At 42.9% G+C, this 109,765-nt stretch overlaps 3 protein-coding genes across 6 annotated transcripts in view; 2 read left to right on the plus strand and 1 right to left on the minus strand.

The window, feature by feature from the left end:
* WIF1 (WNT inhibitory factor 1) overlaps positions 1-2,759 on the minus strand; it is a 42,786-nt gene extending 40,027 nt beyond the window's left edge. Inside the window, exons 1-2 of the mRNA XM_081928143.1 lie at positions 2,379-2,759; positions 1-108 (exon numbers count right to left, since the gene is read on the minus strand). The exon at positions 1-108 is cut by the window's left edge and continues 32 nt beyond it. Of these exons, the coding sequence (XP_081784269.1) occupies positions 1-108; positions 2,379-2,541 (271 nt within the window). The 5' untranslated portion in view covers positions 2,542-2,759. The remainder of the gene's footprint in view (positions 109-2,378) is intronic.
* Positions 2,760-17,421: 14,662 nt separating this feature from the next.
* LEMD3 (LEM domain containing 3) lies at positions 17,422-38,050 on the plus strand. Its single transcript, XM_081928016.1, has 13 exons — positions 17,422-19,037; positions 25,271-25,305; positions 26,837-26,900; positions 28,292-28,359; positions 31,410-31,489; positions 32,195-32,343; positions 33,027-33,128; positions 33,923-34,025; positions 34,177-34,355; positions 34,797-34,878; positions 35,486-35,591; positions 35,671-35,749; positions 35,946-38,050. The coding sequence occupies exons 1-13, from the start codon at positions 17,498-17,500 to the stop codon at positions 36,107-36,109; spliced, it is 2,751 nt and encodes a 916-aa protein (XP_081784142.1). The 5' UTR covers positions 17,422-17,497; the 3' UTR covers positions 36,110-38,050.
* Positions 38,051-40,304: 2,254 nt separating this feature from the next.
* On the plus strand, positions 40,305-105,114 carry MSRB3 (methionine sulfoxide reductase B3). Of its 4 annotated transcripts, none has more exons than XM_081928121.1 (7): positions 40,323-40,512; positions 55,124-55,250; positions 62,910-63,018; positions 73,069-73,146; positions 77,062-77,090; positions 97,518-97,615; positions 102,435-105,114. In XM_081928121.1, the coding sequence occupies exons 2-7, from the start codon at positions 55,175-55,177 to the stop codon at positions 102,597-102,599; spliced, it is 555 nt and encodes a 184-aa protein (XP_081784247.1). In that variant the 5' UTR covers positions 40,323-40,512; positions 55,124-55,174; the 3' UTR covers positions 102,600-105,114. The 4 variants fall into 4 exon arrangements, with proteins under 4 accessions (XP_081784246.1, XP_081784247.1, XP_081784244.1 ...); XM_081928118.1 differs by lacking the exon at positions 55,124-55,250 and adding an exon at positions 52,515-52,658 and having other exon boundaries at positions 40,372-40,512; XM_081928119.1 differs by lacking the exon at positions 40,323-40,512 and adding an exon at positions 52,518-52,658.
* Positions 105,115-109,765: the final 4,651 nt, after the last annotated feature.

A 109,765-nucleotide genomic window follows, 5' to 3' on the forward strand; every position in this document is an offset into this window, starting at 1 on the left:
AGTGAATATTGACCGGGATGGCAGGCATCCTTTGCTGGGCTTTTCTGAAATCGTGGGTGAAGGGGGCCATCTTCCCCTCAGAAACAATAAGAATATCCTCTTCAAAGCCTGTAAAACAAAACCAATTAACTCAAAACAGGTGGGAGATTAATCGTAATGGAGGATGAAAAGCAAATGTTTTTTTTTCCGCTGAAGCTTTCGCAGACAGGCAAGCAAGACTCCTGTGGGGAGGGGCGGCGCTTCTGAAATTTCCTACAAGGAAAGCACTTCTTTGGGGGCAAATGTTATGCAGATCACCATGCGTGACAACGGATGCACACATATCTCCGCGTACACAGGCAAGGAAGCCGCTCTGCAACAGGTCCATGTGAGTGGGAGCACCGTGACAATGCGTACATGTGGCTTTGATGTGAAAGCATGGGGCTGCTTTCGGTGCGGGGGGGGGGGAGAGATGCACTCCTGCAATCATCGCACATGATCTAGTTGCTCTCTCTCCCCCCCCCCCCGTTTCTCCTTGAGCTGCACAGAAGTGCTTTACCGTGCAGAAAATGTGGCACAGATGAAGAGGCCCGGACATTCCTCCCTCTTCCGCCCCTTCCTTTTTTTTTCCCAGGGCGCATATAAGAACTGGAACATTTAAAGAATTCGGCACAAGCTCATAGGCTGTTTTATCTCTTCCCCCCCAAGTCCTTAATGCTAATCCATTCAAACTGAAGGTCAACATCCTATGCACATTTATGGGGGAGTAAATCCCACTTAATACAGTGGAAATTAATCAGAACTACCAGACGGGCAGAGGGCAATTTAGCCCCCTTAGAACCAGGCAGAGGGCCTTCTCGGGAGTGGCGCCTGCCCTGTGTAATACCCTCCCTTCAGATGTGAAGGAAATAAGCAGCTATCTTCTCTTTAAAAGACATCTGAAGGCAGCCCTGTTCAGGGAAGTTTTTAATATTTAGTGCTGTATTGTTTTTAACACTTGATTGGAAGCCGCGTAGAGTGGCTGGGGAAACTCAGCCTGATGGGCGAGGTATAAATAATAAATTTATTATTATTATTATTATTATTATTATTATTATTAGTGATGGCTGCCTTAGCTTCATTTCCAGAACTTTGTTTAGGCCTAAACTTTGGAGGTGGGCGGGTGAATCAGGAGGGGACTGACAGGTTTCATTAAGGTCCCCCACCCACTTTCCCCTTCATCGTTCCAGGACTGCCTTGCTTCCAAGTAAACTGAGCATAGGATCGCTCTGAAAACAGACTTGGATGCCAAGTGGCGCTGGACAGACCTATGTCCAGCTTTAATGTGAACGGATGAAGCTGGCATCCAATTAGGCAGATTCACGATGCTTCCAGATGAGAGTGTTTATGGTGAGATCACAGAATGGTGGAGGAACCACCCCCAGGGTCATCTAACCCAGCCTTCTGCAATGCAGGAATCTTTTGCCCAATGCGGGATTCGAACCCACGACCCTGGTATTAAGAGTCTCACGCTCCACGGATGGAACTGCAAGACCAAGGCTCCTCCTCGCAGCCTCCGCACCAGGGGTGTGGCGGGGAGGGGGCAGGCAGGGGGACGGCTGCACTCCCCTAAACCAAGCAAATAAATAAAAATAATGTTTAAAGCAGAAATTGCAGAAAGGTATCGACAATTTTTTTTCCTGAGCACTTGCTTGCAGTCAAAAGAAAGTAATTCAAAACAACTGTTGTGGAGGCCATTCATTCTGGATCTGCTAGACGGAGCCACGCAGAGGATGGTGGCAGGTGGGTTTCCGTCCGTCCGTCCGTCCCCCCTCCCAAACATAAATCCCGGCTACGTCCATTCTTGCGTTTGGCGTTCATGTGAATGGATGAAACCAGCATCCGATCAAGCAGACTTTCGCAGCTTCCAGGCTGTTGATGGCGAGATCACAGAACGAGAGAGTAGGAAGAGACCCCACCGGGTCATCTAGCCTGACCCCGCTGCGACGCAGGAAAAACTCCGTTGCAACGAAGGAAAAACTTTTTTTTTTTGCCCAACGCGGGGCTTGAAACCCACCACCCTGAGACGAAGAGCCTCACGCTTCGCTCCTCCTTGCGTACCACGTCCTGGCACCCTAATGCCAGCCCCCCACAGGCTCTCATTTTCTTCCCCCCCATGAAAACCCCCATGACTTTATTGGTGCTGCAAATGAACCCGATTGCCAAACAGCAGCAGCAGCAGCAATAATAATAATAATAATAATAATAATAATAATAATAATAATAATAATTTATTTATACCCGGCCCATCTGGCTGGGTTTCCCCAGCCACAACAACAACCTGACATCTTTTCAGTTGCCACAAAACTGGGACCCCGTGGCTGTTTTGCCCCCCCCCCCGCTCCCGCCGGGCGCCTTACCTATGAGCACGCGGGCTTGGTGCGCGTCGATCCACAGGTAGAGCGTGTCCTCCTGGCGCGGGGCGGCGCGCGCAGGCGGCGGGCTCCCCAGGCACAGCCACAGCCAGAGCGCCCAGCACAAGGCGCCGCCGCCGCCGCCGCTTCCCCTCCTTCCCCCGGCCATGCGGACGGGCAAAGTCCTCCTTCCAAGAGCTGCTGGCGCGCTGCTCGCTCCGTCCTTCTCCTTCCAGCACACGCTTCTCCCAGCGCCGAGGCGGACTGCCTGCTTGCTTGCTAGCTTGCTTGCTTGCTTTCGCCTGCTGCTGCTGCTGCTGCCCGAGGTGGGTTTGCCTCTTGGCAGGCGCCGCAGTTGTGAGCGGGACTCCTCCGAGAGGGGGACGTGCCCTTGTGGGGGAGAGCGAAGTGCGGGGGGGGGGGGGACGACGGCGGATGGGAGCGGTGCTGCTCAGCTCCGCCAGGGGGCGCCGTGGCACCGAGGACGGAGAAGCGACTCTGGCCAGGGCGAGGTATAGAATCATAGAACGAGCCCCTTCAACAAACAGGAAAATGTTGTTTAGTCGTTTAGTCCGACTCTTCGTGACCCCCTGGACCAGTGCACGCCAGGCACTTCTGTCTTCCACTGCCTCCCGCAGTTTGGTCAAATTCATATTAGTAGCTTCGAGAACACTGTCCATCCATCTCGTCCTCTGCCGTCCCCTTCTCCTTGTGCCTTCCATCTTTCCCAACATCTGGGTCTTTTCCAGGGAGTCTTCTCTTCTCATGAGGTGGCCAAAGTATTGGAGCCTCAGCTTCAGGATCTGTCCTTCCAGTGAGCACTCAGGGTTGATTTCCTTCAGAATGGAGAGGTCTGATCTTCTTGCAGTCCATGGGACTCTCAAGAGTCTCCTCCAGCACCATAATTCAAAAGCATCACTTCTTTGGCGACCAGCCTTCTTTATGGTCCAGCTCTCACTTCCATACATCACTACTGGGAAAACCATGGCTTTAACTATACGGACCTTTGTCGGCAAGGTGATGTCTCTGCTTTTTAAGATGCTGTCTAGGTTTGTCATTGCTTTTCTCCCAAGAAGCATGTGTCTTTTAATTTCATGACGGCTTATCTGCAGTGATCATGGAGCCCAAGAAAGTAAAATAGGGGCATCCTATTCCATCATCCCCCTTCATGGATCACTGCCTTGCCGTGGCAAAGGGGCTTGAATAATTCCGAGAAGCTATGAGTTAGGCTGTGCAGGGCCACCCAAGACAGACAGGTCATAGCCGAGAGCTTAGACTCAATGTGATCCACCTGGAGAAGGAACTGGCAAACCACTCCAGTATTTTGCCAAGAAAACTCCACGGACATAAAAAAAAGAGAAGAAAGTGAGAGTTTCCAAGGCATGCTGTGGTTCATGGGGTCACGGAGAGTCGAACAGGACTAAGACGACTAAACAACAATTCCATCATCAGCATTTTTACTATTTACACCCCACCCATCTGACTGAACTGAGTTGCCCCAGCCCATGGATAGGCAAACTACGGCACGGGAGCCAGATCCGGTCCAATCGTCTTCTAAATCCGGCCCATGGATGGTCCTGGAATCAGCGTGTTTTTACATAAGTAGAATGTATGCTTTTATTTAAAATGCATCTCTGGGTTATTTGTGGGGCCTGCCTGGTGTTTTTACATGAGTAGAATGTGTGCTTTTATTTAAAATGCATCTCTGGGTTATTTGTGGGTCACAGGAATTCGTTCATATTTCCCCCCAAAAAATATAGTCCTGCCCTCCACAAGGTCTGAGGAACAGTGGACTGGCCCCCTGCTGAAAAAGTTTGCTCACCCCTGTGCTCTCTGGGCTCCTGCAGATTAAAAAAACACAACATTAAACATTTGAAAAACCCCAAAACTCCCCTATGCCTTCAGATGGCTATAGGGTCTGGTCTGTTAACTCCACGCCCTCCAAAATTTCTCCTATGAAAATAGGGATGTCCTAAGGAAAAGCGGGACATATCTGGGGCATGGACGTAGTTGGGGAGGGCAGGGGGGCAACTGCCCCCCTAAATCAATACAAATCAGATGTTCTGCCCCCCCCCCAAGCCTGTCCCCTCCCCAAACAAAAAATCTGGCCATGCCCATGTTCCAGGCTCAAATCAGAAACCAGGAGGGCTTCTGTAAATCCAGGACTGTCCCTGGGAAATAGGGTCACTTGGAGGGTCTGTAGAATTGTAGGGACCTCAGGGGCCATCTAGTGTCTCACAGCAATCCCTGGGTGAGCTCGAACCACCAACCTTCTGGGGTTAACAGCCAGATGTACTGAGCCATTGTGCCCCTGGATAAATACAATATTTTCATAATAAAGTTTCCTCGGCCCACAACGTAAAGACACCGTGCTTCCACCCCTCCTCCTCCTCCCGCAACACGTGCTTGCAGGCTTCTCTAAGTAATTCGTACTCGTTAAAATCCATGCCCTTAGTTGAAATCCTTTTATTTCAATGGGTCGGGTCCGGAGTATCACATCTTCTCCACCACCCGGCAGTTTGGAAGGGGAGGGGGACACCTCGCGGACGCAACAGGGAGCTGGAGCTTCCAGGATGAAGTTTAAAGCCGCTCTTGGCAGGTGTCAATCATCAGGGCCATTCCGCTCAGTCGCCGGGGCTGCGGATTGTCCCTGGGCTTGGAGGGAGAGTTTGTCACTGCATCGTCCAGATTTTCAGGTGGTCTGCGAGCGCAAGCAATTTGGACTTTCCCTCCATCAACTCTCCTAAGTCTGCCCTGGAGGGCTGGAACCCCCAGAACAGATTTTAAGGAGGCGCAGAAAGCGCAGGGGAAGCAGAAAGACGAATCCCATTGCACAGCCCTAAGGCTGGATACCGACCTTGATTTCCCACATACATTAAGAAGTTGACAAATGGATACTCTGGTACATGCCATTATTTAACAGGCGTTTATGCAGGCTTAACTGCTGTTGGTGTAACGTGGCCCTCTAGTGGTTTATATTCCTAATAACACATTCTGAAGACAATTATTACAATCTTACGCATCTATTGAGGCTCAGCCACAATAAAATAAAGCTGTTTCATGACTATGTTACTCATCAGTAGATATCTTGCATTTCCCCCCACTTAAGAATGCTGCAGACTTTTAAACATCTAACCATGGAGTTTTCTGTTTAGCATATAATGCTGGTCTAGATTGAAAATCACTCTTGTTTATAAGGAAAGTCTCGTCTGAGCCAGCTACAGTTTGTAGCACTGAAAGGGGAGCATTTTTATTAACAAGTACAGCCACACCCCTAGAATTCTTAGAAGGACTACTATAATATTTTTCTCTTGCTCAGTGTCTACATATTCTGTCTTAATCATCCACTAAAATATGTGTCTCTTGCAATGGCGCCACATCAGCTTTTAAGTTTTTTCCGTTTAGAGAGCACCTGTTACCTTTTCCTAGGAGAAGCGGTGCAACATTTAATGTAACAAAATTTAAAGTAATAATAAATCTATTACTGTAGCAATAAAGTATCTGTCAACTGCATGTGTAGAATATCTTATTACTGTCCCGCACCGCAACATACTTAACATCTCCTAATGCCCAGGCACATAACACAGCTGCTAAAAATCTATATAAATCATAAGTGAAAAGACATGTAATTAGATACTGATGGGCAGTAAACGGGGAGTGCTGCCCCGAAATTTATTTTGCACATGCGCCCGCAATGAAGTGCTACTGGGTAGTCACGCTGGTGTTCTGCAAGAAAAACAACAGAGAGACCAGCTAGACTGGTAAAGAGAAAGCGATTTATATGCATTGTATGTGAGATACAACATTGTGCCACCAGATGGAGATGTAGAGTCTCATTTTTCCTCTACCTGTTTTCCCTGTTTAAATTTACAATGCTTTGAACTGAAACACTTCTTTGATGTGTCTAGGTCCAGCCAGAGTCGTCTGGCATCTTAACCTATTATTTGTTGGTTTTAATTTCTTTATCTATGAATGAACTTGTTAGCTGCTTGTTAGACAAAAGGTTTTCTGAATGACCTGCATCATATGTAAGGGAATAAGCATGAGTAAAAATATATTATAATAAAAGCATATTGATATAAAACATATGTACGCCAAAACACATGCAATTCATTACACACACGAAGCAGCCCCCGATCCCAGCAAAAAAAGGGTAAAGGTAAAGGACTCCTAGATGGTTATGTCCAGTCAAAGGCGACTATGGAGTGCAGCACTCATCTCACTTTCAGGCTGAGGGAGCAAACTGTGCTGGTCTCGGGGGGGGGGGTTACTGTGCGGCGTGGTCTGAGTCCGGGTCAAGGGTCTGGAGGCTGTCTGTTAGGGGCGAAGCAGGGTCCAAGGCAAGGAGCCGGGCGTGGTCAGGAACTCCAGAAGTGCAGGTCAGGGTGCTGGCAGGAACAGGTTTCCAGCGATGTTGCTCCCGGAACCTGGGACTGGGCTGACTGGCCTTTATCTCCTCTGGGGCCTAGGGTGGTCCCGGCCCACAGGTGACTCGCCTCTCCTGGCCTTAAGGCGAGCACTCCTCCTGAGAGAACTTAGTTCCCTTTGTCTCTCTGCCCTGAGCCTCTGCAGCTCGGGAGAGGCTGGAGGGTTACTGGACCCAGAAGCAACCTCACCTTCCCCTGACAGGGCTGGGAGAGGAGCACCTGCAGGCAATGGGTCCTCAATCACCTCTGGAGCCAGAGTGGATTCATCTGGTGTCTGCTCCTGAGGACCTGACACAGGTGCAGGCCCTTCAGATTCAAGCCTCTGCCCCGGCTCAGCCGGCCCTGGAGGCAGGGACTCCTGTGCAGGCTGGGATTCCTCTGGTTCAGCCTCTGAATCAGATTCCCAGGCCATCACAGAGCCAGTGTTTGTCCACAGACAGCTTTCTGGGTCATGTGGCCAGCATGAATAAACCACTTCTGGCACAATGGGACACTGTGACGGAAACCAGAGCGCACGGAAACACCATTTACCTTCCTGCCACAGTGGTACCTATTTGTCTACTTGCACTGGTGTGCTTTTGAACTGCTAGGTTGGCAGGAGCTGGGAGAGAGCAACGGGAGCTCACCAGTCACGGGCATTTGAACCGCCAACCTTCTGCCCAAGAGGCACTGGCGGAGGAAGAGGAGTGTGGGGGGAGTGCACCGTCTCTGGCAGTGTGATCCTGGTGGGGTGCCATCGCGGCTGCCTCCCTGCCTGCGCTGGGTGTCATGCCCCTGCAGGTGGCGTGCCCCACCCCCAGGACGCATGACATCCCCCTGTGGGTGTCAGCTTCGCCTTTGAGCCGGTCAGTGCCAACGACTAGGCTCAACCTCTTCAGCCCTGACTGGGCCAGGCGAGCTGGGAAATCACTTCCAGAGACCTTCCACTGCAGGGAAGCAGGTCTAAGTGCAATGGAGGCGCAACTTAGAGCTGTGAGCACCAAACTCACTTCCAAAGTCAGCGGAGCACAGCAGAGCATGAACTACACGAACGACGGCTCTGAAGCATAACTTCTTTATTCTTTTACAACTACTGCAAAACTAAAATAAACTAACTAAAAACTATCGGAGGCTACCGGACTGCATGAGTGTTACAGTTGCTTAAGCAGTCATCTTATCTCTACACAGATAACACTCAGACTCTTTTGGAGTCAGGCTGGAGCGGAACAAGGATGAGCAGATTCCGCCTCCTCCTTTCTGGAAACATTGTCAGTAGATTCTTGCAATGGGAGGGGTGAAATATCCACAGCGGGTGGTGCGCCACGCCCCCGGGAAGCGTGCCAGCCTCGCCCCAACCTGCTCTCCGCCACTGAAGCTCTGCCACTACCAAGAGGCTCAGTGGTTTAGACCACAGTGCCACCCGCTCCCTGCTCCCAGCACAACCAAAAGGAAACATCACTGTTGCAGTCAATCAAAAGCTTGGAGCGGGGAGGGGGGAAACATTATTTTTTTTTAACCTGCCACTCAAAAGACATCAGTAAAGCCCCCAGGTGAAGCTCTCTCACTCCACAGATGGGGAGCCAGAATTGCAAAGCCCACATCCTGGAACAGTTCAGTCACCAGAGCCCGAAACCAGTGGCGTAGCGTGGGTTGTCAGCGCCCGGGGCAAGGCAAGTAATTTGCGCCCCCTAACCCGTGGATTTTAGTAGAGGCAGAGAGCTGCGAGTGCGAGCGCCCCCCCCTCAGATGTTGCGCCCGGTGCGGCTGGCCCCCCCTGCACCCCCCACGCTACGCCACTGCCCAAAACTCTTAATCTCAGAGTCATGGGCTCGAGCGTCATGTTGGGCAAAATATTTCTGCATTGCAGAGGGTTGGACTAGATGCCTGTGTGGTCCTTTCTAACTCTGTGATTCTATGAGTGGATCCTTTGTCATTATCCTCCAAGCATCCTTCAAAGCAGGAATCCAGAGAAGGCCTTCATTAAGATCTAATGGGCTAAGAAGGTTCATATAGGCCATGCGTAGGCAAATTAAGGCTCGGGGGCAGGATCCGGCTCAATCGCCTTCTAAATCCGGCCTGCGGACTGTCCAGGAATCAGCGTGTTTTTACATGATTAGAATGTGTGCTTTTATTTAAAATGCACCTCTGGGTTATTTGTGGGGCATAGGAATTCGTACATCCCCCCCCAATATAGTCCAGCCCCCCTCAAGGCCTGAGGGACAGTGGACTGGCCCCCTGCTGAAAATGTTTGCTGACCCCTGATATAGGCTAACAAATCTGTAAGCCTTTGAAGTGGCAAAGCACTCTTGGTGGTTTTCAGAAATCCTATGTCCTACGAAGTTCTATCTTTGCAACAGCCCTGTGAGGTAGGTTAGACTAAGAGTCACCTAGGTTTCAAAACGTCACATGCTTGGAGAGTTTTCCGCCTGCTATTGTTGCTGTGACCGTTGCCCAATTAAAACGTATCACCACAAATCTGGTTTCCTCCTTCAACAACATGTACATCTGAAAGTATGGTAGGTGGGGAGACAACCTCTCTCACCATTTTATGATAAACAGGGCAGTTATTTGGGTGGGTGAGTTCAGAGGGCTAGTAGACACCAGAGGAAGTCCTCAAAGGTGTTACTGCGCCACGCTGGCAACCCAACCTCTATCCACACATCACGTTCCTTCTTCGAAGACTTTTTGTTGCTAAGACACAGCAACTTGCCCAAGCTTTGATCGGAGCTTAGTTCAGATTGGTCGTATTTATTGCCTGCTGCCGTTGCTTTTTAACGATGTTGTAAAATGTGTTCTGTGGGATGCGGGTGGTGCTGTGGGTTAAACCACAGAGCTTAGGACTTGCTGATCAGAAGGTCTGCGGTTCGAATCCCCATGACGGGGTGAGCTCCCGTTGCTCAGTCCATCCTCCTGCCATCCTCCTGCCAGCAGTTTGAAAGCATGTCAAAGCGCAAGTAGATAAATAGGTACCGCTCCGGCGGGAAGGTAAATGGCGTTTCTGTGCGCTGCTCTGGTTCGCCAGAAGCAGCTTAGTCATGCTGGCCACATGACCCGGAAGCTGTACGCCGGCTCCCTCGGCCAATAAAGCGAGATGAGCGCCGCAACCCCAGAGTCTGCCACGACTGGACCTAATGGTCAGGGGTCCCTTTACCTTTAAAATGTGTTCAATCTCTACGTTTGTTTCTGAAGACCAAACACCAGAAGCACGAGAAAACAGTGCAATTGTGCGTTGTTCCAATTATGATGTCAGCCACTTGGAAACAGAGACTGAGAAGTGGGACATACATTATAAAGTAGTAAAATAAAAAAGATCTTCTCCGTTTCAGCTGTAAAAAAAAAAAAAGTTGCTACTGGACTTGAGCTTCCCATGTAGCTGACATATGATTTCTACAAGCAGCTGCCTATAGGGATCACAGCTGCAATCCAGATGTGGGTGTCAGCGAGTCTTTTCCCTGTCAGCATCTACAAGTGAAGTGCCTCGAGTGCACTGGACTTGTGACTTGGGTTTCAACCCCTTGCTTAGCTGTGTAGCTCACTTTGGGTGGCCTTGGATCAGCCCTATCCTCTCAGCCTAACCTACCTCACAGCGTCATTGTTAGGATAAAAATGGGAGAAGCCTACATATTTCACTCTGAACTCTTTTTGTGGAAGAGCAGTCTGAAAACCTAACAAATAAAATGTTCTCCCTAAACCCCCAAGCTGTTTCTGGATCGACTCCTTCCTTCCCCCTGGGTTGTTCTAACCCTGGTTTGCCTTCTGGGCTTAATCCGACCGATAGGCCAAACAGAGGCCCTCTGTTTCCCCTGGAGCAACTAAAAAGGCCTTGAGAAAATATGCCGCCTCTGAGGGGAAAAATGAAAACAAAAAGGGTGGGAAGGGAGATTGAATTTGGTTTCTTGGTTCACCAATATCTGCTGTCCTTCAAAACTTCGAGACTTTGCCTGCTAGGCATCATGACCAGTTAGAAGTGGATACAGAAATGAGAGACACTGCTGCAATCATTTCCTTGACTGGGCCTGATAGTTCAATTCACTCACCGTGTTGATTTTTAATGGGTCCGTGCAAACAACAAACGGTTCCTAAGATTCAGGGACAAACTAACAGCATCAGTTGCAATGGTTGACTTATGAAAATGCTTTTTAAAAAAAAAGTTTTGAAAAATATATCGAATTTGCCATCAGCTCACCATCACCATCTAATGTCACATTTGTATAATGCACTTAAAACACGCTTAAAACGTATATATAGTATATGCAGCTGTATAGCTGAGTCCTTTGTGTGTTTGTCCTGTGCAGGGTCTCCAACTGTTTTAGGACCACAACTTCCACCATCTCTAGCTAGCAGGACCAGCATCAGGAATGATGGGAATTGTAGTCCAAATACAGCTGGAGACCCGAATTTGGGAAACCCTGCTCTGCTATACCATAAGGTGGTACATTGGCGCCCCCTGGTGAGGAAACAGCTAAGCATGGTAAGTGTATAGGAAAATTGGTTGTTGCACCAGCTCTGTTAGTCTGCTGCAGCAAAAACGGCCAAGTATCTCATGGCATCTTAAAGAATAATTTACCATGTTGCAAGAAACCACTCATCAGGAACAGAAAGCGTTATCCTCAGTTGACAGCTTTCATGCTAACAATGCAGTCAAGTGACACATTAAAATTTACATCTATGCACAATGACCATCCACAATTGTAATCATTGGTGGTAATGCAATACCTTAACACTAAGTTAATTACCATTAAGAAACGATTATCATAGCTGCTAGAACTGAACCTGATGACTGAGTTGCAATTTCACATTTTTCACACTGGAGTTTCTCTTTGGAGATTATTTTGTTCAAGTACAGCCATTTCCAGCAGCGGAACGGAAAACCTTCTGTTTCTGAAGCAAGGTTTGGGGTGGGATTTCATTCTGCCCAAGTCCCAAACTGTCTTCAGATCTCTGGGGAACAACCTGGCTGGCATCCAAGCAGAGAGGCAAGCCGGCTGCTGTGGACATAGGAGGCTTCTGTTCTCTCTCAACAAGCTTGGGGGGGGGGCGGATTTCTGGCTTGTATTTTGCAACTGCTCTCTCTGCTCAACATTTCTCTTCTTTTTAGGGTGTTGGGGTTTACGGTGTAGGGCTACAAGCAAAGAATGCAAGTCACCCTGGGCTGAGGAAGGGTTTGTAGCTGTTTCTGAATAACATGATAAGAGTAACTTCAATTTAGGGCCGTATTCTAGACAGGGTTATCAAATGCCATGATGATGGCTAAATTAAATGGCGTTTCCACATGTAGGGAGCCAGCCAAGCCCCAGATCTGCCAGGATGAACTGAGTTTGGAATAGACTGGATTGCTGGCTGAGTCTGAGCTCAGTCAGGCAAAGGGAGACATCCACCTGTTGCAAACTCTTCTCCGCTGCATCATGTGACCTAGCAACCCAGTAGAAGTTACAAAAAGGCAGATGTAAGTCAAACTCCATTTTAAAGGGCTGTTTTCCCTCCAAAAGGCTGGGTGGGGCTGAATTAGCTGGCAGTAGCCACACTCGTGATAGGAGTTTGAAACAGGGGTAAGTTACACTGGCATAAATTGCCCTGGCGTAAGTTACACGGCTTCCTGCAGTTTAGATTGCTCTGCCCAGGGCAGTATATCTGCCACAGAGTATCTGGTGGCCAACAATTAAGAAGGATCTCCACAAGTGACTGGCTGCTGTGGAGCTGAGATGGATGTCTGCTCTGATCCATCAGAACTTCTCTTATATTCTTAAGGTAAAGGTAAAGGGACTCCTGACCATCAGGTCCAGTCATGACCGACTCTGGGGTTGTGGCGCTCATCTCGCTTTATTGGCCGAGGGAGCCGGCGTACAGCTTCCGGGTCATGTGGCCAGCATGACTAAGCCGCTTCTGGCAAACCAGAGCAGTGCACAGAAATGCCATTTACCTTCCTGCCGGAGTGGTACCTATTTATCTACTTGCACTTTGATGTGCTTTCGAACTGCTAGGTTGGCAGGAGCAGGGACCGAGCAACGGGAGCTCACCCCGCCGCGGGGATTCGAACCGCCGACCTTCTGATTGGCAAGTCCTAGGCTCTGTGGTTTAACCCACAGCGCCACCTGTGTCCCATGTGCCACCCATGTCCCATGCACCACCTGTGTAGGCTCTCTTGTGGAATCCTCACTGCCTCCCAAAAGTGATCTTCCCCTTCACTTGCTCAACCCCCCTCAGCTCCATCAGCTATGTGCCAGTGCAGGAGAGTCTTCTTCTTCTTTGGCGATCACTCGTAGCTGAGTAAGTTTGTCTTCCATGAACACAGTTTTAACAGTGAGTCCGTAAGTGACTGTGGAGGCCAGTTCTGGATCCACACGTCCTTCCACAGTGGGGACATAGCTTTCCGGGCAGGAGTTGATCACGGTGAGGGTTTGCCAAGCGTGCCTTCCTCTTAGCACCTCTCTCCCTTTCATCCTGAGTGCAAGCGTCTTCAAAGCCCACAACATCTTTGGTAAAGGCTGTTCTCCAATTGGAGCGCTCACAGGCCAGTGTTTCCCATTTGTTAATGTTAATACTATATTTTTTAAGATTTGCCTTGAGAGTCTTCCAAACTTTTTGTTGACCACCAGCATTACGCTTTCCATTTTTAAGTTTGGAATAGAGTAGTTGCATTGGAAGATGATAATCAGCCATCCAAACAACATGACCAGTCCAACAAAGTTGATGTTGAAGAATCATTGCTTTTGACGCTGGTGATCTTTGCTTCTTCCACTACACTGGTGTTCGTTCTCCTGTCTTCCCAAGTGAGTGTAAATTTTTTCGGAGACACCATTGATGGATCTTTTGAGGAGTTGGAGATGGCCTTCATAAGTGGTCTGCAAGCTGCTGGGAGGAATGTAAGTGATGAAGAGGGGCACTGTAGGCATCGCATCTCAGATTGTCTATGCTATGGTTGCAGTGCCACTGCTTTACAGTGATGTTGTGGTTGCTGCCAGAGGCTGGGTGAGTGGCTTGAATGTCCTTTCCCATGTGGTAGCCCTGCTAATGACAGAGGTTCTCTAGGCTAGCCTTACCCAACCTTGAGCCCAAGTGTAGGTGAACTACAGCTCCTTTCAACTCTGGCATGATGGAAGTTGAAGTCCAAAGGCATCTGGGGACCAAGGCTTGGAGAAGGCTGCTCTATGCTCTGCTTGGTGGCTTGCCCTTTGACCTAAGGTGGGTTAGAACAGCAGCATAACAGCCACAGAAGCATATGGTAAACAAATTAAGGAGTTGGTCTCCAAATGCATGTGGGTCACGGGGTATGAAAAGGCTAAACACTGTTGCTTAAGCCATTGATGTGGTGTGATAAGGAATGTTGACCACCCACCCACCAGGAAAGGATGAAATGCATGTGTCTGGGCTAGCTGCAAAGCCAAAGTTTATTCTGAACTTAATGCCTGTTAAGAGCCAGTATGGTTTAGTGGTTACAGTGTCTGACTAGGACCTGGGAGACCAGGGTTCATAATCCCCACTTGACCACAAAGCTCACTTTGTGACCTTGGGCCAGGCACTGCCTCTTAGTCTAACCTACCTCACAGAGTTGTTGTAGGGATTAAATTTTTTGGGGGGGGAGAGAACCATGTATGTCACCTCAAGCTCGTTGGAGAGAAAGGTAGGATATAAAAGCAAGCAAACAAACAAATAAATGTCACCAGCTGCATTTTCACATAATTTGTCTTATGAGTTTGACCAAACTGCGGGAGGCAGTGGAGGACAGAGGTGCCTGGCGTTCTCTGGTCCATGGGGTCACGAAGAGTCGGACACGACTAAACGACTAAACAACAACAAATAAAAAAGGTAAATTATTTTAGAAATGGGACTTACAGCAAAACACTGCTGTGTGCAGTGCTTTTGTTTAGGCTACTCCATTACACACGCACACACACAGAGTGAGTCAGCATCATTCCATGCGTGCTGAGTCTGCTGTTCTGGAGAATCTTTGCTCCCTTAGGGTTTTTTACTTGAGATTTCCACACCCATCTTTCTGCAGATCTTGAAGTCTCCTTGAGGCTGCTAGCACCTCCCTCTTGACACCTCCCATTTGGGTGACATTAGCCAAACTCATTGGAGATCATGGTTAGTATATATACATACAATTCAAGAACTTCCCAGAACTGTGACAGACACCCTCTTAGAAAAAAGCAAACATTTTTCTCAAATGTGTTTTATTCATATGCAAATCTGTGGATTTAACTGATGGATGGATCAATTCCTGAATGAAAGCTCCAGTGCTGAGCTAAGATTTCTGCAAACAGTGACAGCCCAATATCTGTTATTAGCATTTTCAAAGCAGCACACAAATGCCCAAACCCAGAGCTGCTTAGCTCCAGCAAGGTGGAAGCCTCATATACCTTCAGGAGATATCCTGAGACCTAGCAGCTAATATAGATTTATAAACAATGCATCCTATTCTTATTCCTTCTTGTGGCTGCTCTTTCTCAGATCAGGAAAACAGAAAGCTTTGCAGACATGGAATAATCTCCGATCACTGCATAACAGAGGACTATTCACAACTGTCATGTAACAACAGCATCATGGAACTGGATGACTTACTTCTTGACAAGAGTGTTGATTCTTGGGTGCTGTGCATATTCTAAACTAGGAAACAAACAAACAAATTAGATTAAATATCTGGACTGAGTAGGGTAGGAAGCTAACTTTGGTGGCTGCTGCATGTTATGTAAAATAAATGTAGTGCATAATTGTATTTTTTTTCTCTTGCTAACCAAAGCTTGCTTGCCATCCTCCTCCTCCAACTGGCATGGGAGAGAGGCCTTAAAAATGGGCTATGGAATGCAGTCTTTGTCCCTCCCATCAGGATCTATTCCACCCCTCATTTACCATCCTCACTGTTACTCATGAGTAAACTAAAAAGCCTTCTTGTAAGTAATTAGCATAGGGTTGGACAGAGTCACAGCAGTCCCTCTTATTTTTAATCTGCTTTATCCAAATGCCTTATTCCCCGGTTCTCATTTTTTAAAAAAGTCACAGTCTCTGATCATGTGGATACCTCCATTTCTGAATTTGGTTTCAACATCCTATCGGCATTTGCTATGTTCATTATTAAAAGGAATGTGGCAAAGTTCACCACTTCGAAGTAGGACATGGAGCCCATCCAAAATGACTGGAAATTATCTCAGGTGAACTGGAGGAACTCAATTTTGTATCATTGTGTCAAGCCCTAAGGAGTATTTTATCGCACTTTTAGGGGATGACTGAGTAGTTAAAGGCACACTGGGGTCATTTGGTAAGGTAAAGGAGCTGGTAGCATCAGCCACAGTGGTGAGAACAAATAGCATCTTGAAGCAAACCCATTTTTTGAGGGAGGTTTTGGATCTGGCTGCATTATGGTCACGCGAATAACGTTTTGAGCTGGGCATCCCACTGCAAAAGCTGTTACAGGATGAAGGATATGAAGCTGCTAAAAGTCTTTTACAGCTGTTCCTTTAAAGAACACAGAGCGAGCTCTTCAGTTCAGGACGTTAGGATTCCCCCTACACGTGTAGGGTGGCCCCCAAACTGAATTACACAGCCTCTCTCCGTTTGGACTTCGTGCCCTTTGTACAGGAAGGGAGTGTTTGCTTATAAAGTTGCTATTCCAGCCACATGGAAGAAAAACGTCCCTAATAAGGAAGACACGCGCGTGTGTGTGTAACACTGTGTGCTTTTACATGGCACGCATGGCATGCTTGTACTTTGGGGTCGAGATGGGAGTTTGCAGTCTCTCTGTCCCAGAGAGAGAGATCTTGAATTTAGGAAGCCCACACAACCCGCCTCCCTCCCTGGCGGGCAGAGCGGCGCTTCCAGGGTGACGGGCGGGTCTAGGCCACAGTCTAGTGCGCACGCGTCAGTTCCGGCCGGCGGGGACCAAAGGGATAAAACAAAAACCCTGAAGCTTCCCACACCTATCGCTTCCTTGTTCTGATTAGACTTCCCCAAGCCAAGCAAGTGCGGATTGCTACCTGGGCGAAGGAAGCTTTCAAATGCTTCCCAGCACAGCTGCACACTGTGTCTGCAAATATACTGATGGCCGTATCCAAACAATATTTAAATCTGCATCTCGCCCTTCCTGCCAAAGGAGCCCAGCAAGCGCACTTTCAGGTGGGCGTGTACAGGATCGCAGCGCCAGAAGGATCCATGTTTGATACTTGAAGCACGAGGGTGAAACTGGCTGAAGTCCGCAGGGCTTCCACTAGGAAGCCTCGTGCCTTTCAAAGTTGGCAGCAGGCAGAAATTCAACAGGTGTGGATAATAAACGGAGGTGCGCTGTAAACTGTTAAACTTCTGGCTGTGCCACAGAAAGTAAACGCAGAATCTGATTCCATCAGATAAAGACCGTTTCCTACTTTGGGTGTGGGTGTGTGGGTGTCACCTGAAAGGTTCTCTAAAAAACCAGGTGCGGCACAGAAACTCAGCGAGTGAACCCCACCACATCTCTTGAATTTCCGTCCAAGCCAAGGTGCGAATCCTGTCAGGAATAAAAAAGTCGCCCTTGGAGATTGGGTCGGCTTTCCCCTTTTTTCGAAGCTATGAGCAGAGCGCGCGTGTGCAGCGCTTAACTCTCCTTTTTTTACCCCGCACATGGCAGGGCTTCCATCGGCGAACCGGAACTCTCGTCAGAGGAACCTATAAGACCGCAGCCTCTTGGGCGGGGACCGGAGCTTCGGCGCGTGGGTAGGAAGCGGCCGCGGCGGCTGTTGAGGGAGGAAAATGGCGGCTGCCGCCGCCGCCGCCGCGCAGCTTACCGACGAGGAGCTTTTCTCCGAGCTGAGGCGACTCGGCTTCTCGCCGGGGCCCGTCACCGAGAGCACACGGCCCGTCTACCTGAAGAAGCTCAAGAAGCTCCGCGAGGAAGAGCGAGCTGGCGGGGCCCGAGCCGCCGCCGCCGCCGCCGCCAGCAAGACCCGGAACAGTAACAACAATAACCCCGGGGCAGGCGGCGGCGGCGGTTTGGCGTCTCGGCTGGCCAGCGCCGACCTCTCCTCCTCCTCCTCCCTGTCTGGGGCGGCCGGCGGCGTCCGGGCCCGCGGCGGCGGCGGCGGCAAAGTGCTGCTGGGCTTCAGCTCTGACGAGTCGGATGCGGAGGCCGGTCCCCGGGGCCCGGCTGGCGCCGCGGGCAGCCGGCGGGAGCGGGGCTCAGCCTCCCGGAGGGACGCGAGGCCTGCGGCGGCGGGCGCTGGCTGCCTCCCCAGCAGCGCGGCGGCGCCGCCTCTTCGGAGGAAGCCCCATGCCTGGTGGGGGGCGACGGCCAGGCGGGCGGCTGGAGCTCGGGAGCAGATTCCGGGCGGCGGAGAGGACGACGACGACGGGGAGGAGGACGACGAGGAGGAAGCAGCCGCCGAGGACGAGCCCCAGGAGGAGCAGCCGCAGCAGCAGCAGCAGGAGCGCTGCAAGAACCGCGCCGTGAACGGGAGCCGGTTCCTCTCCAGCAGGAGGGACAAGTACTCGGACTCGGAGGAGGAAGAGGCGGCGGGTGCGACGGGGGCCAAGCAGCAGGTGCTGAGAGAGGAGGTGCTTGCCCGCCACTACCTGGCCCGAAGGAGCCTTAACAGACCTGCCTCGCCGTTCTCGGGCCAGGCAGGTGCAGCAGGGGGCTTGATGGAGACTGGCCAGGGTGCTGGTGGTGGCCGTGCATTGAATGTTAGGGTGGTTGCTGCTGGCAGGAGCAGTGACAGGGGGAGAAGTCGAGAGGAAGACGAGGAGGAGGAAGAGGAGGAGGTCGACCTGGCAAAAAGGGGCGGGTATCTGGATTCCAGTCCTCCGCTCCTGCCCAGGTACCGTGGCGGTGGTGGTGGCTCTGTGAGGAAAGCCCACCAGCAGCTGTTTCTTCCGCCGCTGCTCAGCGGCTTGGACAGTAGTAGCAAAATGACTGATTCCTTGGGCGGCAACAGGAAACCAGCCAACAATCATATCCTCACTGGTGGCTACAATGTGGAACCCAGGATATATACCGCTACCACCAGCCTCTCTCCAGGTGCTACCACTTCCTCGTCCACTAGAATCAATCACTCCAACCACACAGGTTCAAATCATACTTATCCGAAAAACACCTACAAGCAGAAGGTTTCGGAGCCCGAGGAGGATCTTCTGCAGCAGTTCAAGAGAGAAGAAGTATCCACCACAGGAGGCTTCAGTGCCCATTACCTGTCTATGTTCCTCTTAACTGCTGCATGCTTGTTCTTTCTGATATTGGGGCTCACCTACCTAAGAATGAGAGGTTCGGGAATAACTGAGGATGTGGGAATTGACAGTAAGTATTGGGAAACAGGGCAGAAGCCCTTTGCTCCACTTAATGACGTAAATAAATGTGTGAAGTATGTCACATAAGGAACCCAGAAGCTTGAGTTGCTGCTTTGTTTTCTGTCAACCCTAACAACTGCTTCTGTAGACTTGTGGATGTTTTTGCTTACAGAGTGGAACGAGAAACAGCTTTTGGGCAAACCACAGAGACCCCTCTGTTCCTTAATTCAATAGCCTTTATGTAGATTTTGTTTCCTCTTAATTTCTTGCCGTTAATTTTGTTAGAATGTCTCAAACTTTTAAGGATATGTCCTTAAAGATGGATTGGGGTCATTGGCCAGGAGTTGGTGCACTTGACTATCTTTTTTCTTCTTCTCAGAACAGAATAATTACTCCTATGCCTCTTAGATTTAAAAATGGGAATCTTATTCTAAGCTTGTGATTTGCAGCTGTGGTGTTCGTGGGGTGAATCAGATTGTAAATGATGTTTGAAACTCAGGTACTCATCCAACTAATTGACAAAATTCAGACACAGGAGATGCTTCTGTTTAAAAATGAATGAGTTGCATAGGGTAAATTCATTCTGATGCACATGTATGTTAATTCCTACATGTAAATCTTATTATGTAGGTATTTATAACATGTGAGTGACACCTGTGTTTAAATTCTAAATTTAAATTCTAAATTTAAATTCTAAATTTAAATTTAGGATTTACTCTTAGGATTCTGAAAAAAATACTAATTGTCAGTGACTCAAAGTTGGCTTAGTTATATGGGGTTCTGACAGTTGGAAGGAACAGTGGGAGGAAATAGCAGGTGTTTGAGTTCAGCTGAGGGGGGATAGGGTAGTGGGAGATCTTGAGCAGGAAAAAAATAGTTTAAAGTGGTTTTAACAAGATGATTGTCTTGTTTAAGGCATAAACACCTTGGATTTAATATGCTGTCAGGAAAAAAAGGGGAGCTTAAAGGCCCCCTGAAAATCTGGCATACATACACCTTTTGCTAAGCAAATCAGCACCTTTAAATGATTTCCTGTAACTTGCAGTTCATTGACACAGCCACAAGGCTAGATTTAGAAGATCTTTCCATCTTAATGCTGTGTTTTTGTTGGTTTACTCTTGGCATTTTCATGGTGACCTGGTTTTCATGTCACCCTAAGCCCAAACCATAGTTTAGCAGAAACACACAGGTCCCAGGAGACAGATTTGTGCCTACCTTACTCCTCCCTAGTCACTCTGCTGCTATGCTAAGTCAGCGCTTGACTTAGCATGTGGTCCTGGGTTTGTGGTTTAACTGTCTTCATACTAACCATTAGATGTAACCCAAATTTGTCCCATGGTTTGTGGCTCATTGTTTGTTTGGAAGAGCTAAACTGTGAGCCTGGGTTCAGACATGCTAAATCAAGCTATGACTTAGTGTAACACAGCAGCCAGAACCACTGGGGAGGCAGTGCTCTTCTCTGGAAACTTGCACTCATATTTGGACTGAGCCATGGTTTGGTTTGGTTTGGTTTGGTGTAGTGTAGTGTAGTGTAGTGTAGTGTAGTGTAGTGTAGTGTGATGTATGATGTATGAACCAGGCCAGTGTTGTCCTGCTGGTAAAGATGGAAAAACAGAATACGATGGTTCCCCCAATGGTAGTTTTGTGATTTATGAAAACCTTTTTACTAGGAAAACATGGATAAAAGACAATTTCATACCTGAAAGCTGCAGTCTTCCTTGGTTTATTTAATCAGGCAAAGTGCTTCTTCCATACATTTGAATCCTTCTAGCTTAGGTGTATGTGTTCATTTTTATTAATCCATAATTGCCTGCCTGAAGTACTGTTTGGACAAAAAAAACCCTTGATGGATTCTAAAAACTAGGTAGATAAGTAATATGTTATCAGAATTCTGAAATTGTGCTGCTGTATGATGAGGTTCAAAAGTCAAAAAGTACGTGCTACTGTTTTTATCGGCCTGGTTTTTGTGTTGCTTCATATACCATGTAGATAACATGTGAAGCAGCACCCAAGACTTGAAATTCTTGGAAATAGCAGCCATATAAAGAGAGAGAGAAATTGGTGCCAAATCATAACATTTCCCCAGAGTTCTTGTGCCTCAAGCTATATTCCTAGTGGTTTGGTGATATGCTTGGCTTTTGAATCTCAAGCCTCCAGATTGCGTGCACACACATTCACCTGTTGGTTTTGGCAGGTGGGTACTGCATATTGAGTCATCTTGGCCCTTTCCTTATTAATATGCTATATGTATGCTAATTGCAATTTATATTTGCTTCTGAAGTTCTCTGTGGATATAATCTTACGGTCTCTGAGAGAGTGTATCAAGGGCCGTAGAATAGATAGCATTGATATTGAAGGCAGAGATCTGGACAGGGGCATCTCATATGAGCCTCTATCTTTGCTGCTGGCTTCAGTACCCTGCTTGAACTAATGTCAGAGCTCCAGCATCTGTAGGGTCAAAAGAGGGACATGTCTGGAGCCTCCCATGAAGCAGCTTGGAGCTGAAGTATTCAAAGCTGCCCCAGTCCCATGACACTCCAAACCAAGGAGAGAAAGTTTAGACATTTTTCTAAGCATGTCTGATGAAGCAAAATGTCCTTTAAAGAATTGGAATGTGTATAATTCCAGCAAGGCTCAGGCGAGGAGAACAGACAAATGTGTCTTGTCGCCAATTTCTAAATGTGTGTAATAACTGTAAGCTTAGGATTTTTTGGGGGGGGGTAGAGGTTTTGTGCAGTAGCTTCTGAACAAGTGGATCTTGAAAACTGAAATTTGTATCAAAACTGCATACTTTTTCAGGTGGGCAAGAATGTTTATTGTGTTTCTGAAACTGAGGTGCACCCAACAAAGTTGGGGAGGAGCTGTAGCTCCTGGGTGCTGCACATGCTTTTGTACGCAGAATTCCCCAAGTTCAGTCCTTGGTGTCTCCAGGTGTGACTGGGAAAGGCCATATCTGAAATCCTGGAGAGCTAATGTTAGTAACCGGGGACAGTGCTAAGCTGGATGGAATAGTGGTGAGACCCAGTCAAGGCAGATACTTGCCCTACAGCTCCCACAGTCCCTCACATTGCTGACAGGCACTAATAGGAATTGGAATCCAACAACATCTGGAGGGTCACAGGTAGGCCACACCTACCTACTCTGCTGCATTTGCCTACAGAGTGTGGAAATATTGTTGCTGGTACGTAAAGTGGACTTACGCTGCATATAGCAACATGTTCCTCTGTGACATGGGACTAGTGATCTTGGCAGCAGCCATGTATTCTAAACAATAGCTGCGCTGAGGTACAACGTATATGATCCTCCAAGCAACTTTCTGTTGCTTGATTTAAAATGTTTGTTAAAGGTAAAAGTTTCTGTAAGTGGTTAGAAACTTGACTGCCACTGCAGGCTTTCAAAATAGGGCTGGAATGTTCTTGAGCAGGAAGCTATGTGATGTAATCTTGTTTTCAGGGACTTGGTACAGGGGAAAAAAATGGCTGCCCCAGGCATAAACGTTTTCTTTTTAAAAGCAAACTACCTTGTAACTGCAAGTTGACTAACTGCTTCCCTCACTCACCTCAAAGTCAAATAAGCTTTGTTCCCCCCAATTATTATTGTTATTTTATTTCATAAAATTTATACACTGCTTGATTGTAAAAAACACACACACCCTCAAAGTGGTTCACAAAAACGTTAAACCAGTAGAATTATCAATAAGAAGAATTAACAAAAATTTAAGACTTTCAAAAGTTAAGATAATAAAGCATATTAAAACTTGCACCAACTTTCTAAGTATCTGGGCAAGCAAATGTTTCCAGCGGGCACTGGAAAGAGTACAGTAAATGCACATGGCATCTGCCAGATATCCATAGGCAGGGAGTTTCAAAGTGTAGGTGCCGACACTATAAAAGATCAAGTTCTTACAAATGCAGAACGGGTATTATGTGCACCTGTAACAGTTCCGCTGCTTGAAGTGGTTGAATATTTATTTATTTACAGTGGTACCTCGAGTTACATACGCTTCAGGTTACAGACTCCGCTAACCCAGAAATAGTACCTTGGGTTAAGAATTTTTTCTTCAGGATGAGAACAGAAATCATGCACCAGTGGCAGCGGGAGGCCCCATTAGCTAAAGTGGTGCTTCAGGTTAAGAACGGACCTCCGGAATGAATTAAGTACTTAACCCGAGGTACCACTGTATAGCATTTGTACCCCACTCTTCAGTCAAAAAGGCTCCCAGAGTGGCTGACAAGAAATCAAAACAAGCCATTCCCTACCTGCAGGCTTCCACTCTAATAAAAGGAAGGAATATCCCTGAAAGCTCCCCTAGTCCCAGGTTGGGAAGAAAAATTCAGCAACGGTGGTGGGGGTAGGGATTTCTTTTCCAGCTCTACTTAAAAGCTGGGCAGTCTTTTCCACAACCTGGTCAGAGAACAGTTGGCCATACCAATAGTTGGAATTGTGCCTGAAATGAACTGTTAGCTGGTGAACTTAATGGGGGGGGGTGTCAAATGCTCTCTCAAACTGGTTTCAGGCCGTAACCTGGTTGTAGCCAGTGTTAGGAACTCAGATATATAAGATAGGCACCAAATGGCTCTTTAAGCCCAGGGTTACAGTCACCAAACTGGAGTGTCTCTTTGCCATTTTGGGGCCAGATGGCTCGATAGTCGTATTTTTCAATATGACTTTTTGGTTCCTGAAATTCATTCTAATTGTGCAGATAAAATTTTTAAGGACGTGTTGTTAGTGTGTGAAAACAGGCAGGATTTAAGGATTTCCAGGAATGCACCTCCAGATAGTGGAGACATCAGGCGCCATCCTGGCGCTGGACATCTGCACTTGCTTGCAAGTGGCCAATAGTGCATGGCGAGTGGCAAATTTTGAATGCTGGTTTCAGCATTTTGCAGCAGCTGAATCTCATATACACAATTTCTTCACCTGCTATATTATCTTCACAACATCCTTATGCAGTAGGTTATGCTGAGAAGAGCAACCATCTCAGTGAATTTCATGGCTCATTGGGAATTCTAACCTGGGTCTCATTGGTCCTGGTCTGTTACTGAAACCATTCCATGACATGCTTAAAATATATTATGTGTACACCTAAACATAACATTGGATATGTTTTTCTGCTTTCTTCTCAAATGTAAATGCTTGACTTTATGAGCACTATCAGTGTAGTCAGCAAGAACTGTTCTTGTATACCTGTATACGGCCCAGTATACATGAAGGAGTGTCTCCTCCCCCATCGTTCTGCCCGGACGCTGAGGTCCAGCGCCAAGGGTCTTCTGGTGGTTCCCTCATTGCGAGAGGCAAAGCTACAGGGAACTAGGCAGAGGGCCTTCTCGGTAGTGGCGCCCGCCCTGTGGAACGCCCTCCCATCAGATGTTAAAGCGATAAACAACTACCTGATATTCAGAAGACATCTTAAGGCAGCCCTGTTCAGGGAAGTTTTTAACGTGCGATATTTTAGTGTATTTTTGGTTTCTATGGAAGCCGCCCAGAGTAGCTGGAGAAACCCAGCCAGATGGGCGGGGTACAAATAAATTATTATTATTATTATTATTATTATTATTATTATTATTATTATTATTTCTTTTGGCAATACTTAAGTCTTCAATTACTGTTTGAGGGTACCAAACAAATTGGGCTGGCTGCTGAATTGTGCTTAGTAGAGCTCTGCTGTAGAAGGTAGGGGGGGTGAGACCTTTTTTGCCAATTTCCCCCTCTTCCTGCAGCCCCCTGAGCCTCCTAAAAGTCTCCTCTGACAGGTTGGTGAACCCTTTGAAGTCCGCATGATGGGTAGCATTGAGGAAGTGGGCATCTGTGAATATTGTCTTGCCCTCTTCCTAGAACAGGAAGTCTCATGCCTTCCATACGCAGAATACCTGTTTCCATTTGTGGAACAGCCACTCTGTATCCAACTAAAATCTAGTAAGTTGTTGATAGCCTGCTCAAATTCTGCATTTTAGCTGTTTAGGAGCAAGTTTATGCTTTCAGCAGTGACATGCTATGGTAGCCAAGCAAGTCAGGTGGACAACTTCCCCACTTGCTTCTAGGTGTAGTAACACTATCATACACAAAATATTATGAATGGCATGATATTGTGCTAGTTGTCACATTGTAATTACTGGATTCCTTTGTAATATGTATAAGAATGTAAGCTAAGCTGCATTTAACCTAGTGGTTTTAATTTTTGCAACATTTAAGATATTGGTATTGAAATGGTATTAAGTAAATTTCTTTTTCCCCCCTTAATAGATAAAAATCTTCTCACTGGGATGGTTAATAGAAACGTGAGTATGTTCTTAGTATCTATGTTGAGGGCTTGTCTTTGAGCTGTATTATGTCCTGATAATTTTGATTAAATAGGCTATTGACAACCTTAAATCTTGGATAATCTTAATGCAAGAGTTTTGTGTCTGCAAGCTAGATCTCAATTTTACTAAAAAATTGTGTCCTAAGAATTGTTGCCGACTCTGAGAAGTCCAGTTTGTAGGCCTCTTGATTATAAGGCTGTGTTTGAATTACTTGTACACAAACCCTACACTGCAGAAAAAAAATAGTTGAATTAGGGGAAATCCTGTTTTGCTAGCTTAAGCACATTAGGTTCTGAAACCATTTACTCTGATGGCCTTATCATTTCCAACCACTCACCTAGAAGTGAGGGCACTCAGTTCCTTGTATTGCTTTGCTTTCAGTATGCAGTAGCCTCACAATTTTTGGCAAGGTAGATCAGTCCCTATATGACAAACTACCATCCAAACGTAACACAGCATTTCATATAACTACACTCTTCTTTGAGCCAGTATTGGAAGAGTGGCAGCTGAGAGAGAGAGACTCATGGGAAAGTAAATTGTTCGTTCCTTTTAATTAGAGCGTTGTGCCTCTCCCAGCCCCTGGGTTTCCTTGCTGTTGAGTGATGTTTCTCAGAATTTAGGATGGTATACTTTTAAGTCTGTGGCACTAAAGATGTGAAAGCCCAGGGGGCAAAAACATACTTTTCTCCCAATTTTGAAGAGAACACACACTCCTGTGAAACAGTTTCTCTTTTGGGATGAGTGAAATTTTATTCATTTGGAATGTCTAGTGTGAAAATTTCTGTTAAAGGCATTCTGAAGCTTTAGAAACTGATAATTTCTATCTATAACAATGTAGAAATATGCAATGCTTGGATCAGAGATGCATTTCTGCTCCTAGGGCATGCTGCCATCTACATGAAGAACATACATTGCTTTTGTTTCCTACAGCTTTCTTAGTTTGTGCATCTCAGAAGTAGGAAAAAATAAGATAATGTGTGTAGATAGCACAGGATGCAAACATTTGCAACTCTTTAGTATTTAGCATGCTTACCATTTTGTAAACTTATATAAGGATTGCTCTATGAATTTCATACTTAGCATACTTACTGCTTTGCTTGTAGAAAATGAAGCCATGTGTCATATAGCAACATGTTACATACAAAAATGTATCATTTATATTGTTTGTATTTCTATAATTTTGTATTTGTGTTATTGTATTTGTATTTATCTGCTTATTCTTGAGTCACCTTGGAAGCCTTTTTGGCTGAAAGGCGGCATATAAATAATAACATAGTGACATAATACATTTTATATTAAAGCAGCAAAGTAAGTTTCGTTTAATAAGAATGTATCTATTCGATATATTTTCATTTTCCCCCAAATGGGGGGAAACAATTTCCCCCCACTGCTTCAATTTTTTGGGGGGAAATTTTACATCTCTGTGTAGTGCTATCTAGGATATATGCTATTTCCATTATTTCAGACTTTATTATAACACTTCTTAACTGGCTTATTAAATTTCTAGGTAAATGAAACAATTCTTATGAACAGCTTATATAAACTACATGATAAGCTGGCACAAATAGCAGGTGAGCATTTAAAGCCAATATTAAACTGTTGGATTTCAAAAGAATGCATGTGTAAAGATTTATAGCAATAAGCAAATTGTGAAGGTACTTTGTTATTGCAGGAATAAGAATAATTATTTCATTTTTTTTGATACAATATTTTTTTGTATTGGATCAGTGCTTATATCACAGATATTATGGTAAAATACCTTGTCTTGACTGTTGAAATATGCTTATAAAACAAGAGAGATTTTAAAACAAGAACTTAAATATTGCATTAATCAGCAGGGTAACTAATTCCCTCAGGAAAAAAAAAATAGAAAAAGTTGTGTTGGCCCATTAGGGAAAAATGTCAAAGGTAAGTAAGCTTATTGGGACCAGCTAAAATAATATGAAATAGTGAGCCAACTTTCAAGCTGTCCAGAACTCTTCATCAGGCAGACATTAAAACAAAATTTGACAGGGCAGGGTAAGTGAGGTTCGGAGGAGGCAAGAAAATGCAGGGAGTGGTGTACTTTCTGAAGTCTGCAGTTTATAGCAATCTTGAGTTGGAATACAGGAGTTCCCCAAGGTCCAAGACAGATTGCAGGTTGCATTCATTACTGTTGGGGCTAAAAAGCAGGAATGGATGTTACCCTTGTTTTTGGAAAGAGAAAAATGAGCAGTTTTCCAGTTTTGTGTCGGGCTCTAACTGGAACACACAAGTGACTTATGAGGCAAAGAACAGAAAGGAGGAGTCTTTACATTAGCAAAACTTTGGATCATTTGCATCAGTCCCCCAAGGTCTTCAAATGGTAGAAGATTAGCTATGAGAGACTACTTCAGTTAAATCCATCTTGCATTTGGTTTTGATTTTTCGTCAGAAATAAAGTTAGTAAATAAAAGTCAGCGTAGTGGTATTCAGTTTCTTACCTATCTTTCACCATGAGGTCCAGGGGGAGAGCCTTTACAACAACTTAAAAATACAAGATTGAAAATATTTAAGAGAGTACCTTTGCAATATGTGTATCAATAGGAACTGTACAGAAAACCTATTTTAAGTCTGAGAAATTTTAGAAGTGTATATACTGTAATCGTTGAAGTACACAATATCATTGAACTTAAAGATTATTAGACTTTATTCCATACCTGAATAGAATTTGACACTTAAGTTAATCTTGAGAATAAGCTCTAGTGAAGAAAAAGGACTCTACTTCTGTGTATACATGTATAAGATTGTACTGTCAACTGTTAGTAGAGTCATCTAGAGATTTATATACTATTTATCTTACAGGATACTTTTCTATCAAAGCAATATCAAAAATAACTTACAACATTTCCCCTCATGTATCCAAAGTTAGTATTAATATATCCAAAGTTTATTTAGTCACATAACTGTGAGAAATACATAAAAATACTTTTCATTGTACTAGGAGATCATGAATGTGGCAACTCTATCAAGAAAGGTCTTTCTCTCCAGGAGGCAGATACATATTTAAAAGTGAGTAAATGCTCATCATTTTAAATATTGCAATTAACTTGGTATGAATGTTACATTGACTTAGCTTTGTGTTCAGTTATTCCTCTTAAAACATATTTTTGTCAGCAAAACAGAAGCTTCAGTGGTAGGTTTCTTAGCATGTGTGATTTAATAGCAAAAAAAATATTGAGTGGGAAAATGTAGGTTTTTGGTGTGTTTTTTAAAAAAAGCAGGATTCTGTTCTTGTTGGTCAAATTACTCATTATAACCTATATATTTAAAATACATTTAGCCGTCCTTACCTGCTTCACTATTGATCAGAAAGCTCTCTAAGAATAGGAGAAACCTGCACTTGAAGGGTTGTGGGAGACCATAAGCATCCAACTGAAGTGTTTACATGCTATGTGCGTTTTCAGTTGAGAACCATGTAGCCAAACCTTGAGTGTTTTGGTCTTTAGAATAGAGGGATCAAGCCCCAAGCACAGTGGTTTCTCTTCATTACCTGATGAGGGTTTCCATACATTTTTCAGCAGACTGTTGTTTCTCTGCTTTGGGGTGAAGTACTGTGGTTCAGCTGACACCTCTAAATTTTTACTTAATATTGTATGGCACCAAGGAAGGATGTGCACTCTACTCAGTTGCCTCTGATTAGGCAAAAAACTTAAGCACCATACCCTGCTGTTCTGGGGAGAGAATTCTGAAGGTATGACACTTGAATACAAGGTTTTACAGGCTACCGGAGAGTAGTCCTGAGCAAAGAGTAGCAAGAAGCTCACAGATTTTAAATTTGGAGTAGGTATGTTGTGGGGAAGATTCTTCTGCCTTATTTCTTCTTATACTGCTTACTCCTTTCACTCATCTGTGTGTACCTGTGTCATGAGGGAAGTCCTTTGGGAGTTTGCCAGTCTTCTACAAAGGAGAATTTTTTGCAGTTGAGAAGCATGATAGTTTGACTTTCTCTAGCTCTGGACAATATGAAGGCTTTGGGCCTAATCTGATCCGCATGAACATGGCAATATTGCTAGTAGAAACATAAGTGTTGAATTTTGTTGCTCATACATAAGTATGTGAATGTCATTTTCTGCAATTTGTTATATAAATATTTAGCTGTTGTATTCAATAGCCCGGGAGGAATGTTGATGTGATAGTGAGAGACTGACAACCATAGATACTCCCCCCCTCCAGTTAATTAACTTCATAAAAACTGGTTCTGCCAGATTTTTTGTCCAAATTCCTACATAGCTACTTATTAACTAAATTCTTCTACTCTGAGTACAGGGATTTGCATTGTTGATTATCAGCTTATTTCAATAGCATAGCAACATCTCAGTCTTGTGTTGCCTTATTAGACATTTACTAGCAACAAGAATAGTTCTAAGCTAAATTCTCTTTGGCCCTACAGTGGTGATACAATACATTTTTCTGTTGAAATATGCACTATATCACTGTTGGTTGGTGTATAATATGCAGTCTGGGGCTATTTTAAGACCTGTGTGTTTTGAGGGAATGCAGAAACAAGGAAGCTAAGGCCAGGGAGATTGTGCCACCAACTCTGAAGATACTGTCAGTTGGCCTGGGAGGTCTCTGTTGCTCTATATTTTATACCGTTGTGTTTTAGTGTTTTAGTGTTTTAAAATTGTAAACTGCATTGTGTTCTCGGGCAGAAAAACAGCATAAACGCAGTTCATTAAACAATAAATATACGACTTTAAAAAGCCTTACATTATAGTCTCTCTTTTCATAGGAAAAGGGCAATATTGATTTGCATTCTTGGAACGGGAAGTAAGCAATTAAACTAGGACAGAAGTATAGAGCAGGGTGCAATTTTTTTTACAAAAGTAGTAGAACTAATTTCCATAGAACAATTCAAACACAGAGTATGGCATTTGTGTGTTCTAACATTTTTTAAAATGGATTTAAAACTTTGATGATTAAAAATGGGTAAATGCATTGTCATTCTAATGCACTGTAATACTTTCAGTAGTTTGTACATGTAGACTTGCAAGCAGCACATCCCAGTGCAAATGACCTGATTGTGTTGAGAACTGGGGCAATTTTCCTGTTTCTCTCCCCAAGTAGTAGCAGATTGGAAGAGCATTGGTTGCAACCAGGCACAAATAAGTGTTCAAAGGTGCAAAGGAATGGTTTTTTTAAACAGTATTTTGCATCCACCGGAAAAATAATTATATCAAAAAAATCAAACCTCACAGAAATTAGCAGAGCGCTAGTATTACTTTTAAGATGCATATATTTGTAAAATATATCTAGAGGCTAACCTGTTACCAGTCTAGACATTTTATAGCTTTGCATCCTTGCACTACAATGTAAAAATATCTGTTTACTGCTTTTTATTCTGCTATTAGTTTTTCTGTTCCTCTGTGTGAAATACACATGGCTGCTGCCATTTGTGATTACCGTGTTGATTCATTGATGTAGTTGATTTGGTAAAAAAGCCAGGAAATATGGTTGCATTTTATTGCACAGCTATTATTAGCATTTAAATATTACTCAGTGCTAAACACAGAATCAAAATTGGCTGAATGGCTTTTGTTCCTATCAGTATGACAAGGGAATGGAAGGGGTAGGAAGGAAGCACATTTAGAGTCAAAAGTCTGGTCGCTTGATAAATGTCAAAAATTTGTTCAAAAGTGAAGAGGCCAAGCCAAGTGAGGGCATGGCTGCATCTCCAGTTGCATCAGACAGCAGCCTGGTGAAATTGTCATAGTGTGTTAAATGCTATTGCAGGGGTTTGAAAGGGTGGGGCAAGCAAATACTTCATTTAATTTTCCTGCATTTGATAGACAAGTTCCGACTATAAACCACAGAATTTAATATTGATAAACCAAGCTGAATAAAATGTGGTTGGCTTTGCATGTTCCAGATGTTGAGGAAGGAATTGATGGTTGAGGAAGAATTTATATATAAAAATGTGGTGGTGGTGGTGTTCCCTTTTATTATATTAAAATGCTTTGGATAATATTGTCACATTTTTGTAGCATTTATTTTGGAATATCTCTTGCAACAACTCCTGCCATTGAACCTTTTGCTTTGTTTTCTTTGTTTCTCTTTAGAGTTTAGGTCCAGAATACGAAGGTGTATCTAATGAATCCCTGCAATGGATTCTAAATAGTGGAGAAGATGTTGGCATAAAGTAAGTCATTTTATTTAGTAGTCTGCTTTCACACAGAAGCTCAGTTCAGGCAACCTTTTAAATAATGGTTTGGTATTATGAACAAGGGACGCGGGTGGCGCTGTGGGTTAAACCACAGAGCCTAGGACTTGCCAATCAGAAGGTCGGCGGTTTGAATCCCCGCGACGGGGTGAGCTCCCGTTGCTCGGTCCCTGCTCCTGCCAATCTAGCAGTTCAAAAGCACGTCAAAGTGCAAGTAGATAAATAGGTACCACTCCGGCGGGAAGATAAACGGCGTTTCTGTGCACTGCTCTGGTTTGCCAGAAGTGGCTTAGTCATGCTGGCCACATGACCCGGAAGCTGTCTGCGGACAAACACCGGCTCCCTCAGCCTATAGAGTGAGATGAGTGCGCAACCCCAGAGTCGGTCACGACTGGACCTAATGGTCAGGGGTCCCTTTACCTTTATTATGAACAAACGCAAGATCCATATTGCTCCCTCAAAAATTGGTGCACTTGCCCTCCAAAGCAGAATAATATGAGGTTTCTGATTGGCTGAGGGCGGGGATGAATGATAAGCATAGGTTGCTGATTTGGTTGTTACAACAATGTATACTTAGTATAAAACAAGAAATGGAGGGGAAACCACAGAAGAAAGGAGGCATGTGTGCATTTGTGACTCATTCATGTCTAAGCAATAGCTGTCATAATATCTCTTTTTAAATAGGTTTGTTGACAACAGCTCTGATGAAGATTCCATAACCAATACAACTAATGTAAAATACCTGGTATCAACTAGGCCACAGATGTCTTTTACATGTCGTTTTCGCCGTGCATTTATTACTGTAACGTGTAAATCGTTAATTCTGCTTTTGGGTGAGTTTTTCCCCCTGTCAGTTTATTTTAATACTTGTATATCTCTAGGGAAACTGCGAGAATGATGTTACCAGACAAGTGCTTAAGATTTTGTAATCTACTTCATGGTAGATTAGTCTACGGGAAAGAGGAGAAAATAGGCAACCACTTTCTAAAAAAATTGTGTAGGCAGGACATGTTGGCAACATCAAAATTCTGTAGTGTAAGAAACAGTCTTTATCTTCTCTTCATTTACAATGAGATCTTAGCAAAGTCTGTCCCTTTCTCAAGAAAGAAGCACTAAAAACTATAGGCATTCTCACCTTGTATAAAAAATTGTTACTGCTCCTATAGTTCAGTAAAAATTATTCATCAACATTTGGTATAAAGCAGAGGTGGGAAACCTCCAGACATTGCTGGATTGCAGCTTCCATTGTCCCTGGTAATTGACAGTACTGAGGATGATGGGAGTTCTAGTCCAACAACATCTGGAGGGCCACAGGTTACCTGCCCCGGGTAAAAGTATTCTTCATAAAAGATACCAAGGAGTAGATGGAAGTAGTAGATGAATGATGTTCCTCCTTAAATACCTTTAAAATGTTAGTTTTGTGTAAAATATGTCTACTGCATAATGACAGCCAGTGATTTTTTTTTTAAATAAAATTTGGATTATTCAGCTAAGAAAATCTTTCTATTTGGCACAGGTATAGGAATGGCTTGGGGAGTCTTAAGGTATATGAAATACCGATGGTCTAAGGAAGAGGAAGAGACCAGACAGATGTATGATATGGTTGTAAAAATTATAGGTAAGTTTTAGCTCAATTTGGCAGTGGCTGGACTCAGACACAATACTAAACTTTGGGTGTGGGTGTGTGAATGAGTGAATGCGGCAGACTCCCTCTCATTCTCCTTTCTCCAGTTCAACTGCAAGCAGATGAGAAACTCTTGCTTTCATTTTCGGTAAACTGCAGTTAAATTTTACTTGTGAACCCTAAGCAGTGGTTAGCTTAACTATGAATCATCGAATTTGTAGAGTTGGAAGGGACCGTGAAAGTCATCTAGTTTAACCCCCTGTAATGCAGGAATTTCAACACCCGGTTCCCTGAAGCAGGCCAACTCCATTAAAAAGCAGTGTTGAAGTTATTAAGACTAACTACTATTTGCCTGGGTTCAGAAATACTGGTAAAATGCTGTTAGTTAAAAATAGAAGTGAAGGCTTCTGATTTTCTCTTTGAAATGGAGTTGAGGGAAGCAAGGAGCTGATGAACTGTAGGCTTGTGTTTATAATGCTAATCCATAGTCTAGCATTACATGTGAATGAAGCCAGCGTCTCGCCAGATGACCCTGTCAGGGGAATCTGCATCATTTTCAGTTTTGTGTACTGTATTGAGAAGTTAAATGCTATTCAAGGATGGAAAATGGAGAATATTTCATGCTGGAAGATCTTTGAATAGCTTATTATGCTGTCTTCTGATATATATCTTACATGTAAGAGGGGCAGTATCTTGAAACATTTTTTTCTTTAAATACTATCATTTGTAAATGTGATTGATTCCAGTTCAGATTTTACAGTATTGCTAACTTGGTGCAATTATTTCAGATGTTTTAAGAAGCCACAACGAAGCGTGCCAGGAAAACAAAGACTTGCAGCCATATATGCCTATTCCACATGTACGAGATTCCTTGATTCCACCTCAAAACAGGCATGTGCAAGTTACATCATAGTTACATTATAGTCAGTTTATACTGATGCATGTTCTGTTTTGCCTTCAGTGGGAGAAGTACACCACACTGATAAGTAACTTTGCTTTCGTAACTTTTGAAAACTTTTTTTGGGTTTGTTTTTAAATATAGGAAAAAAATGAAAAAAGTATGGAACAGATCTGTTGATTTCCTTGCTGCTAATGAATCTAGAGTTCGCACAGAAACACGAAGAATAGGTGGTGCTGACTTCCTGGTTTGGAGATGGATACAGCCATCTGCACCATGTGATAAAATAGTAGTTATACCATCTAAAGTATGGCAAGGGCAAGGTAAGTAACTGTTTATTTATACATCCCTTCAGTCTGCATTTACCCTAGCTGAGGTCTGTTACCATTTTAAACTAAATTTAATACAACTTAATTGTAGTCAGAAAATTGTGCTTTAAACAGAGCTTTTTTATCATTGCTTCTTGCAACATCTATAGCTATGTACGTTCTTTCTAATACTAGTGTCTTGTACAGTTATAAAAAGAAAGTGAACTCTTATCCCTCAGGGCTGTTCCTTGGCTTTTGAAATCTTTGTGTCTCAGTGTGCTCTAAAAGTTAGTTTATCAGATTCCTACCATAGAAGCTAGTAGTTGACCCCACACATAATGCACACACTTGTATGCTTTTATAACTTGTGTAATCTACAGGAAACTGATTAATATTTGAAATATGTGGACTAGAATCAAATCCTATTTGCTGATTGAACTTTTTCCCCCTTGGCAGCGTTCCATTTAGATAGAAGAAATTCACCACCAAATAGTTTGACACCATGCCTAAAAATTCGCAATATGTTTGATCCTGTCATGTAAGTACTTTTTAAATTCACTGCAAATAGAAAACATTGAGTTTATGTTTTGTCTTGACAGTACAGATGCAGAAGGAATACAAATTCATTCTTACTGTCTTAGTTGGTATAATGACACTGGGCAGCTGGAGAGGGAGACATAAGAACAAATTGCCTGAATACTGTTTTCATTTTTAACTTCATGTGATGACCCAAGCAACTAGGGCTTTCTCTTTGTTGAGAACCAGCCTTTTACTTTGACTCTTCCACTATTCATAACCTTATATTTTTAATGCATATTCATTTCAGAGAAGTTCTGTTCCAAGGAAGTCAGTACTTGTAGACCTATAGGCCATATTTGCATGGATTGCTAAACCAGGGGTGGGGAATATTTTGATCCTTGTTGGACAATAATTCCCATAATCCCGAACTACTTATGTGATGCTTGCTAGCGTTCATGGGAATGGGGCTCCAACAACCTTTAAATGTCCACAGGTTAACCATCTCGATCTAGAGAAAATGTTTATTACTGTGTTTCCTAATAAGTTTGTATCGTTATTTTTTTTAACAAAAAAATCAAAATACTAATAATGATGTGCAAGTTTTGTTTTATATGTGTGTATTTTAGGGAAATAGGTGACCATTGGCATTTGGCAATTCAAGAAGCGATCTTGGAAAAATGCAGTGATAATGAGGGAATTGTCCACATAGCAGTAGACAAAAATTCACGTGAGGTAAAAAAAATGATTTAAAGTCGATAGTATACTCAGTTTCTCTATTTGATACAAATCAAAGCTTTATTTCTCTCCTCAGGGTTGTGTATATGTCAAATGTTTATCTCCAGAATATGCTGGAAAGGCTTTTAAAGCATTACATGGATCTTGGTTCGATGGTAAGTTGTTCTGATTTACAATTAATTTAGCAGGTTGGTAGTTGGCTATACATCAGTCTCAACAGCAAGAGTGACTAGCTTCTAAATAAAAGTATTGCATGTCATAGTATTCATCTCAGTTATACGCACAAATCAGTGTGTAGAATAATGCTTTAAAAATTCAAAATCTTAACATTCTGAACTTTCTTTACTATAGGGAAACTGGTAACTGTAAAATATTTACGGCTAGATCGATATCATCATCGTTTTCCCCAGGCTATTACTTGCAATGCTCCATTGAAGCCATCAAATACACGCATGAACTCAATGTCACATCTTCGTCTTCGAACAGGCACAACTAACTCTCAGGGAAACTCCTGAGACATCTTACTGCTACCAGAACTGTTGACTTGCAGCAGGAAAAATTCCTGTCTGGTCCTGTCTTCCACTTTTAGTACTTTTTGTATGTAACATTTTCATTAATCAAAGTTCCAGAGGTCTCATTTTTCAGGATTTCTGAGCAATGAGGCAGTAATACTGAACAATTGCTCTATGAAGTGTTTTGGAGCTCAAGCAAACAAACACATTAAGTTTTGCATGACAGATGTTGAATTTATTAAACATTCTCAGATGTGGCTGTATTTTTGCACCAACAAGTGTTTGATAACAGTCTAAAAGCATGGAGATGTACTGTATTTCCATAGTTCCTGTGAAATAATCTTGTGGGTATTTTGTAACACAACCACCTACAGTTTCTGATGGCAAGTAAGTAGAAGTGTTAGTTTCTGTCTGGTTTTTGGCTTCTGTTGCTGTAAAAGCTTCATCTGTGTCAGCCTAAGGATGAGAAAGGAATTAGGTCTTGGTAATTGCTGAGAGAAAACAAACTGAATACAGGTTTACTGGTTTTGTATATAAATGTAGATGCTGGTGGCGGAGGCAGCAAAAGTAATTTTGTTTTGTGAGGATGTCTGCATTAAAGCAGTGAATAAGCTTCCTATTTTATTCATAACCTAATGTTTTCTATGTTTTGGCTGTACCATTACATAAAGGCCAAACACCTTGAAGTATTAGATACAAGTTAAATATCTTTTATAGGTTTTATATTAAAATATATGGTTATGATTTTTGTGTGAATGGTCTGATATTGTAACTGTGATAATGGATTCAAAATTATGTGAGCAATAAAGACACAATTGGCAGGTACTCAAACACTTTGTGAAAAGCTGTTATTTATTACAAGGAGAAGCTTTGACAAAATTGACCACTGGGGAATATACTTTCCTATATGGTTTTGCTACCTAGGCATGTGTGAAATTAAACAGATGCACATATTTTTGGAAACAAAAATCTTGGTTGTTAGAGCTTAGAAGTGCAGAACACTTACAGCAAGAATTTATGTTCAATATTAAATGTGTGCATTGTTTACACCTAAAACTACAAAAATGTTGACCTTTAGTTGAAAATATCAAATAATTGGATTCAGTAATTCCTGTTGAAGCAGCATAATTTGTCAATCCACCTGGATATTGCATAAGTGAAGAGATGGGAAACCAGCCAGTTTAAAATACATTTATTAAAGCCCAGTTTCTATTGTAGATATGGATCTGCAGCATGAACTTGCACAAATGCACGTTTTCTTATGGTTAAGTGAACATGATGCACACTTCTGTAACAGAAAATCCTATTGTGCCTTACCTTTGTGCTTTTTTGTGGGCAACATGTTTAATAATGATGGTCGGTTTCTTATCTTTGAAAAAAAACTTGGTCTATGTCCTGGATGCTAATGAACAAGTATATGTAATATAATCAGCCATGCAAAATTCTACTCACCAAGAACAAGTACATATTTTTGACCAGCGAGTAGATTTTTGTCAAGCCTGGTAAATTTTTCATGAGATTTACTATATACATATACAAATATGTACAATATATATGTATATGTATTATATGTATATAATCAGATTTTGCTGTATTTGTGCATCATAGTGATTTATTGAGCTGAGTAACCATCTTGTGACCTGTTGCAAGTGTGAATGTAAAATTTAGTTGTGGCAGTTTAAAAGGTTGCCTTTTGATGCAGTCGCATCGTTCTTGCTTCTAAACTATTTGTAAACACACTGTACATTTATTATAGTAATCTGTACTATTATGCAGCTTATTTTACGTTTAAAATGTTGACCAATATTCCTCCCTGCAAGACAGATGGGAATGTGTATAATACCTTGGACATTTGAAAAAAATCAGATGTTTGTAATTTGTAATTTGTCCTGTAAAAACACAAAAGCAAAACTAAACTAATTAAAGATTTATTAGGGCTTTTTACACACGTGTCAGTTTTTGTGACATTCTGGGGCTTATGACAGCTCTTGTATACTTCTTTTTTGGGGGTGGAAGAAGGCATGGAAGAGGGTTCAATATAGACCGCAGCACAAAGAGCCACACTATGCCACATTCCACATAAACAGTGTTTTTCATGCTGCCAGTTTCTGCTAAAAGTACTGAAAAATGGAGAGCCTTAGTTTGACACCAACTCCAAGTTAGATACCATTGGTACATTATGTGGCTTGCCATTAGAATTCCATAAAAATGTGTGCTTATAGAAGGTGGTGAGATAACTACTATATACAAAAATGCAATTGCAAGAGAACCTGTTTAGTTCCAGCCATTCATTTAAACCTCCTTTGTATAGTGAGTGGAAAAGACAACTTTAGAAGATGCTCAACTCCTTGTTTACAAGAAACAAAATGGAGAAAGTACAGGAACACCACAAAAGGCATTCATTATTTTAAAGATTCTTCAATACTCTATAAAGACCCCAAACTTCCTGCTTTTATCAGTTGCCCTTATGAAAACTCTGTTGGGTGAACCTGGAAAACATAGTACATGCCTACTGCCATTCAGAGACCTTGGTGTACTGCTGCTGGGAGTTCATGCGCCCAGTGTCTCTTGGTGGTGGTCTTTTCTTTTAAAAGCAGTGTTTTTAATGTGAGCTTTTTCTAGCCTTATGATTCACTCTGCCAAATGCGCCAAAGCTGAACAGCAGTGAGCCCTTTGATTTATGTGCCTTTGTGAAATCTTTTAAAGTAGTACTTCTTTATTTCTTTCACCAGGTTATATGAGAGGGGAAACAATGCATTTGTTTATGTTGATGCTTTTGTTTTAGGTCATTTCAGCATCTGAGGGAGTAGACTCTCTAGAAGTTCATGTCGCTGAAGGAAGCTGGAAGTTCCTATTTTAATAAGCTGCAGACTAATCCAGTTCTGCCCTTAAACCCCTTTTTATTGTGCCTTCTTGAAACTTCCTTAGGAATTATCCCGCAAAGTGGGTGGGGCTGTAGCTCTAAGATGTAGGGCACATCCTTTTGTGTACAAAAGGTTCCGCATTCAATTCCCAACATCTCCAGTATCTGAAGTGTGCATGCACACGAAAGCTCAGACCAATAACTAACTTAGTTGGTCTTTAAGGTGCTACTGGAAGGAATTTTGTTTTGTTTTGACTATGGCAGACCAACATGGCTACCTATCTGTAACCCCAACATCTCCAGGTAGTGCTGGCAGAGACCCATGTCTAAAACCCTGGAGAACTACTGCCAGTCAGTGTAGAAAATACCGACCAATAGTAAATACAGACCAACCTTAGACTTGGGTCCCCAGCTGTTGGACTGCAAGTCCCATCATGCCTGGCCATGGGTCGTCCCGGCTATGGATGATGGGAGTTGTAGTCTTAACGGCTGGTGATCCAAGTTTGAGAAATACTGAATTCTGATCTTTTTGCTGCACCACTACGCAGCTCTGCCATGGGTTTTGTAGGCTTCAAGCTTGCTTTAAAAAAAAAAAAACCACACACACCCCAATTACTTACTTGGACCTAACAAAGCAAGAGGTCTGATGACTTCTTTCCATCCTGGGTATGGGTGGGATGCTTATCTGTATTACACTTTTATCATGTTCTGGTCTTTTTCTAAATAGCTCTGTGAAGAGCACTCACATTTAAAAAAAGTAGTCTGACCTACCCAGCTTATGCCTCATAGTAGATGCTGAAGAAATGCAAATGGAAAGGTTAATTTAGCTAGCGCCTGAGTTTGCTTCCACGCCCCCGTTCCTACTTTTGCATCTGTCTTTTAAGCTGCGATCCTAAGAGCATGGGGATGCGGATTGCTTTCTTTACAGATCTCTCTGCAAGCCTTGTCTTACTTGTTTTGGACTTGGGAGAAGCTGGCTGGAGGAGGGAAGGGGGAAAAAAGCCAATCAAATAAAACGCCCTGCTTGCAGCAGAGCTCTGAAAAGGCACACGGCCAAATTCCAGCTGGAAGCAGAGCCATAGGGACCCATCATCACCCGAGGACTTGATTTTGAGGGGAGTCAGGAGTTCGCCTCCCCGGGAGGGTGGGTGGGTGGGTGGGGGGCGGAGTGAAGCTCACCCCGAGGTGCCTCAGGAAAACCACAGCCCCTATTTATCCCCCCTCGGCCGGCTTCTCCACAGCTCGCGCTCTCTATGCTCATATTTGGAGTTGCCTGGGCAGCCGGTGCCCAGGAATTTCCCGTCATGCCTCTCCGAGAGGCGGCTGGGCCTGTCATTTCGCCGGGCCGTAGGCGGGCGGCGTAGCTGAGGGGGAGACGGTGCCTTCAGCCCCGGCTGCTGCTGCTGTTTCTTCTTCTTCTCCTCCTCCTCCTCCTCGTTCTTCCCGCGTTTACTTTCCGCCCCGCCGCCCTCCATGCGCGCCGAGTTTCCCTCGCTGCTGCTCAACTTCTCTTGCCTTGTGGCGGCCGCTGCGCCGGTGGCAGGTAAGGGAGACGTCGTCGGCCGTCATTGCTGCAGACCGGGCAGCCTGCCTTGCCTTGCCTTGCCCTGCCTGCCTCCCTTCGGGTTTCTAGAGCTTTCCATCCCGGCCCCGCTTTCTCTCTAAGACCCCACACCACCTTAAAAGTCTAGGGAAAGGAAGCCATGTCATCCCTCCCTGAAGCTCAGGCATGTCTACTCGGGAGTAAGACCCCCACCGTTGGCACTTGTTCCCAGGTAAGTGGGCACAGCAAGAAGCACTCCTAGCCTAGGAGTCCTAACTCCTAAGGGCTGAGGTGTCTTCACCTCCCTTCCCCCCATAAAATATTTGAGGTCCCCCCCCCAAAAAAGTTGATAGGCATTGCCATTCAAATGGTTTCATGTGCACCCTGAATTGTTATCGATTTTGTGACGGGCGGGGCTTACTACCCCCCCCCCAATATTTTGATCAAGTTGGCACTCGGACTCCTACACGGCAGCCCACTTAACCTGGGAGCAGGTGCCATAGATACTAAAGGGATTTTCCTATGTGTAAAAAACCCCAAAACAATCCACAAATGTCTTCGGAATGGTAGACAGTATGCTTATCTAAAAGGGAAAACCTTTACTTTTTGTTTCAAGGGGTTAAGAAGGTAATTGTGGCCATAAAACCAAGGGCTGGTAATGATTTCTGGGTTAAGTATGTAGGTAAAGGTTGTCCTGCTTGGAGTATCGCAGGAAGGCCCTTCTCACCTAGTATAATGTTTCCACATCATGGCCTCTGGAAGCTCCCGACAGGAGCATGACGTACAAATTTGCATGTTGCGTATGTGCAGTTAGCTAACTTTAGCATCAGGATTTAATGATCTTGTGGTGTGGTATCCTCTTTAGATAGCGGTGTGTGTTACAAACTGTGTTAAACCAGCTCCAGCTGCATTTAGGGACCCTGCACTTCTGTCCCAAAGTCCTGCCTGGACGGCAGCACTGCTTATGTGGCAACAAAATCCAAAGGGTACTGTACTTTATTTGGTTTGCTTTTGGCACCTGCAGTAGGCTGGAGGGTAATGGGAGGGGTGAACCCTCACCCGCATAATACAGGGTTGCCTCTAGATCCTCTTTGTAAGGATCCTATACTGGAGGAATTTACATTTGTTTTCCCATTTTGGGTGTAATAATTCCCAAAGCAAATCGTGTTCTAAAGGAGAAGTTATTTAATGGTCCAAAGTGAGCTTATGACTCATGAATAGAAATAAAGCTGTTGGCAACTTTCTGGACTTTTGAGAATGTATGTCCTAACTGGCCATGGAATGCTGGAATGCTAAGTCACATCCTATTGAGGGCTTGAAAAAATAGTTTACTCTTAGTTTTAATGCTGTGGAACCATGATGCACAGGTGAAATCATTTCAATCTCTGTGCACAAAGTACAGAATAGATACAGAGGACCAGGAGGAGCTCCTTTTTTTAAATTCATAAATGGGGGCTAATACTTTACACACAGAACTATGCACATATAAACAGATAAATGAATCCTTGCAAAAAAAATAGACAAGCAATCTTTTATCAGCTAATTACTTTGAAGGTTGTGGGACTTCAGATTGTAAAAATTCCCTTTACAGTATAGTTGCTGATATTGAATCATCTCACAAAAAATAATAGCATGACCTAGAGCAGAAAGAGGAAGACTAAGATACACAATATATTAGAGTGAGCAAAGTTAACGGACAAACTGTGTGAAAAGGACAATAGTGATTTTGAAAAAGAATGTGAACCTTTACAATATATTTGCAGAAACAAAACAAAAAACATGGACTCGATGGCAGGATTTAAATAAACATTTACAATTTTATTTATAGACAACAAGAAGTATAACAATATGATAACATAGTATTATATACAAACAGCAGAAAGTATCATTTGATGTAATAAACCAGAAATGGAAGCCGAGGGAAGTCAACAGGGAGGGGGGAAATTGGGAAATGGATGTTTTGTAATGATATTGGATATTTGTTACAAAAAAAGAAAATCAATAAAAAATATTTTTTAAAAAAGATACACAATGTATTAACATTTAGGTCTTTTCCTAAAGTTTATTGTAAGATGGAAACAAGGATGTAAATTAGTGCTGTGAAAAAGTATTCTATCTTGGAATAAGATGCCTTATTCTATATTGAGAGACACTTTTTTGTTGTTCATCTCCCAGAATCTTGGGCAGGCATTCAAAGCTTCAAGGTAGTCCAATAGATATTGCCTCCTAGTGTCCTGCCACCACCTTTGCCTAGTCAGCTGGAATTCAGGGAAAGGACTCAGCTTTCTGAACAGTGTTGACAATTCAGGGATTCCCTCATGCCTATCAGCTAAGCCATGTCAAGGATCCCAATTCCTTTGGATGATGTCACTGGAAATAGTTCCTTGTTTATGGAATGCCTCCCTGGTGAGATGCATCTGTCTCACCCCTTATTAACTTTCAGGAGGAATTTTAAAACATTCCTGTTTATGCAGGCTTTTGATTGCACTAATATACTTGGCAACCTTGAAATTATTAGCTCTGAGGATAAGTGGCATTCATTTTTTTTAATGTTTTAAATTTCTTAAAAGTTATAATTCCTATTCAGTTTTTAAATGCTGAATTCTCATTTCTTATTCTTAAATACATTCCAGTGTTCCTTCAATGCACATTGGAATTAGTAGTAGCATACTGCTCACAAGATTACATAGATAGAATGACGTGTTCCTTCCCCATATTCTTGCTCAGAGTGGCCCAGCTTTTCATCCCAAGTGAGCAGCAAGAGTGCTTTTACACAGAACCCGCAGGTTTCACACTTCCTTTTCATGTGGGGATGGGGGGGGGAGCAAGCTCAAAGTTTGATGCCCCCCCCAGCCCTTGCACTGCCTTTGCAAAGCTAGTTAAGGAAGGCATGGGGCTTTGGGAAGGAGGTATGAAGCTCTAGCAGGATCCTTGAGCCCTTCTACCTCTTTCCCAAAGCTGGGAAAAGTGCTAACTAGGCTTTCAGAAGGAGGCAGGAGGACTCTAGAGCCCTCATTCCTCCTTCCCAAAACCCAATGCCTTGCTTACCTGGCTTGGGGAATTATACATCTCTGCTTCTTGGGAGAAAAGCAATGACAAACCTAGACAGCACCCTAAAAAGCATAGACATCACCTTGCCAATAAAGGTCCGTATAGTTAAAGCTATGGTTTTCCCAGTAGTGATGTATGGAAGTGAGAGCTGGACCATAAAGAAGGCTGATCGCTGAAGAATTGATGCTTTTGAATTATGGTGCTGGAGGAGACTCTTAAGAGTTCCATGGCCTGCAAGAAGATCAAACCTATCCATTCTTAAGGAAATCAGCCCTGAGTGCTCACTGGAAGGACAGATTCTGAAGCTGAGGCTCCAATACTTTGGCCACCTCATGAGAAGACTCCCTGGAAAAGACCCTGATGCTGGGAAAGATGGAGGGCACAAGGAGAAGGGGACAACAGAGGGCGAGATGGTTGGACAGTGTTCTCAAAGCTTCTAAAATGAGTTTGACCAAACTGCAGGAGGCAGTAGAAGACAGGAGGGCCTGGCGTGCTCTGGTCCATGGGTTCACGAAGAGTCAGACATGACTAAACGACTAAACAACAACAACAAAGGTGACAGTTGCATAGAATATATTAGAAGAGGAATGAAGCTTTCTGTATATTAGTGGAATATAAACAGGTGATGAATATGAACTTGTAGTGTACCAATAGAGTATCGGGAACTCGGTAGCTCAGCCAGTGGGATTACTTTCACCACCCAAGCAAGCCTCCCTTACCAAAGAAAACTGGGAATGCACTTTTAGGGCGCATTGGCAGCAGCATCTCTACCTGCTCCACAACTGATGCCACATTTGACCTTAGGTGTGGGGCAAGTGAGTGTGGGTTTCGGAAAATGGCCTCTCAGACCAAACTGGGACCAGTGCTGGGTCTAATTATGCCCATTGGCTAGAGGTTCTCCATGCCTGGTTTAGCTCACGTTCTATAACAGTAGATGTGAATCCACCCACATTGTGGCATAGTGCAGATCACTTTGATTCCAACCTAGTGCTGAGAATTTCTACTTGCTTGCTGACTCACTACTGTTTCTTATGGGACGCTTTTTTATGCTTACTTTTATAGTTCTGTCCTAATGCCTAGAGTGTAGTTTCCTTCTTTGTGTTGTTGTTGTTGGAGTTTGCCAAGAAATGTGAGCAAGAGAGCCCTTCAAGGCTTATTTCCAACAGAATTTCCATGTGACTATTAAACTTAAACATTTGTTCCTATATTATTTTAAAGGTTTAGTGCTCTTGAGATTATAATATTTGGTTTAACGATATTTATTTCTGCACTTGATATAAAAGTATCAGATGTCCATGTCCTAATGGCAACCTATGAAAACATAATTAAAGATTTGAAAAAGCTCTATAGACTCTGCCATAAAAGCTTATGCCACAATTCATTTGTTAGTGTTTACGGTGCTGCATGACCTCTTGTTAATATTGTATGTCTCTCTTATCCATCTTAACTATTAGTTTCCCCAGGATACAATATCTGTCTGCTTATATAAGAGGAAAAGGTTTGTGTTGGGCTCTTTATTCTGAACTGACAAAATACTTCAAATACTCTTACTGATTTTCCCCTTGAGTTGTTGGTTAGAGAGATGGTGAATTGGAGCAGACAGCTTCAGTATCTGCTTTTTTAGTATTTGTTGTAGCATAATCACACCTAAATGTCAGAACGTAAATCCTTACAGCCAAAGAGTGCCATCAAATGCAGTGCTTTAATTTTTTGTTAGAAGTTAATGGTAACCATTCATTTATGGGAAAAAACTCCTGCTCTAGTGCATTCGGGGACACCAGTGGTGCAGGGACTGGCCCTCCAGATGTTTTGGGACTACGACTCCCATCTTCCTTAGCTAACAGGACCGGTGGTCAGGGATGATGGGAGTTGTAGTCCCAAAACATCTGGAGGGCCGAGTTTGCCTATGCCTGGTCTATTTACTGCCCCTGGTTATCCGGGACTGTTCATATCAGCAACACCCTTTGATTCTGTTAAATACTGTACATCTACAATCTTTCAAATGTTGCTATCCATCTTAATACCATGGTTATTTACAGTTATGTAAGTTTTATAAATTGGTCAAACTTTAAAATCAGGTTTAACTGAATTAGGGGAAATGTTTGTGTGGGAGTGTTTAAATTGGCTTTATTCTAATCTTGTTTAAGGTGGCAAGGAATCAGATTAAACTAAGCCAACTAAGGCGATTTTAAAGGAGAATAGGTGTCTCCACTAACTGGATTTTCGCCTATTTAATTAAATAAGATTTCAAAAAGATTTTTGTTCAAACTAGGCCAGAATCATTCCTTTAAACAGAGAATTGGCTCATGCATTGAGTGTTTAAAAGCAGATCTGCAGTACTGTACAGCAGAAAGTAGATCTTGCCTGGCAATGTAGCAGCCTCCTCTGGCACGTACAGAGTTTACCAAGGCACTAGTTTAATCTACTGCATCCAAAAATGCTTAACTGAGCACCTGTGCCATCTGTAGCCCTTTTCTGGAGGGAAGACCCTGGAACATGGGCCCTGGAACTTTGACTATAACATCAGTTTTCAGGGACAAGAAGAGACTAATATAATTACCCCCATGATTGTATATCTTTTTTGTGCACATTTCTGTGGATTGCCTTCTAATTATAGATCCATTCTCTGTTACAGAAGTGGTGATCCATTTTCTGTCTGAGGGCCATATTTCCTCATGGGCAGCCACATACCAGTGGTGGGCAGGGCCCAGGGTCGACAATTCTACTCTTCTACTGGATTCTACTCTTACCTTTGTCCAGTAGGCTATATTAAAGGTAAAGGTAAAGGTACCCCTGCCCGTACGGGCCAGTCTTGACAGACTCTAGGGTTGTGCGCCCATCTCACCTAAGAGGCCAGGGGCCAGCGCTGTCCGGAGACACTTCCGGGTCACGTGGCCAGCGTGACAAAGCTGCATCTGTTGAGCCAGTGCAGCACACGGAAACGCCGTTTACCTTCCCGCCAGAGCGGTCCCTATTTATCTACTTGCACCCGGGGGTGCTTTCGAACTGCTAGGTTGGCAGGCGCTGGGACCAAGCAACGGGAGCGCACCCCGCCGCGGGGATTCGAACCGCTGACCTCTCGATCGGCAAGCCCTAGGCGCTGAGGCTTTTACCCACAGCGCCACCCGCGTCCCCTATAGGCTATATTACAGCTACCCAAAAGTCAGGCGTTTCTACACCCTGACCCACCACCCTCAACAACTCTCTTCAAACAAGCAAGAAGTATTTTTTATCACAGTTCAAGAACACATTGCAGCCAGGCGAAAGCACCTGAGGACGGTGCAGAGCAGGACCAGTGATGGGTATCGCCTGTGTGCTGGTCCAGGAGGGAGGTTACCGTGGGGCGAGGTCCAGGACCTGAGTTGAGGGTCAGCAGACAGTCCTCCACAGGCGAAGCGGGGTCTACAGCAAGAAGCCGGGCAAGGACAGGAACTCTGGGGGAACAGGACTGGATGCTGGCCAAAACAGCTCTACAACGACGTTGCTCCCGCAACCTGGGATCGGGCTGACTGGCCTTTATCTTCTCTGAGGCCAGGGGTGGTCCCGGCCCCCAGGAGACCCGCCTCTCCTGGCCTTAAGGCGAACACTCCTCCTGGGAGAAACCAGTTCCCTTCGCCTCTCTGCCCTTCGCCTCTGCAGTTCAGGAGAGGCTGAAGGGTTACTGGACCCAGGGGGAGACTCACCTGTAGGCACTGAGTCCTCAACCACCTCCGGAGCCCGAGTGGATTCAAGTGGTGCCTGCTCCTGAGGATCCGGCACAGGTGTAGGCGCTTCAGAATCAAGGCCCTGTCCCAGCTCAGCCGGCCCTGGAGGCGGGGACTCCTGTGCAGGCTGGGATTCCTCCGGTTCAGCCTCTGAATCGGATTCCCAGGCCATCACAGCCTGGGGAGAATCTTCAGGAAAGACAGAAGTCTATAGAGGGCCACATTTGTATCCCAGGCTGGTTATTCCCCACCTGAGCTCTATTACAACACCAGAATATGCTCCTTGGGCATCATCCTTGATCTCTGAAAAATTCCTACACTAAATGTCTCATCAACAGGATGCCTATGGATGCCTATGCGTTGCCTGACCTCATTTTATGAGTCACCATAGCCCTGCTTGATCCTCTAGTGTGTATCACCCTTTGCATACTATGACACCTATATCCATTTTCCATCCTCTCTACTGGGTGAGTTGGTCTTTTTATATATTCTGCCAAGAGTATGGAATGCTCCCTTTTCCTAACTCACAGCAGCTATAAGCAGATGGAGCGTAGTTTCTAGGAAACACAAGGAAGTAAGTCTTCCACTGTTGTCTTATTACTTGCACATTGAGTCTAGGGGATTCCCCAGGATGGTTTTAGACTTGCCTTTTGCAAGAGTTTTAAAGTGGTGTTTATTTTCCTTTATAGAGAACTACTGTGCTCATATCTTCTTGCAAGGAAAATGCAGCTATGTTAAATCCTCAGATCAATAGCTGGGCAAGTGTGCACTGTCATTTGGTTGTTCCACTGACATCAGCTGGACTTTTGTAATGAGTGCAATGACAAAGCAAAATTTACTGTTCTGTCCTTCTCATCAATCTGGCCCTTTTAAAAACCCAGCAATTTTAAATAAAAGTGGGGAACTACTAAAACACCTCCAACAATTCCAGGCCTGTACTAATATTATAAAAAATATAATTACCATTTGAATCTGGCAGTTGTGTCAAGTGCTTGTATATCTATTTACTACAAGCACTCAAATAATAAGAAAATTAGATGATAATAAATAATAACGATAAATGATAATATTTGATTGATGCCTGAACATGGGTGAGATGTTAGGAGGTTTGCCTTCCCTGTCTGCAAGGTGAGATATGATAAGAAATTCTCTTTGTCACCTGGACTGCACTAATAAAAATGACACTTCATGATATGTTGTGTTCTTTGGGGATTGGGCTGGGCTACAGAGGCCACAGAAAACAGAGAATTTGGGAATCGGTTTTGTGCCTGCATCATAAATGGAATGCCTGACTATTCATGGGAAGCAGGGAAAGGGGTTTAAAAGAAGACTCAGTAAATCAATTTGGTATTTAAATTTTCAGACTTAATTTGTGTTCCCAATATTTTCTTCTTCTTCTTTTTAAATGCACAGTTATGTTGCTTTTTTCCTTTAGTCCTTTAGTCATTACGTAGGACAAGGGAGGATATGAAATCAATAATTCAGCTTTAATAATAGCCCACAAAAGCTTCCATGACATAAGGGGAAGAGTTTTTTCTCCCTCATGGTCACAGGCTGAACTTTTGTGACACAGAATAACCATTAGAAGGTAAAAAAACGAATGTTTTGGGGCTTTTTTATCCTTGAGTTCAGTGAATAGTTTAAATCTCACTGTGGCATACATTTTTACTTTTAATGTCTGATGAAAATGGTATTTTATACATTATTAAAGAAAATGAGAAGACCATGATTGCTGCCAAAATGACTTTTGCAGTTACTGGCTTCAGTGTGTGAATTGTGAGAGACCAAGTTCTTTATGTAATTTTCACTCTAGTCATGAATTTGCTAGGTGCCCTGAGGCAAGCCGTTATCTCTTAGGCTCTGCAGTAAGAGGGTAATATTACTGACTACCTGTAAGGTAGGGTTGTTGTAAGGGTTACTAAGATCACATGTACATAAAGCACTCTCAATGAACTCTAAAGAGCTATATAAATGCTAAGTGTTAGCATCATCTAGATTTTTAATGCAGTAATTTAACATAGATGTGGCTGCTGCGTATGGTTCTGCACCTACAATTCTGATGGCTTAAAAATGTTTTCTTTGTTTGGGTATTTTATGGGCTATTGACTCCCAATATGTTGTATCAGCAAATTCATTGACATTAAGAATTTACTGCAGCTTTGAGTGACTGTCAGTTCTCTGCTGTGCTAATGGCTTGTTAAGAAAGACATCTAACGACTTAGAACTGAACACAAGCCATTTCTATTCTAAGAAGCAATTATGTATGCTGACACAGCATATGCTATTGAAACAGCCGTTCTTACATGTTGTTCCAGCTAACCATGTATTTCATCTCATAACTATTAAATGTTCAGGTGGAAAACCCTGCTTGGTGACATTTTGTCCCCCCCCCCCCATTTAATGCAGCCCCCTACTTTAAAGCAAGTTCTTCAGTTTTAACCTTTCCATTAATTTGTTGACAAAATGTATAAATAAGGTATGACATTATAGGTTCAGCCAAAACTGACCATAGAGGGTAAGTGGGATTACTGCAAATTGAGTTTTTCCTATGTTTCTCCATTGCAGACATTCCATTACAGTCTCTCAGCATTCTTTCATATTCCCTAATACTGATTTGAGTCTTCCTCTCCTTGTGCTAGGGACGCGGGTGGCGCTGTGGGTTAAACCACAGAGCCTAGGGCTTGCCCATCAGAAGGTTGGCGGTTCGAATCCCCGCGATGGGGTGAGCTCCCGTTGCTTGGTCCCTGCTCCTGCCAGCCTAGCAGTTCGAAAGCACGTCAAAGTGCAAGTAGATAAATGGGTACCGTTCCAGCGGGAAGGTAAACGGCGTTTCCGTGCCCTGCTCTGGTTCACCAGAAGCGGCTTAGTCATGCTGGCCACATGATCTGGAAACTGTACACCGGCTCCCTCGGCCAATAAAGCGAGATGACCCCAGAGTCGGCCACGACTGGACCTAATGGTCAGGGGTCTCTTTACATTTACCCTTTACTTCCTTGTGCTAATGTAGCCAAAACCATATACGGGAAGTATTGGCAGACTCAGGGTATCCCAAAGTATGTACAAGTAGGGAAAAGCCTCCTGCTGAAACAAACCTAAAGGAGAACAACAAAGAAAACAAGTATCAACAGGCTTGATGCTTATACTAATTACAAAAGAACACAAATTATTGTGGAGCAATTACATTGTTGTTTCTGTTTTTAAATGAATTATTTTGTTTTATATTTATTCTGGGCTTCCCTGAATAAGCTATGTGTGGTGCACCTAGTTCCCCCATTTCATGGCTGAGGATTTGAATTTGGGTCTTCCTAATTCGCCCCTTTGCCTGTGTTAACCATACCAATCCTTCCTGCTCCTGGTCATCAAATAAGGCTGACAATCTCACCTGTACCTTGCTTCCTTCCCAGGATCCCCCTTCCGCCCGTTGTTGCAAAATATCCCTGTCAATAACTCAGGCAGAGATCTTGCAAGAACAATCAGTTTTCTTCCTCTGAAGAGTTGCTGCCTGCTGCCCATTGGTGGCCTAAGAGTCTGCCCACCTACTATGTCTTTTGTCTGAGACCATGCTCAGTGTTCCATTGGAACACTTGGTTAGCGCCACAGGGCTTTTTTGGGGGAGCTCAGTTGGCCCCCTCTCATTGCTTTTCTGAAGTTCTGTTAATGCCTTTCCCCCTTCTTGTTCTGAGCTATATTCTACTTGTGCCTGTTTTTTTCATATGATTATGTGTTGATTAAATTATGTTTTTAACTTGTGATTGTGAGCTGCCTTAGGGACTCCACGCGGAACCCCATGTGGATAAATTATTTTATATTCCATGCACCTGCCTGTCAATTTGACTGTTTACTCGAGGGAAATTGTGAAAATAATAGGCGCTTTCATCACTGTAGACTTCACTGCTGCTATGCAGCTGCAATACACCAAGGCAAGATAGTGAGCCATCTGTCTTCTTTAACCCACCACCCCAAGCTTTAGGTGATCAATGCCTGATTCTTGGGTTTTATGCAAGATTCACACTTTGATGCCTTAGTATCTGTGGATTTTTGTCAAGGGTATTTTAAACTTGTGGTATTACCCACTCCTCTGTTTGATGAAAGGTTGTTCCATATGTCTGGCAAAGCCTACTTTTTATTGTTAAGATGGTTTGAGCATACTTATAACACCAATCCTGGCTCAATTACACTGGCTTCCATTTAGTTCTAGGTCCAATTCAAAGTGCCTGTTTTGACACATAAAGCCTTAAATGGCTCAGGACTGCAATGTTGTTGTTTAGTCGTGTCCGACTCTTCGTGACCCCATGGACCAGAGCACGCCAGGCACTCCTTTCTTCCACTGCCTCCCGCAGGACTGCAATACAGTACCTCAAAAAACTGACTCTCCCCATATGAACTGACCCCAACCCTGTGATCATCATCTGAGGCCCTTCTTTATGTGCCTCCTTCTCGAGAGGTCTGAGGGTGGCAATGTGAGAAAAGGCCTTTTCTGTGGTGGCTACCTACTTGTGAAATGTTCTTCTTAGGGAGGCCTGCCTGGCGCCTTCATTATGTATCTTTAGGTGCCATGCAAAAACTTCCATCTTCTCCTAGGCCTTTGGCTAATTAAAGAATATATGGCATTTTAAGCTATGTATGTGGGTGGAGTATTGTTTTTGTTTGTTACTATGTTATGTATTTTTGTGCTTTTATATTGTAAACTGCCCTGTGGTCCTCAGATGATGGGAGATATAGAAATTCAATGAATGAATGAATGAAATATGTTGTGAGAAGCTTAAGCACCCTTTTTTTTCTAAGCATATGACAATAAGTGTCAGACTCCTGAGATGAGGCAATCCTTTCTGAATTTTCAGTGAAATCCCAAATTGCATGTGTTCACTGTGTGTACCGTTACACAAAACAGATGGACTTATTTAGTCTAGAGCGCTTAATTGCTTCTTGAGTGTGAGCCAACCTACACTTTTATTCCTAGTTGATATTAATCTTTTTAACTTTCAAAAGTTCTATCATCTGGTTTAAGCAACAACACAAGCCATTCCTTTCGCTCACACTTTTTCCCTATGCTAACCACTAGGTGGTGCTCTGCTCCTTAGCTAGTGGAAAGAGCAGCATTAATCATAAATCACTAAGCCAAAGCATGCTAGAGGCCTCTCTACTCCTGGGGCACCCAGTTTTTTTTTTTTAAATGGTAGAATACATCTTTGTTCTTTGCCTGACCTGAAGAGTGACATCACTGCCTTTCTTCCTGTTGCACTGTAGCTGCTTGACTCACAGTCTTTGACACAAGCCAGATGGCTGCAATTGGTAGGCGCACAGGCTGCCTGGTACTACAGTTGATGAAACAGAATAGGAAGACGTTTTATGATCAGCTGCGGGAGCACAATAAGACTCCAGCTTTGCTAGGTAATTACGTTTTCACTGCACACTTTTATTCCTTATGGTGAAGGTTGCTTGGGAGAAAAGATTACATTTTTATTTGTGTGTTTGGAATGCATATACCTTTGATCTTTTATTAGTCAGTAGTCTGCTCCAGAGGAATGTTAGTTGGGTGTTTTTTGGTTTTTTTTTTAAAGAAAGGAAACAAAAAAGCAGTTCTGCAGTCACTCGTGGAAATGACATGTTTATTTATGTTTAATGGTTCTCTCAGGCTATTCATTGTGGTACTTACCTTCTCACTCGTCCTCCCCACCTCTCCATTTAGGAACTCACAAATGTTTCATTTCCATCGCTTTCTAAGTCAGCGTTCAGCCATGTTAATTCAAGCAGGGTTTTTATTGCTATGGTAGTTGTTGGTACTTCAAACTGATTTAATAATACATATATTGATGCTTCTTATGTAAAGGGACTGGAAGAAGCAACATGCAACTTCCCCTTTGCTTGACGTAGGGGAAGTAGAAACAGTCATCCTTCTTGTACAGTGGTACCTCGGGTTACATACGCTTCAGGTTACATAGGCTTCAGGTTACAGACTCCGCTAACCCAGAAATAGTGCTTCAGGTTAAGAACTTAGCTTCAGGATGAGAACAGAAATCGTGCCCCGGCGGCGTGGCAGCAGCGGGAGGCCCCATTAGCTAAAGTGGTGCTTCAGGTTAAGAACAGTTTCAGGTTACGTACAGACCTCCAGAACAAATTAAGTACTTAACCCGAGGTACCACTGTATATATTTAGGGTGACCGCATATCCTACTTTACAGGACAGTTCTCTGAAGAAGTGGTCAAAATCCAATTTTAAGGATGGAGAAGGTACAACAAGGGGCCCTCTCAGTTAGTTCATGGAGAGCAGACTGCAGACACCACAGGTCACCTGGTCACTGTAACAAGATGTATTTCGTTTAAGCTAGGAGATGCCTCTAAATTTGCATCCTAGAAAATTTCACACCCATAACATATCCTCTTCTATCCACACCTTTGGTGATGTGTAACTGGGTAACCTACATACCTTTGCATGCCTTTTACATTGCATAACTAATGCGTGCGTGCACACAATGCAAATGGAAAGGATTGGATCCCAAGGTTTGTGTGAGTAGAAGGCCATTCATGCAGCAGATCTTTCCTGTCTCATCCAAACCATGCATCTCTGGACCACAGACTGTAGTGTGGGGTGGGAGGTACTGCAGTGGGGAAAGGAAATCACTGACAATTGGGAAGATACCTGTTGCATGAGTGTAGTTCTGCTTTCACAAGGTGCCTTCTCTTGCATAACTTTTGGATTCAATCTCATGTTTTTCAGAACTTAAAGAGGGCGCAAAGTAGATATAACTATTACCCACCAGGGCCTTCCTCCTACTCCTTCGATGTTTGCACACAGGTTTCTAGGCTATTGGTGTGTCCTGATTTAGTGTACCCATGGTGCCCACAAGCCAAATGAAAATGGTGTCAATTTCCATGTTGATCCTGTTTGGCCAAATTACACATCAGGGAATTAGCATGGAGGCCATAGATTATACTTTACAAAAAAGGAATTGCCCAGGTTCTTGTACAAACATCTGCGAAACTTTGCCTCCCTTTCTACTGCTTCCTGCAACTTTAGTTTACCTTCAGATTACAGGCGGATGAAGTTGTTGTCACGATGCAAAATTTGTGCAGCTAATAAAATGTTTTATTATACAAAGTGTGCAATCTATTGCAAACTCCTGGATATTCAGATGAATGGGAATAGCAGAAGAGAGATACAGCCTTGCACAATCTGTTTTATTGCAGCCTGCCAACTAGAAGTTTCTTTTTGGTTTGCATTGCAGAAACTTAGGAAAAGATTCTATGTTTATTTCATAGGGTAACTGCACTTTGCCAACTCTTGTAACAAATTTCCAGTCCCCTCAGATTAACTTTCCTCTCTGCATCTCTTGCTCTTTGACCAAAGGCCTCAGTGCAGTGTTCATGGGATTACACCATTTAAATATGATGACAGGGAAATTGTTAAAAGTACTCAACAGTTTCAAAGTGCCTATTATTTGTGTAACACTATCTGCCCCATTATTTTGAAGGGACCTGGAACATTCATGTAATCTCATAATAAGTGAAAAAGAAAAGTTCTGTGTTTTATTTTCTGAATTTTTCATGAGATCATTTCCCAATCATCCTTGAATTCCCTTCTATTTTGTGTCTTGTATTTTAGTAAGGTGCATCAACGCCTGGTGCAGCCATTGTGTTTGCTTATTATGTTATCAATCATGCTAATGTAATCAAGCATAAAAGCCTGACGGCAAGGAATTAGATAAAATTACTTATGAATGTGTATTTGGAATGTTAGTCTTGTATTTTCCTTTCATTTTAAAAAAAAAAATCATAACCACCAGTTTTGCTGTGAATGTATCTAACATTTTTGATGTTTTAATTTTATTTTCATCTTTTTTTTTCTCCCTTACTCAGCTCTTGCCCCTGTTCTTTGCCTCTGGTTGTGTTGGTGAGGATATTACAGTGATGTCTGCATTCAACCTTCTGCATTTGGTGACAAAGAGCCAGCCAGTGGCCCTGCGAGCCTGTGGGCTTCCCTCAGGTTGAATGGCTGCTACTTGTTGTGGTCATGCATATGGAGGTCCCTCTTAGTGACGTGGGTGCCTCTGCTACAGTAAATACTATGCCATGCTTTGCTAAACTGCTAGCTATCTAAAACGTCTGAAGCTGAAAGTGTTTGTTAAAGAGACACCATGCTTTACAGCTATGTTGAAAAATTATTTGAGAAATGTCTTGGAGGCCCATACATGACACAATTCCTTTAGACTTGACAACGTTTCTCAGTTCACAAAGAAATAATAAAAAAACAACAACCCCAATATAATTGTCCTGTAAATAATAGTCACATTAAATACTCCCCTAGCAATATATAAGCAATACAGTCGTACCTTGGAAGTTGAACGGAATCCGTTCCGGAATTCAGCTTCACTTCCAAAACGTTCGGAAACCAAAGCACAGCTTCTGATTGGCTGCAGGAAGCTCCTGCAGCCAATCGGAAGCCCCGTTGGACGTTCAGGTTCCAAAGAACATTTGCAAACCGGAACACTCACTTCCGGGTTTGCGGCATTCGGGAGCCAAAACGTCCGAGTAAAATTGACTCAATAACTGTCATAGTTTCCACTTCAAAACACTAGCACCTACTTTCCAGTCTAGATGTACTTAAGTGTACATTAATGAGGGAGAATGGAATTAGTAATATGGCTTATATATCTATAAGTAGTCACTGCCTTCTGTATTAGAAATTAGAGCTGGTCTGACTTTTTTTGTTCAGGTTTTTGTAACAGATTTGCACTTTAAGATAGTTTATGAATACCTTCAGAGCAATCTGCTTCCCCTCTCACCCAATACCCTCCCTTGTTCCAAGCCTATCACAATTTATGCCACCTTATTGGCCTCTTCCTAATATTGCTATTCATCTGGAATAAATCTTATTTTTCTGTAGGAAATATTTGAAGTTATATGTTTATATAATTGAGGTGTTTTTATTTTTTCCCCAATGCACAAAATTGGGCTTATTTAGAAACGACTTAGTTTTAAATTAACACATGTTCTGTAGAGATTTCAGCCTAAAAGTTAATTGCTCCAGATTTCCAGTAGATGGCACTAATTATGTATTCTTTTGAATATTTTAAATAGAATTATCCCTCTCCAAACAAGAAATCTTTCACATGCAGACTTAATCTTGTTTGAAAAGCAATTCTCATCTAGAAAATATATCAATAGTGTTCTACTTGACGATTGAATAATCTAACAATATTTGAGAATTCATTACATTTTTGTGTCCCAACATTTTCTGTGAATATACAGATAAATTTTGTTTTATAAAAACTTTAATGTAAATTTGTAAGGATAAAATAAAACCTTTATTCATATGTATTTATACAAAACTTTAAAATATATTTTCTGTAGCAGAGCACCATATTTATATAGGGGGAAACTGACTTTGCTTTGCTGTGAGTTTGCATTTTATAAGCTCAATCATCTCTTTTTCTCATTCACACTTTATGTTGCTTGCATCACCTTTTGCATGTAGTAGAAAGCTATTCTTCTTGCTCTTAGAAGTCTAGAAAAGTAGAATTACATGTATAATTTTAGTTACATTAATTGTTAAGATGTCTGAAAGACATGGATGCTTCTTAACACTAAAGTTTTTAAATACTGTGCAGTGTTTAATTGCTAGAATATTTAAATACCATTTATAAAATATTTTCTAAGTTCACAGTGGAAATTACAATACAGGTATTGGGCATATCATGTTATTTTTTGGTATGTTTTTAATGTTGAATTTTGTTTTCTTTTAATTGACTTTAATAATAATTAGGCAGTTTTAATGTGAAAATGAACTCTTACAAAGTCGTTAAGTAGCTTGTTGAGACTACTTTAATGATAATGGGAAATACAAAATTCAGCCACACCTGTCAAGCACTAAATATGTTTTGAGTATAATACCTATCAAAAAGGAAGATGCAAAACTGTTCAAATCTAGTGGGGGTTTTTATACAAAAGTCCTTTAGCAGATAGATGTTTTTAAAAATCTTAGTAAGATGTATAGTGAACCTATTTGCCCCAAGTTGAGCGTCACAGTTTTAAACACAGAATTCAAATTGTTGGATATTTAATCTTAAACTAATTTCAGTCTTTTCCTTGCTGTGAGTCTGTTTACTGTGACCACAACTTGAGAGCTGAATTTGTTCCTGTCCTAGTTATTTAAAGTGGTTTCTTTTACACATTTCAAAGAGTTCTAGACAATCTCTCTATTAAAAACAACATCCAAACTAGGAGATGAAGGGCCCTTTACTGTTTGAGGTCATCAGTGAGGTGTTTCAGAGAGGCTAAAGTACAGTCTCATATCTTCTGATCTAAAAACGTCCCTCCAATTTGTCCTTCTTGAAGATTGGTCACTGAGTAAGCAATGGTCCAGTTCCAGGAACACATGGTTACATCTGTACCAGTTCAATATTTGGTCAGGAAATAACATTAAGACTGTGCTTTTGACCTTGATTGTTTGTCTTCTGGTGTCTATGTTTGGGAGCTGGAAATTAACTCCAGACACTATAGAAGTAGTAATGATTGGGAGGTTTCATAATATAGAGCATGTTGGCACTCACACCATTGTTCAGAGTGTCAGCAATGTACATCCTCTGGTCACTTAAAGATAAAGGTAAAGGTACCCCTGACCGTTAGGTCCAGTTGCGGACGACTCTGGGATTGCGTGCTCATCTCGCTATACAGGCCGAGTGAGATGGTGTTTGTCCTTAGATAGCTTCTGGGTCATGTGGCCAGCATGACGAAACCACTTCTGGTGAACCAGAGCAGCGCACGGAAACGCCGTTTACCTTCCCGCCGGATGGTATCTACTTGCACTTGATGTGCTTTTGAACTGCTAGGTGGGCAGGAGCAGGGACCGAGCAACAGGAGCTCACGCCGTCGCGGGGATTCGAACTGCCGACCTTCCAATCGGCAAGCCCTAGGCTCTGTGGTTTAGACCACAGCGCCACCCGCGGCTTGCAGTGTTTGATGTGCTCCTATATTACTCTTCATTGAGTCCAGATATTCAGGTCGCAGTGGGTAGGCATGTACATTGTGGCCCTCTTTCAGAGATGGACCTCATGGCCATCATGCATAGCTTCATAATCCTGACATGATCCACCCTAAGGCACTTTGTGTGGCACTACCATTGGTAGTGGTTCAGAAGCTGCAGCTGGTGCAGAGCATTTGACCTTTCTTACGTGGAGAGCCTAGTCATAATCATAATGTATTGTGATCGACAGCACTCCAATGTCTGCACTGGCTTCCTGCTGCCTCCCACTCTCAATCTCAGGTGCTGCTGATTATTCCAACGGACCTAAATGATCTTGTCAAAACACACCCCACTGTTTTATTATATCATGACCTTTTTCATTTGAACAGTTCAGTTAAGCCCAACATCTAGTATGTACAAAGTCACGATTGCCTGGGAACTTTGGCAAAACCCAAGTTTCTACACCTGCTTGAAAGTCCAGAAAGACCCCAACACAGCTTACAAATAAGGAAACAGAGAGCAAAACACTATATAGCAATAAAGTGGCATCAGATACTGTATATATAAATGCAGAAAAATACATTTAAAATTTTTAGAATGCCAGGGCTTCCCTATCGTTTCATTCTAGAGTAGAAGTACTCAGGATTTGCTGGAATTTTATTTTTACATTTGTTTGTATTATTATTATTATTATTATTTAAGTCGTAACTAGTTTTGAGTGATGGAGAAGTAGTGTATAAATATTTGAAACAAGTGTGATTTAAAAACAAATAAACTCACTCTTTGAAGGCTAGTTGTTCCTCCACAGTTTTTAAAAGATTTCCCCCCCCAAAGAAAAGCCTGACTGGAATATTGGTAAAAAAATTAGTGAATATTAGAACAGTAAAAATCAGTAGAAAAATACTGGGAAGGTTGTACTGAAATTAATAAAGAATCAATCTACAAAATGTAAGTATGGCAACAATAATAATAAATTTATAAGATATTTTGTAATTTGTTATGTTTTATAAAAATGATACAAATACCCTCTGAAATGATATAATGGATGAATGCAAAGATGAAGTGCAATCCTTCATCTTTTAATTCTTCTAAACAAATTAAAGAAGACGTTTTTGTTCAGTCAAACTTTTGGTAGCCAGGGACAAATTGAGATAAGGCAAAAAGGGTTTGTTTTTGTTTTTTTATTGGACTTTGGAGCTTTGTTCTACCATTGCTACCTATTATGAACCTCTAGAGATGGAAGTGGGCCACATAAAATAAAATAAATAGTCTTTTTGTAGCCCTGGATTTAGATTGGAAGCTACGGTAACTTAAATTATAAAATTAAGAGATTGCATAGGGCAACATTGCCTTGTCTGTGGGTTTTTAACGTTGATCCCCAAACAGGTCAAAAGAGTGTTGCATGCATGAGTAATGTAGGTTCTTATTTTGCTTTTAGGTAAACTTCTGAAAGACTTATTAGTGCAAGAAAACAGCAGAGTCTGTGAATGTAAACTTCCACCACTTGACTTCTTAAAATAATCAACATAACGTTGTAAAGCACAAACCTCACTCACAGTTCGGAAACAATATTTATATTTAAGGTTGAGAAGCCAGGATGTAGGAAAATCTTGCTAATTTGTAAGGTGACCTTTAAGTGCACAAAACCCAAATAATTTGTCGCTTATGAAACAGGACATTCCTGCAAAATTTGGGTGAGTACTTGCATAGTGAATCTTGTAAGACAAAGAAATCTGGAATAAAGTCTTTATCCTACTCCAAAATAAGATTTAAACCAACAATGGGGTTAACAACAGTGGTCTTTCAAAGACTCCTATTAAAATGAGGGCTCTGCAGCCGTTAATGAGAGAGCTCAAAGTAGAAAACTTGAGTTTTTAAAAGAATGGCTAGATCAAAAGTAATTTCTAATCTGTGAGATAAAAGTTTCTTTCTAGTACCTTGCAAGTTAATAACAAAGCTTGTAATGTCTACTGTTTACTCCAATCAAATACTTTTAAATGTTCTTCTTTCTGCCTGCAAAGGGATAATCAGTAGTGACCAGAAGTATGTTTAAATTATATATTTATTTATTTATATATAAAGATGGAAATGGAATAAAGGGGAGGGGAAAAAAGAAACATCTTTCCTTAAATTATTTGAAAGCATCTGTTCTTTAAGCTACTTTTTATGAACACTTCTTAGTAATGACTGAAGGTAAAAAAGCAGAAAAGCATCCAATGTTAGGAAATTGCAATCCAATACCATGTAATTTAAACCTGCCGTTTCTTCTCTTGTACTAAATGACATACAGATGGATAACTCTGGTCACTCTACTTTGAGAACACAATTGCTTTCTTTATGAGCATATATCTATTACTAACAAACTTTTGTCAAGACTGTTTATTTCTAATCAAGCATAACTCCTTCAGTAATTAGAAAAACTCATTTTGAAAAACATTAGTTTTTCAGACCCAGGCTAACTGTAGACACTTCAAATGTTTTGATTTTCCTAAAACACCTGTGTGGCTTTTGAATATAATTTTAAATACATGTATTTGTAGCCTAACTTCAGTAGTATATGGCCAAAAACTAAAGTTTTTATAGGGTATTTAATGCCTTCCCTCCCCACCTGCCCATCCAACAACAGGATTCTTTAAAATATATATTTTGTGGTGATTTTGTCTTGTCAAACAACCCCATATTCATTCTGTTAAAAATAATTAAGTTAGATATTTTGAAAATGTTGTTATGGTAGCTTTTGTTACGTGAATGGTGCCACAGACCCCCTGAGTGGGCTACGTGGACCCCCAATTGGGAACCACTGGTCTAGCGCAATGTGAGCAAGCATGAATGAGCCACAACAAACCTTGGGGTTTGTTGAAATCATGGTTTCTAGTTGGCTTGTGTCAGACAAACAATACTTAATATTAACCACAGTTTGTTGGCTCTGACAAAACAACAAAGTGAGGTGTTGTGTTGTTGTTTAGTCGTGTCCGACTCTTCGTGACCCCATGGATCAGAGCACGCCAGGCACTTCTGTCTTCCACTATCTCCTGCAGTTTGGTCAGACTTATGTTTGTAGCTTTGAGAACACTGTCCAACCATCTCGTCCTCTGTCGTCCCCTTCTCCCTGTGCCCGCAATCTTTCCCAACATCAGAGTCTTATCCAGGGAGTCTTCTTTTCTCATGAGGTGTAGCAAAAGTCAAAGATTCCAAGTACCTCCTCCTAGTAAAGAAGTGCATAGGGAGAGGTGAAGGAACGCGCAAGGGCTCATTCATGTTGTGCTAAACTGCGGTTTTGAATAATGTCCAAACACAGCCAATGGCTCTTCCAAATTCTTCCCTATCCTGCTGCTTTCGATAACCTGGTTTTTGTCATTTAACATGGACTGGATCATTTTATTTTGCTTAATCATTTTAATGACTCAGAAGACTGTTAATAAATCACACCACTGCCATCAACCACTGTACATAACCACTTCGAGGTTTTATTACAACCAAGGGGTGCATAAATCCTGTTAAATAAATAACAACATATTCTATAAGTCAAGGGTCGCCAACTTGGCATCCATGGCTGCAGGGGCACCCTTGAGGTCTTCCCCGGAATCTGCAAAGCCCCTGAGCTGACCCACTCACTGCCCTCTTGGTGATGAATTGGTCACCTTTTTATCTTTTGAAAAGTACACGCAGTGGGAAGAGGAGGTGGTTCAAAGAGGTGGTCCTTTTTCACTCTCTCTTTCAGCTTTATGTGCTTTTCAAGGTTCAGATTAATTTTACTGGATCTAATGGACTGACTAAAAGTCTTTTTCAAGCAGAATATTTTAATTTCTAGTACAATATACAGAACAAACAATAAAGTAGCAGGCATGCTACTCCATGTAGCAATAATTTGCAGATTAATACATTAATTCTAAGAGATATTTCTTTCTCTCTCTCAGCAGTAGCAGGTAATACTTTCCAATGCCATTAATATTTTGGATGCTCCTAAGACACAAGAGGAAGTAATCATGAGCAACCTCCAGAGAAAGTATTTCGAGCTTGCAACAGATTTTACAAAAATCAAATTGATGAGGCAGGAAGGCTTATCTGTTTCTTATCAGCAGCAGGCAAACCTTTAAAATACCATTCATTTAGATCTAAAATGCAAATTACAGCTTCCAACTGAAGTGCTGTCAGCTATTCTCTTTGATGCAAAATAAAATTTTAAACAAAGAAACATTTGTTTCTAAAGTTGTTTCTAAATTCCAGGTTTCTCCGAATTGTGTTTAAACATCATATGCCCATTACCTTTATATCTACAGTTTCTTCCAAATACAAAGGCTGTGCTCCTAAGCATATTTACTGGGAAGTTCCATTATGTTTAGGCTCAGGTTGTCGCCTTTTTGTGAATGATTGTGTGAATGTAGAATCTTGCCGATGGTTGTGACTTTTCTGCATTCAGAAGGCTTTGGCTGTATCACATGATCACTGTTTCAATGGAGTCACACACACACCCTTGTGAACAGCAGACGTTTTATTATTATTATTTTTTTTAAAAAGTTGGATTTGAAGAAGCCACCAGCTGAGGCACTCTAATATATTAGAAACTGATCTGGTCACTGGGAAAGTAAACGCAGAAGCTGTGTTTTGGCTAGAAGCCAAAGCCATTGTTCAGGATTTCAACTAAAAAGACCCCTTCTCCTGTATCCTCTCCCTTTGCAGGGTCACGTAGGGATAAAAAGAACTGTAAGGTGGTCTTCTCCCAGCAAGAACTGCGGAAGCGGCTGACACCTTTGCAATACCATGTTACTCAGGAGAAAGGGACTGAGAGGTAAGGTATGGCCATGTGGTCAATGAGAAACACAGGCTGCTCCCCTTTCAATCTGCTGCTGTTTTCTCCTCAGCTGACAGCTTCAAGAAATTTAGCACTTGTTTACTAACTTATACAAATTAACACCACGAAGCCAGACAGGAATTTGCGGCGGGGAGGGCAAGGTCACAGACTTCATAAATATAAAATGAACGCTATTCTGTCCTTTAGCTTCTTCTTGGGGTCTGTTTTCAGTTTACTACAAAATGTGTGGAAGTAATGGCAGTTAAGAGAGTCTTTTGTTGTTGTTGTTTTGGGGGAGGAGGGTGGAGACACCACAGTAAGCAGAACCATAAGGGAAATAGCCCTGTGCCATTTAAAGGTGAAGTTTTGAAGGTGGTCATTGTATGTACAGACAGTTTGGCTGGGGGTCTGCGAGGGTAAGAAGGTAGCATATTTTTCCTTTTCCACTTTCTGTATTGAAGCACATGTGGAGAAAGTATTTATTGGCTCATTTGTGGCTGGAATGTCAAATATTTTCAATAACTGCCCTCACATGGCTTTAGACCTTGAAAGCAAGCTCTAAATCCTGGAGAAGGTTTTTTTTGGGGGGGAGACAAGAGAGCTAATTCCTAAGGCTCTCACCGTGAATATAATTTATCTCAGCTGATTTCTAGAATGAGGAGGAGGCAGCAGCCACCCCAGTCAATGTCTAACTATTTTGCTGTCTGCAGGTTCGATCCCCATTCGGCACAGTTGCATATTCCTGCAGGGTTGGACTAGATGATCCTTGGGGTCCCTTTCAACTCTGCAATTCTATGATTCTCTGTCTCTTCTGTCCATGGAGTTTAAAGTCAGGCCTGCTTCCGTTCCAATAGCAATAGTAGTAGTAGTAGTAGTAATAATAATAATTTATTTATACCCCATCCATCTGGCTGGGTTTCCCCAGCCACTCTGGGTTGCTCCCAACAGAATACTAAAAACACGATAAAAGATCAAACATTAAAAACTTCCCTAAACAGGGCTGCCTTCAGATGTCTTCTAAAAGTCAGATAGTTGTTTATTTCCTTGACATCTGGTGGGAGGCCGTTCCACAGGGCGGGCGCCACTACCGAGAAGGCCCTCTGCCTGGTTCCCTGTAACCTCACTTCTCGCAGTGAGGGAACCGCCAGAAGGCCCTTGGAACTGGACCTCAGTGTCCGGCCTGAATGATGGGGGTGGAGACGCTCCTTCAGGTATACTGGGCTGAGGCCGTTTAGGGCTTTAAAGGTCAGCACCAACACTTTGAATTGCGCTCAGAAACGTACCGGGAGCCAATGTAGGTCTTTCAGGACCGGTGTTAAATGCAATCTTTCATTCTATTCCCATTTCCAAAAAACCTCCTTTGCCACATGTGGGGTCCTGTTTAATTGGCAACAGTCTTCCTGTCGGAGTCGCCTTTTTACTAGACTTTCTGAATGGGGATCACTGGCACAAGGTTGTCTGTGCCCCCACAACAAACATGGTGGTTGTGCTTTCCCCCAGCTCAGTAGGCCTTCCAGGCAAGTCGTTTACTGTTGTGTAGAAGATTAGCAAAAATGATTTAGTGTGCACAAACAACCAGGGTTTAGGTCATTTTTAAAAATCCTGTTTATAAAAAAATATATTGGACCCCCATAAAAAGGGTGAAAAGATAATAAAAACAAGCTGCGGAGCACATAGACTTTTTGTTGGAATAGCACAGCTGAATTGTATTAGTTGAATGACCTCCTAGCCTTTAAGATTGTTAACTTAGAAAAATATTCCCTTAAAGCAGTAATATTCCTTTTCAAATAAAAATATAGAGCTCACACAGCTTGAAATCATGGGCCAGTTTTCTTCTCCTCCTTTTCTGTTTGATTCTCTTGGTAGTCCTGCTCAATCTCCCACAAAGATCTTGCACTACTGCATAGTTTAATGCAAAAGATCAAGACTATGATATGGAAATGTTGTTAAGATGTTTAGTATTCAGATTTATTTTAAAATTACCATAATGATTCAGGTGCAAAAAAAAGAGAAAAGGGCTTGATCGAAAACGTCTAGCTACTTGTAAGCAATTCTGTACTTTGACATCTGAACAATAGTTTCTTTTCATAAACAGGACACATTTATGTTGCTGTTCAGATTTTAATATGCACCTTTTTTGTTTCTGAAGAAAGAACAATAATTCACAAACCATGAAGTACCATTTATATTGGAATATACCGTATTGGCCTGAATATAACCCGCACTTTCTCCCCAAATCCCGACTGTGAAAAGTTAAAGTGCGGCTTAAATTCGCAACCTTACAAAAATTGGCTTTTATTGTATTGCTGCTGAAACAGACATCTGGTAAAATGGAACAGGTGTGAGTGCAGGCGTAATTTTAAGGGAGCGGCTTATATTCAGGTATTGTCTTTTTTTCTCCCCCGCCCTTGAATTTTAAAGGTGTGGCTTATTTGTGGGTGCGGCTTATATTCAGGCCAATATGGTATAAGAGTTGAACATAACAATTTCAGTGTCAACGCAATGAGAGTTCCCTGTCTGGGTGTCATAATTTTGTTTGATATGCATTTTGTTGTAATGTTAATGAAATGAAGTTCTAGCAAAAATTCTTTCAAAGTGTTAATTCTATAATGCAACTGTCACGGCCACCCAGGACGGGCCCCAGCTCACAAGAGACCTCACTCCGTTGCAGTTTATTTACAGGAAAAGTTTATTGAAGATTTCTGCTTCTCGTACAGTTCAGCATCGTGGCCGTACGTCTGTCACGTTAGACCGCTGAAGTCCCCTCTGACTCCTCCCCTCTTCCACACCAACTTAATAGCCTGGCTCTAGACCACCTCTTCCTCTCCTTTCTTTTCCGCAGGGTCTTCCTGCCCCCCTGGGTTCCCTCTCTCCGTGACTCGCCTGAGGCTGAATCCTCTGCCGCCTCTTCCCCCCTCCTTCTGGCTTTAGGGCCGGGCTCCTCCCCTGAGCTCTCTCCACTTCCGCGCGCCTCTACGTTTGAACTTGGCGCGCGTACGTTGCTGCTGACCTTTCTTTCGACCGCTACACCACCCCTTGTTCTGCTCTCCACCCTTTCCGGCTGAACACCTTGCTCCAACCCCCTTTCTCTGTTCTCTCCTAATCCTGCTCCCTCCGAGAGGCTGACGACTCCACCCCCTTTACTCCGTTCCGGCTGAGACGCCTCTTGCTGCGTCTGTCTTCCACTGGGCTCCTCTCCGCTTCTCCCTTCTCCTCCCTTTTGCTTGATTAAGGTAACCCCCTTTTGAGAATCCTCTGACTCGCTGCTCAGACTCGTGGATTCCCTCAGAATTCCGTCATCTTCTTCCTCATCCTTCTGCCCCTCCTCCCACTCGCTCTCCGTCTCCTCTGTCATCTCCTCCTCTCTCCCAGAAACCCTGACATCCATCCCCCCCTCGAAGCCCCCCCTTCCCCCCTCCCGCTCGCCGGGTGCAGGTTGAGGAAAACGTGGTTCTTCCGGGGTCGGTTCAGGATACAAGTTGTCCACTTCAACGTTCTCCTCTGTCATCTCCGTATATGTGTGTTCGAACTCGGGTTCCCCACCCACAGACCTCACAGTCTCTTCCTCCATCACTGCTTCTCCTGGCGCTGCCTGCCAAGGACCTACCATCCATCTCTGACTCCATGCCTCCCTTGGCTGATCCACCCACCAACAAGGGCCTGTCTCCTCCCCCCCCAGTCTCGGATCCCTGGTCGGGCTTGTTTCGGGCGTATGGCCCTCGGGTGAGGAGAAACCCTCGAACGTGCTGTCTGACAAAGTGGGCGTGAAAAGCCAATCATCAAAATACTCCTCGGGCATGGGCTTGTGCGGAAAAAGTGCATGGAACTCCTCCTTCAACAGGGGTTCGTCCAACGCGTAACCCGGCACCCAGCTATTGGCAGAGGCCGGAGTGCCTTCCCTGGCTAGAAAATATTCAACTCCCTCCTCCCCCCATCTCGAGTCCAGTATCTCTGTGACCTCGTTAAGAGGTTCTGGTCTTGGCGATTCCCCCCCCTCAGGCGCCCTTCTACGTGGCTCTGGGAGTGCTCCTGACTCTTGAAACCTGTGTGGGGTTTTGTAGGGAGTGAGCACCGACCTATGAAAGACCGGGTGCACCCTGGAACCCTCCGGAAGGGCTAGGCGAAAAGCCACCGGATTGATCTTAGCCTCAACTTGATATGGCCCTAGCTGCCTGTGTCCTAACTTCTTCTTGGCCAATGACCTGGCCGGCATCGCGTGGGCTGCTAACCACACCCAGTCCCCAATCTGGATGTCCTCTCCCGCCCTCCTGTGCTTATCGGCCTGCACCTTATACGCCTGTTTTGCCAGCTCCAAATGTCTCCGCAGCTCCTCGTGCACCTCTTGCAACTCCGCTGCAAACTGGTCGGCATCTTGAGGCCCCCCCCCTCCTGGTGCCGCAAATCTCGGGAAGGTTCTGGGATGACGGCCATTGTTCGCAAAGAAAGGCGTCACCCCGGTGGATGCGTGTTTCGTGTTGTTGTAGGCGAATTCAGCCATCGGTAGATAGTCCACCCACGCCGCAGGTCGCTGGTTGGCGTAGCACCGCAGGTACTGCTGCATGATCGCGTTGACCCTCTCCGCTTGACCGTTGGTTTGTGGATGTCTCGCCGATGTCAGGTTGATTTTGACGTGCAAGATGCCCAGAAGCTTTCGCCAGAAAGTGGAAACAAACTGGCGCCCCCTGTCGGACAAGACGGACTGTGGAAGTCCATGCACTCTGAAGACGTGATCGATGAAGAGCTTTGCGGTCTGTTCTGCCGTCGCCACCTTGGCACAAGGGATGAAATGCGCCATCTTGGTGAACAAGTCCACCACCACTAACACCGCCGTCTTACCTCTGGAGCTGGGCAGGTCCGTAACAAAGTCCAACGCTACCCTCTCCCACGGTTGCTGCGGTGTCTCCAGCGGTTCTAGCAATCCCGCCTGCTTCTGGTGCACTGGTTTGGACCTCTGGCAGATATCACACCTGGCGACGTAGTCCGCCACCTCTCCTCTCATCTGGGGCCACCAAAAGTCTCTAGCCACCAACTCCATCGTCTTCTCTTTGCCGAAATGGCCTGCACTAGGGGCGTCATGCAATTGTTGCAGAACCTTGGCTCGAAGATCGTCGGTGGGCACGTAAAGGGCACCCTTACGAGTCAAAAGTCCATCTTGCAATTGGAATTCATCGTTGTCTCGCGACCCTCCGCGTAGCTCCTCCATCTTGGACTGTGCAAACTGATCCCTTTGCAACGCGCGTCGCACCGCGTCCAGGTCGACTGCGATGGTAGCGCACGTCCACGCCTGCGGTGCGAAAATGTGCTTTGCTGCGATTGGAGCTGCTTCCTCCAAGTATTGCGGCTTTCGGGACAGCGCGTCTGCAATAACATTGGAGTCTCCTGGGATGTATTCTATTTTGAAGTCGAAATCCGCAAAGAACTCCGCCCAGCGCATGTGTCGCTGGGTCTGTAACTTAGCCGTCCGCCAATACTCTAAGTTCTTGTGATCCGTGCGGACTTGCACCGTGTGCTTGGCTCCTATTAAGAAGTGTCGCCACGCTTTGAAAGCTGCATGAATGGCCAACAACTCCCTGTCCCATATGGTATAATTGCGCTCCGTCTTGCTGAGCTTCCGGGAGTAGAACGCACCCGGTCTCCAGTTGCCTTGTGAATCCTCTTGCAAAAGAACGGCCCCAACCGCTCTGTCTGACGCATCGGTCTCTACCCGCATGGGTCTGCCGGGATTCACGTGGAGCAGCTGCTCTTCGGAGGCGAAAAGACCTTTAAGCGTCCGGAAGGACCGCTCCGCTTGTTCGGTCCAGACGAACTTCTTCTTCTTGGAACTGAGGGTGTCAGTGATAGCCGCCGTCGCGTTCGCAAAACCTTTAATAAACTTGCGGTAAAAATTGGCAAAGCCGATGAACCTCTGGACCTCTTTCCGATTTCGAGGGCTTTTCCAGTCCAACAGCGCTTGAACCTTAGCCCTGTCCATGGCCAGTCCCTCGTCGGACAACTTGTAGCCAAGGAAATCAACCTCTCTGACATCAAACTGGCATTTTTCCAACTTGGCGTACAGCCTGTGGTCCTTCAGCCTCTGCAGGACCTCCCTCACGTCCTTATCGTGATCCTCCGGCGATTCCGAGAAAATCAGGATATCGTCGAGAAAGCAGACACACTTTTTGTAGAGGAGACCTGCTAGCACGTGGTGCATAAATGCTTGAAAAACGTGGCTGCCATTTTGGAGACCGAAAGGCATGACTCTGTATTCGTATGTGCCCAGAGGGGTGAACATGGCGGTCTTCCACTCATCTCCTTTCCGGATGCGGATGAGATTGTAAGCTCCACGTAGGTCCAGCTTGGTGAAAATCTTGCCCCTCCTGACGGTCGCTAAAAGGTCGTCAATCTTGGGCATGGGGAAAGCTTTGGGCTTAGTCAAGCTGTTTATGAACCTGTAATCCACTATAAGCCTTTTTTGGGGCGTGTTTTTCTTCTTCACAAAGAACACAGGGCTGCCACCCGCTGCTTTAGATTCCTGGATGAAACCTCGCTTGAGGTTATGGTCTATGAACTCCCGAAGCTCTTGCATCTCGTCTTCCGACATGGAGTACAGCTTGGCAGCAGGCAGTTGCGCCCCTGGCACTAAATCAATCGCGCAGTCGTAAGGTCTGTGAGGCGGCAACTTGTCAGCTTCCTTCTCACAGAAAACCTCCAAGAAGTCCTGGTACTTGTGAGGCACTGTTTGCACCATACCCAGATGCAACTGCTGCTCGGCTTCTCCTCCCTGATCGGTCTGAAAGCAATGCTGAGCACAATACGATGAACAAAAGGTGATCTGCCGCTGGTACCACGCAACCGCGGGACTGTGCCTCTCCAGCCAACTCATGCCTAACACGACGGGTGTGTCCGATAAGTGGGTGACATTGAAACTAATAAGTTCTCGATGGTTGCCAATCTGCATCATCATGGGAGGGGTTTGCTGCACCACTTGCCCCCCCAGCAACTTCCTGCCGTCTACCGTGACCACGTTTAGAGGCGTCGTTGCAGGCAGGAGCGCCATGTTGTGCTGCTTAACGAACTGCAGTCCCACGAAGTCGGCGTTGCTTCCCGAATCGATCGTTATTGGAACCTCGAGGAGTCTCCCATCAGGCAACTGGAGTGTTGCTGTGAGCAGAACTGCCGGTCTGGGAGGCAAAGGGTCCACGCTCTGCAGTGATGCTGGGGGCTTGTCTACAGATCCGCCTGGCTGAGCCCCAGTAGCTCTGCTTCCAGCCAGGCACTGTCGTTTCCCTGAAGCTGCTCCCCTGGTTGCACCTCTGCTGTTACAGTTGCCAGTGCTGCAGTGTGCTTCTGGAGCCTCTGGGGGCACTCTTTCGCCATATGGTGCGCACTGTCACAGATGTAACACTTCCTGGTTCCTCTAGGAGGCTTCGCTTTGGCTGCACCAGGGACAGGGCTCTGGGATGGCTTCTGAGCCCTAGCACCACCAATCTCCATTGGCTCCTCGCTGTCCTTCCCCATTGGCGAGGGGTGCGCACGGCTGAAATCCCTGTGCACAAAAGGGAGAGTCCTCGCTTGCGCACGCGCTTGGGGCCCGTCCTCCTCGTGCCACGGACGTCCCTCATGTCGAATTCCAATAGCTAAAGCCCGTTGCACCACGTCTTCTAGGGTCTGGGGTCTGTCCCCCCTAGCGATCTCATCCTTGATGGGGGGGCTCAATCCCTCCCAAAAAAGATCTCTGACCGGCTTACTGTCCTTTGGCCAATCTAAGGCGGTGAGCAATGCAAAAAATTTAGAGTGGTATTGGCGCACAGTCGCTTTCCCCTGCCTCAGCCCGTGCATTTGACGGCGCGCAATGTCCACATCCACAGAGGATTGAAAACAAGAATCCATCGCTTTGATGAACGCAGTTGAATTGCGACGGGCCGGTCCATCTTCGCGCCACAGATTGCGTAGCCAAGCCCTGGCCTCCCCATGCAGGTGCGAAACAATGAACCCCACTTTCTCCTCCTCATCTTTAAAATCGTGACGGAGTAAATGCAGTGCATATACGACGTCTGCTCTGAAATTGGGATAGTCTTGCAAGTTGCCATTAAAATGCGGAACCAGGGCACCCCCCCTCCGTCCAAGCGCAATGCCCTCCGCTCTGGAACCTGGGGCCCCCGCCCTGTCCGCGTGTTCCCACCTTGCCTGCAAATCCTGGCACGTCTTCTCCAAGTCGTCATTCTTCTTCTGCGAAGCAATGACTGCCGATGTGAGAGCGGTAACCTGATTCCGCAGTGCAACCAGCTGCTCCTCAGCGCTCATGGCTGCTCCCGTTCGTGAGCTTCGCAAAAAAAAATTTTTGCTTTCTGAGAGGGGACTTACTGTCACGGCCACCCAGGACGGGTCCCAGCTCACAAGAGACCTCACTCCGTTGCAGTTTATTTACAGGAAAAGTTTATTGAAGATTTCTGCTTCTCGTACAGTTCAGCATCGTGGCCGTACGTCTGTCACGTTAGACCGCTGAAGTCCCCTCTGACTCCTCCCCTCTTCCACACCAACTTAATAGCCTGGCTCTAGACCACCTCTTCCTCTCCTTTCTTTTCCGCAGGGTCTTCCTGCCCCCCTGGGTTCCCTCTCTCCGTGACTCGCCTGAGGCTGAATCCTCTGCCGCCTCTTCCCCCCTCCTTCTGGCTTTAGGGCCGGGCTCCTCCCCTGAGCTCTCTCCACTTCCGCGCGCCTCTACGTTTGAACTTGGCGCGCGTACGTTGCTGCTGACCTTTCTTTCGACCGCTACACCACCCCTTGTTCTGCTCTCCACCCTTTCCGGCTGAACACCTTGCTCCAACCCCCTTTCTCTGTTCTCTCCTAATCCTGCTCCCTCCGAGAGGCTGACGACTCCACCCCCTTTACTCCGTTCCGGCTGAGACGCCTCTTGCTGCGTCTGTCTTCCACTGGGCTCCTCTCCGCTTCTCCCTTCTCCTCCCTTTTGCTTGATTAAGGTAACCCCCTTTTGAGAATCCTCTGACTCGCTGCTCAGACTCGTGGATTCCCTCAGAATTCCGTCATCTTCTTCCTCATCCTTCTGCCCCTCCTCCCACTCGCTCTCCGTCTCCTCTGTCATCTCCTCCTCTCTCCCAGAAACCCTGACAGCAACTTTAAGCTATCACTCTACTTTGGAACACATTTTTAAAATAAAAGCCTGACTAGCTTTTCAGATACCTTTTAATTGCATAACTTTCTAAAGAAATGCCTGAAGTAACTGATATTAGAGTTTGAAGTCTTGTTTTTTCTGTTATATTTTACTCCAAGAAGACCCATTTATCCTAAATAGAACCCAATAAGGCAAACATGTATGTACAAAATATTTTTTTCAATGTGTTCCCATTAAGATCCCAAGATGAAATTTTGTAGGTAGATCTTAGAAATATTAAATAGGCAATACATTTTTTTAAAAAAAAACTTTAATCATTTTTTTAATTGTAACTTAAATTTAAAATTTAAAGTAAGTCCATCTTGTGGCATATCATATTAACGTCCATGAAGTTCTGAAGAGATTGGTGTTTTTAGTTCTGACGTATCTCAATGCTGGGCTGAGCTTTTAAGGTTTCAGTGTAGTCCAACAAGGCCAAAAATGTCATTTTTTTGAAATTTCAAACCCTCATATCTCAAAAACGGGATGAGATAAAAAGCTAAAATTTTAGATTTAAACTTAGTTTTAATAAGAGCCAGTGTGGTGTAGTGGTTAAGAGCGGTAGTCATGTAATCTGGGGAACCGGGTTCGCGTCTCCGCTCCCCCACATGCAGCTGCTGGGTGACCTTGGGCCAGTCACACTTCTGTGAAGTCTCTCAGCCCCACTCACCTCACAGAGTGTTTGTTGTGGGGGAGGAAGGGAAAGGAGATTGTTAGCCGCTTTGAGACTCCTGAAGGGGAGTGAAAGGCGGGATATCAAATCCAAACTCTTCTTCTCTTCTTCTTCTTCTTAATATTTAATATTAAGAAAATTGGATGACATGAGGTTATAAAGTTGGACAACTTGATATGGAATAACCTGTTTGCTAAAGTACTGTGTTGCTGTTTTGTTCTAGTGCCTTTGAAGGAGAATACACACATCACAAAGCTCATGGAATATACAAATGTGTTGTTTGTGGAACTCCTTTGTTCAAGTGAGTAAATTAAACATAGTTACAAAACAATGGTGGCTCTGGTTTTTTGAGTGTTATATATGTGCTGTAGAGGTAGATGTTAAGGTATTGGTCTCGTACTTCATACTGATCTCACTATGGCTGATGGGAGTTGTAGTCCACAATGTGTGGAGGACTCCAGGTTGGGAAAAGCTGCCCTGAACAGAAGCAGCACAACTGAACTCCTTGTTGATGGAGAATCTCAAGGGCTCCATCAAAACTCAACTGCAGCCCGTGCATGTAAGACTCGCCTTCAATTCATACTGGATCAAGGTTTACGCAGAGCAAATCAGCAGTGCAGATACTTTATAATGGAACCAAAAACACTGGGCTTTATGTGAGCATAGACTAAAGGATGATATAAAAAGCATCGGTTCAAGGGTTTGCCTATTCCTTACCATCATAAACAAGAATTTAAACCTATGTTGGAAGTTCATAGTCTAGCATTCATTACATTTCTCCACACAGAGTCAGGGTCATCATTATAACCTCTGCTATATTTGAAGAACCATCAAATTGTAAAATATGGGTAACAGAATTTGGCTTCCTTCCCATCCCCTCAACTCCATGTTTCTGAGAGTTGCTGTTAATTTTTTGTTCTTTGCACCATTGTAGTCTGTAACTATGTCATCATGACCTGTGAACCAGTTATTTTTGCCAGGAAAGGGAGAATGGTTCTTCAGCACTAAGATTAACAAACTTCACCTTTAATAGATCTGATTTATGCTGCTTCATTACTGTGTGGCACGTAAGGTCAAGGAACACATGAATTTTGCTCTGCAGATGAAAGACCTGAGGTTTCTTGGTACACGTTTAAAATAGAATTCTACCCTTATCAGCAAGGAACCAGTGAAACTCAATCTCACTCTTCATTTAATTTGATCGTTCCAGCAACTTGAAAAGCTACAAGGTATTTAATTGTGACCACCACCACCACTTTTCTATAATGAAATGTGGCATAGTCTTACAATTATTGCCCATAAAAATCCAGCTTTACATTTGCAAAAATGCAACTGAGAGTCATTTTGCTTAGGAAATTTACCCACATCTGAAGTGGGGATAATCTTAGCTTTCCCTGTAAACTTCGTACAGGTAGTTGTGTTATGAGTCCCTGTTACAATTTTTAAAAATGCCTTGTTTCCTAATGAATTGTTTTATAGAAACTTGCAGAAAGAGCCCTTTGCCTGAGCTTTGTAGCTTGTGGAATGGGGGAATTGCAGGACCTGAGATGCAGAGTGGGCCATACCCCTGCCTGATTTGGGAGGGGAATGTTTGAGTTTATAGTTTTAACTGATTTTTATCTTTTATACCTTTGCAAACTGCTGAGAGACTATTGTAGCTGAATAGTATATAAATTGTTTAAACACACACACACACACACACACACACACACACACACAGCCTTTTGTCTGCTCTCTACCACCTTGCCCACATGCTACCCCCTGTACAGGAGCTGCTTGCCACCAGGGGTGACAACCTGAAAAAAAAGGGGGGGTGTAAGCCCCACCCCACATAATCGATCACATGATGTGGTGCATGCACACCATTTGAATGACAGTGCCCATTAACTTTGGGGTCCCCTGCCCCCCTCAAATATTTTATGGGGGGCAAAGACCCCTCAGCTGCTAGGTGTTGGCTCCAGTGCTTGCCACCAACCACCTTTCCCCATTGGCAGCTACCGGCTTTCTTTTGTATAAAGTACAGTGGTACCTCGGATTACATACGCTTCAGGTTACAGACTCCTCTAACCCAGAAATAGTGCTTCAGGTTAAGAACTTTGCTTCAGGATGAGAACAGAAATCATGCTCCAGTGGCTCGGCAGCAGAGTGGTGCTTCAGGTTAAGAACAATTTCAGGTTAAGAACAGACCTCCAGAACGAATTATGTACTTAACCTGAGGTACCACTGTATATACTAGCTTTCACAGTAGGATCAGCCCCATAAACTCTGCCTATGGCATCTGCCGATATACTATAATGGCTCTATTAAGTTGTCAGTCCTCATGTTGCAAGTGTGACAGCACTAGGTAGGCATATTTGTTTAGGAAATATCTGATACACAAATGGGAAATGATGTAGCCTGATTTGAATCAAAATTGCCCTGCTTGTGGGAGAGCTTACAAAACGAATTCTGCGGGGCTTGTACAGGAAAATGTCCTGTGGATTGTGCCCAAAAGAAACAAAAGTTGGCAGTAAGATTGCTGTCAGAATTCTTTTTTATTATTATTATAAAAAATACACTATTTATACCCTCAGAGTAATGTGTGAAATTTATGGCCATATAGCAGGCTCACTGAGTTCTGTATACCCACTCACCCGTTCGTGGCCTTGAGCAGGCAATATTCTCTTTACTGGAAGGGTGTTCACTTGTAATGGAGATTAATGCTTTGATTCATGCTGCTGGTGCACTGTTCAGTACTATTAGAATATATTTTTGGCTAAAAATCTTTGCTTCTTTTCCCACCCTTTGAACATATTGAGTGTTTCTTAGTGGAACAAAGCAACCATTTTCCATATATACTGCCCCTTTTCCCCCTTGGCTTTTCTGACTCTTTCCATCGCCATCTAATGACTTATTCCAGTTAACGTGAAGTTATGGGTTTAAAAAAATAAATTTATGGTGCTTTGCATTAATTTGTTTTTGGGTGGGGGATTTTTATGTTTAACACAGAACAGTTTGCAATTGTTGCTTTAGTAAAAGACCTGTACAGCTCCCCAAAGTGCACCAATGTCTTCTTGTGGATTCAAGGAATCTGATATTTCCTACGTGGCTTGGGTGTACTTCCCTATATTCTTTAGGGCAGGGGTGGGAAATCTGTGGCACCTCCAGGTTGTGGGTCTCCCATCAGCCCCAACCAGCATGGCTTGTGGTCAGGGATATTGGGGGTTGTAGTTCAACAATATCTGTAGGGCCATAGATTCTCCATCACCACCTTAATAAATACCGCTCCAGAAATAACAGGCTTTAGGAAGATTCCTACCAATCAGCACTTCTAACTTGCTGTGGCAGGGTGTGTGTGTACGCGCATATGTGTATAAACACGCACATACACACACACCGCTGATGGTTAATTTGTGATATAATTCTGGCTAGAGTATGCCCACTAATTGGTTTGAGAGTTAGACCTAGACAATGCTTCTTATAGCTGTTTCTTCGGATAGGACTAGTCATAGGGTTAATTCTGCTTGACAGCACTTCAGCAGCATCTTGAAAGCAATTACCCAACTTGCGTTTTCCCACAGCTGAATTGAGAGCTTCAAAGGCTTCTGAGTTTAGAACTATCATTAAGCTATATCTGAAACATGATGTTCCCACAAAGGCTAATTTCCCCTCTGTTCCCCACTCCTCCCCCTCATTATTAAATCTACAGCCTACTGAGTTCTTTTGTGGTATGCTAAACACATAAGATATCATGTAATAAACAGGCAAAATTGGTAGTATAGAATGGGCATGGTAATTGTATGTTTTGTGTGTACTAGTCTCTTGTTCTCTGGGTTTTCCAGCCTTCTCTGTTCTTAAGGGAAACAACCATTTATTTACTGAGGGGGCAGATTAACATGCACATAGATTAAAACCGTGTTACGATGCTTTCCAAAGAAATAAATCTGACAAATGTGATGATAGAGAATAAATGACATGGTGTTTGTAATTCTCACAATGTATTTCTATTTTTAACTTTATGGAGAGGGGTTGTGGGTTTTTTGTGTGTTCTCTGATTATTGATCAAGGTTTCTAATGTAAAAATACATTGAGAATATGTTTAGGAACAAATGTGTTTACAGATGAGGTGCATTAATATATAAGTTTGCTATTTGTACTTCAGTCATGGGTTTCTCATGACATAAACAGTTCTTTATCATTAAAGCATCCCCCCCCTCTCTTTTTCTCTCTATTTTAGATCAGAAACAAAGTTTGACTCCAATTCAGGTATGTTTAGGTTTACATTTTTATGTTGACTGTATGCTGTTTTCATGTTGTTCCCCAAAGAGTAATTTATCAGTTCAAGTGCAGTCTTAACTTTAAACAGTCTGGAACAAGCCAATCTTTTGAATAATCTCAGGTTTCAGATTGCCTTAAACAGTGCTATTATTGTGAATGGCAGTGCTTTTATTCCTTTCATAGCTTCAAGTCTCTTTAATTTTACTCTTTTATGTTAAAATGATTGCAAGGAAACCATGTCAGTTCTGCATTAGGTTTTGAATGATATAGCAGGCTGAAAGAAGTGGACTTTGGGAATATTGACTGTTTTAAAAGGATATTTTTCTTCCTGGAGGACAAAGCTATTTCACGGGCATGAAGTCTGAGCAGCCAATACATCAGGAAACAGGTTATTTGTCACCAAATTTTCATGACATGTCCATGTATACTTGCATGCCAGACAAGGCTATAGATTTCTCTCTAGGTGGTTAATTTAAATGTCTGTTTCTTTTAGATATATAAGAAATATTGATGTCATAGGCTCTAAAAAGCAGAACATTCCAAAAGTTAATTTAAATTGAGCAGGAGAAAGTATGCATTCTAGCAAACTGGCTGACTTTCTTAAATCAAGGGTGGTGGTGGAAGAATCTGAGTTGCATTTCCTTCAGCACAGTTTAATGGTAAAATATTCTTTCCTGCTGAGAAGTTGAAGTGGCTTCCCTATAATTAAAGCTCTCTGAATTCTTTGACAGAGGCTTTCTATTTAGATTTTTCAGTGATTGTGTTTTGCCTTACTATGAGAATTATCAGGCAGCAGCACCTTGATACAGTTTACTTGTGTCTACATGTGTTAATTCAGAACTGAGAACACTGTGCTATATCCTATATACAATATGTAGAACAGACTTGCCCAGTTAAAACAATAAATCTTTGTAATGCTGCTGTAAATTCATTGCATTTGAACTCACCCCAAGGGGTGAGTTAGCGCTGCATAATAGCCCTTAATTATGGGAAGGATCCCTAGATCTGCGGAGATCTGAATCTTTAGAAGAACTCTGGAATTCTGGAATATGGCTGTAGACCAGGGACAGGCATAGCCAAACTCTGCCCTCCAGATGTTCTGGGACTACAACTCCCATCATCCCTGACCACTGGTCCTGTTAGCTAGGGATGATGGGAGTTGTAGTCCCAAAACGTCTGGAGGGCCGAGTTTGCCTTGGCCTGACCAGGGATGTGGAAGAAGTCATGGCCCTCTCAAGGTTATTGAATTCTAACTCCCATCAGGCCCAGCCAGCACGGCCAATTCTTAGGGATGATAGGCACTGTAATTCAGCAGCATCCAGAAGACCGCCAGTTCCCTACCCCTGATTGCCAAGCTTTATAACCTTTAGTGTATATGCGCATATCTTACTAGGAAGTACACCTGAAACATAGCTATGCATCATTACCTGTTCTTGCAGCCCCCTTCTTATAATTATGTGGTTGTAGTAGTAGCTGCTACAACATGGCTGTTTCCTTTGACATTAAGGTAATGAAGAAACCCCAGGGCATGTGGGAGGAAGTGACAGTAGATGGAAGAGATGCATAGTAGCTTCTTCAAACATGGCCTGTGGTCTTCCATGATACTCAGCAGGGCACAGGGCCGTCTTTACCTTGAGGTGCAACGAGTGCGGGGCACCCGGGTGCCGAATTCTGGAGGGCCCCAGGCGCCCGCCGCTAAAACCGCCTAAGCTCTTAACTATCTTACCTGTTATGAAATAATAAATCATTTTGATCAAGCTAGAAAAACAAAATACATATATACCTAGGTATTACCGAAATGTATACCTACTGTTTCACTAAAGGACTTTCGACTTTGTGTGCTCATTTACCCAAGACGCGCTGCCCCAGCGGCGGTGCTTGTCGTTCACAATGGCGCCGTACACGCGAAATTAACTCTTACATCAAAATATTATGTTATGTATTGTGTTGAGCTGCTATGCGGCAGCGGGGTCAGCGGCACCTTTGACACGACTGATGTTTCTCCTAAGCAGGTGCCTAAACAATACTTATAAGTTTAAGTGTGGTGGTGCTGTATGCTTAAGTATAAGTGTATTGTAAATAAATGAGCAAATAAAAAAGCTTGTTTCTTTTTTTCCCTCCCTTCTTTCGTAAACAAGAGATAAGGCATAAGCGTGTTGTCTGACATAAGCATAATGCAACTTAATTTGGGGGCTAAACTAAATTTGGGGGTGCTGGGCGGATCTTTGTACCCCGGCGGCGCATATGCTGAAGACAGCACTGGCAGGGTAGGTGGTAGCTGTATTGCAGTTGTTCTGGTGCCTCCACAATTTACAGGAAGAAGTGGGCTGGAGGTTTTATCATAAGATATGGAATAAGCTAGAGAGAGAGAGAGATGCTTATTATCATTGACCTCAGAATTGTGTGAATATCCTAGCAGGTTTTCTCAACTCCTGGATAGAATATGACAATTTTGATGAATAAGTCTACTTGTTTTACTTTTTCTTGGGTCTGCTATTACAATTTCTAGCTCATTTAATTAAAGAGGCTCATTTCTTGAATACTGTTTTTGTTGCTCTGTTTCTGCACACTAGTCTAGAGCACACATTTCTCCTTCCTTGGACAATTCCCTCTGTTGGAGAGGAAATGTATTTGGAAAAACCATTTATAAGGCACAAATAGCTTGATAATTTCTGTGATTTTTTAAAAAAAATTGTGGTGAAAATAACATGAAGAATTACACAGATTTATTTCCTTGTAATAAAAGCAGAGTCTGGCATGCAGTTATGAAAGGACCAATTTATTAATTTCAACTACAAAATCTGGAAACCTCGTACAGGGCTGAAAGACTGAGGAAAACATTGTCTATGCAACATGAATTTGAACCGAACATTTAACTTCAAAGTGAAACAAAAATTTAAATTAATGTTTGATATTCATCATGCAAATGGCTATAACATCTGTACAGAAATGCACATTCTTCACTTTGATGGCCAGAAGTTTATTTACTTTAGTAACACTGTAATCTTTTGCTGAAAGAAATTCGCCACTCAATGTAGATACTGCTGTGTAAGAAAACAATTGTATTATTTTCTGTTTTTGAAACTTAGTGTCATAGAATAAACTGATGCATAGATTAAAATGTTGCACTATACTTTTAACTTTAAAGAGGTAAGAAATTGAACTAATTGGATTTCATAAAAGCTGATTGAAGGGAAAGAGGTACTTCTATGGAAATCCAGCTTGCCTTGTGGGGAAAAGATTTAAGAGAACGAAGAGTAGTTGCTGGCAAGCAGGAATCATGCTAATATTCAATACTACTACTACTACTACTACTAATACTACTACTACTAATAATTTTATTATTTATACTGGGCTGAGCGGTTTAGGGTTTTAAAGGTCAGCAGCAACACTTTGAATTGTGCTCGGAAACGTACTGGGAGCCAATGTGTGTTTTTCAGGACTGGTGTTATGTGGTCTTGGCGCCCGCTCCCAGTTACCCGTCTAGCTGCCGCACTCTGGTTTAATTGTAGTTTATGGGTCACTTTCAAAAGGACTGTGTCTCATATATATTGTACATATGATATTAATGCTTTATTATTTACAGTGGTGCCCCGCAAGACGAACGCCTCGCAAGACGAAAAACCCGCTAGACGAAAGGGTTTTCCGTTTTGGAGGCGCTTCGCAAAACGAATTCCCCTATGGGGTTGCTTCGCAAGACGAAAAAAATCTTGCATCCCCCCCCGCGGGGTTTTTTCCGCTTTTTCCGCCCTTTTCTTAAGCCGCTAAGCCGCTTATCAGCTGTTCCGCTGATAAGCCGCTTAACAGCTGATCGCTGGAAGCCGCTTGACAGCTGTAGCGCTAATCCGCTAATCTGTCAATGGGCTTGCTTCGCAAGACGAAAAAACCGCTATACAAAGAGCCTCACGGAACGGATTAATTTCGTCTTGCGAGGCACCACTGTATTCCAGTAAAAGAGATGCGGGTGGCGCTGTGGGTTAAACCACAGAGCCTAGGACTTGCCAATCAGAAGCTTGGCGGTTCGAATCCCCGTGACGGGGTGAGCTCCCGTTGCTCGATCCCTGCTCCTGCCAACCTAGCAGTTCAAAAGCACGTCAAAGTGCAAGTAGATAAATAGGTACCGCTCCGGCGGGAAGGTAAACGGCATTTCTATGCGCTGCTCTGGTTCGCCAGAAGCGGCTTAGTCATGCTGGCCACATGACCCTGAAGCTGTACGTCGGCTCCCTCGGCCAATAAAGCGAGATGAGCACCACAACCCCAGAGTCGGTCACAACTGGACCTAATGGTCAGGGGTCCCTACCTATTTATTCCAGTAACATATTTTGTCCAGTATTCTGCAGCTTACATAGGTTGGCTTCATATGTTTGGGTTTCCTTGTGAGTGATGAGAGAGATATCTTTCTTTAGTAGCATTATCTATCTCAAGTAATGTGCTCCAGCTTCCAGAGCCATTGTACAGTAGGGAGCATTGCTTCCAAGAGACCACAGTGGAGAAACAAGTGGTACAGTTTTTACAGTGGAGTCCTGTGTTTGTTTACTTGGATGTATGTCATATTGTTCCAAACTATGAAATAAAATGTTTATTTAGTTTTTGATGACTGCATCTCTACTTTGATCAGAATTTCACTGTGTTAATGATGATATATGCTTCTTCCTTCTTTGACGACCACTCATAGCTGAGTAAGATTGTCTTCCACGAACACAGTCTTAACGGTATATCCGTAGGTGACTGTAGAGGCCAATTCTGGATCCACATGTCCTTCCACAGTAGGTTGCCGGGCAGGAGTTGATCATGGTGAGGGTTTGCCAAATGTGCCTTTCTCTTAGCTTGTTTCTCTCTTTCGTCCTGAGTTCGAGTGTCTTCAAAGTCCATGACACCTTTGGTAAAGGCTGTTCTCCATTTGGAGCTCCCGCAGGCCAGTGTTTCCCAGTTGTCTGTGTTTATACTACTTTTTTTTAAGGTTTGCCTTGAGACTTTAAACTTCTTTTGTTGGTCACCAGCATTAAGCTTTCCATTTTTAAGTTCAGAATAGAGTAGTTTCTTTGGAAGACAATAATCAGGAATCCAAAAAACATGACCAGTCCAATGAAGTAGATGTTGAAGAACCATTGCTTCAGCACTGGTGATCTTTGCTTCTTCCAGTACACTGGTATTAGTTCACCCGTCTTCCCAAGTGAAGTTGTTGTGTAAGTTCAATTCCTCCCACTTTACAGACTTCCGCAGGTATCCCATCAGGTCCACTGGCTTTGTTGTTTTTCATTTGGTTTGTTGTTTTTCATTTGGTTTCATTTGGTTAATATGAACAGCTCTCCCAGATTTGGAGATCCTGCAAGCTCATCTCTACTTTGTTTTTGTGGAATTTGTGAGAGGACCTCGGCTTGAGTGTTCATTTGCACCTTGGCTTCCTCACTTGAAGCCTGTGTTGAGGTATAATCTTGATAGCCATCGTGATATGTATTAATTGGTGATCTGTCCAGCAGTTGTTGGCACTCGTCATAGCTCTGGTAAAGAGCACATTATGGCAATCTTCAGCTCAATTACATAGTCTAAGAGGTGCCAGTGGTTTAACCGAGGGTGCTTCCATGATATATGCAGAAGTATGCTCAAGTGTGTTCAGTGGGACTTACTGCAAAGTAAGTGTCCATAGGACTGCATTTTTGTTGTGGCATAAGTGCTTGTGAACTGGAGTCCACTTAGAGTTAACCTACATACAGGTGCAAAGGCCAGGAACTATACAGCATAGAAATAGGCTTGTGGTATTTCTGTGCAGAGTGTATTTTTATGCAAGATAAGAACAGAGTGTCCCATTCACAACAGCAGTGCTTGGGACTGTTTCCATAATATTGTTGTGAATAGATCACTCCGTTCTTAACTTGTAGATGTTTGGGCTCTACATAGAAATATGACGTATCTCTTGTTATCCTTTGCATTTTTCTGTACCTGAAACCTTTTGTCTGAATCCCAGACATGACTACTTAGCCCTATTGTGTCCAGCGAGGCTTACTCTCAGACACATTGATCACACTGGCTACAACCTTCCCGCTTCACAATGGGTGCTTTTTTATACTCTCTTGTGTGACTGCAAAATTAATCTCCATACCTTTTTATGAAAAAGCAGGATCTTGTTCTGAGATCTGAGAGCTCAGGGTGGAATATATGGATAAAATTAACAATATAATATCCCAACCATCTCTTTATTGTTAGAGCTAATAATGTCAGTTCTGGGATGCAGATGGGGATCTACCTTTAAACAAAAATGTGGCGTGGATTGATAGGTTTCTTGAGGTCCCCAGCCCTTTCATGTATTTTTAGACAATAGGGATGTGTGGCATAAGGTGTGGAAATTTGAATCTTCAAGGCCTGTTTTGATTCTCGCATCTGGACAGGCTTGCAAGGTGTTTTGAAGGCCTTCTGTGAGAACTTTGCCTTGCTGGTGTTTGGAAATCAGGCATTTCCCCTGAAACAGATTGTCTTGATGGCTCCTCACCCTCTCCCCTGCGGAGATGTGGACTGTGTGTTACCTCTTCAGTAGTTTTATAGAGGGAATCCTACTGAGTGCACCTGGCATTTATGGACAATTACATCAGGGGCATGTGCAAACCTTTTGGTATGCTTGAGTTTTTCAAGGGATGGAAATGCACCACTCCTTTTTGGTTTGTAGAGGAGTTTGTGCCTAAGAAATGAAAACCGTTTCCCATAGTGGAAACAAGTGTGCAAAAGAACTGAAGCCCAAGAAGAGAACCTTGAAAGATGGGCACCAACTTTGTGAGCATGTGAACAAAGACAAAAGTTTAGAAGATGTTTACATGTGGCTGGCATGGAGGTGCTCAAGAGATGGTACTGGGGCCAGGCCACTTAGTTCCTTCTGAGTCCCCTGTAGGACAGAGTTCTCTAGGGTGAAGGCTTATAAAGGAGAAACTTGAACACTAACAAATCACAATTTCCTTTGGAGCCCTTGCAAGTGGTACAGAGTAAGTAAAATGAGGTGGTGAGCAAAATACAAAAATTGAGAACACCAAAAACTGAACCGAACATCAGTTTTAATTGGAGATTCCTCTAAAAGTGTGTGTCAGTGAGGTTGTAATTGGGGGTGGGGAACACTGTTCTCTGGTGCATCTTTTGCCTTTTAAGGATACCTATTTATCTTTACCTATATTTATCCTTATTTGTAAATAATACAAACATTACAAAGGCACTAGAGCTCTGCAGCTTGACTTCTGGATTCTGCACACAGGTCTGATGCTGTCTCACCTTATATTTTGTTTCTTTATATTGGAAAACCTTATTTAATGAGTAAAGGAAGTGAAGATAATGGACGCTGATGGGTGAAATCTAAAGACCTTTTGGTAACTGTGATGTGTTTAACTGTGGTTTGAATTAAACAGTCTTCTTCCAGCTGCTGATATTCACAACATTTCTGACAGTTAACTATACATCACACATTCTCATGTCTATTCAATCTAAACATTGCTGTTTTAAGGAGAGTCCAGAACTAAACCACAGTGCCGGAAGCAAAGTAACAATCTAGCACCTCCACCCTTAACACATTTATTTGCAAGCAATTCACACTGATTTCATTGGAATCCATTTCCAGGTAATTGTGTTCAGCATCTCAGCCTAATGTGATATGGACCTCAGTTCTATGCTCAGTATAACCCGGTTCTCATTCAGGTAGTAAACCTATGCATGGGGTCTCCCACTTGAGGCAGCAGGTGGGGACTCATATGGCTGCATAAAAATTTACCTCGATGGCCAGGAGCCCTTTCAGCCAGAAACCTTTGAGCTGAAAGACCTAAGGACAGTTTAGTTTGAGCCAGATTCTCCTGGTGCAATGCCAAGGGTCTCATTTTCTCTAGTGCTTGCTTGCCAGCATATGAAATGCACCAGGCAGGAGTTGAAAGAGGGGCTCTTCTAAAGCTCTTCAGTCTTCAGGAAGGGGGCAGAGCCTGGGAGGGGGTAGTCAGGTCCCTTGAAGCTAAGAACATGTTGGAACTAGTCATGTGCTCTGTGTGATCTGTCCAGAGTACTGAAGGACTCGCTGCAGATTTTCCTTTCCTTTCGGTTTAAGGATTATTAATCTCGACATGTAGATCCTGGCTGTTTTTTTTGCCTGCTTTTCATTTCTGCTCCAGACGGTTCTGTTGGACTGCTTCCTGCCAACTCTTCCCAGTCTTGGCAGGCTAGGACACTCCTTAACATCTAGCATTTTTGTTTCCTGAGAATCATGTAAGCCCTCACCCTGACTGCAGTCAGAAGTAGTCCAGCAGACACATAGGTTTACTACTTCAGTGAGAGTTAAACTTTACTAAGGAAAAGTCTAGAGACAGTTTTATAAATGATGGTGTTTTAAATTATTCCAGGTGAATCAAGCTAGATGTGATTTTGAGGATCCTTGTTTCACAGCTCTTTAAATTTATTTTAAAAGTAGCCCTTGAAGCAATACCATGGCACCAGGTGTTTTTCCCTATCGCATTTTCCTGATCTGAATTTGGCCCAGTACATTGTGGAAAACAGTACAGGAGAAAATACTTTTGACTCTGCCCTTAGCAGCATGGCCCTGCTGATCCAGAGGGGAGGACATGGACCAACAGATTCACATTACAAGGAAGGGGATTCCTGCTAAACACTGGGAAGAACTTTCTGATGGCAAGAGCCATTTGACAGTGGAGCAGCCTCCCTCAGAAGGTGACAAACTCTCCTTTGTTGGCGTTTTTTAAGCAGTGGTTGCATGGCCATCTGTCAGGGATTCTGTCACTGTGATTTCTGCATTCCAGGGAGTTGGACTCAGTGACCCTGGGTGTACTTTCCAACTGTACAATTCTATAACTTTGGGGACCCCATGACAATTTTTTAAAGAAAGTTTAAAAGACAAAAAAAATAAAAATCCACTCATGGGTTTTTAGTGTCTTATACAGTTGGCCCTGAGTTTCTAATCTGAGATCCACCTTCAAATTAATTAAGATTCAGAAGACCATATGGAAACTCAAAATTTAAATATCCAAAGTTTTGTGAGGGGATTAGAAAGCAAGCACATTCCTAGATGATATAGAAGCATATTTCTATCACATTTGTACACTACTTTAGTGTCCTTGTCTTTTTGTGTGCTAGCAGTTTGGGATTAATTTTGTGTTGGCTTCAGAAGCCATACAGTAGCCAAAGAAAAGTCTATGACATGACACTTCTAACCTTTGATTACATGGCTTCCGCTCTCCTGGATTTCTGAGCAAGCGTGCGAGTGCTAACTTCATCTTTCATTATTGCAGATAATTGCATCATTCTGTTTATAGCACAGCTACTGCATGGCTCCCAGGTTACCTGATTCCACCATTTGTATGATCTTTTTCTGTGCATGGATCTATGAGGCAGTCTTGGCACTGTTTTAGGCTGTAATCCTAATCCCATTTACCTGGGAATAAATCCCATTGAATTCAATTGGATTTACTTCTAAGTAGATATGGTTTGGATTCCACTCTTAGTTGTCACATTTTATTGGCAGTTGGAGTTTACAGTTATTATATTTTGTGTTGTAGCCCAGCCTGGGATCATGAACTGATGAAGGGTGAGACAGAAAGGGAAGCAATAACCACAATAATTTATACTCAATTGGACCCAGGACATCTTCCCTATATTTCAGTTATCCTACCAGTTTTACCACCATCACAAATAAACTCCCTGAATCGAAAAGCTACCAAGGGTGGAAGTTTCCTTGTGAAAGAGATAAAGGCCAATGAAAATTGGCTCAGGTTGGTCTGATTTCTTGCTGTATTTCAATTCTCAATTCTTGCTCCCCTGCACTAAATTCATCAACCTCCTTTCCTAGCGACAATAGCTCATTAGATTAGTTGAGTATTCATGGAGATTTTCATCTTCTGAGTCATACAACTCTTTTATTCCCTAAAGAATTTATTGTGTAAGAAAGGAATTTCATGTCTTTGTAGTTTTAGCTGGGTTTGTTGAAGCAGTTTCTGAAGTTTTCTTGTAATACCTGGGGAGCCAGGTCACAGATTTACTCCCGTTTCTCAAGAAAATTGATCCCTTTTGGTGCCTCTCGCATGGTGGTTTTATTCAGATATTTTCTTAATCTTTTTAACCTCTTCTTTTCAATAACATCTTCACTTGGCTGCTTAGCGTGTTTCCCAGAAGCTAGATGTGCATATTTTAGTTTAATTCTTTGAATGAACCAAAGTCATTTACTATTAGTATGTGGCTTCCAGGCTTGTCCCATCAGGTTTCCATCACTCACTTGTTATATAAGAGAAAGCTAAAGTTACAACTATATTGGCCCATTTAGCAATTGGTGAAGAATGCTTTTATGCCCATTATGTACACTCTTTTTCTCTTTCATGACATTTTTCAGGGAGGGGGGAAGCAGATAAAATTCAGATAGGTCGGAATACCAGAATTTTAGTGTGTTTTTCTTTGCAAGGCTGAGCGATTTGAGGATGATACATCTTGACATGTGAGTTCCGGAAATGTATGGAGTGATTGTAATGTGAGCAAGGCTGGCTTATGCAAGGAATTTTTCATGGATGTATATCTCCGGTTGTATAAGGTGACTGCACTTAGCTGTTATTAGTTATCAGTTGTGTGATATATTTGAACATCCTTGAGTTTGAGATGATCATGCTACAGGTAACAATATTTCCAGATGTACTTTTAACCCTCTGTTGAAAGTGCCGATAGAAAAATTTACTGTATCAATCTGGTTTGGGGCTCAAATATACCCCAAGAAAGCCATAAAAATAAAATAACTGAGGGAAGATATTAAGCATGATACCATATGCAAGAATGATAGTATGCCTTTGCTGAAAAATGTCATTTTCCAGCAAAACAAAAGGGGGAAAAATAATTGGGTCAACTGTATCTCACCTACAAGAACAGGGTGTGATCCCATGGGTTATCAAAAACATATTATAGCCTTAACATACATATAACATAACAGTTACATAAGTATAACTGCAATAATCATGACTTGCAAATTACTTGTAAGAAAAATAACAAAGCTCATAGACCTTGCAACCAACCATACTGTTCAAGTCACTAACACACAATTCCCACACTTCACAACTGTATGAGTAGGAGATACAAAATAGGTTGCATGAAGCACGTCATTGCAGCCATTTTCCGTCACGGAGTTGATATCCTGACTGATGGTCTACTGGTGATCAGTTGTTTTATTCTGTTCAGAAGCCTGGAGGCCACTGAGTGCAAATGCTGGCAATCAGCTGATTGTCCAGGCTTGCAGAGCGCTATAGATCATTGTGATGTCAGGTGACTGACGGTTGTGTGGCACGCCCACCTGTCAAACCTGACCTGTTTGGGAGATAAGGATCCCTTCTGCCGGCCAGCTAGACCCATTTTCACACCCCTGTTTCACACAGATCATTTTGTACAAAGTAAAAGGTAGCCTTTCCCCCTACTCCCATTCCAATACTTGGATGAAAGGCTGCTTTTGACTCTGAAAGAGCAGGCAGACTGTGTTATCTCTGATCTTAAAATGTCTCTCCTACTGGTTTTTGTTTTTTTACAAGCAAAGGAATTTTATCTCCTGATCAAATTAGGAGATAAAGCTGTAGGTGCTGGCAGGCCACTTCCTGCAACTTGCTGGGCCAGATCCAGCTGCCCCTGGACTGAAACCTTCCATGTTGTACATACCTGCATTCTCAGTAGATATTTGCAGGAAAAATCTAAGTCATCTAGGGCCAGAGAGCTTTAGGGAACAACTTCTCTCATATAAATCCTTCGTACAATAAGCTCATATGATGGGGCCCTAGTCAGAATTCACCAAAAGTTTGGGCCTGGTGTATAAATACATACATGCGGGACGCGGGCGGTGCTGTGGGTTAAACCGCAGAGCCTAGGACTTGCTGATCAGAAGGTTGGCGGTTCGAATCCCCGTGACCGGGTGAGCTCCCATTGCTCAGTCCCTGCTCCTGCCAACCTAGCAATTTGAAAGCACATCAAAGTGCAAGTAAATAAATAGGTACCGCTCCGGCGGGAAGGTAAACGCCATTTCCGTGCGCTGCTCTGGTTCGCCAGAAGTGGCTTAGTTATGCTGGCCACATGATCCAGAAGTTGTACGCCGGCTCCCTCGGCCAGTAAAGCGAGATGAGTGCCGCAACCCCAGAGTCAGCCACGAATGGACCTAATGGTCAGGGGTCCCTTTACCTTTATACATACATGCAGCGAAATATAGTGGTTCACGCTGCAAGGTGATTCATCGGGCTGCGTTGTTTCTGAAGGCAGATAGAAGTTCACATTTCTTTTTAGAGCTCCTCTATATTAAAGAATCCCCTCAAGTAGAAAGCTAGCATGGCAATCAAAATATTAGGCTATAATCTTTCTCCTTCATGAGCTATTCTTCAATTGTAGGGAGTTTCCTATGTGGAACAGCATCAAAGGGTGTATCTGCTGCCTTGGTACATGCCATTCTTTCACTGCAAATCTAGACTTAGCCGCAGGTAGTGGTAATAAGGATCAGAGTATCCTTGTGGTGACGGCTTCATCCCTGAGCAATTCCCTCTGAAAAAAGAAAACAGTGAAAGCTCTGTTGTTTGGGGTGGTTTACTATATCAGGAGTACTGTATTTTGTGCATGTGGCTGCTATATGTTCTATTTGTTTTTAATTGATACTGCCTATCTTTTATGTGTATATGTGTGCGTATTTAAACAGTTTAAATTTAAGTTATTTTATACGGCTTTGATGGATCTGCTTTCAGAACAAAATGCAGGTTAAATGTGTTGGTTTTTGTAAAAAATCCATATGGAATTTTCATTCTTCTGTTTACACTTTTTTACAGATTCCTCTTTGAGTAGCCTCTTATAAGAGACTAATGTTACTTGAATCAGATACAAACTGAAATGTTTGAATCTGGGAATGGTATTACATACAAGTCTAGTGTTAATTTCTTATTTTTCATGGTTAATGTTAAAAAAAATCAGATGAACTAAAAGCAGTTAAAACAACTTCAGTTGCAACAGATAATGTTCCATTTCTTGAAGCTGCAGTTTAGTGGCGATCTATCTTTAAAAACCTACATTGGCCTGGATAAATTGATTTTCTTTCCCTATCAGCAGGTGGAGACAGGAACATAGACAATGCACATCAGTCTTTTTATAGCATGTGTGCTAGCTTTCGTTTAAAAATGTAGGCAGTTGCCACCAGATGGAAGCAGCTCCATGCTAGCTATTTTGAGATTTTTCTAAAGCTTCCAGATTATGCTACATAAATTGCTCCTTTACCTAAATTCTGCTAAGCCCTTCATGTGAATACAAGTTGTTTATTTGAACAAGTCCATCATGGGAATGGGTAACCAGCATTGTATGTGATAACTCACTTTTGGAATCCCTTCTCTGAAGTGATACTGGGGCCATTACTACATAACTCTGTAGAAACTCTTCTGTACATTTTCATTTTCTTCACTCCTTCAGGGTAAGAACAGAAAAATGGATAAGATTTTTAAAAGCTTGATGATGTTTCATGTTTGACAATTGAAAAGAAACTGGGGAAAGAAATGTTCCTCCTTGCTTTGACCTCTAGAAGTAATCCAACTGCCGTAGATAAAGTTATACAATCTTCTTGAATAATTAGTGCAGAAAATGTATCCATTATTTTTTACACTATTATCATGTGAAGTGGCTTTTTCTTAGTCCCCTCATGATAGCCACCTTCTGTATTGCAAGTAGCAATGACTCATTTTCTTAATTTTTAATTAATGTGGTTGACTTCCATAATCAATCTTGACTACAGATGTCATCATCTACTATTCTCCCTTGTTAATTTTTGGGAACCACATTTGCTGAACTGTTAAACAAAAAGAGACAACACTAGGGTTGCCATATGACAGGAATTTCCTGGACATAGCCGGTATTTGGTCGTCGGAAACAGTGTCCAGGCAGAAATCACTTAAATGTCTGGGAAAATACAGGCATATGGCCACTTTAACCTTTTGAAATACAGTGGTACCTCGGGTTAAGAACTTAATTCATTCTGGAGGTCCGTTCTTAACCTGAAACTGTTCTTAACCTGAGGTACCACTTTAGCTAATGGCACCTCGCGCTGCCACCATGCTATTTCTGTTCTCATCCTGAAGCAAAGTTCTTAACTCGAGGTACTATTTCTGGGTTAGCGGAGTCTGTAAACTGAAGTGTCTGTAACCTGAAGCGCCTGTAACTCGAGGTACCACTGTATGGCAACCCTTAATTGTTGTTTTTTGTTATTAAAGGGTGTTGGTGGTAGTATGATTAGCAGGCAACATTGTCCATTGTATACACTCACTACTTTTGTTTCTTTATCATCTCTCATCACCACACTTAAGAATTCGTTGGGCTAACTATTCTTACTCAGTTTGCATGTTTCTGTCTCTGATGCTTAGAATTCAATTTGAGATTGCAAAGGTGTGCACATATGCTTGAAATGATTCCCATGGAACTCACTGGGACTGCCTTCTGAATAAAAGTGTAATGGCCCACTTGGCCTAGGACCCAGCTAACACAGAGTATACCCCAAACTCAGCCCCTTCCCCTTTCCCCCTAGCTACCACCAGACAAGGAGTCCAATATTTCCACAAGGCTTCCCCTTATCAATCGGTTTCCAAATATCCCTGTGATTTCTCTAAGTAGCGAGTTCTATAGCTTCTACATGTTATATATTCCTGTTACATGAGGAGTGCAAAGAGAAAAGTAGCTGCGTCTTTAAAATTGCACAGGGTTCTCTGGGACAAAAGGCACTGGAAATCAAGATTGTCTCTGCTAAATTAGAGGACAGTTGGAGAGCAAAGAACAAAGCATTTGAGAAGCTATATTTTTGGAGTTAGATGGGTTTCAAGTGATGAATCCATGTATTCTAAATGCTTTCCCTTTGAATCAGTATGGCTAAGAAGTGCTTGACGTTGGCTACTGCATACACCTAGTGGCTGTGCAGTGTGATGGCAACATGCAAAAGAAGCTAATGTTGCATTTATGTGAATGAGAAATTTACTTACAAAATTAGGTTTGTCATTGATTTGATTTAAATGATAGGATTTCATGTTTCACATGTGTTGTGTTGATAAGGTAGTGTAGACTAAGACTTAAATATCTGCAGAGGGTCCTATAGATGGTGTTTTAATATGGACAATATTAACTATAGAAGCTGCAGTAGTTTTATAGCATCCTGGAGCTAGTGAGTAACTCATTTAAAAAAATAAATAAACATGGGCAGTGTGACAGGTTTCGTTTTTCAGTTGAACTGCTTTTTGGGATAGTAACAAAAATATTGTTCAACACTGAATGTTTTTGGATTGAGGTTACCAGGTCACCAGTAAATTTTTAAAAACTATTTCATACATTTTTAAATGGCACTTCAAAATTACAGCTTAGGGTTATACTTCTACACAGTGCCATTGGGATCCTTTGATATTTATGATATACAACTGACTTATATTTTATGTTCTATTTTCAAAAATCTTCCCTGTGATTTAAAGTAACACGAGAGATCAAACAGAAGTGGACGAGGCGAATATAATGCTTTTGCTGAAATGAAGCGGGTTCCCCCTAAGCTGTAAAGTATGCAATTAATGGTAGAAACTTCACTGGCAAGATACAGTGGTACCTCAGGTTAAGTACTTAATTTGTTCTGGAGGTCTGTTCTTAACCTGAAACTGTTCTTAAAGCACTGTTCTTAACTGTTCTGAAGCACCACTTTAGCGAATGGGCCGCCATTGCACGATTTCTGTTCTCATCCTGAAGCAAAGTTCTTAACCTGAGGTAATATTTCTGCATTAGCGGAGTCTGTAACCTGAAGCATATGTAACATGAAGCGTATGCAACCTGAGGTACCACTGTATTCCCTCCCAACAACAGGATTAGTGCATTTGTATAATAAATAGAAGTTAATATATTGGGGTGATATAATTTTACTGTCACCAATTCTGATACATTTTGAAGACTGGCAGATGCTGGTAGAGTTTATTAAATATATTATAATTGTGATAGTATTGTACGTATTGATGTGTTGAATCTCTGAAAAGAATCAGAGGATATTTTCATTCCCCAAGGGTGTCTAAATTGCTCTTGTCAATCTCACTTTTCCGAGCAAACCACATGTAAAATCTTGCATTTTTAAGTCCCTTTTAAAACAAGTGTTATCCTACTGAGAACTGAGCCAAAGAAATGAATCCTGACAAACTATTTTTGTTAGATCTCTTAGCACATTCATCAGAAAGGGAAGTGAAGAAAGAAATATAATCCCTACAGTTTTTATTTCCTTATTATTGAAAGGAGAGAGAGAGAAATGGGCTTTCCTCATAAAGTTTGAGATTCAGACATGTAGCTAAAATTAATGCAGGGTGTCCCTGCTCCCCACAAGTACAATTCCCAATTTTGCCTCCTTGTGCTGCTTCCAATGTTGTCAATTCATCGCCAGACATAAACTACCTTCATGCTCCTAGTCTGAAACCTCTCAAGGCAGTTACTTTGCAGCATATTTTCCAGTGGTAGCCATTGACAGTGCTGTTGCTGGAGAGATTAAGAACCTTGTTAGATCAGAGCAAAGGCGTCTCTAGCCCACCATCCTATTTCCTGCAGCGATCAACCAAATACCTTTGAAGAGCCAGCAAAGAGGACAGGGACTGATGGATCACCTTTTTCTGTTTGATGCCAGACAGTTCCATCCCATTTTGTTGCTGGTTGTTTTTTTTTTAAAGCTATACAAAAAAGTCATGAACTTATGAAGGTCTTTGAGGATCCCATGGAGGAGGCAACAGTTATTTGCTCTCACTTGTGTTAGGTCATATTCACTTCAGGACTTGTGCCTCTTAATCCAGCAGGTTCTTCAGCAAACCATGAGTCATCTCACAGATGAGCAGGCAAGCAAGCCATGGTTTGTTTCTCCCAAAGCTTATTTTGTTTTCTAGCTACTCTTGACTTGTGTTTTGGTAGCCTGACAAACAGTTGTGGCCAGGTGGTAAAACAAACCATTGTTAAGCAAGGCTGCTGGGTTTGGACATAATGCCAAACCATAGGCTTTTTTAAAAAAAGCTATGGTTCATAAGACAACAACAAACATCATGGTTTGTTTCCATAAAACAAACATTGATTAACCTGCTGGACTGAGTTTGCATATTAGTGCTTTCCTCACTAAATGTACTGGAAAATAGATTCACAATGAGACAGCTTACATTTATATGGTCAATATGGATTCACTATTCTATATTTCCAAGCTATAATGCAGTCCATGCCTTGAAAGAGCAGCTGCCTTATTGACTAAGAAATAGAAAATGAAATAATTTTTTTTGCAGTGGAGTATTTTCTGATAGTTCAGAATATTTTTTCAGCTGATTTCATGTTCATAATGTGGATGGGGTAATATACATATATTTCTTTATGCCTTTGCAGGGGACAAAAGTAAGAGGCTACAAGTAAGGGGAATGAGCAATTGATTATCAGTATCAGAACTGGAAAGAAACTCATCCATCTTCTAGTTCTTTTGAACAATATAACTTTTCCCATAAGACAGAGATTGCTCCAGTCTTTTCATTTCAGCCTTTGAAGTTTGCCTCTTGTTGTGTGGTGAAGGATGTTCTCTTTGAGGATTTCTTCAGCACTGAACTAGTCTTCCTCCCCAAATGATAAAGGCATTCTTCTTCCAAAGTGCTGTTGTCAGTTTATAGCAATAAAGTACTGGTCCAAACCAGAAGCAATTATTAGGGATACTTTATCCTCCTGGAAGATGTGAATGTTTGTGGAAGATTATGTTCTCTGGCTCCTTTCCATTGGCTTGGCAGGAATAGAGGAATCTTTAGAGTTTATGTTTCAAGATGTTTTGTGTTGTCCAGTCATTTTGGTCTGCATCTTCTTCAGAGAGCCCAGATGACCCTGCTCTTCTCATTCTGATGTAATTGGTAGATACTCTTAGGCTATGATCCTAAATAATTAGTTTTACGCAGCTGGGTAAGAATGAGGCACAGTCTTTCCATTAGTTTCTACACATGGGCTATATTGACTCCCCAGTGAGATTTTTTGGTCTTAGAACACTCTGCATGGAAGTGGCTGGAAGATATGAAACTTAATTTAGTGTGTTTCTTTATTCAAGTTTTTTTTATGAGTCCTTTTAAAATACACTCTTTCAGTTTTTCATCTTGTTTTAACTTGGTTTCAATTACATCTGAAACAGATTGTATTCAACCTATGTTGAGATCTTTTGATGACTTTTGCACCATTTTGCTTTAAAATATTTTTAAAAATTAAGCACATCTGCAAAATACTTGTCTCTGAAAGCAGCCCCCCCTTGTCTTTTGTATGGCATAATTTCATTAAGTCATTAGCGGCATTCTTTCAGGAAATAGTGGAGACTGGATAAGAGAGTTTGATTAACATTTTTCTAACGTAATATGATTGCAGGCTCTGAGTGTATACCGTATTTTTCGACCCATTGGATGCTCCGTCCCATAGGACGCACATAATTTTTTTGGGGGGAGGGGAATAAAGGGGAATTTTTTTCCTTTATTTCCCCCCCAAAACCAGGTTGGGGAACAGTGGGATGGCGGCACTGCGCCTCCCCGCTGTCCCCCGAGCTTGTGGGGCTGGCCGATGTCAGCCCAGCGCGCGGGGCGCTCTGCTTCAGGGCATCTTGCGCGTCGGGCGGCAGGCTGCTATTCGCAGTGTGAGAAGCCCCGCGGGAACTCCCGCAGGGCTCCCCACACTGCGGATAGCAGCCTGCGGGCTCCCCAGGCTTGCTGATAGCTTCCTGAAGCCTGGAGAGTGAGAGGGGTCGGTGCGCAAGCTTCAGCGAAAGCCTGTATTCGCCCCATAGGACGCACACAGATTTCCCCTTCATTTTTGGAGGGGAAAAAGTGCATCCCATAGGGCGAAAAATACGGTGTGTATATATATATACACACACACACACACACACACACATATATGAGAATGATTGGATTATATCTTTCAAAAAAAGGGTCATTTCATTTTCCCAAGGCCTTCTACTTCCTCAATGGAACTTCTCTTCCCACTCCTCTCCTTGTGTGCCCCCTAGCCCCTCAATCTTCAGAAGGAGAAGCCCAAAATCGATTGAGGGAGCATGGGGGGAGGAGAGAGAGAGAAAGATCCATTGAGCAAGCAAAAGTCCTTGTGTGAATAGGGCAACCTTGCTGGATACAAACCCTAAAGGCTGATCCACACGTCCTCTTTCCCCCTGCCCAGACAGCACAGGCCCAAGTGGTTTTCCGCTTGTCCCGTGCTTTCTAGGCACAGGTCTGAGCAGCTTTCAGTCCTGTTCCCCCCCCCCCACTGCTTTCCCCTGGAAAAGCTGCTCTTTAGTGCTGATTCAGAGCAAACGTCAATCTATGGAAAACCCAATTGACATTTGCTCCAATTCAGTGGTAAATAGTGTTTTTTTTTCCTGGGGAAAGTGGCAGGACAAGCAGAAGTCTGGCTGATCCTTCAGTCTTTGCTGCCTTGACAGCAGTCAACTACTTTAGAAAACAAGGAACTTTGCTGACTTCCCACTCTGCTTGGAAGTACCAGTTGGAAACTGCACTGGATCAATTCTTCATCTGATTCATTGGACCTCGAATGAACTTTACATCCTGAGGCTATTTGGAAATAGTAGGTCTTTGCTTAGCACAACTATGATCTGCTCAAATTTAATTTGTTCTCCTCAGTGTTCTTATTGACAAGGAGTTGCTTTTATAGTAAGGATGGGAAAACAGTAGCCCTTCGTGTCTTGTTGAACTCCAATTCCCATCAGGACCAGGCAGCATGACCAATAGCCAGGGATGGTAAGAACTGTAATCCAACAACACCTGGAAGGCAGAAGGTCCCCAGTCCTGTTTCAAAGCATTAATAGCAGTAGGTGGAGATGGTTGTAGAGATTCTCTGATACAAGAGCCAAGTGTTCCTACTTGGCTCTTGTATCAGAGTAATGCTGGTCTTACACATTTTCATACCAGAAAGAAAATGGCAGAATGGCACACCTTACTATCACCCACTGATTTTAAAAGTGGAAGAGGTCTTTCAACCAACCAACCAACCAACAAACAAACAAACCAAGAAAAATTATGCCCTTCTAGAATTTGCTTGCAACTTATTAATTTAGCTCCATGATAAAGGGACCTGTTAACTTCCTATTTTAGGTGTACACTTTTCAAGAAATTCAAAATTTCTTGGATAAAACTATTCTATTGGACAAAGTGTATTAGTACACGGTTGTAGATTTGCACATTTTCAGGTTGCATAGGATTCTGTAGGCAAAAAAGAAGAGTATATTTGCAATTGGAAACTTGCTGCTTTACCTTGCCAGCCAACGGACGTTATCATCTAGAGCTTGTTAGATCACTGACAATTCTGTTTGTGATTGAAACTTTAAAAATCCTATCTGATGCAGAAATTATCACAGGTTGTTGCTCTATTGTTCATCCTTTTGTTTTTTTCCAGGTTGGCCTTCATTCTATGATGTGATGGCTTCTGACAGAATTACATTCACTGATGACTACTCCTACGGGATGCACAGGGTTGAGACAAGCTGCAGTCAGGTCAGTTCAGACACAAATAGGTCATTCTCATCTTAAAAGGTTGCCGAAACCGTAGTGCGTGTAGTTTCTTTACATCTGAAGTTCTGCAAAATTCTTAGTTGCCAAAAAGGCTCATTAGGGTTGTATGATGAGCCACAGGCATGACAGCTGGTGGATAAAAACGAAAGTCAAAGTGCTAATGAGAATCTGTATTGTTATCTAGGTTAAGCGTTATTTAACAGAGCATGTATAAATGACATCAGAGGGCTGTAGCCTACAGAAATGGTCTTCCAGGAAGGCATCTCTTCAAAGTTCACCTCTGAACTCTGTTCTCTTAAGCCTAAATGAAGATAGTCTAGACGAACATTGAATTGACTCTATATCTGCAGATTGCATCACAGAGCATTTGCTGAGGATCACTAGTGACAATGGTCAGGGTATCTTTCAGGCCACCTCTATGTCCCATCTGCCCAAATAAGCAAGTGAATAATAATACCAGACACTTGTCAGTTTCCCATTATCTTTCTCGTTCCGTCTCCTTTCATTCTTTGTCATCACCAGCCTTCTGTTGCCTTAATGGCTCAGTCCTAACTAACTTATCAGGGGAGAAGGTTTGTTGACCTGGCAGTTAGTGAAGGAAACGCTTGGCTAACCTGCAGCTAGTTTCTTCCACCGAGAATGCACCAGTTTTAATCAGAACTTAAAGTCTGATCTCCTGCTTTGTTTGCTTTAGATCAACTGGGAATCTGGAAGAAAATTCGGATAAATGAGCTCTCTGAATAAGCAAGGGGCCAACATATTGTGTGGCCACTTTCAATTACTCTTTCCAGGAGGGTTTTTTGGGGGAAGAACTTTCAATCTGCTGCAAAACAGTGTTCAATAGGTTAGCGTCCAGCTATATCTAGATTGAAATGTTATCTGAGATCCAAGCCATAGTTGTATTTGTATTCAGTGGTATACTGCACTTAAACAGGTAAACTTTTAATCATACAGTGGTACCTCAGGTTAAGAACTTAATTCGTTCCAGAGGTCAGTTCTTAACCCGAAACTGTTCTTAACCTGAAGCACCACTTTCGCTAATGGGCCACTGGAGCACGATTTCTGTTCTCATCCTGAAGCAAAGTTCTTAACCTGAGGTAATATTTCTGGGTTAGCGGAGTCTGTAACCTGAAGTGTATGTAACCTGAAGCGTATGTAACCCGAGGTACCACTGTATTTGTATTAATGTCACTTTATAATTAGATGTTTGCCTGTTTCTGGGATTTGTATTTTGCCTTTCACTGCAAACAAGTCCCGAGGCAGCTCACAATAATATCAAGCGGTAAATTATACTAAAACTTTTGTTACTTTTAACACAAAAAGCCCTTTAGTGATAGCATAGATTTATTGAAGATCTCTGGAATTTCTGGTGCTGTTCTGCATTTGCTATTTTTATTTTATTCTCTGTTTCTGGTTTTATGCTGTGTTACGTTTTATGGTTCTGTTATATTATTTGCATATATGGCTTGCAGCTTTTATTGTAAGCCACCCAGAGAACTTTTTTTTTAATGGAGGAGGGGGGGCTTGAAATACAACAAATAAGTAAATAAATAAAATACAGTATTAACAACCGGTGAATGAAAGCAGCATACCAGTATACCAGTATATGTGGCTTGTGTCCTCCCCATAGTCATTACCACACCATACAATGCATCCATTATTCAGTCATTTATTCCCATCTCCATGAATCTAACAATATGAATCATACATCCAGCTGCAAAATGCTATTGTTTTATTACATATCAGAATTGCACTGGGAGTTTACTTGGTTAAAGCGGAGAGCAAAATCCTTTTATTTTATTTTTTTCCCTTTTAGGGGTGGGGGGCAAAATCCAGCAGATGAAAGAATTAAGTACACTTCCCATAAACATTCTAACACCTGTTTTGCTCCTGTGCAAACATCTTCCTTTGGAATGTCATTGATTTAGGATACAAATAAGTGCTTTGGAAGAAAATTGCCTTCCTATAAAACAAAAGCATCCTAAATATTGTCTGCGAAACAGCTTTCATGGTTTTGTTAGAAATACATCACTGTGGAAATATGAGAAAAGTCAAATATTTGTGACAAGAAAATGTTAATTGCAGGTGCACTTAGGGAGTAATATTAAATTGGTTGCACATTCTTCCTTCCTTTCCTATTCAAGGGCTATTTCCCTTGGAGACCTCTGCAGCTATTACATTGTACCTGTAGAAGCCAATAACACTGTTTAATCACAAAAAAATGGGTTGCACATTGATGTGCTGTGACTAAATCACTGGCAACCATCTGCACAGATCTTTCTTTATCTCATAGTAATGGGATTATTGTGTGTAAAGTCAGGAACTCTGAGAGGTGAAATACGTTCTCAGTTGGCAGACAGCTAATTTCCATGTCCAAACCGGCATGTACAGTAGACAAACGTGGTTTGAGAACTGAATTCAGAATATGGCACAGTAGTCATATGCTTGTCTTACCAAACCAGTGTTCAGCTCATGTCTGGCAGCTTAGCAGTGGCACTGTAAGTGTGGGACAACTTGCACACTACACATTCATTGAGATATTCACACAAATACATGTGCCGAATTCTCTGCAGTTCTAGATCCACTCAGCCCATATCTACAGCATGCCACTAGGGTTGTACAAGTTGAAAAGTGACACAATTATCGCTCCTAGCAGTCAGTCCAGTTTGCAATCTCTCCACTTTCCTGCTTATGGTAAAGGCTGAAATTTTTGCAAACTCTCAGTATGGTAGCCAACTAAGGTTTACTCAAGGTAGACCTATTGAAATGACAGGAGATGGCTAACTTAACTCCATTAATAGCAGTGGGTCTGCTGTGAGTAAAACTTAGTTGAATAGCACCCTGCAGCCCATTTTACATAAATTAGCCACCACCATGGTGCAGACCTAACATTGCAGCTACTTGGAGAGCTGTAATATATGAGCCCACTGCCCCATCCACACAGCTTCTCTTGAACATAGTGGTGCATTGGTGTGTGTGTGTGTGTGGTGTCCTGTGTTCCGTGATCACCCCTGGGAAGCTGCATGGTCTGGTCCTCCCTCCCTCCATGCAGCTGTGACTACAAGACCTCTCTTTGCATACGAGATTTTAGCAAGTAGGAACTGAGTCTTCAGCGGAACTCCAGTGTGAAAATTCTTTTATGTGTGGGCTACAAACGCAATTGATATAAGATTGACCAATACTATGAGGCATCGCATTTCCGGGTTGATCAAGCTGATCAAGTTGAAGCGGGCTGATGCAAAGAGTTATTTGGAAAAACTGTTTTTTGTAAGAGGGAAAGCTAAATTGATCAGGCATCCAATTGCTGCTTAACTTCTTTCACATTGGAGTTTCAGAAGAAAATTACGGTCATTAACTTTCTGCAAGGAAATGTAGGGGTAGTAGACTGAAACCACACTTCATACATGTGTAATTGTCTGCCATTCCAGAAATTCCCTTCTCTTGTGATTCTTGCTTTGTTTCTTTATTCCTGATTGATCACTTGTTTGCCCTGGAATCATCCTGTGGTATCTTCAGTATTTTAAGTTGGCTTCACAGTGTCATGTTACTGGAGTTCAAAGGCCCTGGAGGGAAAATGACTCGGATAACAACACCTGGGAACTCTCTTCTAAGAATTTGCTTACAGATGTACAAGGTGTTTCCCCCCAACATGAGTCACAGAAGCATTAATAAGTATTTGTAACCTGAAAGTTACATGTTTGATTAGACAAATTCTTTTTGCCTAGCATGTGTACATAATTCTTTGGATTCTTCTCCCATGACCTGAGCTGACATCAAAAGCTGTTAAAAAGTTTTGCTACAAGGAAAAGATAAAGCCCGTGCAAACTTGCTCCTTTCTGGCCTTGTGGGCTCACTCTTGCTCCCGCCTTTTATTTCAGTTGCCAGTCTTTTTTAAAAAAAGTTTAAATAATTTTATTATGAAGAATTCAAATCATTAAACACATTTGCATGCATACACACACACACACACCCTTCAATATTGTGTGAATTTAATTAAAATTAAACACATAATTCTGTATGTTCAGTCTTAAACACCAATCATCAAAATCTTTCTACCTTTGATTTTTTTTTAAGATTATGACCAATACCGATGCATTTACTTGAGCAATGCAAAATGGGCAGACCACCTCAGTTTTATCTGGATTGAGCTTCAAATTGTTGGCTCTCATCCAATCCATGACCGAGGCAAAACAATGGTCCAGCACTTCCACTGCCTCACCTGCAGGTGTAAAGGAGAAGCAGAGCTGTGTGTCATTAGCATATTGTGGACAATGTGCTCCAAAACTCTGAATGACCCCACTCATCAGTTTCATGTAGATGTTAACTTGGTTGGCCTAATAAAGGTATTGCTATACTAAATATTTTGGATTTTTCTTTTCTTTTTAAAGAGTATTTAGTCAGAATATGTTGTTCAGGCCTCAACCTGCCTTTTGGCATCTTCAGGTTTCGATACCACAACTTAGCATTGGTACTTCACATGCTTTGGTGGCTCTAAGCCTGCGTGATAAGAACATTCTCTTTTCAGATGCTGGCATCAAACTGTGCATGTCTGAAGTCCATTTGTAAAAACCAGACTTCTCTTGGATGACCGCTTATATTTTCACATTACTGGCAACTAGAAAAAAAAGGCAATGGTTGACCCTCAAATGCTTTACCTCCTGATTAAATTTAAACTTCAAAACGAAGCCCATATCTGTGACTCTCAAAGAGAAGCCCATATACTATTAAAGGTTGTTGTAAGTGTTTTCATTATGCTTATTGATACTTACTAATGAATACAAATCATGCTCTTCTATTTCAGTGTGGTGCTCACCTTGGACATATTTTTGACGATGGGCCTCGTCCATCTGGCAAACGATACTGCATAAATTCAGCTTCATTGTCTTTTGAGTCTGCAGACAAGAATCATGCTGAAGAAGGAAGCATGGGCGCGACTTCTGCCCAACCAGACAAGACAGAGCTGTAGGAGGAAGATAGTTTCTCACAAAGCTTATTTTCCTAGATGACTCTTAAAGAATGTTATTCTAAATTGCCTTCTACCTTATATGTTAAAAAAAACAACCACAGAACCTTTTATGGATATTCTGCACTATCAGTTTTTTTGTGTATCAAAATGAGGCCTTGTGTGTGCCAATGTATTTTTGTTATATAATCACTTACATGCAGTGGGGAACCTCATAACAAAAGGGTATTTAGCACTATGGGTTATTAATCTCCACTTAGTGCTTTGTTAAAATAGGTTTGAATAATATCCCTCCTTCTTTCTGAGGGAGCAGGCTATAGTTCATTCATTGCAGAACTGTACTGTATATACAGCAGTCTCCTAATATCTCATTACTTCAGTGATTTTGCTCTGATTTACATGACATGTGTACTCGACCATCTTTCCATTTGACACATCACCCAACCTCCATTATGGAAGTGTGTGTTAGTTAAAGAGCGGCGGGTCATATCCAGCCCATCCTTTTGCTGTGATAGGGCCAGCTGGAGTGGATAGCAGGCCTTTGCCCCTGAGTCTGTTCCTCCAAGTTGTGATGAGTATTTAAATGAATATGGATGGAAACCTGTTTGTTTTAACCAGTAGCAACCAGCACTTTTACAGGCCTGGTCTATCAGCCAGAAGTAGGTGAAAGCGAATAGTAGGTCACTTGTTTTACTAGCCCCTAATGAGGGTCCTGCAAAAACAAAACATCAACGAGCCAAAGAGGATTCACAGTGTAGCATGGACTAGTTGTTTTGTGGGTCGCGCCTTGGAGCATGCAGTAATGTTGCTAATTACTGCTCCGCTTTCAGGTTTTGTCCTGGGAAAGTGAATACCTCATTGAAGAGGTACAAACTTCCCTACAATTCCCCCTTACAATGTTTGGAAAGGCATTAGAAGGGATGCAGTTCCCTTTCTTTCAAGCAGTTTCAATGTGCAATTATAAGCACCAAGTGGCTGTGCCTTCTCATGTGCAAATTTACAGCAGTGTGTTGCTTGAAGAACAACCTTACTATTTTCCAGCTTGTATGTGTGCTCAGTCTTATTTTCTGAGCGCATGTATGTACAGGAAATGCACAAAGCCGACAACCAAAACATTAAGAAATGCAGCAAGAAGTAGACATGTCCACGAAGACGGAAGCGTTTTAAATGGAAACTTGTCCCAAGGCCTTTAGTGAGATCAGATTAGACGTTTTTAAGCCTTCTAAGGATATGACCATCTACTTTGTGCTGAAACTTCCTTTTTTACACTGCAAGAAAACTGTCTATAGGTAGTGTGTGTGCATATATATATATATATGGTTGAAGCAGAGAATAGCTGCATTTTCTAAACTCCATACAAGTACTGTACTGTTTAAGATAATTTTGTTGTAGAATATTCAATTTCAATATCAATAGATACTACCTGACATATCTAACACCGAAGCCCTGTACAATAGGTTGAAATTGCAACCTTTATAGCCTTATAGCTCAAAAGCGAGAAAAAAAACTTGTTTGCTAATATAATTGAAGAATAGACAGATGTAGAACTTCAGAATGCAACCATATGCGTAAGAGAACAATTACTCCTGTTAGCCTCACTGTTCATGTATGCAATTATGTACTTTCCAGTTTGTGCAGTCCTTCCTTTACAATGGCAGAGAATTTTCTGTGCTTCATGTCATTCTTTTGCTTATTTCCCTCTCCCAAAGGGCTGTTCTTATTCCTTGCCTTTGTTGGAAGAGAAGTGAGTTTTCTCCTATCACATTTTCTGCCATAAATCTCTAATATGCAACATTTGTAAAAATGTGGAGCCTACATGCATTTTGCTTTTCAGATCTCTGCTGTAGTTAAGGGTTATCGAGTTTCAGCATATTTCTGTCTTGCATTAAAGAAATATATTACTAAAACTTCAATGAGCAATAATGCCAGCTGTCCATCGGTAGATTTATATTTGCAGGATATGGAATGCAATGAACTGAATCAATATGGCTAGGTGTATGTGATCTGTAAGAGTGGAACACTGTTAGCAGAAGAAAGCCATTGTTCTTTCTCTGTACGGAACACTGGGCAACATTTTTCACTATTAAGGCTAGTAGGGGATATAAGTATGACTGGTATTGCAGAACTCAAATGCAGGTCATCTTGTTTATGTCCTTGGCAGAGGATCTCAGAAGGTGAGCACAATAAATAAGCAGGGAGCCCATTGCTTGGACTTCATTCTTTGTATTGTATGGGTGCGTGCAACTACTGAATGCAAATTATATAAGAACAGAGAACTGTATTTTATAGTATCCAATCTATATTATATAGAGATTTGCAGAGCTTAATATATAAATATCAAAAGATACTTGGAAAAAAGAGAAAAATAAAAGTATTTTATTCATTTTGGAAAAAATCGAACTTTTCCTCAGAATTATAGTTTGCTTTTGAGACAGTAGTGTTGGATTTTTCAACGAAGGGTATCTTTTAATATATTTCTTGTACGCTGGGTATATAATAAAGTTAATTTATAAATAAATGCCTCTGTTTTTAATGGTTATGAGCTGCATTGTGCCCCAGCCCTTTTCCTCACCTGTCAGTAGCGGTGACACATCAACATTTGAGCTCCAGCACCCTTTCCAAGATGAATAGGTGGAGCAAAGGGATAAAGCACACCCAAATTCCCTGCATGTGGTTATGACCCTGGGGAAATATTTTCAAGGATTCAGATATAACTTAGGGGAGGGAGCACTGACAGAAGTACTCAGCCTCCACCTTAGCAAAAAGACAGAAAGAAAAAGATCTTAGCTTATTGTGTACATTATTGTGTTCTTTGGGTCTGTTCCATAAAGATAGCACATTGCTTACTAAAAGGAAGTCTTGCCAAAGAAGTTCTAAACTACAGCTGAATAATTTGGCCGGAGATGTTTTCTTGCGGATTGGTGTCTAGGGAAACAGATTTGGAATGCCCTATTGTTTGCAGATAAGCTCAGTTTGAGAAATCAGCAACACAAAAATTGGGTGAAAAGGGAGCTTTGTGGTGGTCTCAACTCAGCTGTCATGTTGACATTCCCCGAGAACTGCTGGTGCATCCATTAAGTTGTTAATTGTCAAATATTAGGAGGACTATCGAGGGGCAGTGGGTGCAACCGATGGTGGGAATGCCAGGAGGCGATCTCACTTTTGTATTGTGGTACAACTTCTTAGTAACAGTTCTTGCACAGGAGATACTGGAGCATGCTTGCCTCTATTGACAAAGAATCTTTATACAATCCTTTGTGCTTCATACATGCTGTTTAAAAAGAACATAATTGCATGTTCATATTATGAGAAACTCTGAAGCTATGCAAATAAATCCCCGGACAAATTCCATCCCCGGAATGTCCCCGGATTTCATCTAATGTCCCCAGGGAACGCAGCAGTGGCAGTCTCAGCAGACTGGAGCAGTTGGCTCTGGCTGGCTTCAGGAGCTGCTCAGAAGTCCCCATATGATGGTGGTGCAGGGGCTCTAAGATGCAGCTTCTGGACTGCCGCCACCTTCCCTGACCCCAGCAACTAAGCTGTGAAGGGAGGCTTCATGCTGCCTATTGGAGCAGCCTCCCAACTCCTACTCGCGTGCAAGCAGGAAAGGGGCGGGGATCTCTCAGCTGGGAAGGGAGGCTTCACAGGAGGGGGCAGAGATCTCTCAGGCAATGGGAAGCCTCCCTTCCCAGCTGAGGGATCCCTGCTCCCTCCTGCTTGCACACAAGTAGGAATGGGATTGGGGCTGCTCCGATGGGAAGGGAGGCATTGCACTGCCCGAGCCTTGCCGCCGCTGCTGCTCTCGGCCCTCCTCCGCCTTCCATGCCTGACCCACCACCACCAAAGAACCAACAACTCAGGGGCTGCCCAGGCTCATGGAGAAAGGAGATAGAAGCCTCGGAGGAAGGGGAAACGTGGCGGTTGAGGTCAAGGCGGCGGCCGCCCCTCTGCCACCGCCGTTGCTGCAGCATCAACGTCCCGAACGTGTAGTAATTAATTAATTACTAAGGTGTCCCCGGATTGAAAAAAATCTGGTAACCTTAGTTTATTGACTTATATTGTTACAAGCAGGAAGGTCTACCATAAATTGCTCTCCCAAAATTCCTTTGTTCCTGGAAGAGAGATTAAAGCCTAAAAGCCCACTTTCAAAATAGCCTTGTTTACATTACTCAGGTGAGGCTCTTCTGGCCATAAGGTCACAAGATGCCAGACCCTGTTTACATTTTAAAATGACGGCAGGCATGGTGGGCGTCATCAGATCACTGCATCCAAACAAACAGGATGTCCTAAACCAAACAGTGACCTGGCCAAAGGGCAGTTTTGTCCATCCCAACTGATACTCTGGGCAAGATAGGGAGCAATTCCAACTACTGAATGACGTACATAGAATGTGAAAAATAATTGGCATTTTCAGTCCATGAGAGTGATGTGGAGCAACAGTGCGTATTTGCCTGTTGGAGACATTTTACAACCATGGTCAATTACTGAAAGTTAGGTTGAGCATAAAAGGCTGGTGAGTTTCCCCTAGTGATAAAACACCAGAAAGAAGTAATATATCACTGCACTCACTATATGCCATAAAACTAGGAGTCACTATGGCTGCAATCCTACACATACATATCGGGGCATAAGTCCTATTAACTCAGTGTGGCTTGCTTCTAAGTAGAAATGCCTAGAATTGCACTGTATAAGATAATAACAATTTAGACTTGTTTTCTCTATTTTGTTTGCTTTTTTATGTAAAAAATATTTTATGTAAAAAAATATATTTAGGGCAGTTCCAGCTGATCAATTCAAAGCTCAGCTGCTGATTCTTGTTGCTGTGGATCCAGATGTCTTCCTCCAGAAAGTACTCCTGCCGGGGTGAGTGGAGAGAGGAGAACTGTAGTGGTGGAACAAATGGTGGAAGGCGTGACCATTGGGCAGGATGCATGGCTAGCCAACAGAACAACATGGCCCGTCTCAGGAAAAGGGGGTGTCGTTGCTCTCAGACATAATCCCATTGTCCTTTGAATGCATATGGTGTGCCGTCTAACCCGCCTCCGTGTGATGGAGCTTTATAGGAACTAGCTTTTATAGTCATTTAACATATGCTTGTTCCAGAGAACACCACTGTTCCTTATTATCTTTTGTGATGGATACATACTGGTTGCTAAACTCCCAGCATCACCACCCTTTTTGTGGTAAGATGCAGCTGTACCTCTTGCCTGTAGGGAATCTATGTGTTGCTTTTTTAAAAGCTTGTGGTTGGGTTTTATGTTTCCTTTATTCTTTAGGTCAGGTCGTTTGTTTCCAGGAGAAATGTATCGCAGTCTGGATGAGTACAGTTGACCAGCTTTCCATGTGGGAAAGGTTGCCCGTTTCTCAGGGTGTGCTTGTTTGCAGCAATCAGGCAGCTTGCACCTGGTTTTCAGCTTTTTCTGTGGTTGCTATTGCTCTGCGACTGGTTTCGTTGCTAAGGGATAAAGACCTTCCTTAACCTAGTCCCTCAAAGCATTGCTGTGCTGGGTTGGGTAACTGCATCTCAATGGTCCTTGACCTCATTTCACATGGCTGGGAAGAGCCTGGATGGAGCAATGGAAGGAGCGGGGCAAGCTTTCTACAAAAAATTCAGACCTCTGGCAAGAGTGACCTGTTCTGCTCCTGGAAGTGTGCTAAGGGTAGGGCAGAAACAACAACAAGAAGAAGAACAACTATTATTAATTATTATTATTATTATTATTATTATTATTATTACTATTACTATTACTATTATTATTATTATTATACCCTGCCCATCTGGCTAGGTTTTCTCAGTCATTCTGGCAGGCTTAAAGGTAAAGGGACCCCTGACCATTAGGTCCAGTCGTGGCCGACTCTGGGGTTGCGGCGCTCATCTCACTTTATTGGCCGAGAGAGCCGGCGTACAGCTTCCGGGTCATGTGGCCAGCATGACTAAGCCGCTTCTGGTGAACCAGAGCAGCGCACGGAAACGCTGTTTACCTTCCTGCCTGGAGCGATACCTATTTATCTACTTGCACTTTGACGTGCTTTCAAACTGCTAGATTGGCAGGAGCAGGGACCGAGCAACAGGAGCTCACAGGGCTTGCTAATCAGAAGGTCAGCAGTTTGAATCCACATGACGGGGTGAGCTCCCATTGCTCAGTCCCAATTCCTGCCAACCTAGCAGATTGAAAGCACGCCAGGGCAAGTAGATAAATAGGTACTGTTGCAGTGGGAAGGAAACAGCTTTTCCATGCAATCGGGCACTCATCACTGAGTCCTGTTGTGCCAGAAGTGGTTTAGTCATGCTGGCCACATGACCTGGAAAGCTGTCTGTGGACAAATACCGGTTCCCTCAGCCTGAAAAGCAATATGAGCGCCACACCCATAGTCCAGGGGTACACAGGTCCTTTACTTTTACCTACCAGACCTTGTTTACAGACATAGATGGTTAATCTGTTCTCACTATCCTAAAAGCGTATTCAGACTGATAATGGTGATGTTTCAAAGAGGTCTGCAATGACATTTCCTGCTCACTTTGCAGGATTCCTCTTTCCGCCATGAAATATGTATTCACAATGACTAGATGATTGGGCTGCATTCAACAGTCATCCTGTCTGTGCAAGGGCCTTTTGCCCACACAACGGGACTTCCTCTTCTTCTCCCTGCAGGCCCCTCATGCACCACAAATCTATTCCAGAGGGTAGAGGGACTCCCCAGAACAGGGGTGGGGAGACAGAGAGGAGAGGAGGGGAGGAAGTCTCATTGCATAACTGAAAGTCTTTGCATGAACGTGATGACTTTGTTGGATATAACCCATTGTTTTTAAGCCTTTGAAGTCATCTTTTGCCTGTATAATTCTTCACTTTGAAAAGAAAAAAAAATCTCATAAGACATGCACATACAACCTTCTTCTCATAGAACACACGAATCTCACAGAACTGTAAAGTCAGAAACATTCTCATTATTGAAACGTGAAAGCATTCCAGCTTGCCAGATGAAATGACACCCCCCTTTCCTTGCATGATGTTCTGGGGGTTCTCTCACCCCCCGCCCCCCCCGCTGCTGCCAATGCCAAGTGAAAAGGAGCCGGGACATGCAGAGAGTTACAGCGCCTGCTGTGGCCGTAGAGACATGCTTTGTTGCAGGTAGGGTAGATGAAGGCATTGTAATTGTTTTCAGTCAAG

The sequence above is a fragment of the Podarcis melisellensis genome (assembly GCF_964234715.1).
Source record: "Podarcis melisellensis genome assembly, chromosome: 10".
NCBI lineage: Eukaryota > Metazoa > Chordata > Lepidosauria > Squamata > Lacertidae > Podarcis > Podarcis melisellensis.

Excerpts from the sequence above, each read along its gene's own strand:
- MSRB3 (XM_081928118.1), top strand. The coding sequence starts at position 52,547 with ATGGCTGCAATTGGTAGGCGCACAGGCTGCCTGGTACTACAGTTGATG. Across the intron at positions 52,659-62,909 it reads TAAGACTCCAGCTTTGCTAG|GGTCACGTAGGGATAAAAAG; the intron begins GTAATTACGTTT and ends CTCCCTTTGCAG. Across the intron at positions 97,616-102,434 it reads TTGAGACAAGCTGCAGTCAG|TGTGGTGCTCACCTTGGACA; the intron begins GTCAGTTCAGAC and ends CTTCTATTTCAG.
- LEMD3 (XM_081928016.1), top strand. The coding sequence starts at position 17,498 with ATGGCGGCTGCCGCCGCCGCCGCCGCGCAGCTTACCGACGAGGAGCTT. Across the intron at positions 34,026-34,176 it reads TTGATTCCACCTCAAAACAG|GAAAAAAATGAAAAAAGTAT; the intron begins GCATGTGCAAGT and ends TTTTAAATATAG. Across the intron at positions 34,356-34,796 it reads TAAAGTATGGCAAGGGCAAG|CGTTCCATTTAGATAGAAGA; the intron begins GTAAGTAACTGT and ends CCCCCTTGGCAG.